Source organism: Engystomops pustulosus, chromosome 3 (genome assembly GCF_040894005.1).
Source record: "Engystomops pustulosus chromosome 3, aEngPut4.maternal, whole genome shotgun sequence".
Taxonomy (NCBI): Eukaryota; Metazoa; Chordata; class Amphibia; order Anura; family Leptodactylidae; genus Engystomops; species Engystomops pustulosus.
This window is the reverse complement of record NC_092413.1, coordinates 164,037,046-164,156,964: the sequence shown is the minus strand read 5'-3', so window position 1 is coordinate 164,156,964 and position 119,919 is coordinate 164,037,046. Positions and strand designations below refer to the sequence as shown.

At 40.5% G+C, this 119,919-nt stretch overlaps 1 protein-coding gene and 1 long non-coding RNA gene across 5 annotated transcripts; one reads left to right on the top strand and one right to left on the bottom strand.

Annotated features, from left to right (window-relative positions):
* Positions 1-13,300: 13,300 nt before the first annotated feature.
* GOLIM4 (golgi integral membrane protein 4) lies at positions 13,301-84,670 on the bottom strand. Of its 4 annotated transcripts, none has more exons than XM_072142866.1 (16): positions 84,201-84,670; positions 58,549-58,623; positions 55,370-55,419; positions 55,051-55,104; positions 53,443-53,593; positions 52,657-52,739; positions 52,219-52,302; positions 49,746-49,916; positions 47,758-48,129; positions 45,985-46,223; positions 44,526-44,605; positions 34,936-35,042; positions 23,696-23,851; positions 23,209-23,277; positions 22,231-22,299; positions 13,301-15,512 (listed from the first exon to the last, which is right to left on the bottom strand). In XM_072142866.1, exons 1-16 carry the CDS (start codon positions 84,385-84,387, stop codon positions 15,363-15,365), a joined length of 2,097 nt encoding a protein of 698 aa, XP_071998967.1. In that variant the 5' UTR covers positions 84,388-84,670; the 3' UTR covers positions 13,301-15,362. The 4 variants fall into 4 exon arrangements, with proteins under 4 accessions (XP_071998967.1, XP_071998968.1, XP_071998969.1 ...); XM_072142867.1 differs by having other exon boundaries at positions 45,985-46,169; XM_072142868.1 differs by lacking the exon at positions 52,219-52,302.
* Positions 37,538-39,181, top strand: LOC140120606 (uncharacterized). The gene is made up of 3 exons (XR_011853904.1): positions 37,538-37,681; positions 37,766-37,803; positions 37,981-39,181. It is a non-coding gene; the product is annotated as an uncharacterized lncRNA (long non-coding RNA).
* Positions 84,671-119,919: the final 35,249 nt, after the last annotated feature.

Sequence of the window (119,919 nt, the reverse complement as noted above, 5' to 3'; positions counted from 1 at the left end):
CGTGGTACCACCAGGTTGTTCCACAGGCGTGACTTTGTCCACGGTGCTGTCCAAGACGAAGTACAGAATTGTAAGGCAAGGTTGTGGTCGAGGACAGGCAGGAGGTTGAGACAGGCAGCACAGGTTCAGAGTCGAGGATGTAGCAGAAGGTCAGGATGGGCAGAACAGGAGCAAGGTCAGGAAAGGAATCAAGCTCACGTACGGGAAATCAGGATAATCGCGCAGGGCATCATACAAGGGTATCTCTAAGGGTATGAGGCACAAAGATCCAGCAGGGGACACAGGAAGAGGCAAGGGGGCACGCGCGTAATCTCTCATCTCTACTTCCATCCATCCATCCATCTACTTCCCTATGGCCTTTGAAACCCCCTGGGATAAGACTGCCTGAGTAAATACATACGTGTACATAAGTGTGTATGAGTGTATAAATGTATGGATGCGTATATATGATGTATATATATGTGATGTGTACATGCTGTATGTGTGTATCTATGGTGCACGGTGTATATATATGCTGTAGGTCTGTATATTGCTACTGTATATATATATATATATATATATATGTGTATATGCTGTATACGTGGGTATATGTGAAGTGTATATGGTATGTATTTGCTGTAAGGTGTATATATACTGTATGTGTGTATTTGGTGTTCTATTTCTGTATACATAAGTATATATGGTGTGTGTATACTGTATGTGTAATAATACAATATATGTGTGTGTGTGTATTTGATGTGTATATATGTGTATATACTGCATACTGTATGTATGGGTGTAAACATGTATATATGAGTGCATAAATGTGTGAACATGAGAGTATAATCGTGTGTGATTGTACCAATAGGTATATTTTTAAGGGGAAGGGGGCACCATTCAGAACCCAACCTCTACTAGTTATGTCCCTGTGCACACACAGTAGCTGTGAGAGTGGTAAAGTGAATTTTTTTTGTTGTGTCACAGTATTAGGCCTGCACACAAACATGCTTGGTCCATGGACACAGACCATGTGCTGCTTAGACCCCAAAGACTGGACACAGTGCAATGGACAGGACTCTCTGCAACCCCTTGTTTGCAAGGGGCATTATATGGGTTTTGTGGTGGAGTGGATAATCCAGGGATTGGGACCACCAATTGGAGATCCCAACTGAGACCCCAAAGACAAACATGATGGTGTATCTTTAAGGGAATAAAACAGTTTTGCATTGGAGGTGGAGATTCTTTTTAGATCACAAAAAATAGATGAATAAAAATTATTTGTATTCTTTACTATTTATGAATAGATATTTAATGTGTTATACTAAAGTGCAGGTGTCTTTCCCTCCCATAATTTCCTTTCCAGGCAGAGTACAGATACCATAAACCCTCATTTAAAGTGTACTAACACTAAGGGATTTACTGGCTCGCTATGTAGTTCTTCTTGGAACTAGCTCAAGACAATGTTATTGTTGCGCTGGAACCAGATATCATAAATCACTATAATAATAAATGCTGAAATGAGCAAAAGCAAACAAACTGCTGCTTTCCAGGACACCGCAAGAACAATACTATTGAACTTGCTGTCATGGTGCCCACTAAAGTATTTGTTTCTGTGTTAGTCTATTAAAGGAGAAGTTGCGCTTATTCTTATCAGATAGCATGGGAAATATACATATTATGAGAGGGATTCTTCCGGATTGTCCTTTAAAGATGCAAGCAATTGTTGCAAGAAGCCAACTAAATCAGATGTTATATAGAAATTGCTATAATACTTTCAGTCTTTATTTTAATGAAGGATACTGGAATATATAGTTAGTGAAGTTGAAAAAGTCCATCAAGTCCTACCTACTGTAGTCCTACAGTGTTGATCCAGAGGAAGGCAGTTATTGTAAATATAATGTAGGACAGGGGCACAACCTTTTCTTGGTCTGAGGGCAGCATTGTCAGCATTGTGGGCCACACTAGTAACCAGCACCCTAGATTTGCAAAAACCACAGTACAGCACAAATACCACCCCAAATTCTAGCCTTTTTGCCCTATGAACAAGAATATAACTGCTATGATACTGCCCCTACGTAAAAGAATATTCCTTGGTGTAGAGGAGTGCACTTTGATCAGCTTCATCCACAGTCAAACGTCCTCTTAGTTTCAGCATTCAGCAATACTTCACAATAACTACTATAATACTGCCCCCAAAGTACAAGAATATAACTATCATTTATACTCGAGTATAAGATGACCCAAGTATAAGCCAAGGCCCCTTATTTTACTACCAAAAACTGGGAAAACCTATTGACTCGAATATATATCCCCTATATACAGGGATATAACTACTATAATACTGCCCCTATGTACAAGAATATAACTACTATAATACTACCCCTTTGTACAAGAATATAACTACTATAATACTGCCCCCTATGTACAAGAATATAACTACTATAATACACCCCCTTTGTACAAGAATATAATTACTGCAATACTGCCACCTATGTACAAGAATATAACTACAATAATACTGCCACCTATGTACAAGAATATAACTACAATAATACTGCCCCCTATGTACAAGAATATAACTACAATAATACTTTCCCCTATATACAAGAATATAACTACTATAATACTGCCCCCTATGTACAAAAATATAACTACTGTAATACTGCCCCCTATGTACAAGAATATAACTAATATAATACGTCCCCCTATGTACAGGAATATAACTACTATAATATTGCCCCATATGTACAGGAATATAACTAATATAATACGTCCCCTATGTACAAGAATATAACTACTATAATACTGCCCCTATGTACAAGAATATAACTAATATAATACGTCCCCCTATGTACAAGAATATAACTACTATAATACTGCCCCTATGTACAAGAATATAACTAATATAATACGTCCCCCTATGTACAAAAATATAAGATTGTAAGTGATCAAGGAGGGAGGTAGTTGAGAGATTACAGGTTAGTCAAGAATAGACATGGCATTTGGAGATGAAATGAGAGATTAGAGACTGGTCGGTAGTTAACTGCACTGGACAGGTTTAGGGAGGAGTTTCTTTGTACTGGTATGACAACAGTGTGTCTGAAAGATGAAGGAAAGACACCAGAATAACAAGGTTTAATGTTTTAGTAATGTGAGAAGTGACTGCTAGGGAGAGGTGTGAAGGGATGGAGTCACTGATGCAAGTAATGGGGTGAGCAGAGGAAAGGAGCCTGGATACTTCTTTCTCCATGACTGGATGACATACAGGAGGAATAAATGGAGCTAGGTGATTGGGAAATTGATTTCTGTCAGATATAGTCGATTTTATCCTTTAGGTGAACAGTTTTCACAAAACTGCGACACAAAACTTGCTTAGCGACACATAAACTCGCTGTTTTGCAGCAAAGACTTACTGATAACACCTGCGATTAGTGCTAGCAGGGGCGCCGCCATCTTGTCGAGGAACGTCGCTCCCCGTGACATCACCAGGGAGCGGTGATCAATTGCAATGACAGCCTCGGGTCTTCTCATTTTAACCCATTCATTAGAATGTGCTAATTGCACAATGCAATGAATGAGGAGGAAAATCCCCATATACTGCCACACTGTACACCCTAGGGCAGTGGTGGCGAACGTATGGCACGGGTGCCAGAGGCGGCACTCAGAGCCCTTTCTGTGGGCACCCGGGCCACCCAGCACACCAGACAGGATAGGAAGAATCTTCCTGCAGTTCCAAGCAACCTAATAGATGCTGCTTTCAGCCATATTTTGATACTAACTTCGCTTCTTGGGACTGTAGGAAGAGCGAGAATGAGTAGACAGGGCCGAATTATCTTTGGAGGACCTCCTGCTGGCCCCACGATTTTATCTGTAAAGAGGGACACTGGAAAGAAGCGAAAATGATTAAAAATTTCCATCTTTCTACTGTGTTGCTGTCCTCAGGAGGCCAATATGATTGAAAGTTGTTGAACAGAGAGCAATAAGTTACTACTTTAATTTTTGGTGGGCACCTCACGATAAATAAGGGGGTTTTTTAGTTGCAGTTTGGGCACTCGGATGCTAAAAGTTTCTCCATCACTGCCCTAGGGGGAAAAATCGTAAAAATAAAAAAAAAGTTTAAAAAAAAATTATAGAAAAAAAAAAATTCTAATCACCCCCCTTTCCCTAAAAGTCATAAATACATTAGGTATCTCATGTCCATTTTAAAAAATATAAAAAGATTCAACAAAAAATATCAAAAGGTCGTACAGTCCTAAAAATGGTAGCATTGAAAACTTCATCATAATTAGTGCCAGCTAAAATAAAAATAAAAAATGTTTTTTAAATTTTTGTAAATATATGAAAAGATTATAAAACATATACAAATTTGGTATCCCTGTAATCATACCGACCCAAAGAATAAAGTAGACATGTGATTTGTTGCACACAGTGAAAGCTGTAAAACCCAAGCCCACAAGAAAACGTTGCAAATGCGGTTTTTCACCATTTTCACTGCATTTGGAATTTTTTTCCGGAGTGGAATATTAAAGACCATCACTATGAAGTGCAATTTGTTACGCAGAAAACAAGCCCTCATAGAGCTCTTTTCATGTAAAAATAAAAAAGTTGATTTTTTAAGGTGGCGAGTGAAAAATGGAAATGAAAAAACAGGAAAGGGCCCGGTCCTTAACCGATTAAGTAGGGTTAAAGTAGGAGGCCAGGTCCCCAGCCCCAAGGTCTGTTACAGATGTGGGTGTCTAGTCTAATTTGGATAATTAGAGAGAGCAGATTAGATCAGTGAAATAGACCTGTTTGGTAAGGCGACGCGTCATTACTGTGAAAAATGGATTTATATTTCAGGATTGCAGCTGTACACTGGTTTGTCTTTCCTAACACTGTTGTGTTCTGTTCATTGAGCTCTAGAGACCTTACACTTTGAGAGTAAGAGAAAAATACTTGTATGACAAAAATGTTGCACCTGAATCCAAAGCAAATCGGCTCAATACAAGAGGCTGTTCACTGTGAATTAACATATATCATTTCTTCCGTTATCAGCAGAAGCTTTTGTACTCTAAGGGGCAGATTTATCAAGCTGCCTAAGTGTAAGGCTATATTCACACTGCCGTTGCCCGCCCGTACCGTACCGTAGCGGGCAACGGCAGTGTACGGGGAGAGGAGGAGGAGGTGAGCGCAGCTCACCCCCGCCCCTCTCCATAGCAACCTATGGCGCACGGCGCCGTATTACGGGAAAAGATAGGACAGGTCCTATCTTTTTCCCGGGTACGGAACGGTACGGTGCCGCACGTGTGCGGCACCGTACCGCTCCCGTAGGGTGCCGTGCGCCCATAGAAGTGTATGGGGGACGTATATCGGCCGTATATACGTCCCCCATACGTTAGTGTGAATGTAGCCTAAGAATGTGCTTAGTTGCCCATGGCAAGCAATCACAACTCCCTTTTAAAATATTCATGAGCAGTAGTAAAATGAAAGTTGAGCTGTAATTGGATGCCATGTGCAACTAAACACATTCTTACGCTTGATAAATTTGCCCCGAAATGTGTATGTAAATAACTCGCTATGACTATAAGAAGTGCTTTACATCCCAAACTTTGCTCTATAGGTGAGGCATCAAATCCTTATTTTACAGACTAGAATCAACCTTCAGGGCAGAGCTTTTTGTTGTTTAATTGTTGCATTCCAGGGCTCATAACTTATTTATTTTTCTATTAATGCAGCTGTATGTGTCACAGTTTTTTTTTTGTAGATAAAGTTGTATTTTGCATTACCCTAATTTGAGATAAATAAAAGTTAATGAGAGACTGTTGTGTATTTTTTTGCCTCTTTTGTGTGGCATCTTCTGTGTGACAAAAGTAATTTAGCATTTACTTTATATGTAGTTATTATTTTGGCAGTATAATCTTTGGATTAAAAAACCTCTAATTAGGGTGGCCGTGAGAAGACTGCAAATTTTTGGCTATATCACCATCCCCATAGACGGTCCCCAGTCTATGGCACCCAATCATGGTGTGGTGAGCACACAGTGGGATAGATCGACTATGAAGTATGCGCCAGAATTCTGTATAGTGCAGCCGAAAAACACCACATAATCATGTGCACCCCCTACAGGCGCATGCTGCCACATTCATGAAGACCGAGCTCCAGTCTTCATGAATGTGTGGCCCGCTGTAGATTAGTGAGGCAAACTGCACATAGTCGGTATGGCATACCCTGCATCACCGGCGAATCCTATCATGCCCGCATATCCCTCTTACCCCACTGTTTCATAACACAGAATTTCTACCCACCCAGGACAGAGACACATTTGTGGGATACAATTGGAGCGTTGATCCGAGAATATGGGACACGCTCCAAGGCTCGCTCCAAAGATGTTTCAGGGTCCTGAGCTCTCAGATGAAGGAGAGGGTCACATTTTTGAGACTATGTATGTAAATTTTTTCTTTGTTTAAATCTTGATTAAACCATAAAATTTAATGTGAAAGATAAATAAAAAAAGTTTTAATGGTTATTTAGTTCTTTTGGATATTAGGTCATATCCAACATCTATTAGAATGTACAGGAATTCTGTTAATTAATGTGCTAGTCATACATTATTTGTAATAAAATTGTGTCTCTAGTTACATTTCCAGAAAGATTTTCTTCACACACTAGAAAGGATGAATAGAGGTTTCTTTAACAACGTCCTTATTAGAATCCTGTGATTTTATTATGTTCATACAGACATTCACCAAATAACAATGATCCAGTCTACAAGATTCTCCTACCACAACCTCTTGTGCTGCTCTGCACATCATTGCACCCATTGAAAGTAATTCATTTAAGAACTTGTAACTCTGTAGTTTCCAGACATGATTTTATATTTCCTGGACAATGACCATGGCTACATAATATGTCAATGTCATTTTACTGTTTAAAAATCTACACAATAATAATAATGGGATCGGTGATAAATGGAATGAAATAATGAGATAATGTCATAGCCTGGTAATTCCCATTGGGCCTTGTATACCTGGTCATACATGACATCATATAACAACTGCTGCCCATCACTACCCTCAATGGTGCTGGATTTAGTCAGTAATAAAGGCCCTCATTTATGCAATTTCCCTGTTTTGACTGAAAACTTGACAACTCGTTTAACATTGGCCACCGACAGAGGGACAAATAATACCAAGGTTTTAAACTACACATTTTATAATTTTAACATAACTTGCTCACAAAGATGAAACAATTAGTATCAAAATAACTGTAAATTGTAGTCAAATATAAGACTTAATGGGGCACATTTACTTACCCGATGCCGTCGCGATCCCCCATCTGGACGGTCCGACGAGGATGAAGTCCGGCGCGATTCACCATGATCTTCCGCCGGAGTTCACCTTCTTCTTCCCGGTAATGCAATTGCTTGGCTTGCGACACACTTTGAATTTTAAATCCCGCGCTTAGTCCAAATCAGTCGGGTTGTCCGACGGCTGCGCCCCTCGATTTGTGTTGCATGAAAGTTGGAGCGATTGCGTGTGGCAAAAACTCGTTAAATGCGGTGCAAATCGGAAATAGTCGGGGAACCCGAATGAAATGTGGTCCCAATATTTTCCATATTTGTGGCTATTCCATTTTTCAAGGGATATAAGCTTAAAATTAACATCTTGAAATGGATGTTCTCATCACAAACAGAGACAAAACTAGATAAGTTTCGAACATTCTGGTTCCACCTGTAAGAACCGATATCTCCAACAGCAGGCTCCTGTGGCCCCCATTCTGTCTGGTGAGGGACTACGTGCATGTAGAGGTGAAAAATTGAAGCTAACTACTACATAGACAGGACTATAAAATACAGGCCATCCATGGGTTATGTACAAGATAGGTTCTTCAGGTTTGTTCTTAAATTGAATTTGTAAGCCTTAGTCAGGTCTGGTATATTATATACTATAATTGTAACTCCTGATTCATTTTTTGAAGTCATGGGAACAACTATTATCAATAAAACTTAGTTAAACATCCAGACACTTCACCAGAGGTCACAGTGGGCAGAGGGGTCGTCTGTAAATTGAGTGCCCTTACATTGGGAGATGCCTGCTAGAATATCAAGCCAATTAGCAGAAACGCTAATATTTTTTTCTGGCTGGTTTCATGTCCATTATATGGTCTCTGTAATTAAATCATAATACACCTTTAACAGATGGGTTTACATTAGGAACACACAGGAAAAAATTTACAAGCTGTGCAAGCTTGAGATGGAGTAAGTGCATTACTGATTTGGAAAGTCAGATCCTGTTAAGTATTTACCATTAACTGTTTTATATGTAGTTTATTCAATATCTTACAATAAATGAGGCTTGGAAATAAAATGAAAGTAAAACTTACTTGCCAAAACGAGCTTCATGTAGAGATCTTGCTGCTACTCAGTCTTCTGGCTCACGTTGGTGTCTGGAGAAGTGGAGATTGTATCTGTAGATCTACTTTGATCCCTCCTCCTAATACTTGTAGTTATTTTCTGATACAGGTAGTAGAGGTCGGGTTCACATAGGCAATATATTCCTTTATATAGACACTATGCTACAATACTGGTCATCACAAAATCAGATTTAGGAAGATGTAGATGATAATTAATCTTTGGTCATAAACTTTTCCAGAAGTAGTTTTCTGTGAATTTTACCCTTCAAAGAATGTGGGCACATGACTGTGAATATCCACCAATGAGGCTTATGGTGAAGGTAGCATCTTGGAGCAACAATATGAACGTTAATGACTTTTGAGTTATTGGGGGTCATTTACTAAGGGCCCGATTCTCATTTCCTGACGTGTTACCCGAATATTTCCGATTTGAACCGATTTCCACTGAATTGCCCCGGGATTTTGGCGCGCGCGATCGGATTGAGGCTCATCGGCGCCGGCATACACACGCGACGGAAATCGGGGGTGGGGTGTGGCCGAACAAAAACCCAACGGATTAGGAGAAACCGCCGCATTAAAAAAAAAAAGTGTCGCGAGACTCGCGCTTACCTTCACTAGGTATAGGCCGGTGAACTTGAGTGCATTTCGGTGGGCCTTGGGGAACTTCAGCGCAGCAGCGCCACCTGGTGGACGTCGGAGGAACTACCTTAGTGAATCCCGGCCGGACCCCAATCCACAGCAGAGAAAGTGCCGCTGGATTGCGAATGGACCGGGTAAGTAAATCTGTCCCATTGTGTATGTCTTACATTTTTCATTATAGTAAGTAGAATATTAGACCCATAATATAAAGCGTTAGTTCTCATGCAGTTTGTACACCTATCAATGTCACTGAAGGAAGGAAACTTCCTATAGTGTTATGTAAACAGGGACGTTATGCAATAGATGAGATGTTGTGATAACACAAGGGACGGTTAAGAACATGAATTGTTGATTTGTCCTATCAACTGAAGTTTTACAACTGCAATTACAGATATGATATATTGCTGTATTTATAAATGAAAGCCTGGGAGGCTGTAAAAGAAAATCAGTATATTCACAATTTATTGCAATACAGATGTAATGCTGTGTATCAGATGGGCATTTAGACCCCAGAAGCAGAACTGAAAAAATTGTAGAAAAATAAAATAAAAATATATAAAAGTTCAAAATATGAATCACCCCCCCCCCCCTCCCCTTGAATGGATATATAAATAGAATCATAAACTTTTTAACATATCAGTTTGGGCAATTCGGACCAAATTAAAGGTGAATGTCATAATAAATCATAATGTCCACAGTTATTGAATAATAAGTGATCAAAAGTCTGCAAGTTCTAAATATGGTATCAATGAAAACATCAGCTCATCAAGCAAAAAAATAAAAAAATAACATCTTGCAAATCTCTGTATGGAGGTATTAAAGGAAATCTAGAATGATAAACCAGGGGCACTTACTCATAGACCCCGACACTATGACTGTGGTAATCTTCTTATATTAGTTATCCATAGCCTCTTTTCTTCTAAACTCAACTTTTTAAATTATGCTAATTAGCCAGAAGTGTTCTGTACCTTCACAAGCTGCTACACTGAGCATAAACACTCCCCCTTCCCATTATGTACATAAACTTCCTGCTACAGTAAGATTACATCAGGCAGATGATCGCATTAGTGCTGAGGGAGAATAGGAAGAGTGAGAGACAGTGTAAAAGCCTGTGAAGCTGCATCACCAAGGGAGTATGGCAACTCCCCCTGGAGCCCTTTAGATTAATTAGCATGAATTTAAAGGTTGATTTTTAGAAGGAAGGAGGCCATGGATAGCAAATATAAGAAAATTACCACAGTCAAAGTGTCTGGATCTATGAGTAAGTGTCCCTGGTTTTTCCTGATTGATTTTGATGGTAGATTTCCTTAAATACCAGATAAGAAACCTATTGAAATGTTGTATCCCCATGATTTTACTTAACCAAAAGAATAATAATAAATACTAATTCTTTATTTATATAGTGCACACAGATTACGCAGAGCTTGCCAAATCAGTCCCTCTCCCCATGGGGCTCACAATATAAACAACCTACCAGCATGTTTTGGAGTGTGGGAGGAAACCAGAGGACCTGGAGGAAACCCACGCAAACACGGAGAGAACATACACTCTTTGTGGATGTTGACCTGGGTGGGAACTTGAACCCAGGACCCCAGCAATGCAAGGCAAAAGTGCTACCCACTCAACCACCGAATAGAGGGGATGCGTCATTTGGACCACACAATCAAAACAAAGCCTGCAAGAAACTGGACCAACTGTATTTTCAGTGACATTTGCACAGTCCATTAAATGGACATCTCTGTAAATGGAAAAATATAAAAGATATGGCTTTTAGGGTGTGGAAATTGAAAAATGGAAAACATGAATTTAAAGGGTCCTGAAAGGAACTTGTGAATTGATGTAAGAACCAGTGGGCCCTAGGCTGGTACTGAAGTTATCTGTCTTCAGAAGGAGCCTATAGCAATTCTCAAGTGTCTCCTCAAGGTGCGATGAGATTTGTGGAGATATACAAAGCTTTATTCTTTTGGAAAATGAAACAAACCGCATATTAGATGTGATATGAAAAACTTTATTGATGAAAATGATTTAATTGCTTCACGCGTGAGCAATGTTACTATACGTGGACCATAAAACTATTTTAATGCCTTGAAAATACTAACTAATACATCAAAATAATCTTTGTTTTCCAAAATATTTATATACATATCATACATTTTACAAAGGAGATGGTTTTATACATAGGAAGCTGAACACTGGTAAATGACATCCTACCTGCCATTAAAAAATACAAGGAGAAGAAAACATTAAAAGAACAGACAGAACTTTCCTATGTTTGTCAGCAGCACCTAAAGACTGAACTTACTTCTTATATAAAATACAACAATCATTATATTACATTCAGAAGAATTGTCAACAGTTGCATAAGTATTGTCTGCTGTCCATCGCTTAATAGCACTGCAAGGCACAATAGGGTGAAAATGGGGTGAAAATATAATAGGGTGAAAATACAGCATGCAGCCAGGAGGTCCCAGACCTTCCTCTTCATTATATGGAGGAGGATGCAGAGTAGTATAGCCCTGTTTAGAGAATCACTAAAAATACATTGCTTTGCCCTACATTTATAAAGTATAAAACAAAGCTATTCATTGTTTTCTTAGGTTGAATGAAACAAGTAATCTGCGGTCTGACCCAACACTGATAAGGAGGTATCCAGTATTTTACTTTATTTCTATTTCTGTACAGACAGACATGTTGGGTAAACAAGATGGGTGCAGCCCAATTCTCCTTCTGCAGGTCATGTTTTACATTTCAAAGATTGACTGTATGCACACAGAGAGATGTCACTCATATCACAGAGGTCCAAGGAAGTAAAAATAACACAGGCTATGGCAGTGCTGGGGTCATATCACTGGAGAGTTAATCTGTAGCCAATACAGATATTACACATATATAATGTCAGGTCCTTCATCGTACATAATCTCTAATAAATGTAAAGCAATGTTAGCCCCCCAGACATGATTGTTCTAATACAAATCTTTATGAAGAACAACCATGGTGTAGAGACAATGGCCAGAATAATGGCAACACCTGTATTCATACATTTCAGGAGGAACATCAGAGGATCAGCTCTGAAAAAAAATCCTGCAGAAGATTTTCCAGCATTAACTATTTTGGGAAACATACACCATTACATATTGGAAGGTCAGATAGGTCAGTTTAAACAAGCGAGTTGTATCTCCTCTGCACAGTCCTCCTGTATTCAGTATGATCTAATAGTATACTGGGAAGAAAGGCCACTACCTGAATATAAAGTATCTGAAAGGGCAATTCAACGTGCATCGGTCATCCAATAGTTATAGATAGTAGTCAGACTCATATATCACTATATATCAGTATCAATGACACATCACCAGCTTCTAGTTACAACTGCAGCAAATAACGTGGAAGACCTAAGGTAAAGCAGATTTAGTAAAAACATTCATGGCTGTTAATGGCCTCATATCGTATGTAAATACATTTGCATAATCTGAAATGCTGCTGATTAGGAAGTGCTAGAGTCAACATACAGCAGATAATTACCATTCTCACCCTTCTTACCATCAGCAGAGTCGTATGTACTCATTTAATGCAGCGACACATTTAATAATGACAAACACAAAGTAACACTTCTCAGGGCTTGGCTGCACCAGCGTCTGCAAGATCTATATTCCCTGCATGAATCTGCTGGCAACAACAGGAATGGATCCCATCAGAGGGAAAGGAGAAATGTTTACCCAAAACAAAGATATTCCTTCTTTGAAATTATTGTAACAGGATTCAATCACATTGGGGCAGATTTACCGTATATGCCGGCGTATAAGACGACTGGGCGTATAAGACGACCCCCAACTTCTGCCCTAAAAATATAGAATTTGGTATATACTCACTGTATAAGACTACCCCTCTCCCAAATGAAAAAAAGTCTGCTTAAAACTTTGCAAAACAAACAAGAGAGCAAGTGCCTGGTGATCATAACTGTAAGCTGCGATATTAATGAAGATTCGATATGCTTCTGTAAGTGCCGCCTGTGACCCCCAGCTCTGTGACGCCAACCGCTGTGACAGGGCGGCTGCATTAGCATACAGCGCGCCGCCCCGTCAGCGCGTACTAAGCCTCTTCTAATGACTGTGAGAGGCGGACTGCCACGCATGCGCGGCGGTCCCAGGAAGCGGCTCTCTACGCGCTGATGGGTAAAAAAAACACCTCACACAGTGCGGCCCCCGTATATCCGGCGCATAAGACGACCCCCCACTGTAGCCATTATTTTAAGGGGTTAAAAAGTAGTCTTATACGCCAGTATATACAGTACTTACCCGGTCCATTCGCGATCCAGCGGTGCGTTCTGTGAGGTGGATTCGGGTCTTCCGGCGATCCACTAAGGCAGTTCCTCCGACGTCCACCAGATGTCGCTGCTGCGCTGAAGTTCCCCGATGTCCGCCGGAATGCACCAACCTATACCTGGTGAAGGTAAGCGCGTGTCCCACAAGACTTTTTTTTTTAAATGCGGTGGTTTTTCCGAATTCGTTGGGTTAGCGTTCGGCCACGCCCCCCCGATTTCTGTCGCGTGCATGCTGGCGCCGATGCGCCACAATCCGATCGTGTGTGCCAAAAACCCGGGGCAATACAGGGAAAATCGGCGAAATCGGAAATATTCGGGTAACACGTCAGGAAAACGCGTATCGGGCCCTTAGTAAATGACCCCCATTATTTCATGCAGGGTATATGGGGGCATTGGTGGGTTTGCAGCAATTCCAAGAAGAGGGCTCCCCACGTCTCTTTCAAAATTGAAGATTTACTAGGATTTATACAAAACTGTATTTCACATAGTTCTAAGTTCTGTTTCTAGTAAAAGTCCTTTATTGCTAAATTACAGAAAACAGAATTAAAAGCATATAAAATAATAACTAGGGTTGACCTCTTCCCAATGAGGGATAGGACTCAAAGTGAGCAAAACCTAAATATGAGTGTATAATCCTTAATACTGCTGCTGAAGGGATTACTCCTTTCCGAATTTTTGGAAATACAAATCTATAAATGAATCAGAAAATTAACTTGGTTTGTAATAATTCTATGTAAAACATAAATACAGAGGGGCCCCTACTTAAGGACACCCGACTTACATACGACTCCTAGTTACAGACGGACCTCTTTGACCACTGTGACCTCTGGTGAAGCTCTCTGGATGCTTTTGGTTAGTCCCAGGGTGCAATGATCAGCTGTAAGGTGTCTGTAATGAAGCTTTATCATTAATTCGTTGTCCCAATACAGCAAAACATTTTGAAGATCCAATTGTCACAAGGACAAAAAAAAAATTGTCTGGAGCTACAATTATAAAATATACAGTTCCAACTTACATACACATTCAACTTAAGAACAAACCTAAAACTTGTATGTAATCTGGAGACTGCCTGTATTCCAAAAAAAACTAAAAAAAAAAAAAAAAAAAAAAATGTTCTTTGCTGTGTTATATGCACATAGCAGAATAAGTGTAGCATGTTTCCAGTGCTTTTAGAACCCATCAGTCAATGATGTGCAAATGCAGCTGTCCAACCACAAGAAAACACAAAGTTCCCTTTTATAACATTGTGTTGAAAGTCAGAAGTATGAGTGCTGATCTTTGGGGATATGAATGACCTGAAGGTGATAAAAAACCGCTCCCTCATGAGTAGCTGAAGGAAACATACTGAATCTGTAACACATATTTTCCTGGAGAAAAAGTTATTACTTACATAACATGAACCGTTATTATGGATTTAGGACTCTGTTTCTCAGCAAATAGTATAAATGCTGTTCACGTAGCAGAAACAATCTTCCTACTATAGAAATATCTAGGACCCCATGGGGAAGGTGGCTAAAAATAGTGCAAAAAAAATCTATAGATGCCCTCAGAACAACAAATCAGAACACAGATGTTATTTGCTTTGCACTATTTTATAGAACCGGCACCCAATCATTTCCTCCTAAGGCTACATTACCATGATTACCGCATGTATCATAAATAATAAATATAGTAGCAGGTGGATGTCTATCCCCCTGTCATAAAAAGGGACATAAGGCACAATACCCACTTATTCTACTGCCCTAAAACAAGGTGCATGTCCTGATCTAATTCATGATAATACTCAGTACTACCACATTGTTGTGTATAGGAGAACCCGTATACATCAGTACTCCAATCACAAGACATGGCTCTTACATGGATGTGCATTAAGAAATATTTTCTAAAGCTTACAGTTAATAAAAGAAGCATCATATAATAAAATACAGCTTTATATAAATGTGTCATAAAATCTAATACAAAAGTACAAAAAGAATACAACATATAAAAGGCTAGCCTGGAGCTTAGAACATGGCACGCTAGAGTCCTAAATGCATCACATCTCGGCTCGCCTTTTATTCTTTGCTCCTGCTGCACCGTCTTCCTCCTCTTCTTCCTCTTCTTCATAATTTTCATCATGATTATTCTCCTGATCTTTCTGTGGAGCTTCATGTTCTCTTTCGACTCCAATCTGTTTTCCTACAGCCTGGAAAGCAAAAATCATCCTAAAATTAGTCGGTCATTCAGAGTATTGTATAGCTACTAATAAAAAGTATAGTCCGCCTCTTTTTTTGATAGTCATCACCTAAATGGCAGCCTCCATTAGGAACGAATAACAATTGATGTTAGGAAAGGGTAGACAGAGTTTTAACTATGTTATAAAGGGGTTACTGACATGGTTTCCCATCCAAACAAACAGATTTTAAAAGGGAAAAAACATCACCGTTCACGTTTTCTGAATAGTTATTTCCTGTGTACTGATGCTGTAGAAGGTCCAATAACAATGCATTCAAAAATGTAAACTTGAATCATTTTTGAACAAAATTTTTAAAAAAAAGAATAAAGTTATCATCCCTCTCAAACATGCAGCTTTGTGTAACTTCGCAGAGAATAAAACGACCAATTATGGTGACAGCCTGCTACAGGGCACTTGGTTTGCCATTGTCAAAGCAATGTCATTTGTGGGTAGACATTGCAGCCAATTGAAGAACCTAAGTAGTGACCTCTACACAAACCTCGAGTCACAACTGTGATCAGTATACAATGAGGACGGAAAGTATTCAGACCCCCTTAAATTTTTCACTCTTTGTTTTATTGCAGCCAATTGGTAAGATCATTAATTCACACTCTGCATCTCACCTTAAAAGAAAAAAAAATCAGAAATGTAGATATTTTTGCTAATTTATTAAGAAAATCTTAAAAATCACATGGAATAAGTATTCAGCCCCTCTGCTCAGTATTGAGTAGAAGCACCTTGTGAGCTAGTACAGCCAGGAGTCTTCTTGGGAATGATGCAATGGTGCATCCACTACCATACTTACTTGCAGATCCTCTCCAGTTCCGGTTCCATCCAGTTGGATGGTGAACGTTGGGGGAAGTCATTTTCAAGTCTCTCCAGAGACGCTTAATTGAGTTTAGGTCAGAGCTCTGGCTGGGCCAGTCAAGAATGGTGAATGGTGAGTTGTTCTGAAGCCACGGCTTTAATTTAGCTGTGTGCTTAGGGTTATTGTCTTGTTAGAAGTTGAACCTTCGGCCCACTCGGAGGTCCAGAACACTCTGGAAGAGTTTTTCATCCAGGGTATCTATGTACTTGGCTGCATTCATCTTTCCTTCAATTGCAACCAGTTGTACTGTCCCTGCACCCATAGCATGATGCTATCATCACCATGTTTTACTGTTGGGATTGTTTTGGCAGGTAATGAGCAGTGCCTGGTTTTGAAAATTAAACTAAATAAAGTTTGATATTTCGTAACTATACACATCCTCCTGTTTTCTTGGTATGTTGAGCAGTGCCTGGTTTTGTCCACACATACCACTTAGGATTATCTGGTCTGATGAGATGAATTTTGAACTTTTTGGTGTTAATTCTATTTCTCATAGACTGGGAGTCCTTCATGTGATTTTTTGCACACTATATGCGGTTTTGGAGAGGTTTCGGTCGGCACACTGTACCATAAAGTTCTGACTGGTGAAGGGCTGCGACTTTGAGGAACTTACTCCCATTTCAATACTGCATCTCTGGAGCTCAGCCACAGTGATCGTGCAGTTCTTCTTTACCTCTATCACCGATGCTTAGTTTGGCTAGATGACCAGGTCGAGGAAAAGTTATGGCCGCCCCAAACTTCTTCCATTTAAGGATTATGGAGGTCTCTGTGCTGAAGAAATTCTTCTGTAACCTTGGCCAAATCTGTGCCTTGCACTATTTCTGTCTCTGAGCTCCTTGGGCAGTTCCTTCGATCTCATGATTCTCATGTGCTCTGACATGCACTGTGAGCTGTGAGGTCTCATATAGAAAGGTGAGTGCCTTTCTTTATTCAGTACAATCAGCTTAATTAAACACAGCTGGACTCCAATGAAGGAGTATAACCATCTCAAGGAGGATCAGAAGGAAATGGACAGTTTTTTTGTTTAATAAATTAGCCAAAATATCTACATACCTGTTTTTGTGCTGTCAAGACGGGGTGCAAAGTGTACATTAATGAGCCAAAAAAACCTTGGCTGCAATGAAACAAAATTTAAAGGGGTCTGAATACTTTCCGTAACCACTGAACTTCCGTAGAGAAAATACTGCTGAGGACCGTGCGAGTTACCTGATCTCGAATGAATCCTTATCTGAAAATAGTCAGACATAAGTGCAGAAGTAGGCGCTGTCTACCGCTGCTCAAAAAACAGAATGGGCCAGCTAAGTTCATAGATATTTCTTCTTATTGTTGCTGGACAAAATGGGGTTGAGGCAAAAAAAACCAAAACAAACCACTAAAGGGGGATTCGCATTTGCTCATCAGTGCAAGAGCAGGGTATTATATATAGTTGTGAACAAGTACAAAACACAGGCTTCATTTCATTGGAGCACAGGTGCATAATCTTTAGTGCAGACATGACTCACACTGTATAGAATGAGTAAGAGACCATAGAGGCCAGAAGTAGAAAATCTGCTCTAATAGCTTTTGATGACAACTAATATCTGTAATATGATCACATTACAAACTTATTGATTTTTCCAATATACTTTCTGTATCAATTAATCACGGTTTTCTAGATCTCAGATTGCTGTCCTGCTTTAGCAAGCTTCATAGTTTATTTGCAGTGGATAGAAATCTGACCCTGGTCACACAGGTGCACAGCTCGTTATTACCCACAGCTCTGATTACTCTCTATGATACTAACGAGCCGTGCACCTGTGTGACCATGGTCAGATTTCTGTCCACTGGAAGTAAACATAGAAGCTTTCTATAGAAGGACAGCAAGCAGAGATCTAGAAAACTGTGAGGAATTAATACAGAAACTACATTTGTAAATTGTATTATTTTTCCTCATACAAACAATAAGATTAATTTGCCGAAGTGGGAATACCCCTTTAAGTATTTCACACGAGACAGGAGGGTCCAGTTGCTGATGGAACAGTTTTCTATGACAAGTTTGTATCAACTTATCCTTATTCCAAATTCCCAATTGTTTTTTTTTGGTCTGTCTGGATTCACATAATAAATCACTAGTGAGACGTTTCAGGCTCCATAAAATAAATTAACAGTGTGTTATATCAAACTATGATTAAAGGCGTTGTGTAAATCTTAAGTTCTTCTACAAGGGCTGAAACTTCCCATACTGCCCCATAGGAGAGGCTGCTTGTTACACAATTCCTCACATGAAGCGTTTGCCATCTCCACCAATGAGAGCAAAAATGTTTCCCTATAACTATAGCAGATGACTAGGATGAGGCACACTGTAATTTCTTACAACATCTGTCACATGGTCCCTGTGGGCAACAAATCACGGCATAGAAATGTATGAACGTTTTCTAATATAGATGAATAGTTTAACCTGCTAGCAAAAAATATGTACTGAGCCCCTTGTAGCACATGCAAATACAGAATAAAGAGCTTTCCAAGCAGTAGAGTAACACTGACTAATCATCTAAAAATATTTTTATATTAGACCCTTTATGGGTCCTTACTCAAAGTTTGTAAAGACCCACAAGTGGTCATTGTTATTACAAAACAACCTCAAGCCCAGAAAAACTGATGTAGGAATCGCTTTTTCCAGTTTACTTGACAGTAACAAAATTGGAGGGTTTGAAGGAAAAATAGAGGTTTTAAGACGGATAGAATCATAAAACTACAAGAAAATATTGTAAGAGTCCCCCAATCTTGAAACACACAGTTTCTATACTCCTATGTCTTGTATTGGACACGTGAATAGCAGACATTATTTAGCTATGGTAGGTGCATTTTTTTACGTTTATTCGGAGGCTAGAGACACAATGCGCTCCATCTGCTCGCTGACAAAAAGCATATCAAGGTAAAAGCATATTCCTGACCCGTGGGTACATTATCCATTACATGCCTTTTATATTCAATGGGCTATTAACGATATTCTCTCACAGGAAAAGTGACTTGTGATTCTGTAATCTTTATCTTGTGCCCTCGCTCCCTTCTTGTCAGACAGCAAAAATGATACTGGAAAAAAGTACTGTGAACATAAAGAGACCCCAGGATTGTTCCTTGTAGGATGATAATGATCAGCTCAAAAAGAGCCATATGTGACATTTGCAAGGTAAAAAGGCTAAAGGAGTAATGTGCTAACTATCCAAGAATACTCAGGAGAGGGAATTTGTCTTGCCTTATTCTGTTCACAGATTTTTAGAGACAAATTGAAAAATATATATAAAGTCGGTCCCCTACTTAAGAACACCCAACTTACAGATGACCCTAGTTACAAACTGACCTTTTTATGTTAGTAATTCACTGTACTTTAGCCCTAGGCCACAATCAACCGCTATAACAGTTATCAGAGGTGTCTGCAATTAAGCTTCATTGTTAATCCTGGTTCTTATGACAATCCAACATTTTTTAAATCCAATTGTCACACAGACCAAAAAGATTTGGTTGGGGCTACAATAATAAAATATACAGTTCGGACTTGCATACAAATTCAACTTAAGAACAAATCTACAGAGCCTATCTTGTATGTAACTCGGGGACTGTCTCTATATATTACTTTATTTGTAGAAATCCATTTGTTACATTTTCAGATTTATTTTATGTCCATCCATGTAAAGCTTTATTAAGAAATAATTCCGGTATGACATTTGCTGACTTCTAGCATGTCTGAAATAACATATGTTTTCTACTCATTGACCAAGATTGTCACCGTTGAGCCGCATAAGATAACAGAGGGAAGGATCTAGACATTGCCTCCCATGCTGCCTTTACGGAGGGTGGTCTCTCAGAAGTTATTGCAATGTAACCCAACATAAACACAATTAAATATTCATTTAATAAAATAAAAAACACAAGTATTGTTTTCCAGGAACTAAAAAAATTAAAGTCAGGTTCCTGTCACAAATATATGGCAAGTCCTTGTGTTCTTTTCTACATAAATAGCAATTGGAAGACGTTATGTGCACGTACTGAAATTTGTTGAATCTGCGGCAAACAAGCCATGTCTGAATTGAACGGAACTGTCCAGGAATTAAAGGGGTTGTCCACTTTCAGCAAATAATTGATATGGTTTGTGTAAGGAAACGTTATGCAATTTTTAAATATACTTTCTGTATCAATTCCTCATGGTTTTCTAGATCTCTGCTTGTTGTCCTTCTATAGAAAGCTTCTCTATTTACTTCCAGTGGATATAATCTGTCCATGGTCATGTGATGGACATGCAAGTACACAAGCCGTTATATCACTGAGAGTAATAGGTGTGTGATAATAACAGCTCGTGGACCTGCACCTTCATCACATTAACATGGACAAATTATATCCACTGGAAGTAAATAGAGAAGCTTTCTATAGAAGCAAAGCAAGCAGAGATCTAGAAAACTGTGAGTAATTGATACAGAAAGTATATTGGAAAATTGTATAACTTTTCCTTACACAAACAATAGCAATTATTTGATGAAAGTTGGACAACCCCTTTAACATGGATGGCTGGAGAGCTGGACAGTTCATCAATGTATGATTGGTGCTGCTGCGGGGCAACAGCTGGCTCCAAAACTGATGGACTGTTCTGCTAAGCATTGTGTATACTTAATATGTGTAGACATACTTGCACTAAGAGACAGTAAGTTAGTTTTACATCACTAGTCTCTAAAGTCTTGTCTTTTCACCATGTGTTCAGAGCAGCAAACAGTATTGATGAATATTGAGACCATAAAATGGAGGAACCCCTTAGTGACTTTGGGAAGCCTTACATCAACATGATGCATTTTCAACACCAGTGTATAGAATACGGCACCTTTAACCTAAAATTCTGTTTTGTAGAAATTACACTTTTATGAGCTCATGAGTTTTACAGAGGATCACTCAACCCTCATCCCCTAAGCCTTGCACTGCTCCCCCTCCTATTTTCTACTGTGACACCAGTAGCTCTCCAACTCAAATCCCTCACTTCCCCGGCCTATCAACTAATGTGTGAGCTCTGCATGTGCCTTCCAATTGCACGTCCATTAGTGTAAAAGCATATCTGGACCAGAGTATCCGATGACTAGCCAAGAACCAGCTGAGCTGGCCATAGACAGCTGCTGCACATGTGCTTGCATAAACGTTAGGTTCGCTCTCAGCTATTTCCATCATTCCCATTGTATGGAATGGAATAGAAGGGCACATGCTTGACCTGCAACTCCACACATCCCATTCTCTCGATTGCTGGGGTCACCATCCCGTAATCAGTGGAGGTCCCAGCAGTTGGACCGATCCTGTGTATAGGGAATAACTTAAATACTTGGGACAAACACATCTGTAAATCTAGGAAGCAGGGCTGGGCCAGATATATGGAGTGGGCGAAACAGACTGACAGCAGGAGGTGAGGCTACACCACCGCAGGAGGTGAGGCTATTTTTAGGATAAATATATCATGATGATTAACCTTAATTAACCCTTTTTTTTAGGAGGGAATTGATAAAGAGATATTTGTCCAGTTGGTGTTTTAATTCCAATGTTGCAGCACTGACAATGCAGTATAAACAACAAGCCAAGATTACCGTATTCTGTAGGTCAGTATGATTTCTGTAGTAAAATCCGTATTAGGTTAGGCACTGAAAACCTTTTAAAATGTTTCTATATCCATATCCTTATTCAGTTGAAATATTAAATAGATTTTTTTCCCATTTCTACAGTGGGCACTGGTACATGTACAATCTTTAGGATGCGTCTTATCTGGTTGGCAAAGATATTAAGATGACATTTCTACTTCTATATGCTACTTACATTTTCTTCTCCATAAGGTTCTTCTGCATTTTGTTCTCTTTTTCTTTCCTCTGTAAGATCTTCCTGAACCTAAAGACCAGAAAAAGACAAAAGATTATTCTACAGAACTCAAATGGCAATTAAAGGTTTTATGTAGCAGGGACACCATAACAAAGTTAGAGTGGTGACATGATGGTTTCAAAGCTGCCCCATCAAACCAATAAATTGCAGCATGAATTTTTGTTTTACATTACAGTGTTTAGGTTAAAGAAAATTTACCATCAAAATCCATCATGATAAACCAGGGACACTTCCGCATAGATCCAGGCACCGTGACTGTGGTAATCTCATATTTCATATCTATGAACTCCTTTCTTCTAAAATCAACTTTTATAATTATGTTTAAGAGCTGGAGTATTGTGCTCAATGCACAAGTGCTGATAAAACATGGGGAGGCTGAAACAGTGAAGCAGCCTATAAAGCAAGATCTAACAGGAGCTAAGTTAGCCCCTCAGGATCATCAGTAAGGATCATCAGTAAGAGTGCATGGATAACAAACTGAAGAAGATTACCACAGTTGCGGTTTCTGGATCTATGAGTAAGTGTCCCTGGTTTATCATGATGGATTTTGATGGTAGATTTTTGACTAGACCAGTTATCAAAAAAAAAAAATAGGAAAGATCAACATTAGTTCAAAGAAAAAGTGCAAGAGAGCTTCACCTGTAAATACCTAAATTCATACCTCTAGTGCAACATCATTTGTGGGGGAGTGCATAATTAGCAGCTGGAGCGCCGGACATCTCGTCTCCGAGCTCCGGCCTGCTCATTATAAGGGACTTTCTCTAGGTGACTAACGACGGACAGTGCCGGGATCAACATCAAGAGGGGCGGAGGTGAGTATCTGTACATGTTTTTTACTTCTTAAAATGGTAGATTTCCTTTAATGGAAACAATCTTGCTGATATTTAGTAATAATATATACCAGAGAATTGTACATACCTCCTCTTCTCCTTCTTCTTGATACTGTTCATCAACATTATCCTCCTGCTGGTCAGGATTTCCAGCCATCTTCAACAAAATATAGGAAACCACATGACATTGCATTCTCAATATACCACTTCAGCCTGCACAGAGGCCCTGTAGCTAAATTCACAAAGAGCCCTGCACTTATCTAAGCTTTTCTTTCACCTATAGGTTTAGTATCATATTCTGTATTTTCTGCTGAGCCCATTCAGTGTATCAAAAATATAACGGCAAAGTAAAGAACTGCAGAATGAACCAGAGAATGTCATTACAATAATTAGTATCTTGGTAAAAAAGAGCTAGCCATTTGCTTTTCAAGTGAGGCATAAAATGTGTGTTTTCTAGGACAATTTTGTGTTGGTTATTAGAGAACCGGAATCTCCAAAGTCCCTGTCTTGTGGAGTTCTTCTGCCTCCAAGTGCTTTCCTATGGCACTTTCCTCAGGAAATGTAAAATATCTCACCACTAAATGTTCTTGTTTCTCTGCTTGGTCCTGCTGCTGCCTTTGCTCCTCGTTCTCATCAGGTAAGTTCTCCTCTCGTTCTTGTTCTGCCTCTTCAAATTCATCTTCCCCTTGGTTATTGGGATCATCTGCAGGGTTCACATCCTCTGCAGCAGCCTAGCGTGCACACATAAATCATGTTAGAAATACACTCCGTCATGTTCTTTTATCCTATACACAGAAGAAATATGCATCCAATTCTTTAAGATAATTACTTCAGTGTTACGCTTTCTTATCTTTGGCTATGTATATCTGCTGCCTATGGGAAACTGGTCATGAATGCAGCCAATGCAGCCCTGCTTACCTTCTTCCATTGTGCACTACAAAGCAGAATCAAAGTTTAGTGAGAAATATGTAAAGGAGAGAAGAGCTGTTGGCTAGGTACCAAGTCTAAGAGACATTTCAAGTGCTGAAATTTCTCTTGAAAAGGACATTTTGGGTGACTACACATATGCAGATTCTCACCGACCTGAAGGGAATCTGTCACCAGAAAATAGCGTATTAAGAACATTGACACCTTCCAGGTCATGATCCTTTTATAAAAAAGAAAAAAGGAAGTTTGTTCAGCTCACCAAAATAGTCACCAAAATAGTCGATGCCGATATAGATCCATCGCACGGAGTGTGAAAGTCAGGCCGCTCTGAGACAACTTGTATGCAAAAAAGGGTTCGGGGTCTCCAGCGTAAATACAAAAATATGGTTATAGAAAAAAATATAGAAGCATTAAAATCTAACTTTTAATCATGAGATTAAAAAGCCATGTGCACATGGGCAAGGGAGATAGAAACGCCATTGACGCGTTTCGGAACCAATCCTTAGTCATAGTGGCGTGTACACGTGTAGGAACAGAGGGCATTTAACCCCATGAACGAAACACCTGAAAGGGAAGGGGGGGGGGGAGGAGGAAATGACGTATCGGAGGAAAAAATAAACTATAGAAAAAAGGAAAAATAACCTAAGTGTAACATTATAAAAGAAAGACATAATATAGGCATAAGAAAAGCATTCATCTGATGAGTGTAAAGACTTCATAAAATTAGTAAAAGTACATGAGATCGGATCGCAGGTTCAGACCGTGGGGATGGCTGGTGTTTAGAGTGAGGATCCAGAATGCTTCTCTGGTCAGTAAAGTTTTGTGCCAGTCTCCTCCACGTTTGGGTGCAGCTACTCTTTCAATTATAGTGGCTGACATATGAGAGAAAGAGGCATTGTGTACATATTAAAAATGTTTGGCTACATTGGACCTGTTGCGAGAAGACAGTTTTTTGGCATCACTCACATGTTTGCATAAGCAGATTTCAATTTTCTACCTAAATTAACCCTATCCACTTCGGATCGTTTACATAAAGCTAATGCACTTTTTTCTAATGTTGGGAGTTCCCCAGAAAACAGAACACTACAAAATACGTTCTATGACATTGAAAAATGGGAAACTACGCTATTGCGAACATGGTGGGATGCCACCACTTTAAAAAATTATTTCTCAAAAAAGATGATCCCTAGAGGTCTATGATTATACAAACTACCCACCACTATATATGACGATGTATTTAAAGAAGCGTGGTATGCCACTCTGACAACATGTTCTATTAAACTCATGGAACTGATCATTAAAAAGGAGGAAGAAAAAAATATTTCCATACAAAGTTCATTGCAGGAAACATATTCCTCTATTCAATCTAAATCGTCTCTGGAGGAATACAATGTACTCAATAACAAAATGAAAGACAAACTACAGGCACTGGAAAATCATATTATGGACACCAAAAAAAGTAAACTTACAAGAGACACCCATGACTACACTTCAGACACTCTATACCTGGAAACAAAAATGCAGATACCATCGCAAATCTATACTCAAAAACAAAAATACCCACAGTCATGTAACCTTTTCTTCTTCAGAATGGGACTCAGATGGAGCTACGGACTTTTCAGATACTGAACAAAATACTTCCCAACCAGGACAAAATAAGTCCAACTCTCAGAATCCAAAAAACGGGGAACCCAAACAAAAACAAAAGATACAGGAGGCGAGGTGGTCTCAAACATAAAAACAAGGTCTCAACAACACAAAACTCGCAACAACAAGAAATAATTCCCAACTGCAGCAGTGTCATAAACATGTCTGCATGTACTCTGACATCTCAACAAATCCAAGTACTCGCAAAAGGGTTGAACTTTGCTCCCACTTACCATCTAAACCTTTATAACACCATACGGGATGAAAATAAATTTATTAGACTGATCACAGTAAAACGTAATTTCTTTGAATCTGAGACATCGAGTAATCAAATTAATTCCACTCATACCATCTTACCAGATTTAAATGAATGTGGATCCACAATTCTTCCTTTGAATTTTTCTCTCTCTGATAAAATTTTGATATCCAACCTTAACACCCTTATGACAGATGCAAATGAGAACACTCTCCCTGCTAAAGTACACAATACTATCCATAAGGTTAAAAAATCTAAGCCTTCTTTTTATCCAATTCAGACAAGAACCCCTGCTATGGATACTTTTCAAACTGCTGTTGAGAAGGACCTCAGAGAACTGTCAGAAAACAGTAATTTATCCTACAACAATTTTACACATGTGGAACAAAATGCATTACATGATCTCAAACATAATCCCCATATAGTCTTCAGAAATGCTGATAAAGGCGGCTCAATTGTGGTACTGGACTCGGATCTTTATGCTAGGGAAATCATGACGATGCTTAATGATGTTTCTACATACAGACAACTAAAAGACAATCCTACTATCGCTATTACTGCAGGAGGGCAAAGCTCTAAATATTTTTGATGAAAAAACAGCTGAAGCCTTATTACCAGCTCACCCTATGGTTCCCATCCTGTATACCTTACCGAAAACACATAAGGAAGTCTTTCCTTATGTGCCCCATAATCTCTGGGGTAGGTTCAGTTACTGAACAACTAGGTAAATGGCTTGAGAATCTTTTGCAACCCTTGGTTCTTCGTATCCCGGGATACATTAAAGACAGCAGATAGGTTCTAAAGTGTATGTCTAATTTCCAATGGTCAGAAAATTTATGTTGGATAACATGTGATGTGTCTTCTCTATATACTAACATTCCCCATGGCTTAGCTATTTCTGCTGTAGCCCATTTTTTGAAAAAGTTGAATTATTCTTACCGTTAATTCCTTTTCCATTAGTCCACCATGACGGCCCCACATGGAGGATGACCCTTGACCCTGCAGGGACAGGAAGCGGAGAGGTTAAAACACCCCCCCCTGCATCCACATACCAGTGGCTTCCAATAACGAACCTTGGCAGTGGATACAACCCATTTATTATATGTTTCATTCACATACAATATAGTCATAAAACATTTACAGCAATAATATGACATAGGGTGGGAATATACATGGGCCGTCATGGTGGACTAATGGAAAAGGAATTAACGGTAAGAATAATTCAACTTTTCCCCTAGCGTCCCCCATGACGGCCCCACATGGAGATATAACAAATAACCATTTCTTTTAGGGGGGGACAACAGCCTGTAAGACCTTTCTACCAAAGGCTAACTCTCTAGCACAATGTAAGTCTAGTCTGTAATGTTTCGCAAAAGTCATGTGGCTGGACCAAGTAGCTGCTCTACAGTTCTCCTCTATTGACGCTCCTCTTTTCTCTGCCACGGATGCTGCCATGGCCCGAGTTGAGTGCGCCTTAACCTTCCCTGGGGTCTCTAATTGTTGAGTTGCATATGCTGCTCTGATTACTGATTGGATCCATCTTGCAATCGATGCTTTGGAGGCTTTTTTGCCTTTATTTCTACCCCCATATTGAAGAAGGATATTGTGATCCTGGCGCCAAGATTCAGTCTGTTTGAGATATTGTAACAGAGCTCTTTTAACATCCAGGGAGTGCCAGGCCATCTCTTTTGGATTTTTGGGTTCCTGGCAGAAAGAAGGCAGGATGATTTCCTGATTCCGATGAAAGTCAGATGAAACCTTGGGAATAAAAGTTTTGTCTAGAGTTAAAGTTACTCTATCACTGGATATTTTTAAATAAGGCTCTCTAATGGAGAGGGCTTGTATTTCTCTCAATCGTCTAGCTGAGGTTATTGCTACTAAAAATGTTACTTTTAGGGTCAGATCTTTTATGCTAGCCGATTCTAGAGGTTCAAACAGTGGCCCGGTTAGGTAGTTTAGAACTAAGGAGAGATCCCAGGTAGGAACGCTTTGTTTGAGTTGTGGCCTCAACCTGGAGGTGGCCCTAATGAATCTCTTAATCCATCTATGATCTGCAAGAGGTATATCAAAAAACGCCCCTAAAGCTGATATCTGTACCTTCAGCGTATTGGTTTTTAGCCCTTTTTCAAATCCTGCTTGTAGAAAATCCAGGACCTGAGAAATATTGGGAGATAATTGATTAGGGGTTGCTGTTCCACAGAAAGCTACAAATTTCTTCCATATTTTGGAATATATAGCAAACGTTATCGGTTTACGACTTGCCTTAAGTGTAGAGATCACACTGTCTGACAAGCCTTTAGACCTCAATAGTCCCCATTCAGGATCCAAGCCGAGAGCTTCAGGTTTTGCGGGTCTGGATGGTATATGGGTCCCTGATGAAGAAGGTCCTTCCGATATGGAAGTAATATTGGGTCTGCTATTGCTAATGCTTTTAGTGTTGCAAACCAATTCTTCTTGGGCCAAAAGGGAACTATCACAATCGCTTTTGCCCTGTCCGTGATAATTTTTTGTATCATCTTGGATATCAACGGCATTGGAGGGAAGGCATACATTAAGGGTGCGTCCCACTTGTGACTGAATGCATCTCTCTGACAGATCGAGACATCTCTTTGCAGCGAGAAGAAAAGACCTGTTTTGGTATTCTCCTTGGTAGCGAAGAGGTCTAACACTGGAACTCCCCATCTCTGTGTTATCTGGCCATAAATTTCTTGGTTTAGAGACCATTCGTGATGGTCTATCAACCTCCGACTCAGGAAGTCTGCTACTCCATTCTGACTCCCTTTTAAATGTATAGCTGTTAGGGACAAAATGTTGTTCTCTGCCCAAGTGAAAATTTTCCTTGATAGATGCAACAGGTCTTGACTCCTGGTGCCCCCTTGATGGCGGAGATAAGCTACCGTCGTCACATTGTCTGAGTAGACTTTGATATGGGAGTCTTTCAGATATTGAGAAGCTCCCCTTAGTGCTTCCCAGACCGCCTTCAACTCTCGATGGTTTGAGGATCGCTTCTGAGTCGTCAAGGACCATTGCCCTTGAAGATACCTTCCTTCCAGATATGCTCCCCATCCTGACAGACTTGCATCCGTCTGAATGACCTTTATTGGCCAAGGAAACCAGTGAACTCCCTTTTTCAGATGATCTTCTTCTGTCCACCACACTAGGGATGACTTTATGGATGGAGGTAGTTGGATCTTTTGATCTAGGTGCGAGGGATCCTTGTCCCAGGATGACAGAATCCAACTCTGAAAGGTCCTTGTATGACTCTGGCACCATTGGACTGCTCCTATGCAGGCGGTCAGATGCCCCAACACTTTCATTGCCTCTCTTATTGTGCAAGACTGACGTTGCAGAAATAACAGCATCTTTTGAATCATAAGGCTCCTTTTTTCCTCTGGTAGGAAGGACATCTGGAGACTGGAATTTAGTTGTATACCCAAGAAGACAGTTACTCTGTTGGGAATAAGATTGGACTTTTCCCAATTGATGATCCATCCCAGTTGTTGCAGGGTTGAAATAGTTAGATCCCTGTGTGAGATCAACTCTTCTTCCGTAGTCCCAATTATTAGCAGGTCGTCCAGATATGGAATGATCTTGACGTTTTTCATTCTCAGATGGGCTATTACTTCTATTAAAATTTTTGAGAAAGTCCTTGGGGCTGATGAGACCCCGAATGGTAAGGCCTTGTATTGGAACCTGAAGATTTCTTTTGTTGGAGAGAGGATCGCAAATCTGAGATACTTTTGGGACTGCGGACAAATGGGTACATGGTAATAGGCATCTTTCAGATCTATTGTACATAGGAATGCCTGATGAGGGATGAGATTGGTAGCTGAACTGATCTTTTCCAGTTTGAATTTTCTGTAGAGGATGAATTTGTTTAGTGATCTTAGGTTGAAAATTAGTCGGAAGGAGCCATTGGGCTTCTTTATCAGAAACAAGGGGCAGTAATGTCCGGTCAATGTTGCACTCCTTGGTACTGGTACTACAACACCCATCTCTTGAAGTTTCATGACTTCCTGCCATAGTTGAAGAGAAAGAGATCGATTTTGCAGATTTGTTATTACAAATTTTTTGGAAGGAAGGGCTGTTAACTCCAATTTGTAGCCATTCTCCAACAGATTCAGGACCCAGGGGTTTGATGTTATCTGTGCCCACTGTTGATAGAACCCTAGGAGTCTTCCCCCCACTCTGGCGTCATTGCTTTCTGAACGGTTGAGTTGTGTTGCTGGAGCTGAGGAGAAAACCTCTTCCTTTTCCACCTTTGGGATAGCTCCATCTCCCTTGCTTGCCTTTTCCTTTATAAGGAAATTTCCTTTCTCTTGGCTCACAAAAGGGTTGTTTCTTTGGAAAAGACTTTGTTTCTGGAAACCCTTTCCTCTTGTCTGCAGCCTTCTCTAGAATAGCATCTAGATCTGGTCCGAAAACATATTCTCCCTGAAACGGAATACCACACAATTTGGATTTGGAACAGAAATCCCCACTCCATTGTCTTAACCATAGCGTACGTCTGGTAGCATTTGAGAGTGCGCCTTCCTTTGCGCTAAACCTTACTCCTTCTGCTGATGCATCCGCTATAAACGCCGTTGCAGATTTCAAAGTTGGCATTGTATCCAAGATGACATCCCTCGGGGTTCCACTTCTAATATGGTTTTCCAACTCCGACAACCAGAAGAACATTGTACGAGCCACAGATGTTGTTGCTATATTGGCTTTAAGGTTTAACATACTAGCCTCCCAGGTTTTCTTCAACAAGCTGTCTGCCTTCCTATCTAATGGATCCTTCAATTGTATCGCATCTTCAAACGGGAGATCCGTCTTTTTTGCAATTTTGGTTACCTGTATATCTACCTTAGGGGGGTTATCCCATAGGCGAGAATCCTGCTCATCAAATATTAAACGGTTCTTAAATTCTCGGGATACCGAAATCCTGTTCTCTGGTTCTCTCCACTCCTCTAAGATTAAATGTTTAGGGTTTCATTCACTGGAAATACTCTCCTTCTTTTTGCTTTTAGAATACCAAAGAGCTCATCCTGAACTGATTTGGATTCTTCAACATCCTCGATCTTAAGCGTATCTCGTACGGCTTTTAGAAGAGCATCTAAGTCTTCAGATAGAAACATATATTTTGATTCCATTTTACATGCCGAGGAAGAGGGAGGTGGTTCCATTTCAAATAATTCTACATTTGATGTGGATGCCTGTTCGGCCTCAGAATCTGATTCTGAAAGGGATTCTACCACTCTGGGTCTTTTGCAAGGTGGCTGTAACTGCGGAATCAATGCAGAAATGGATGAAGACACTGATGTCTGAATCTCACTCTTTATGAATCCCTTCATTTCATCCATAAATGACGTTCTTTCCTCTCGCATTAACCCATCAATACATTCCTTGCAGATTGTTTTTTTATAATTAGGAGACAGTTTATTATAACACATATTGCATCTTTTTGAAGACGCTTTTTTCTTCTCCACCTCTTTAGTTTTCTCCTTCTCCTTAGTATCCTGCTAAGAGAGATGGAGATCAGGAATATACAGAGATCTTTTTGGTAAAGGAGGATAATCCCCCCGTCCCCCCAGATACCCCCGAAACCACTCACAGGAGTTATAGGCGGGGGTTCTGGTAATGTCACATCCATAATCAGGGATTCCATGCCTTCAATCTAAACAGAGTATCACGCATTTAGATAATTCCAAACATAACATGTACTACAAGAAGACAAAACCTGACCTTATACAGAGTTTTTGCCGATTAAAGCTGCACCTGCATAACAGAATAAGGCAATTTAGATATTATACAGCAACAATAAGGTCATAGACCTGACAAAGTACCTTGCACCCACTGTTTAGGAGTGTCACGACCGAGTCACCGCTGATGTAATCCTATAGACCTCAGAGCAGCGTGCAGGTCGACCAGCGCTGGCGTCACGAGTAGATTCTGTAGACCTCAGATCAGCGTGCGCCATTTTTAAATTTTTTGGCGCCCTGCGCCGGCTTCAAAGGGCCGGAAACGTCACTTCCGGTGAGACGCGGTCCACCGGAAGTTTTCATCAAGCTCCCGACACGTGGCCGGGAGCACCAAGATGGCGGCGCCGGGTGTCTTTGGCTTCCCGGAGCCGCAGGCAGAGCCGGCTGGAGACTTCGTGGGACCAGGAAGAGGAGGCACGGCGCTGATCGCGGTCCCAAGTCTCCCAGGATGAAGGTAAGTACCCGCTCCTATTCAAAAACTCCCCCATACAGTCCCACATGGCGGAGACCGGAGGAGTACTCTCCACTCCCTGCCCGTGTAGGGACAGGAAGCCACTTGTATGTGGATGCAGGGGGGGTGTTTTAACCTCTCCGCTTCCTGTCCCTGCAGGGTCAAGGGTCATCCTCCATGTGGGGCCGTCATGGGGGACGCTAGGGGAAAAGTACAGCAATTACTCTTTTGATTTACAGAATTTTATTCCTGATGTGTTAAGGTTCCTCTTATCTCACAATTTTTTCTCCTTTGATAACCAATTTTGTTTTACAGGTACATGGATGTCCCATGGGGGCGAAATTCTTGCCCTCATTGGCAAATTTATATTTGGCATGGTGGGAGGAGTTTCATATTTTTTCTGATTTAAATCCTTTTGCAAATTCTATAACATGGTATGGCAGATATATAGATGATTGCATATTAATATGGTCAGCTGACACATCGAACATCCCAACATTCATCCAATATATCAATAATAACAGCCTGAACCTTAATTTCCCCTATCAACATCACAATAACACCATTGATTTTTTTGGACATAACACTTACTGGACATTCTGATTCTCAATCGGTTTCCACATGTCTGTACAGAAAACCCACCTCAGGGAATACCACTCTTGTCACCCTAAACACATTACCAGAAATTTACCGGTAGGTGAATATATCAGAGCATGTCGCTCCTGCTCCCTACCAAACACATACATTGCCGAGACTAAGATTATGGACAACCGTTTCAAAAATAGAGGCTACACTATCCATACTCTGTTTTCACAAAAATGGAGGGGACAGTCTATCCCTGACAAAATTGTCTTTAGCAATAGTTACAGTGAAGATTTTCCCATGGTTAAAAATATAATTTTGAATAACTTACCTTTACTGTATCAAGATACCACTGTCAGAAAAATATTAACCAATGGCATAAAATTTGTTACCAGACGAGCCACTACCATCGGCAATATTGTATCGCCAAACATGTTCTCTAGTGTAAATAAAACAAAACAGATACTTGGTTGCATCTGAAAGGTAACTTCAAATGTGGCCAAAATAGGTGTAACTGTTGTAAGTACATGCAGAAAACAGCCACTTTTCAAAGTTACACTACACAAAATCCCAAGGTTTTCAACATCAACAAATATGTTAATTGTGACAGCCATCATGTAGTCTATTTACTCTCCTGCACTCACTGTCACCCACAGTATGTAGGTTGCACAGTCAGAAAATTTAAAATCCGCTTATGCGAACATGTGAATCATGCCAAAAAAACTGTCTTCTCGCAACAGGTCCAATGTAGCCAAACATTTTCAATATGTACACCATGCCTCTTTCTCTCATATGTCAGCCACTATAATTGAAAGAGTAGCTGCACCCAAACGTGGAGGAGACTGGCACAAAACTTCCAGAGAAGCATTCTGGATCCTCACTCTAAACACCAGCCATCCCCACGGTCTGAACCTGCGATCCGATCTCATGTACTTTTACTAATTTTATGAAGTCTTTACACTCAGTCATCAGATGAATGCTTTTCTTATGCCTATATTATGTCTTTCTTTTATAATGTTACACTTAGGTTATTTTTCCTTTTTTCTATAGTTTATTTTTTCCTCCGATACGTCATTTCCTCCTCCCCCCCTCTCAGGTGTTTCGTTCATGGGGTTAAATGCCCTCTGTTCCTACACGTGTACACGCCACTATGACTAAGGATTAGTTCCTAAACGCGTCAATGGCGTTTCTATCTCCCTTGCCCATGTGCACATGGCTTTTTAATCGCATGATTAAAAGTTAGATTTTAATGCTTCTATATTTTTTTCTATAACCATATTTTTGTATCTATGCTGGAGACCCCGAACCCTTTTTTGCATACATGATCCTTTTATGGCCATTGTGGTGGCTCATCGTAAAAAGATAAGAGGTGGAGACCTCAGTACTGTACTTGACTTAAGTGCTGAGCTTTTTGCCTCTGTGGCGTGATACAGCTAATTTACATTTCACTTTAAAATTGATTGTTGGATTAATGACACTATCCTGGGTCATAAAAGTAGCACTATCTGGAAAGTGTTAATCTGTTTCATAAGATACCTGTAATGGTTTATTAGGTGCATTTCTGCTGACAGGTTTCCTTTAACATATATGTAAGTACTGTGTAAAATCACCTGCATAAATACAGCCATATCCAAAATACCCAGAGAACGCAATCCTTCCTTTTACATAACTGAATAACTATGATATGCATCTGCACGTTGACCACCCTCCTCAAAAAACTACATAAGGGAATCTCTGGTTTTCCTCTTGGAATTACAGGAGTAGTCACTAGAACAGAGCGAAATGTCCTCTTTACACATATTTAAGGTTTTATTATTAACATTTTTATTACTTTGGAACACCATTTATTTCTGTGCTGTACACTATGATAAAAGACACAAAACTAGATTGAGTATGGGGGATACATGGTATTGGAGATGGTTGTCAGAAGATTTAAGAGTTTATTTGTGGGACAGTGTTGGGCAGTTAGGTCTGATATATGGAGGGGGTAGGTTGTGGACAGCTTTTGTAAGTCAGTTTATATTTTAAACTGAATTTGTCGTACAATTGAACTAGAAATCTAGCACCAAGTCTAGATTGCAATACACAGCACCAACCCATTGCCAGAAATTTACAAGCAGAGGTACATTAGAGATGTCCAGCTGGGGTAATCTCCATATGTATATTCTTGTCATATAATTACTGAATCTCCATATATAGCGCACATACCTCAGCCTGTTCTCTTCTCATATTCTGCTGGTCTGTAGCCTGTTCATCGTCCGCATGTCTGGCTGTGTCTTCCTCAGCTTCATCTTGGTGATTGTCCCTTTCGTATGCTGGAATGAATTGCTGAGATGTCATTCAGAGATCACACCAGGAACATTATCATTATGATTTATACAGCATTCATTCTAAGGTTCTGTACAAAAATAAATGCAAGTACAAAATATACAAATCTACAGAGATCAGGAAACAAGTGGAGGGAAGACCCTGTCCGTGAGGACTCACAATCTATATGGGAGGGTAGATGAAGACACGAGGAGAGGGAGCAGAGCAGTGCAGTTGCTGTAAATCTTTAACAGGTGGGTTTCCAGGTCACAAGTAAAATTTGGGAAGGTAAATGGGGGACATTCACATTTTGGTAGAGAGTTCTAGAGTATGGCGGGTTCAGCGCATGTGCAGTAGCACCGGCTTCGCATAGACTAAGCAGTGCTTGCATCTTATACCGACTTATTAAAGTCACATTAAAATACATTGCACAGTCACACCTATAATCCCATACGATCTTTTAGGTCCCATCCACAAATCTGCAGCTTCATACACATCCCCTTTGCCATGCTCTATACATTACCCATAATCCAATTCATACCTCCTATTCCAACTTATTGGTGAGTTGCCATTCATCTTTTGACTCTTCTTGTGTCTGGACTTATAGTGACCATTTACAACAATTAGAGCACCACCAATGTGTCGTGTATACTTTACCAGCATCAATATTTACTCATTGCTACAACACTTGTACCTACTTCATCCAAGCATTGGAAGACAGGAGTAGTAGCCACTTAGTCTCCCCATCTATCATTACAAAATATATCTGAGCATACACATATGCTGGTGTATAGACGAGGGTATGTTTAATTTTAAAACACTGAACATGAGTAAGGTGTGAAGCCAAAATGCGTCAATTTTCTGATGGAGTTCAAGTTTTTACCCTTGCTGAGTATGCAGCAATAAAAGGTGAATTTTACTGGAAATTATTTTTTGCCAGCTTCATGTCTAATGGAGCGGAGAGCAAGACTGCACGTGCATATGCATGTCAGCATATTCACTAAACTGGATAAAGTCTATGCAAAGTGAATTATTTTAATGATATTCCAGCAGAATTTGGGAACCCTAGAATTTTATTATTAAGTGTAAATATAAAAAAGGTTTATGGTCTTTTGGTTTATATATACAACATATTTTACGTGTGCATTGACATCCCTTTAATTCAGTCTAAATATTTTTCCTATTAGAAGCTTTGAGTAGATCTAAAGACAAAGTATGTGTCTTAGACAGATTTCAGGCTCTAACATAAAATACTATCTACAGGTATAAACCATCGGTAGCAATAAAGCACAGCCAGAATGCAGTTAACATCCATCTAAGTGAAAGGGAAACACCTTATGAGGATCCAAAGAGAAATGTTATCGGATGGCCATTAAACTTTAGTTCTCCATCACCTGCTTTCCTTTTATTCATTCTAAGGACCGATATCTTCTCCTCACTCTAGGCTTGTTCTTGGTTAAATAAAACCTCTCATGGTTTAATACAGGTAGCATTCTCTAGTCTCTAAGCGGTTGCCCATTACATAGCATTATTTCACTTATTGCCACGGCTGTACATGGAGCTATAAAAGGTGAGGAGATCTCTTTTCCTGAGCGTTGCTGCATTGTGAGAGATAAATACAGCCTGCAAGCTCTGCACTGCAGCCACGTTACATTTGTAACCAGAGGACACCAGCCAATGTTCCATGGTCAATAATTAAAAAACAGCTCCAACACAAAGCAAGGCGCAGTTTATACAACCAATTATCTGGCTTAAAAACTATTGATCTGAGAACCTGGTAACTAAAGTTTTTTTTTTTAGAAATGTTATTTAAGTGAAACCCCTGAAATAGCTTTATGACAGCAGTCACAGAATGTGAAGAATGAATTTCAAATAGCAAAACTTAGGTTTCAAGTTTATGGAAAGATCATTGGCAGAGAAACTTTTAATAAACATTACCTATAGAAAAGTTTTATGTGTAATGCATAGCAAGTAATGTGTAATAGCATTAAAGGGATTTTCCAGCATTAAGATACTGATGAGCTATGCATAAGATTGTTTTGGGGTTCACCACCAAGCGAACGGACCAGACAGTTTCTGGCATGGGATTAAAGACCTGTCACCAGAATTTTACCCCTCACACCAGTGATACCTGCTGGTAAAGGGTTAAAAGTCCTCCCCATATCACCTAAAATGATCTGCAACTGAGGCACTGAACCTTAATTAGAACCATTTTTTCGCATATGCAAATGAGCAGACAGTCAACTGCTGAAGAGAAGAGTCACGTTTTCTCCAGGCTGCCAGTGAACCACGCCTACTTTCTTTTGATTGACTTCTCAGGGTGTCTTAAAATCACATCCTGAGCAGACAGGAAGCCCTTTCCCGCCCACCTCTTGTCCTTACGAAAATGATATCCCTCTCAGTGCATTGATGATTTAGCAGTGAGCAAAGTGTGGGAAACTGAAGTGTGTGTGTGTGTGTGTGTTTTTTGAAGATTAATTATTGTCTCTGTTCTTGACAGGTTCCCTTTAAAAAAAAAAGAGAATGAAGCTAGAAGTCCATCCCCTGTAGTGGCCGGTCCCATGAATTGCTTCCAAGTTCAAATTCAAGTCACAGTCATAAGACTGTCCCCTGTTTATGGAGGGGGGAAAACCTTCTTGAAGCTACTGTAATTATTGATATGTTCTTTGGCTTCCCCAATGTAAATTTATCTTCTTTACTATTTATTAAATTAACATAGATTTCTTTACAGACTACATAGAGAAGGTTAATGGCACCGTCCCTAAGCAGGTATAGTATTGTTTACTGAGTGTTATTGGGTGTTTTATTTGTAGTAATTTTTTAAATGCAATATGTAATCTTTTTTTGTCAGTTGTATTGTTACACGCTGTGGCACTACAATTTCTCTATGGGATAAATAACTCATATTTTTATTTTTTCTATTTCTATATTTCTATTATCCAATAGATGCTCATGTTATATTGTGCTGAGGCATTACTGGATTGAGACCAGAGCATGGAGACAGCGAAATCTGAGTTGAAAGGAGGCTGAATTGTGAACAAACATTACTGCAATATACATGGCTGGCGTCAGCACCCGGGCAAGTGCCGGGGCCCCGGAGCTCCCACGGCACACGCTGACCCGATCATAAAACTGCGTGCTGGCGCGGGTGACAGGGAACAGCGCTGTCCGCTTATCCTAGGCAGAACGTCTCTGCTCACTGTGCAGGACACTGGCCGGAGACTTGATGAACACACGCCGCCAGCGTCCCTGCTGCTGCACAGAAGACGCTGCTCTGAAGACTGTGGCCCCAGAAGAGGAGCGCGGAATGGAACCCCTGGACCTGCATGCATGAGGTAAGTTAACATTTATTATTTTTCTACTGCCCACTATATGGTACTTAATGTGCATTTAATTCAGGGGCTGTATATACCTAATTAATGGAGACGGCTGTTACAGTTAAAAGTTTGAGGGGCTGTATATTAATTTATGGAGCAACTGTATATTAACCCCTTAAGGATGCAGTGTTTTTATGTTCATTTTTTCCCTTTCCACCTTCTAAAATCTATAACGTTTTCATTTTATCATGTACAGAGCTGTGTGAGGGCTTTTTTCTGCATAACAAACTTTACTTCTCAGTGACGTTATTTATTATTCCTTACTGTGTACTGGGAAGCTGGAAAAAATTCTAAATGTCGGTAAATTGGCGAAAAAACGCATTTGTGTCACTTTGTTGTGAGCTCAGTTTTTACCATAATGGTTATATAGGTTTTATTGTATTTTAATACATTTTCAAAAAACTTTTCCATACTGTGGTGTTCGGAGATGTGTGAGGTGTCATTTTTTTACGAGATGAGCGGGCGTTTTCATTGCTACCATTTTGAGGACTGTGAGAGTTTTTGATCACTTTTTATAAAAAATTTTATGTGATGCAAAATGGTGTAAAGGTGGTGTTTTGGATAATTGGGCGCCATGTTCCATTATGGGCTTCACTGTCATGAATAACAGGTTTTATATTTTGATCAAGCATTTTGTGATTTTTACTGTTTATATATCAGTTGTAGGGAAAGAGGGGTTAGTTTAATTGTAGTTTTTTTTACCATATACTGCAATACTACTGTATTGCAGTATATGGTATTTTTACATAGGATCCATTACAATGTGTACATGTACGGTGTAGAGTGCTAAGTGGTTAATTCTTGGACCAGCGGTCTATTTATTAATTAAATTGTGTGTTTTTAATGTCGCCACATGTGTTTATTGCTAAGGGGCCCAATGAGGCTCTGTCGCCCAGGGGCCCACTGATTCCAGGAGCCGGCCCTGGCAATATACAATGTTAATAGTGGGTGTCTGCAGTATAACACAGCCTTTACAAACAAACTTTATATACAGCATTTGGTGGGAAGAGGTTAAAAATGTAATAATGGGGAATTGCTTTTAACACACATTCTCACTGCCATCTAAAGGATGGAGCTTCACTTTATTAAAAAAAATAAATAAAAGAAACTCCATGTCTCAAGAAGCAAATCACAAAGAATAAACTAGTGTAAATTTCCCCGGTCTATGACCCTCATAAGGCTTTTATTGTATCCACTGCTGTATCACCTGTTTCCACCACTGTAAATACATTTTCCAGGACTTAGGGTGGTAATCTAGTGTTTATGCCGGTATGTGATGTTTTCATATGTATTTATGGAGGTACAAACACATGAATGATCATGTTAATTACTGGTAAAACACATTCACTCTTTTGTTTGCACAGCAGAAAGTCCATGAGGCTCAGTAAAAAACACAAACAAATATATTCTGTAACTCGTAGGGACCGGTAAAGCAGACGCTCCTAGCAATTTAGTGTCAATGGTGACTGTAATGGATTCCAGCTGCAGCTGCTCCACACACTTACAGGATGTACACAGGTATTAAGCATCCAACTGAAATACCGTAATCATATAGTTATTGCCTTAATATACGGTCATTCAACCAACCTCCAAACAAGAGGTCGTGGAGCCCCGTAATGAGATGTCTATCCTAGATAACATACTGGACCATTTACCTCACAGAACTGACACCTTTGTGTAGATTTTTGTGTAGATTTTGATGGAAGTCTGACAACAGCTTTGACCACATGAAGCTGCAGACAGTGATAGGTATTGGCCTCGGAGAGTTGTGTAACAATTCTTTTGTTTTGCTGTTATTGGCAGCAGTACTTTGATTAAATTATTAATATTCTGGGATTGAAGCTGGACTGTCCTCACACTTCTGTGCTGCACGATCAATGATTTCAGCTACTCCATAACCCTACTCTGAAACAGGCTTCTGGCCGAATACTGCAGCAATCTGAGAAGGCAAGAGGCTATGAAGACGTTCAGTAGAAAGATCTGGCAGAAGGGCACAGCAGTGTGACAACATGCCTCGAATATACCTAATTCAGCTACAATCATGGAATAAAACTCTTTTCACACAAACTTATGAATGTTCCCAAGGGCTGCTTTCTAACAATCCCTGCAGCATTGCACAGTGAAAACTGCTGACAGATTTTAAAGGGGTTTGCCCATGAAAGAAAGTTCTCAAATTGTAATCCCCTAGTGATGTTTACACCATAAAGCTAATTTTTAACCCCCTTACTTTACAATTTTACTCAGTTTTATTGATGTTTTAGCTCCCATCACTGGTCAGTGTAAAAAATGTGACGGGGACTCTCTAAGCAGACCTTTCATGATTCCTCTGTGCTATTTGATGCTGTGTGCTGACAATGTGCTTAGATTACCAGGGTTTATCTAGACTTTTATTTAGATTTTGAAGATTCTAATTGTATCTGACACATAGAAAATGAGAGATGAGACAAATCAGAGATGTGAGATCCACGAGATAAAAATAAAACACAATGACACATTTCAGCTCTGCTACATCTCAGCTATAACATTCACAGTGTGCCTTCCTGCCCGGGATAAAAATCGTATTTTATCTATAGTTTGTAGAGTAAGTCTTTGTACGCTGCTTGCCAGCAGGAAGTGCCCGTGTCTGAGCTGGTCTTGTAATGCAAGAGCTGAAGGCAGAGGGCACTCCATTCTGCAGACATATGAAGCTATTTATAAAATGAATCTGCCCTGCCTGGCCATACTATACACCAGGACTGATGGAGACAGATTAGAATTATATCTGTGAAATGCTGTATTTTTTCTAATATTAGAATAAAATTAGAGAATGTGTCATTTTGTTATCCTGAGTAAATTTAAGAATCTTGTCTTTGTGGGAATACCACTTAAAGGACTTGTAGTGATTTAGAAAAAATATATAGGTTATACTTTCTTATGTTTTTGTAATATTGTTGAATGTTTATAATATATGGAATACATGCTCAGGGGTATTCCCATCTGGACATTTACATTTAATTGAATTCATTTGTTATATGTAAACATTTCTTCAATTGGATGTTATTAAAAAAATGTTCCTGTGTGAACATAATTGCTAATAAATGTAGTCAGATACGACCACCCCACACATGGACTATTGAGTCCTGGCTGACTACCTGGATTCAGTGTTCATTACCACAGGGCGGCTGTGGGTCATGCAGTAACTCCTGGACATTTCATATACAAAAACTTTTTGTTTTTTTGTGCAATCCCTAAAGCAGAGGTGGTCGTATCCAAGGAGTCCCTAAGGACCAAATGACTACATTTATGAGAAATTATCTTCACACAGGTAATTTTTTTTTAATAACATCTAATTGAAGAAATGTTTATATATGGCAGATGAATGAAACCGAATGTGCATGCCCAGATGAGAATACCCCTTTAAAGCATATTCCCAACTGAGAAACGGAATGCAAGACTCCACCTTCAGTTGATACTTACCTGCTATTAAAGCCCCCAAGTTATTTGCTCTGTGGCATTAGTGCCCCATTTTTGTTCTAAATAGAATAATGGATCTGAGAAGTCAGGTCTTATCAAGTTGTTGTCTTAGGATATATGTAGACAAAAACAGTTTGGAGTGCTCCACGTCTTGTGGTACCTTCTACACTCCCTTATATGAATGAATGCTCCAAAGATATATATATATATATATATATATACCGTATTTTTTGGACTATAAGACGCACATTTTTTCCCCAGAAGATGGGGAAAAAACTGTGGTGCGTCTTATAGTCCAAATGTACAGAGTGCCGGCGTCTCAGCCCTCCACTGCAGGAGAGAATGGAGGCCGGCACATGGCAGTAAGCGCAGGGGCAGTGCTGAGCTCGGCTCCACACACAGCTGCCGCCTCTTAGTTTCTATGAGAAGCGGAGCTCATGCAGGGCACACAGACTGTGACACCACTTCCAGGATGAAGGGAAGCAGAAGCCACGCCCCCTCAGCACGGAGCTCTCACTGTGACTGATGCCGGACAGGTCACTGTCCAGAGTCCCAGCTGCTCTGCTGTAGGGCCATCAAATAACACTAAAGAGGGGACAGGACCTGTGACCAGTACTGGAGTCTCTGCTCCTGTGCCTGCTGTGCTCTTCTCACAGGTGTGTGAAACTGAACAATTCCCAAACAGTGCTTGTACAAGGTCACAGGAGCTTACAGTCTATGTCACCTCCTGTGTCCTCCTCCTCCTCCTCCTCATAGAGTGTAAGCTCTTGTGTTCATTGTACAAGCATTGTCACCTCCTGTGTCTCCTCCTCCTCCTCATAGATTGTAAGCTCTTGTTACCATTGTACAAGCGCTGTCACCTCCCGTGTCCTCCTCCTCATAGAGTGTAAGCTCTTGGGCCATTGTACAAGCATTGTCACCTGCTGTCCTCCCCTCCTCATAGATTGTAAGCTCTTGTGACCATTGTACAAGCACTGTCATCTCCTTTGTCTCCTCCTCCTCATAGATTGTAAGCTCTTGTTACCATTGTACTAGCACTGTCACCTCCTGTGTCCTCCTCCTCATAGAGTGTAAGCTCTTGGGCCATTGTACAAGCATTGTCACCTCCTGTCCTCCCCTCCTCATAGATTGCAAGCTCTTGTGACCATTGTACAAGCATTGTCACCGCCAGTGCCCCTCCTCCTCATAGTTTGTAAGCTCTTGTGACCATTGTCACATATACAGCCCTGGTAACGTGGCAGCATAAATCTATCTAAAGAGCCATAATTCCCATCACTAATTCTGCCCCCAACACTGGTTGGCTGAGCTTGGTGCTAGCCCATCAGTGTTGGGTCAAAGGAACCACAACCCCCCCTCCCCCCCCCTACCACCAAGTGTTCTGTGTAGTGCTGAATCTGACAGAACACTTGTACTGTCAGCACGGGAGTCATCCTTCAGCATCAGGTAACAGTGTCCCATAAAATGTCCCCTAATAAAGTCTCCCCATTAATTCTCCCCGACCACAGTACACTTCACCAAATGTCACACAATGACCCCTAATAAAAGTATCCCATACACAGTCCCCTTAGGCTACATTCACATGAACGTGTGCCCGCCGTATGTAGCACGGGGGGCACACGTTGATGCCCGGAAGAGGAGGAGGGGGGGAGGGCTGCTCGCCCCTACCCCTTTCCAAAGAGAAACATGGCTGCACCGCCCCGTAAGGCGCTGCTACTTTACTGTTACTTTATTAAATATTTTAGCACACTATTTGGGGAAAAACACATTTTTTTCTTATTTTTCCACCTCTAAAACCTAGGTGCGTCTTATGGTCCAGTGCGTCTTATAGTCCGAAAAATACGGTATATAAAAAAAACCTCTATTTTATTTTTTTCACATGGTAAAACGTAGAGGATCTAAGAAGAGCTGACCCGTGATGGCGATAACCTTCAACCTATAACAGTGGTGGCAAACCTATGGCACTCTGAGGTCTTTCTGTGGGCACAAGGGCAGTCTACCAGGCACAGAGTTTACCAGACATGGCATCTTCCTGCAGTCTCAGGCAGTACAAGTAGTGCCCTGCTATTTTAAAGTGACCCATCCTGTGCTGCTAGGTCCTGTCTGAAGAGTGAAAAGGTGTGGACGGGGACGGATTTGAGCTCAAAAATTCTGGTAGCAATAAGTTTGTTACTGCCTAAATTGCCATGTTGGCACTTTGGGAAAAGCTAGTGTTTTTTTGGGTCTCATTTTGGGCACTCGATCTCTAAAAGGTTCGCCATCACTGACCTATAATATCTACAAAGCAGTTATGCACTAAGGTGAGCAGTTACAACAAGACAGCACCTGTTCCCATCATACAGAGTTATCCTATGAGCGCTTCTCTTCTTTTTTCATAGCCAAGCTTTTGTCTCGTCTTTCCCAATGCTTTACACTACAGTTGTTGCTGCTTTTACTGGTTACTCTCTAAATGCACAAGGCTGTTACAAGATAAGAAGTGATTTCACAGAGAATAGGTTTCTGCTATAGCAAGGTCTTACACTTTCACAAGCATTCTTATACTGCTATACTTTAACTACTTATAGATCTTCTCTATATGAATAAACCCCTGGCTGTTCTGCAGGAACTAATTTAGTTCAATATCTTATCTTCATTTGAGATCTATGAAACAAAACCAAGTCATACCTCCTGCCTCTTCCTGCAAACGCTGCTCTTCCTCTCCTTGTACGATATCATTGTCCATATGATCATATTGAGCTTGTTCCCTAAAATGGTAGTAACCAACATATCAGATTATTGAGAAATACAATATTATTGTAAAAATTATAAAAATTACTTCACAAAAACAACTCACTGATCAGTAGTCTTAGCTTCCATGGTTTTATACACTGAAATTGCCAGGAAAATCCATGCACATGGACAAATAGATGGAGCATTTTGTGTGTGTGTGTGTGTGTGTGTGGGGTGGGGGTAAGATTTCTCTTCAAAACATTACAAAAGAGGGAATTTGTGACATTTTGAGCAGACTTCAGTAAAAATGTATGACTTGTTACAGGCTTACATCACACGTTCTAGGGCCCAGAGCTGCTGGGGGGCCCACATAAGGCTGAAATCCATAGGAGAGGAAGGGGGGTTATATAAAATAACCACGAGGGGTCTGTATATAAAATAACCACGAGGGGTCTGTATATAAAATAACCACGAGGGGTCTGTATATAAAATAACCACGAGGGGGCTGTATATAAAATAACCACAAGGGGGCTGTATATAAAATAACCACAAGGGGGCTGTATATAAAATAACCACAAGGGGGCTGTATACAAAATAACCACAAGGGGGCTGTATACAAAATAACCACAAGGGGGGTGTATATAAAATAACCACAAGGGGGCTGTATATAAAATAACCACAAGGGGGCTGTATATAAAATAACCACGAGGGGGCTGTATATAAAATAACCACGAGGGGTCTGTATATAAAATAACCACGAGGGGTCTGCATATAAAATAACCACAAGGGGGCTGTATATAAAATAACCACAAGGGGGCTGTATATAAAATAACCACGAGGGGTCTGCATATAAAATAACCATGAGGGGGCTGTATATAAAATAACCACAAGGGGGCTGCATACAAAATAACCATGAGGGGGCTGTATATAAAATAACCACAAGGGGGCTGTTTGGGATTGAGAAACCAGGGAATATTTTATCGAACAGGAGACTGTTTTAGTTTCAGAATTTTTAATGCCGCCACTTGGGTTTAATGCAAAGGGACCCATTGAGGAGCTGTTGCCGAGGGGCCTAATGAAACCTGGAACCGGTCCTGAACTGAAATTCCAGTTTCAACTGCAAAATGGGCCTTATTTCAGTGAAGTGGTGGCTTGAAAAGCGAAGTAACATTTAAGGAAAGACTTTACCAAACAGTTCATAAATTTGGCCCCTGGTGAAGTTGATGCAGTCTCCAGCAAAACAGATTTCAAAAAGTAACATGATGCTAACTTTTCTCTCTATGGCACAGAACATTCTGCCAAGTTCATGGACACAGCACGTCTAAGGGGCCAGTTTGTAAAGGCCTTATTTGCATATGACCTAGTTTATATCAGCTTTAATCAGTTACACATCCTTAGCGTAGACATTACACACCTTAACTTCTCTGCAATCTGTGCCTCTTTATATTTATTGTGCCTCTCTATCTCCGATTCCTCTGCGCGTATCTGGTGTTGTCGTAGGAGGTGCTCGTGTAGCCTGTGCTGCTGCAGGGACTTCTGTTGCTCGTGGAGATGTCTGGCTTGCTCTTCTTGTTGGGCTGCTTGCTTCTGCTGCTCCAACTGCTCTTCATAGATAGATTTATACTTAGGTTGTGGCTTAGGGGTCTGATCCCTCTGTCACAACAAACACATAGTTATCAAAACACACAGATTAAAAAAATGACACCTTTTTTTTTCTACCTGCTGATATCCAAGTATAAATCCGTACAGCTAAAACATGGCTAAAAATAAAGGACATCTGGTTTTTAGAACACAATCATGTAAAAAAGTATTGAATGCCACCATGAGCACTAAACTAGCAGCAACATAATTTCACAGGACGTATTATATTCCATAATAACTTGTTTATAAACAGAACATTTGAGACATGTGGGTAAGGTGTTAAAGGGGTTGTCCACTTTCAGGAAATAATTGATAATTGTTAGTAAAAAGAAAAATTACAAAATTGTCCAATATACTTTCTATATAAATTCCTTAGTGGTTTCTAGATCTCTGCTTGCTCCTGTGAATAAACTCTCATCAATGGTCATGTGATGACACACAGGTGTGATAATTACTCGTTGATAATCACAAGCCGTGGACCTGTGTGACATCACATGACCAGGGACACTTTTTTTAGCCAAACAATGAAACTTCCTATTGGGTGTCAGCAAGCAATATATCATGCAATATGAATTATTTGCTGAAAGTAGACAACCCCTTTAAGCAACACCGGCTAATAGAGTGCCATCAAGAATAAGCTCCAATAGTTGCAGATCTGTAATATGTGACTACACTAAGCTACAGAACTTGCAGGGGGTCTGATGTAATCCGTCTGTCAGACTGTCCCCAAGAACAACCTCCCAGGCTTACAACAAGTCAGTGCATTGGGGGAGGATTTCTATAGTCACATATATATAGCCTAGCCAGTACCTGTCACTATACATGTCCTACTGTATTACCTTCAACCCTTTCTACACTAGTATGTGTCTTTGGTTTGTTCATTGACTCCAATAAACAGTAATTACATTACTCTTGATTCCCCACAATTCTGCCTTGTTTTTGGTTGTTTCATTGTTCTACTTTGTACCAAAATCAATAAAAACAATAAAAACCTTGAATAGTAAAAACTTCTATGCCGCCAGTGAAACAAGAAGATTATCAGGCAATTACTGCACAAATTCTCAGGGGAATGAGTCATAGTAAGGGAAGACTTGCTGTAAAGTGCACGGTGGACGCTTTGATTACTACACGTTATATGTGTGTGTCATCTAAATGTCACTAATCTCACGTTTCAGATTTCATTACATGAAATGTTTGTGTGAAATGTTTTCATCAATGGCCAATACTTTTTATATATGGATAGGAAGAGCAAATTACAATATAAATAAAACAATCTTTTCTGCAGGCAGCACTTGTATGTACCTTCTTGAAGAGCACTATCCTACATACTGTGGAGCAACATGCAGGCTGGTCACGGTCCTGCTCTGAAGCTTTTATAGTGTGTGTATGGTTGTATACCAATTATATCTCTTGCCTTTCTGACAACAAATATCTAGACCTTTAAAACTTGCACATTATTTAGTTCCAGTGCAGCTAGGTTTATGCTTGTAAGTTTCTGGAAGTGGACATAACCCTGAGTCTGACAGAGAGTAGTACTGTTCCTCACCTCAGCATGTTCCTGTTCATGAAGCAAGTTGTTCTCCTCCTCCCCTTCTTCTTCATGTCCTGCAGGTCTCTGATCATCTTCTGACTGCCTGTGCTGGTCTTGTTCCTCCTGCAATTGATCTTGCTCCTCCACCAAACGTTCTGGCTTCCCCACTTGCTCCATCTCTTCCTCCTCCAGCTCTTTTTTATGTTCCTCTTCTACCTCCACAGGATGCTCTGTGACTGGAGCAGCTTCCTGCGGAGGGCCCGTGTCCTCATCTGCCTTGTGAAGTTCGGTCCTCTCTGTGTCCTGATGTTCCCCTTCTTCATTAGCAGCCAGGCTCGGTGTGACCGCGTCTTCATGTCCAGCTTCATGCTGTGTCTGAATGTTTATCTGCAGAGTCCAACGCACTTTCATTAGCAAGAAATATGCACATACTGTCTCTATGTAACACCATGCTAACCATATTCAGATTTACATCTACCTGTATTATTTTCACTATATCTATTTCTGCTCTCATATCCTAAACTACAGTCACGCTGCAGATTTCAACAATGAAATGCAAATGATCCTAGTTTACAATACTTGAGTCTAGTAGTAGTTTCCTTGAAATCATCACGCTACGTAATAATTTATGTATATCCAGTAGTAAGAAAACATAAAAGATAAATGAAATATAAAAACTAATATAAGGGCACTATTCAGAAAGTGAATTCATAATACACCTAAACAGAATACAAAACCTGATGAAATTATCAATAATATGGAAATATGGTCCATTTAAATTACAACAAGCATACCTAGCATAAGACACAGATTCCAGACAATATAAACAAAACGAAGAAAACAAGTAATAAAAGTAAAGTCCAATTTCAGTGAATTATTGAAACTTTTGCTGAGGGAGGCCCTCAGCCACTATAAAGAAATGTAGGAAAATGATGCAAGAAGAGGTGGAGGAGGATACTAATGGGGTTAGTTTAAATATACAGGCAGTCCCCGGGTTACGTACAAGATAGGGTCTGGAGGTTTGTTCTTAAGTTGAATTTGTATGTAAGTCGAAACTGTATATTTTATAATTGTAGATCCAGACAAAAAAAATTTGGGCCCCAGTGACAATTGGAGTTTAAACATTTTTTGCTGTAATGGGACCAAGGATTATCAATAAAGCTTCATTACAGACACCTTATAGCTGATCATTACAGTCTGGGACTATAGTAAAGGTCACCAGAGGTCAGAGGGGCCTGTCTGTAACTATGAGTTGTCTGTAAGTCGGGTGTCCTTAAGTAGGGGACCGCCTGTATTGAAGAGAAAGTAGTTCTTGTCTAAAAGGTAATACCAGTTAGAGACCCTTATCTATTGGATTAGTGATAAAATCTAAGTTGCTGAGGGTCTGACTGCTGTATTTGGATGTTTCTATCAGAGCCATAGATTGTAATTGGAATTGCGGAATTCACAGTCTACCATTGCTCTTGTGACCCCAGAAACAGAGGATGGATTTCTTTGGGATCTGCACCAATTTACCATTCATCACCTGTCCAGTTTAGGTCATTGACTGTACGCTCTTGTGAGCAGGGCCCTCACTCCTATTCTTTCATCTGACAATGTTATTACTCTGTCTGTATATGGACCCCATGATCTGTAAAGCGCAGTAGAATATGATGGTGCTATAAAAATACAGATATATTATTATTGTAGGGAGAAATGTGCTTTAGAACAGTCATACAACAAGTAAAACCACTGCTGAATGTTCGTAACAGAAGAAGAGCAAAAATGCCTTGCTTCTTGCGCAGGTTTCAGATGCAATTTGCTTGTTGGGGGTTTGGAGTTCAACCGTTGCCTTGCAAAAATTGAATTCTGAAATTATTACAGCAATTATTGATATGCTATAGGTTTCTTTGCGGCATGTGAATGGGATGTCAATAAATTGCATATGTGGAGCAGCTTAGTTCACTACGTGTGTCTGCAGCCTAGCATTTTCTCTTTTCATACATTTCTATACGCCTTCTTACCAATGGCAATCTATCGTGATGCACAACCTGTTGTCCAGTTATATGTTCATGCAGCGCTGGCACTGATGCCACTACTCCTGGCACTGTGGGCCCTGTGCTTTTTCCTGGTTGCTGAAGACTTGACACTTTATTCAGAGCATTTTTAAGCTGCAAAAAGTCTTCTACTTGTTTCTAAAAACAAGAAACAAAACATAAAAGAATAAAATGAAGAGAAGAATAGGAGACCTTTAACGTCTGCACACGGTGCACACGCAGTCAATCAGTGCTGCTATGCCTTTTGCACATCCATGCCGGTCTGACCCCCATACATCAATTTAGGCATCAGCGCGAAGAGGAATGCGCTAATTAGTGGAATTAAAACCATTCACTTAAACAAGGAAATTATACACGAATGAATGATACATCAGACCCATTTTACTTTCAGGCGTAGTACCAAAAGGAGCAACTGTCAAAGGGATTGCTTGGTCTAGGATTTATAGGAAATAAATTAAAGCCATGTAATCCTACGGCCTGATGCAAGAAAGGTTAAATCTTCTTCAAATCTGGGCAGACTGCAAACTGACATATAGTCAGGAGGCGACAACACTTATTTTTCAGCCTTCGAGACGTGGCTGAGCAGTGGGTCATGAAAAAAGAAAAAAAAACGGCACATTCGGAAAGGAGACATAAATCCAAGGCAGGGTGCCATAATCCCTTTAACAGTTTCTTCCACTTGGTATGAAAGTCGTGCTTAGCAGAAGAAGAAAGACAGTCAAGTTATTAGGTCACATAAGTATTCAGAATCTGCAGAAACTTATTAATGGTCTTACAAGATAGTATGCGGCAGTGGCGGTCTTCGTATGCTCAGCATGGCTAAAGCAGGCCACTTATGTACAGTCTCTCAGCTATTGTTCAGTACTATTTGAAAGTTATCACTATTTTACATAGTCTTGCTCTATATTTAGCGGTTGTGCAGGTTTTGCAGGTTTATAGGCTGCATCTGAGTTGGCTGTCAGCTCCATTGAAGAGAATAAACACAGGTAACCCTCAGGTTGGTGGATGAAGGTATCCAGCGCTCCACAAGGATTGATGCAGTCAGATTTTAGGTAAAAATTACACTGGCGTTATTGAATAGGGCTATGTATTTCGGCCGGGTGATCATGCAAAGGGAGGACTAGGACGTATCTGACAGTATGCACATAAAGTGGGATATGTTGTCTGGTTTGGCTCCTCCCCCCTGAAAGCAGGAGAAGGAATAGACATTGGACACACCTTGAACGTTGGCAGCAGCCAATCACTAGCTGTTGCCAAAGTGTACAGTTACTTCAGTGGAGACTTCTCAGAGAGTACACTCAGCTGAGGCCAGAGATGGATGCAATACAGTTGCAGCAGATGAATATGCATAAAGATGCCTACAACTGCCAGTATAAGTCTCTGAGCACGTTAAAGGGGTTTTCCCACAAAGACAAGTCCACGGGATAAGGCCTAACTTGGGGGTCTCAGTGCTGTCGCTTTGTCAGACTAATGGAGCAGAAGGCCATGCATGACCGTTCTGCTCCCTCTATCTCTATGGAACTGACGAAAATTGCCGAGCATTGTGCTCAGCGATCTTCGTCAGCTCCATAGAGATAGAGGGAGCAGAACGGTCATGCATGGCCGTCTGCTCCATTACTATTATGGAGCGATGAGGGGTCGGTCGGACCTCTCATTTCACGATCTGTGGGGGTGTCAGCACTGAGACCCCCACTGATCAGCATATTAGGCCCTATCCTGTGGATAGGGCCTAACTTGTCTTCATGGCGTGGGAAAACCCCTTTAGGTATCTATGCAACCGTGAACTATCCTGGTGTCCAAAAGATGAGATGTGAACCTAACCTAACATTTTTCACCTATTCTAAGGACAAGTGATCAATTTCTAAAAAGCGAACAACCCTAATAACTAATAACTAAAATTCAGATATTTACTACAATGGACATGTCAGAAATGACAGTACCTCTCTAATGCCTGTTCATCAATGGTAATTTTAACATCTTAGGCCACGTTAAAACCTTACCTCTTCAATATACTGGCTAATAATAAATGCAATTGAAAGATGCACCTTCTATCTACCTGCTTGTGGATGTACCCTGTAACGCTGCCGCTATAACACAGACATTATAATATCCTTTTCCACAACACTGGTCAAACAAGTAAAACACATTAGCGGTAGTCACATTTACAATTTTGTGTGAATTAGATTTCATACAGCTTGTTAACCCTCTCCCATACTGCACATGCATTTAGTAGCAGGTAGTGAAGAAGAAGCAAAGAACAGTTTCCTTTTCCTTCATGCTTGTTAGAAGGTAATTTGCAAAGTCACTACAATGAGGAGGACTGCAGTGGTGACCCCGAGAGTTAGACAATGTCAATTCCATGTGCAAGCTGAGCAGCATGCCAACATATCCAGAGTAAATGATTGCGGGCAAGACACAAGGATTGTCCTACTCCTCTGACCTGTGCGGCAGTCAGCGCACTCTTGTGGTGGTCCAAGCTCATTGCAACTTGTTCATATTGGGAGAGTAAGCTCTTATGCTGTTGCTATATTAAAAGAAGAAGGTTTAAGTGATGACAAATATGTTTATAAGGATTGTACAACAGTAACTACATCATCAGGATATGCTTATTACTGTGAGATCTTAAAATCTGATAGGATTTTTTAAAAGTCAGACTGTTAGATGAGACAAAGACTAAGGCTTCTCTACATACAGTATCCTATAAAAATGCTAAAAGTACATGGTCTGGCTGTGAGAAGGAATTGCATGAATAAACATTTTGCCACATTTTTCTAGCGATATTGAAGCCGAGAAATAGGAGGCAGATTTTTCATGTATATATATATGCCTAATATATAGAATATTATTACATACACTGACACACACTGTCAATTCTTACCTTAACATCCTGTAGCTGGGTGTGGACATCTTGGTGGGCCTTCCGCAGCTGCTTATTCTCTTCTCTCAGGTTATATACACTTTCTGTTATAGGAAGCACACAAAGTGTAAGAGAAAATTATGATCTCTATTAATATTTGTAACCATTTATTTCCCCATTCTGCAATCAAGTCAATGGACCTGAGATTGTAGTACCCTTCCTGGCCACTGCACGGTTGAAAAGAGTTGTGCCAATTCCATATGGCAGCTTAAAAAAAATCTTACATATTTGGGGTTTCTCAAATACATACACATTTTTGGTACTTACCCCTAAAACCAGGATACCATGTGATGGGATTATCAGATTGCTAGTCAAATTTTGGATTAAAGGGACTGTCCAGTCATAAGCTCAAGTAAATGACACCTCATCTACAAGGGGTGATTACTTGCTATTCATTTTCCTTTATCTAGGAATTCCACTTTCATTTGTTTCCATTGGCTGCATGATCTTTTAGGGTTATCTGTAGAGCACCAGGATGTCTCCATCAACTTTATAAAACTTAATCTTAAAAAACGAAGCACAAAATTTCCCCAAATCTTCCATTATAAATACAATTTTTAAGAAGAACAACTTAAATACATGTCAGCATAGTCTCTTTGTTATATTTCAGATATATTGTTTTGTATAGGCCAAACTTTTTAAAATCTATTGTCCGACATGCACAGTACACACAGTACCTCTAGCGTGATACTGGTGGGATAAGGCTTGATGACAGAAAAAACCTAGGAGGTAAATGTCATCTGTTACCTTTTAGCTTGGACACCTCTTGTTCCTTGTCTTGCTGTAATCGTATATATTTCTCTTTGTGGTCACTAAAGGTTTTGGTTAGGTCTTCCCCTAGTTTCTGGTGTTCTGACTGCAGCTCACTGTGCTGCCTCCTTAATTCCTCATGTTGACCCTTAAAAGTGACAAAATATTGGTCTATGAGCTCCTAGATGTACAGGCACAACATTACTTAGCTTATCATCTATAGGGGTTGTGCAACTTAAAGCATTTCCCCGCTATGCTAAAACCAGTGTTCCAGAGTTACACATGAAAAGTAAAGCTAAATTCACAGACACATCCCTACGACAGAAGGTACAGACTACACACAAAGTGGGATAAATCATCCAGTGCCTGATCCTCCCCCCTGAATGCGGTTTGGCAGCAAACAGTGACTGGCTGCTGCTAATGTTTAGGGCAGTGGCATTACAAAGGTTGAGGACCACTGGTTTAGGGTGTTTCGACAGTCATGTCCCTGTCTTTATGGACGATGACATCACTGGAGACCTCTCTGCTGCTAAGCAACTTATACGCTCAGCAGAGGCTTGAGGGAGATGCAGTACTGCTGCATCAGTCCCCCATAGAGTTCAATGGCCTAGGCTGAGCATTGTAGCTTGCAGTTTCAGATAGGTCAAAGCTGCAGTTAATCACTCATCTTAGTGGTGACCTCTACACCCATGAGATGAGACAGTGATGTACCATACGTATAAAGGTTGCTACATATTAATAATATTTAATTAAGTAGGCATCCTGTTTGGGTTTGTATCACAGGTGTATATATTAAAATGCATTATAAGATAATAAAAAATGTGCATGTTTACACTGTGTTTTTCGAGCTAATTGGAGTCTACCACTACTGCTATGATACGGGCACTGCTATATAGGAATCCTTCACTGTGAAATAAAGTATAATAAAAGTATAATAAAATGTACAAATTAGGATGATTGTGCCCCCGAGGCATGGACTTCTCTCCTGAAGAACCACTCTGACATGCTTCTGTTTCTATTGTTACATATGGATGCCTTGCATGTCCACATTGACAGCTGGACAGCATATGAGCACAGAGTCAGGCTTATCTGCCCTGCAGTAACAAACTACCGGACATGTGCTGTAATATAACGAGTGTCCAGGGCTGTGATGAAGTGGCACTGGACAATGGCAGAATTGTGTACCAGCACTGTGTCCTGACAGAAAAGTCAACACCCTCGGTGCTTTAATAAAGTAATTTGCATAAAGTTTAAAACGTAATTTTTTCAAAAATGAAACATTAATGTCTTAAAATAAAAGTAAAAATTTGATATCATGGTGAAGGGGTCTTCAAGGCACTCTTAAACCAGAAAATTTATACAGGCAGTCATCGGGTTACCTACGATATGTTCTTAAGCTGAATTTACATGCAAGTGGGAACAAGTATATTTTGTAAGTGTAACTCCAATGGCATGAGATGGTTTTCTTCAGTGGCATGTCTGTAACTAGGAGTCATCTGTAAGTTGTGTGTTCTTAAGTCGGGGACTAGCTTTAGAAATGTTCTGGGAATATACCCTTACTTGAGTAGAGTTTGGTTACAGGTAGATCTGTCATGTGATTCTTACCTTTAACATCTGGTGCTGCACACTTAATGCATTATATCTGGTATTAGAATCTTGCTGTAAAAATAAAACACATTCTCATTAATAATCGCTAATCAGCATAAAGCAAACAACATCACATATATTGTATATCTCCAAGTGCGCTGTTCAAAGTCATGATACATACGAGGATTTCTACATCCAGACCTGCATAAACAACAGGCTGAGAAATACGTTCTATGTCACTTACTATCTATCAATTCTGGGATTACATTTCTGAACCACATAAGACACATAAAACCTTTGCTTTGATAATGAGAAATAAAACATGTGCTTTACTTACCCTTCCTTTATTCAGGGTTTCTTGTGCTTCTAGTTTATATACAAGATGATCTAGGAAAAAACATCTCAGCATCAAAGCAATGTATAATAAACCAACCAGAATATTAGTTAAAATTCTGCCCCAATTTCTTCCCACACTGAGGCATCATTCCAGAAGTTGATAATTAAAACATATGTTCTCTTGCTAGTTTAGTCAATTAGACAGATCAAAGGGAAACCAGGCTTATGGGTTCTGGCAGCATACGGAGTATAAAAGGAAATATAACTATATACTAATATAAGATTACACCCATCATAACATAAGACAGCACAGTGTAGCAGATACCAGGTGAGTTCTCCATTGTGTATTATACATGTTATAATCCCTTCCATCACAAGATGGCAGCAGTGAGACACACATGGATTTTCGGCAGTAAGTGACTAAATCTAAGTCACCTCAAAAAAAAAAAAAATATGATGGCCTAAAAAGCGAGTCTCAATAGTTACTTGAGTTTTGTTGCACTCTGCAAAATTTCACTCATGTGACAATACAAATAAAATTCACATTCATTCAGCTGATAAGACAAAATGCAATTTCACAGTTTATTGGTCAGAAACTAAATAATTAATTGCCTGAGATTCTTTATTTGCATAGAAAATGTAGAGATAAGTCTGCATGACTTCTGTGCCTGCTCTGACTACATCCAGACAAAGCTGACCAAAGCAAAACGTATAAGCGGATGATTTCTGCACTGTCCCTGGAATTTAAAGTGTAGCCCTGGTGGGTAACAAATGATGTACAATGAAGTCTATAGCAAATCTATCTCTACTGTTCAGTGCCTGAATCTATACATGTGTTCACTCAAAAGAACAAATCTTGAGCCCTAAAGCTACAGGTGATGCTTTGGGCAGGCTCTCTTATATGGGGGACCAAATTGCTATACAGATGATGAGTTCAATACAAAGTATCCCCATGATGAGCTTTTCTTTCTGTTAAGAACTATAATTTACACTTAAAGGAAATCTAACACCAAAATAATTATGAAAAACTAGGGACACTTACTAATAAGCGCCATGACTGTAGTAATCTTCCTATATTTGTTATACACGACTTCCTTTCTTCTAAAATCAACTTTTACAATTATGCTAATGAGACAATATAACTCACCATTACTGAACAATAAAAAAACTCCCCTTATTTTTCCCGAAACATCAAAAGACAACAGTCTGCATACCTTGTCAACATGTTGATGCCAATTAAGCTAATTAGCATCATTTTACAAGTTGATTTTAGAAGGAAGCCTGGATCTATGAGTAAGTTTCCCTGGTTTATCATACTTGATTTTAATGGTAGATTTACTTTAATAGTTTACTAGGCTCTTTCAGGCTGTGTTCATGTGTGTTAAGTGGGTTTAGAAACGCAATTCAAGTCCATAACAGAAAAATTACTCTTGAATATAAACGTGTTTAAACCTTTATGTTTGCATTTCAGAAGCAACACATGTTTTTCTGGTTAACATTGCAAACTGTTATGCAATAATTTAGGTCTAAACACATCTGTTTGAAGGTAGCTACTCCCCAATGCACTTAAATTTCTTTGGGGGGAGACTGTGCCGCGATTCACCAAGATCGTGCCCCTGATATCCTGCATGTGTCACTTCCCTGCTCAGGTCCTACAGAGTTCACCTTCTTCTTCCTGGTGTATGCAAGTAAATTATCTTGCAATTTGAAACTTAAATCCCACGCTCACTCCGAATCAGTCGGATCGTTTGACGGCGCGTCCCCCGACTTCTGTCGCATGAAAGCTGGGGCAGCTGATCGCGTGACACAAACCCAGCGCAGCCCAGCGTGACCTATCTGTCATTTCTGCGCAAATCCCAAAAACGGCAAACAGTGCAACGAAAGTGCGATCTGCGACCTTTAGTAAATAAGTCCCAATGTGTGAATGCAATCTAGATATTCTTGCGAAAAAATCAGCATGAAAATCCAAAAAGTTTGTACAGATTTTTTGTGATTGCTTTGATTATTTTATGCAGATACTCCAAACCAATAAAAAAATATATGGAAATTCGGGATAGTAAGCTTTATCTGCATTCATCCTTAGGCTACATACACACTGCTGCATGGGGGACGTATATACGGCCGATATATGTCCCCTACAGAAGGCAAAGGGCGCACGGCGCCCTACGGGAGCGGTACGGTGCAACACACATGCGGCACCATACCGCTCCGTACCCCAAGAAAAGATAGGACAAGTCCTATCTGTTCCCTTATTACGGAGCTGTGCGTCTGAATCCACTGCTCACCTCCTCCTCTCCCCGCGGGCTGTCGTGTGCCCGCCATGCTACGGTACAGCGGGTAACGGCAGTGTGCATGTAGCCTTAGGGTTCATATCCACGTCTCTGAAAAACAGCCAGGGGTGCGTGACTGTGTGGGACTTAAAGGGAACCGGTCATCAGAAATTGACCTAAACCGCTACCAGTATGTTGACAAGAAGCCGAACACCTTCCAGATCATGTATCCTTCATAAACCATTGTGGTAGCATCATCCATGAAATTTAACTTTTAAGTGAGATGTAAATTGGTTTTATAAAGTCAATGAGGTGGAGATTTTAACACTAAAGTCAAAGCTCTGTCTTCCTCAGAAAGTCCTCTTCATTGTAATTGATGGTCCTGCATCCAGAGATATCACTAACCAGATCTCCTGAAGTCCAATGCATGATGTCATTCATGGAGAAGTAGTCTATCAGCTCCCAACCTTGACTTCAGTGTTAAACTCCCGGCCTCCTGGACTTTATGAAACCAATTTACATCTTACTACAAAGTTGATTTTCTGGATGATGCAACCACCATGGGCCATGAAAGAAAGAATAACTCGAAGGTGTTATGGTGCTTTACAATATACTGGTAGCGGTTTATTAGACCAATTGATGATGACAGGTTTCCTTTAATTCAATACTTTCAATGGATCAGTGTATACTTCCATTTTTTTAATAGTGTACATCCAATACATTAAAAAGAGGAGTACTATGCTTGGTCAATGGGATCCGAGCAGCACATGGGTCCATGACCATGGATAAAACACCTTCGTGTGCAGGTAGCCCTAGTCTGCCATGTAATCTACTAGGTCTGGGGAGAGGAAATAAGAGAGTGTAAAATGCACTGACATTAATCACCATTGATCACATAACTTGAATTTACCTTCTCTTGCTTTCTTGAGTTCAAGTCTTTCCTTTTGTAAAGATTTTTCCAGTCTAGAGCGATGTTCGTATACCACTGGAATACAGAAAACAACTTTTATAAGATTTTCACGTCACCACAAAACCTACAAAAAACAAATGCCACACAAACACGTACTAAAAGCAAGTCTCATCATATTAAACTATTGGGACAGATGTCTCCAGAGGTCAAAACTGGCATTGAGGTTACCAACATAAGGCAGGCTGCACACAAATTGGATCGTAGGTTGGTCCGATTTGTACGGATAGAACACATTGCACAGGATGGGACAGAATTATGATGCAAGGACTCACTGTCTGTCTACTGAACTGCAGTGTCCCTTCTGTAAGAACTGCAGCCAGGGACCCCTTGCATGCTATTTCTGTATGATGCAAGGACTCCCATCCTATGCAATGTGTTACCAGGGGCTAAACACATTTGTGTTGCAGACACCTCTTCCACATAAATGCTAGACCTGTAGACTCTCATAGATCCGCAACATAGTAGAAGAATATATCCTTTGTCTTTTCTTCTAAGGCTGCCTGCACAGTTCTACAAAATTCTGCGCACAATAGGGAATCATCAGTCAAGTGCTTTGATTGATCATGTACCTGGTGCTTTAGAAAAGGTAGGAATAAATTGACAAAGCCCTGAATGTGAAGAAGCTGTGCAATCAACGCCTGATTGTAATTAACAATTCCCTTCTAGACAATACCAGCTAATAGATTTACCTCACATTTTTCTTGAAGAATCGGATCATTGTAGGATCCTCCATTTCTTACAGCATAAGGTTATATTTAATGTTTAGCAAGGGGCCATTAAACACATATAACGAATGAAGCCCAAGTGTCCCTTTAACCTTCTTATTAATTTGGACCATGATTGAAGTCTGCTCACATTTCTATTTAAATTGGTGCCTAATATCCTACTAATTCTATACCTCCCCTAAATTTTGGTATTTACAAGATATCTTAATAAAGGTACAGCTGGTATGGAAATTATTCATACCACTTTAAATTTTTCACTCTTTGTTTCATTGCAACCAATTGGTAAGATCCAAAAAGTAAATTTTTTTTTTTTGCTCATTAAAGGGTTTCTTTAATGACAGCCTGCCACACGATCCAAAGCGATTCTTTGCAATGTCCCAAGCAGAGAGCGTGCGTGTGCACACAGATGTATGCGCAGCGCCTGTGTACTCTGCTCAACGTGGCGTGTAGGCACGTTCACAATTGAAACCTGCAGCGCCATACCCCCCCTACAGCGCATGGCCAACAAGTCCTGCAGAAAATTACAGAACCTTTTCCAGACGCCATTGTCAAGTTTTTCAGAGATGCTCAATTGGGTTTAGGTCAGGGCTCTGAAGCCTTCGGACCAGTCTGAGGTCCAGAGCAGTCTGAAAGAGGTTTTCATGAAGGATATTTCTGTACTTGGGCGCATTGATCTTTTTTTGTAACCTTGGCCAGATCTGTGCCTTTCTGTAACTCTTTCTCTAAGCTCCTTGGGCTGTTCCTTAAATTTCATGCACTGTGAGCTTTGAGCTCTTATATAGATAGGTGTGTATCTTTCCTAATCAATCCTGATCAGTTAAATTAAACACAGCTAGACTCCAATAAAGGAGTAGAAACATCTCAAGGAGGATCAGAAGGAAATGAACAACATGTGAGTTAAATATGAGTGTCACAGCAAGGGGTCTGAAAACTTATGACCATGTGATATTTCAGATTTTCCTGATTTAATAAATTAGAAAAAAACACTACACCTCTATTTTTCTTCTGTCAAGATGGGGTGCAGAGTGTACATTAATGAGCAAAAAATGATCTTACCAATTAGTTGCAATGAAACGAAGAGTGAAAAATCTAAAGGGGTCGGATTACTTTCATTAGCAGTGTTTGCCTGCAGGGTTAATGTCTTGTTTTCAAAGTGAACCAGGCTCAACCTCTACATAACATTTTGTTGTTGTTGTGGGCAAGGCTTTTATGGGGCACCCTGGTTTTCTCCCTACTCCACAAACAGCTAGCCAGCCCAGCAAGAAGTGGTGACTAGTAATGTCTGTAAAGAACTGCAGAATATGTTGACTATTACACAGGTTTTGATTGAACACAGATATTGTCACAAATATAAAAAATAGATATAAATACCATTACACATATGGATATCCGATATGCAATAGTGGGAAATTTTCATAAGTTCAACAAAACAATAGCAGTACAGCACATCAATTGAGGGGGTGCTACTTGAGGGCGTGGTCGCAACCGGGCCCAAGAGGCTTAGGGGGCCCATAAGGTGTCATTTTCCCATTTGAGAAGACTAGTATTATAACCCACAGATTATAGTCGGGGGCCTGGCACAGACTTTGCAAGGAGGCTCGTTACTCCACTGTTTGGCAATTTTGTAAAATGCCAAACAGTGGCATGGTGTACCTACCCCTTATAAAAATCCATGAAATGTTAAATTAGTGAAGAGTCTTTTGCATAAGCAAACATTCAGTATATTACAATAGGGGAGATGTATTAATGTTTGGGTCTTTAGATCAGTGCAGGGACTAGACAGTTCTCTGCTATACCATGTAAATCCTGTGTCTGCTACTGGGTGATTAATTTGGTGCAGTATAAGACTGGGGAGTCAGACTTTGCACCTCTTATTTGTTGGTCTTGTGTGCTACTCCACAAGCAGAATTTTCTGGTGCATAGGCTATTTTCTAGTGTGACCACACCCCCGTTTACCAAGACGGCGTCCCTTTTTGGACAAGGCAGAAAACTACCTAAAATGGTCCAAAACCTTTAATAAATGTGGCTCACAATGTTTCAATGTGCAAATTACTCCAGTATTTTGGCATAGACAGATATACTAAGACTATGGTGTGTACCATTGGTGCACACAGTCTTATCAACAGGCAACATGCCATGCACCATTCTGGTAATGTAAATTTTTTGGATTATCGGTTGTCAATTTGTCAGCTGCGATGAATGGTAAATCTGTTTATTGACATGTGCCATTAAATCAGCAGTGCAATTCCGTCATTCTCAGGAGTGACCCAGGGGTTGGACTGCTGTTCACAAAGTGTTGGCGTATTTTAGCCACATGCCACCACTATAGGAGATGGAAACACCAGTTAAAGATTGTTGAGAAGATTAAATCTCTCTCTTTATGAAAAGCCATCCCAAGCCCGACTGCTACATTTTTATAACACTCTGACAACCCCTTTAAAATTTCCCAATAAAATTGTAATTGGTCATTTTGAGTTAATTTAAAAATAAAATGTACTATACATTACAATTGTTACTTTTGTATATACATACTTTAACTCCTCAAAACAATAAAAAAAATTATATATATATATATCAATGTACAAACATTTGCCAAAAATGTCCAATCATTAAAACCTTTTCAGGTCACATCATTAAGGGGTTCAATGCACAGTACTTTAAGACAAAGCGACACAAGACAAAAAACTAGGCAAAGTCTCAGAATCACAGAAGAATATCTCCGATTATCACATCAGCCAAAAAAACTAAGTCAGTAACAGGCGTTGGTAACATGAACAAGCAGTTATATTTGAAGTGACCAGAGGCCACCCCAGTAGCCGATTGGAACAGCCCTTCAACACTCCCATAGGACTGTGAGCAGACACATTCCCTGCTCAGGCTGCTGACCTGTCAATCAAACATCCTGCTGCAGAACTTTACAGCCAGATATGGTTTCCAGTCAGGGGAACCTGTATGGAGAACATTGCTCCAGAAGAAACCAAGAAGTTTAGAGAGTTCTGACAATAACCCCAAGGTCTAACTTCCATGGATAAATACAGTGGTTTCTAAGGGACGGCATGGCTTACCTGCAGTACCATCCCTGTACATATAACAGTAGTGTGTAGTAGTTCTAACAAAATCATGCTACAGAATACTGAGCAAAATAAAGCAAAAATGCTTAAAATTAGCCAGACCCTGATCTGTATAGTTGTTTTCACTACAGATCAAAGGCCTAAGAATCCCTCCTTAAAAACCCCTAGTGTGGCAGTAAGTAAAGGATCGGTATCAGCATGGACAATTTGTGAATTTGAAATTACATTTCCTGAAAGCAATTCTGCTATAATAAACTGTCAGGAAGGAGATGGGAATCTGTTGCCCTGTGGAAACAGTGTAAGAGTACAGGGTAACCATCTTCCAAAACATATTTCTTATTTCACTTACATCTGGTGAAAAACGGTTGGGAATAGAGTTGCGGAGCAGCGTAACGTTTTCTAATATGACAGCTGCTCCAATGCTAGGCACAGACCTCAAACACTGCATACTGAGTAGAGCCGTGCAAAGTCTCAGTATAAAGGTTTCAGCTAATATATACTATAGCAACACACACAGGGAAAGGCTATAGTGTAACGTTTCGATCCGTGCCTAACACTGCCCTTATATAAGCAGTTTACTACCGTTTTCGGCTATTTGCAATCCATGTCTGAAGAATGTACCCAGAGACTGAACCGTTACACTGTTGTTGCATCAATCACTTCTATAGAATTTCCACAACAGCAGTCTCCATCCTTCCCAATGGCTTTGGAAGGTGGGAAAACCTCTTTAATCACTGTAAGAAAGTAAGGATATTGCTTCCAAAACAATCTGTGGTTGTGGCTCTGATGCAGCAATAACAAAGTCAGAAGTGTACCCTGGGTAGTCACCATAATAGGAACTGCAGATGGAAACCAAACAATCCTAGGGACAAGGCAGGAGCGGGGTCAGAGGCAGAAATAAAACAACTATTTTAACACACAGGAAAAAGATTAAACCACAGCTGCCATGTAAGACACAGTAGGATGATTTCCCTTTAGGTAGACCACCGTGTCTTAAGTCCTTAAGTTGATGACCTGGTGTTGTTGTACAAGTAGAGTAGAGAATATGTGGCAGATGGAGAGCTCTGAAAAAGAAGGAGAAGCAGCAACTGGATGTGACCATCAGAAGAAGCTATGGCAGGGCTGCATGGAGGCTCAGTGGTTAGCACTACAGCCTTGCAGCGCTGAGATCCTGGGTTCAAGTCCCACCCAGGTCAACATCTGCAAAGAGTTTGTATGTGCTCTCTGTGTTTGCGTGGGTTTCCTACGGGTCCTCAAGTTTCCTCCCACACTCCTGTGTAAATGCTAAAATCTTCATCAACAATCAGATATATTAATTATTCACTATGATGTATGTAACATTAGATGAAGTTTTATAATTCATTTTATCTATTAAGTAACAAGGTTATGCAATATGTGCATCACCTAAGTGAAAAAGTATGGCCAAACATAACAGTTATTCAACATGCGATAAATGTAAATTCTACTGAGAACGTCAATCTATGCAGGGAATCTGGTTTCTTTCAAAGCCATATCCAATTCTAATGGGCTGTACATTATAGCATATGCACCACTTCTTAACATACCACACATGTCCTCTAAGGCCTTCAGCTTTGTGTCTCCTGAGTCATTGGGGCAGATTTATCAAGCTGTCTGAAAGTCAGAATATTTCCAGTTGCCCATGGCAACCAATCACAGCTCCCCTTTAAAATATTCATGAGCACTGGTGAAATGAAAGCTGAGCTGTGATTGGTTGCCATGGGCAACTGGAAATATTCTGACTTTCAGACTGCTTGATAAATCTGCCCCATTATGTATTTGCATTTTATATCATTTTATTGCTGCATTACTTTAGATGTTAGTTTATAGACAAATTACTGGATCTGCTAATAAAGGTCTCACTAAAATCGTTGGAAAGCCTTTTTCCCTAAAAAAAAGGTCTACATACACTGATCAGTGGTAGCTTAGATACAACGAAGCCAACAAAACTTCAATAGGCAAATGTCGCCAAGTTTATTTTTCTACTTAATCAAAGTTTTCTATTTGCAGGATTAAACATCAAGTTACAGGAAACCATAAGACGACCAGATGAAATAATAAATCTAAGACTTCAAAGGAAAGGTCACGCTGCACCGGACTGAAGAGAACATCAAGCAGAGCCACATTTTGCCCTACAGCTGTTATCATTGAGGAGTTCTTTTTTGTCTTCTGCAAAACTTGTAACACCATCCGAAATACTCTTATCAGCAGACGTCTTTGGAGCTGGTAATAAAGTATTCAAAGTGTTATAAAGTCAGTGAATTAACAAGTACAGACTGGTGCTAGCTACTGGAAAACCACAGGGACACATCATCGTGCTTCCCACAAGTCTTCCTGTCTATCACATTGTCGTCTCATAAAAGTCCAAACCATTTCAAAAGAAACATGCAACATTTTAGCGCTGAATATACAAAAACACTTCTTATTCCCTAAAAGTGTCACCATACAGAGCATGAAGTGCTGAACAGACTGATAGTTTTTTGGGAAAATATGCAGAATACCTTAACATTCATATTTCTGCTTCTTCAGGATTTCAAACAGTAGTCGGAGGTAACAGTCCTATTCATCCTTCCTTCCACATAAGTCTATTATAGATGCATGACACTCCTAAAGGTGTCCAAATAGGATACCACTCCTTGGGGGTCATTTATCTTTATTTTTCTTCCCATTTTTTTCTGTCTTTTGAGACTTTCTTTGGCACATTTCAATTTTTGCGCCTTTTGGGGCCATTTTGACAAAGACATTTATCTTCTAGATATATTAAATTTCACAAATGACATTTATCATTTCAAATTGCCTAAAATTTGTGAAAAACTCTAATCGCAACCATACTTAAGGAAAACTTAGAAAATTGAAAGAAGCGACTTTTGTGCAACATTTTTGGGAAATTTGTAACAAATGTTTAAAAAAGATATCTGGAAAAAAACATTTAACACGAGGTAAAGGTGACATTAATAAATTACCAAAGTAGCAGATGGGGAAAAAGACAGGCAACTAAAAGTATTGGACCTGTGACTATATGGTTTATAGTATGCATAACCAAGACAAAAAAACATTATATAACTTCAACAAAACCATGAGAAAATAGCTAATGCTCTATAACATGCTAACTGTAGATAGGACTCTACCGCACAAGAGGGTTCATGAGGTCAGCCTTCTCCAGGTGCTGGGTAACTTGTTAGGTCCTGTGGTCAATCACTTAAGATATACCGTATATTCCGGCGTATAAGACGACCTGGTGTATAAGACGACCCCCCTACTTTCCTGTTTAAAATATAGATTTTAAGATATATTCGCCGTATAAGACTACCCCTTTTCCAACGCATACAAAACACCGGTAAAAATTAAAAAAAAACAGATTTGAATTTAACATGGTCCTTTTTTTAATGTAAATTCTTATGACATGCAGGTATATAGCAGGAAAACTGTCGCTCATAAACATCAGGCATACAACAACAACATTACCATTACAGCACAGCCCCCAGTAGTATACAGCACAGCCCCCAGTAGTATACAGCACTGCCCCCAGTAGTATACAGCACAGCCCCCAGTAGTATACAGCACAGCCCCCAGTAGTATACAGCACAGCCCCCAGTAGTATACAGCACAGCCCCCAGTAGTATACAGCACAGCCCCCAGTAGTATACAGCACAGCCCCCAGTAGTATACAGCACTGCCCCCAGTAGTATACAGCACAGCCCCCAGTAGTATACAGCACAGCCCCCAGTAGTATACAGCACAGCCCCCAGTAGTATACAGCCTGCCCCCAGTAGTATACAGCACTGCCCCCAGTAGTATACAGCACTGCCCCCAGTAGTATACAGCACTGCCCCCAGTAGTATACAGCACTGCCCCCAGTAGTATACAGCACTGCCCAGCATTAAAAAAAAAAAATAAACTGCTCCCCGGATGTCCGCGCCGTCTTCTTTCTTCTGCTGGGCGCCGCCATTGATCTTCCCCGGCAGGTGCCTAGTATGACGCTAGCACCGATCGCGGGTGTTACCAGTAAGCCTTTGCTGCAATATGCAGCAAAGACTTACCGGCTATGGAGAGGGCTCAGCCCGTGAGCCCTCTCCATGCCGCCGTATAAGACGATTACCGGCGTATAAGACGACCCCAGAGAAGACAGAAGATTTTTCTGTCTTCAAAAGTCGTCTTATACGCCGGTATATACGGTAAGTGCTAAAAAACAACAATGGAGCCTTTCCCTACCCCACTCTTACATCCAAGGCAAAGCGCCAACTTCTGGTTTCTTTTTGCAATCTGCACCAGCAATGTCACTAGTGATGGCTGCAGTCATGTGCCATCGGTGTGAAAAAAGGGACCGGCAGTGATGCTAGGGGCCGTCCTTGTCTGAGGGAGAAGAGAGAGGCCAATATCGGCTTGCTTTAGATCACCTTGCTGCCTGACAAAAATGTAATAATCAAAAGGAACCCTATTTAAAAGGACATCAAGACAATTCTGAATGGTTCAAAGACATACTACCAAATTTCATTTTTCTAAGCCACCCTTAGAAATTCATTTTTCTAACCCCTGCAGCACTTCTTACCAGGCAGATATTAAAGGTTGAGCACTCAATGCACAGGGAGTTTAGCTATTTGCATAACCAGCAGCCCTTTAGCTCCCTGAGCTTTGCTGAAAAGATACAACTTGCCAAGAAAGGCCCAGGCAGAGGTGCTTTATTCTGTCCCAGCTGAACAGAGCTTTATTTCAAAGAGGTTGAAGAAGACGCTTGTGTAACCAATTAATGGCTTTTTGTGTTTATTCCCCAAAGTGTCCATCGATTCCTACGCAGCAAGTGCCCCATATTCAGTTAGTAGTATTGCTGGAAGGTATCTATTACACCAACCCACTTGTTCATTTTGTACGTGATCTCTTACACTAAGATACTCAAGGAACATCAACCCTGCATGAACATAATATTTGTAGAGAGAAAAGAAGAAACAAACTTTGCTTCTATGGTAAAACTTTAGGAATAAAATCATATTTCAGTAATGTTCCTAATTAAATTGAATTAAGTGCGCAAGTTAAAAGACCGGCTATAACAAACATTAACATCTGGTACCAGTGAATATGGAAGTTAGTGAATGTGTCCTTATATTCATGTTTTATTATGTATTTTTTACTAAACATTTTTAGATCAATGTGATGTAATAAAAAATGGATATAAGATTTCGAGAACCATCCATTGTCATATATGGTGCATACATTTTTCTTCTGAGATTACAGGAATATTATAGCAAACTATAGATGCTTGTTAGGTGGGGCTCCTCCAAGTAAAATATGAAATCAATATCTTCATACTGTAGGAACGAAAGCCAACAAATTAAGCAAAATACTCGACTGTCACTAAAGGACAGCTGGCGGCTGCAGGGGGCTGGCAGGCTATACTCTACAGGGGGCTGGCAGGCTATACACTACAGGGGGCTGGCAGGCTATACACTACAGGGGGCTGGCAGGCTATACACTACAGGGGGCTGGCAGGCTATACACTACAGGGGGCTGGCAGGCTATACACTACAGGGGGCTGGCAGGCTATACACTACAGGGGGCTGGCAGGCTATACACTACAGGGGGCTGGCAGGCTATACACTACAGGGGGCTGGCAGGCTATACACTACATGGGGCTGGCAGGCTATACACTACATGGGGCTGGCAGGCTATATACTACATGGGGCTGGCAGGCTATATACTACAGGAGGCTGGCAGGCTATATACTACATGGGGCTGGCAGGCTATATACTACATGGGGCTGGCAGGTTATACACTACATGGGGCTGGCAGGTTATACACTACATGGGGCTGGCAGGTTATACACTACAGGGGCTGGCAGGTTATACACTACAGGGGCTGGCAGGATATATACTACAGGGGGCTGGAAGTCTATACACTACATGTTGCTGGAAGGCTATACACTACATGGGGCTGGCAAGCTTTATAGTACAGGGGGCTGGCAGGCTATATACTACATGAAGCTGGCAGGCTATATACTACATGAAGCTGGCAGGCTATATACTACATGAAGCTGGCAGGCTATATACTACATGAAGCTGGCAGGCTATATACTACGGGGGTTGTGACCAATGCATTTCCCACCCTCAGAAATAGGGTCAATAGTTTTTTCCATTTTTTTTTTGTTAAAATTAGGGGTCTTGGCTTATACTCAGCTCGAGTATATACGGTGAATTTACAGTGGATAACACCCCTTTAAAGTGGAAATAATCAATCTGAAGTTCAGAGCAGGTTGTTTTTGCTTTACTTGTTTGAAAAAGGATTGAATAGTGTACTAAGAATCCCATCAGCAGAATAGTATGAATAGTTTTCAATTCCCCTTATTGATGTTTTGCAAAAGGGTTTTTCTATTTGTTACTACTAAAAAGTCTGCTGCAGAGAGACAGATACAATTTGGTTACTTGGCTACTTAGTGGAAGGCCCACCATATTATTGGTTTTCATAAGAGCGGAGCACAAATAAAACAGGTATCCAGTAGAGGCACATGGAAGGGCAGTAAGGGACCACAGTATCTACCATATACAAGCAAGACCACACAACATTAGTACTGTCTTCAGAATCAAACATTTATTTCAGAATGCCATGCTAAATAATGCAAACAGTAGTCAAATTATTGAATCAGTTTCCATAGCACCAGAACCTTTTCCTGTAATTGTATGGATATCACTTTTATAGCATAAAAAATGAGCTTCTTCAATAAGACCACTGTCTTTTAGGAACAGTGCCATAACACGTTAAAAGGTTAAAGACACGGTTGGAAATGTGAGCTGCAGATAAAGATCCAATTCTATTTCTTTAACCGCCTGTATCTCTAGATCTGTAGATCGCAGAACCACAAGTCTGATGCAATCTAAAAGATGAGATTCTTATCTTTAATATGACGAAAAGCATCATTCTAACTGAAGATAGAAGCCTTTCTCAGCTCATTTTCCCATGACTTTGAAGGCAATTTTGTTTTATAGGTAAATTTTGGGGATTACATAGAAAAGAGGGAATTCTAGAAAGGACATTTCATACCCTACCTGGTCGGTGCTACTATTCTAATAGGGTAAAATATGGTGACAGAATTGTGCAATGGACAGTATGGGCTCTCAATAAATAAAATATATTTCAGTACTTTTTTTTTTTTTGCAAATATAGTAGGCTCTACAGAAAAGTGAATTCTCTGGATTCCTGGTCACTACATGACTTCATGTTAAACAAAACATCCTGTCCTTGCTCTACATACATTTGGTGTTGAATTACAAAGCAGGTATAAATTCTGTGCAAATGATTCAGATTACAATAGAGGACTGCCCCAATGACAGGCAAAATGCAGCAGACAAACAAAAAGCTCTACCTACAAATGACCAAAGACAATACATTAAATGTCATCCGATAAATCTTGGAAAGCATTTAGAAATGGCGGATGATCACAGCGTGTCTAATAGTAACAGTAGCAGTCACTAAAGCCAAAGCTAACAAAGACTTATACAAAGAACAATGGAAACCTTAAAGGGCATCTACCATCAACTAACTGACGTGTCCTACTAAGAAGTTCCTGATGTTCCTAAGGACTGCTTTTATTATAACGCTCTATGCTGCAACTGCAGCAATATAGTTATGTAAACTATGCCAAGATGCTCTGGCTACGTCACCAATGCACCTCAGAGTGCCCCCCCCCCCCGTTCCAATACAAGTCCCACTCGTCCACAGTGCAAAGAGCAGAAGTCTTGCTTAAAAGTGCCAGACCTTTCTGACCACTGTCCTGGAGCTCAGATAAAGTGCTGTCCTCTACATATGCTTGTCCTCTACAAAGATAGCCTTTTTTTTTTTGAAGCAATCTTCTTGCCACTTTTCTGACTGTCACACTTTCAAGCTTGTTTGTTAACAAAAATTTGGAAAAGCAAGTAACATTTTCACATAATAGCATTTTATGCTATTTTAATAGCATAAAATGGCATTTCACATAATAGCAATACAGCTCATTTTTAGTTTGTGTCTTTAACATTTAGGAATGAAGAAAAGTTCAAGGGGTATGAATACTTTTGCACTGTAGATAAGCTGTGATGACCTGTAATATGATTCTGTCCAGCATCTGTTGTGTCGCCCTATTAACCTTTTCTTGGGTGCTTACTCTTGTCTTTGTCGTGACACATTCATGTTCTCTTGTAGAATTCCAGGAACTTGAAGGAATAGGATCTGTAACAGATGACTCATCTTTCAAGCAGAGGGATGGTCATATGTTGCAGTGTCACCCACATCACCTTGTTCTCTCTTCTTTACCATAATCCACCCTTCCATGGTACTTTAAATGGTCACCAACTCCGACTCTATGACTCCACAGTCACTCTAGCAGAGATAAGTGTAGGTATTCCTTCCGAGTGCCTTACTCCTCTGATCTGTAGGTGCTTCACTAATGGGCCTGTACATAAAGTGCAGCATACATTCATCTCAACTAAAAACCTAGAAGAGGATGCCTAGAAGAGCCGACTGCACCCTGGTCCTCCTTTGCCGCTCCACTCTGTTTCCAATTGTCTGCTGTGGGGTCTCTAGTATTTATATCTTTACCTATTGTGTCACCTCTTCATCCTCATAGACTGTAAGCTCTTGTGAGCAGGGCCATCACTCCTATTGTTCTATATGACTGTTTGTTCTCTGTAATGTAATATTATATATGTATATGTTCCCTATGATTTGTAAAGCGCTACGGAATTTGATGGCGCTATATAAATAAAGTTATTTATTATTATCTGCTTTGGGGTCTCCAGTATTATTTGTCAGCTATGGTAGTATCCAGTATTATTATTATTATCTGCTCTGGGGCTCTCTCATTGTCTTATGATCGTTGTCTGCTCTGAATGTAGTATTTGGTTTCTGGGGTGGTATTTATTCCTGTTCTGTGGTATTTATCATTTCTGCGGTGAAACTTTGTGCTGTACTGTCGTTGTTGGTGCATCAGGGTGCTGGTTAATAATGTGGCCCCTTATGAGTAGTATGACACTATGGCATCATGCCAATAAATATTGTTTACCCTTGGTCTAAATCTTTAGATCAGGAATAGAAAACACATTTAAAGGAAATGTCATCATCAACTCAACAGCCCTGATTGAGGCATTATAGGGCAGATTGGGGGATTTATGCCAGGCAATTGTGACCCCCCCACCCTTGCCACTTTTTTTCAAAAGTTGGCACTTAGGAGTATGGACCAGGTTATAGCCGAATTCTACACCAGGCTGAATCAGTCGTATATTTAATTTGGGTGTATGATTGTATTCCAGATATACTAGGAGACCTGAGCATCATGCACCAGCGGGGGGATATTTAGATTGGCACACATTGCACTGGGGCCCACCAATTTGAGTCAGAGGAGGCTCATGTCAAGTTCTAAAATGGGGCCCTTAAACCTTTGTGTATGTTCCTAGAGGGTGTTACGTATGGCTAGGTTTCAGTCAGGTTGTGTTCTGCTTTATACATAAAGAAAATGTTCTTTTTTTAATCCTATACATCGCAATGCATAGCTCCTCTCTTTAGAGATCCTGTTTCTATTATATTTTAAATCATCTTTATCGCGCCACATAGTTTTGATATTTGGAATTGAATACATGACGGTATTACCCCAATGGCCATTTTGCATAGTATAGTTAAAGATTTTAATAAACACTTAAAAAAGTGTGCGATTTTAAATGATATACCGTATATACTCGTGTATAAGCCGAGTTTTTCAGCACAAAAAATGTGCTGAAAAAAGTCCCCTCAGCTTATACACGAGTCAATAAAGTCACTAAAATACTTAAAAAAATAATAAACTTATATACTCACCCTCCGGTGGCCCCGGTGTGCAGATCTGCTACCCCGATGTTCGCGCGGCTCGTCTTCAGGCTTCCGCGCCCATCTTCTTTCTTCTGCGGGGCCACCGGAGGGTGAGTATATAAGTTTTTTTTTAATGCTGGGGGCCGGCTGTATACTACTGGGGGCCGGCTGTATACTACTGGGGGCCGGCTGTATACTACTGGGGGCCGGCTGTATACTACTGGGGACCGGCTGCATTCTACTGGGAGCAGGCTGCATTCTACTGGGAGCAGGCTGCATTCTACTGGGAGCAGGCTGCATTCTACTGGGAGCAGGCTGCATTCTACTGGGAGCAGGCTGCATTCTACTGGGAGCAGGCTGCATTCTACTGGGAGCAGGCTGCATTCTACTGGGAGCAGGCTGCATTCTACTGGGAGCAGGCTGCATTCTACTGGGAGCAGGCTGCATTCTACTGGGAGCAGGCTGCATTCTACTGGGAGCAGGCTGCATTCTACTGGGAGCAGGCTGCATTCTACTGGGAGCAGGCTGCATTCTACTGGGAGCAGGCTGCATTCTACTGGGAGCAGGCTGCATTCTACTGGGAGCAGGCTGCATTCTACTGGGAGCAGGCTGCATTCTACTGGGAGCAGGCTGCATTCTACTGGGAGCAGGCTGCATTCTACTGGGAGCAGGCTGCATTCTACTGGGAGCAGGCTGCATTCTACTGGGAGCAGGCTGCATTCTACTGGGAGCAGGCTGCATTCTACTGGGAGCAGGCTGCATTCTACTGGGAGCAGGCTGCATTCTACTGGGAGCAGGCTGCATTCTACTGGGAGCAGGCTGCATTCTACTGGGAGCAGGCTGCATTCTACTGGGAGCAGGCTGCATTCTACTGGGAGCAGGCTGCATTCTACTGGGAGCAGGCTGCATTCTACTGGGAGCAGGCTGCATTCTACTGGGAGCAGGCTGCATTCTACTGGGAGCAGGCTGCATTCTACTGGGAGCAGGCTGCATTCTACTGGGAGCAGGCTGCATTCTACTGGGAGCAGGCTGCATTCTACTGGGAGCAGGCTGCATTCTACTGGGAGCAGGCTGCATTCTACTGGGAGCAGGCTGCATTCTACTGGGAGCAGGCTGCATTCTACTGGGAGCAGGCTGCATTCTACTGGGAGCAGGCTGCATTCTACTGGGAGCGGGCTGCATTCTACTGGGAGCGGGCTGCATTCTACTGGGAGCGGGCTGCATTCTACTGGGGGCGGGCTGCATTCTACTGGGGGCGGGCTGCATTCTACTGGGGGCGGGCTGCATTCTACTGGGGGCGGGCTGTATTCTACTGGGGGCGGGCTGTATTCTACTGGGGGCGGGCTGTATTCTACTGGGGGCGGGCTGTATTCTACTGGGGGCGGGCTGTATTCTACTGGGGGCGGGCTGTATTCTACTGGGGGCAGGCTGTATTCTACTGGGGGCAGGCTGTATTCTACTGGGGGCAGGCTGTATTCTACTGGGGGCAGGCTGTATTCTACTGGGGGCAGGCTGTATTCTACTGGGGGCAGGCTGTATTCTACTGGGGGCAGGCTGTATTCTACTGGGGGCAGGCTGTATTCTACTGGGGGCAGGCTGTATTCTACTGGGGGCAGGCTGTATTCTACTGGGGGCAGGCTGTATTCTACTGGGGGCAGGCTGTATTCTACTGGGGGCAGGCTGTATTCTACTGGGGGCAGGCTGTATTCTACTGGGGGCAGGCTGGGCTGGCTGTATACTACTGGGGGGGGGGGGTCTGTGACCAATCCATTTCTACTGAAATAAATTGAAGCGAGTGAGGTGGGATAACTCAGAACTAGAACATAACACAGTAAATAGGTTATGTGAAAGAAACTGCAAATAATACATCATTAAAGATATTTCTGAGAGTTTAGTATGACAATTATTTGTACCATTTGTATTTTTGTGCTATTATGGAACATTATTAGGTGGATCATTTATGTTCTCAGAATCCTGCATGTCTTTGCTTTGAAAGATACTAATATTCACAAACTTTTTGATCCAAAAAAACAAGACTGCACTCCAAAAATTAGTGTAGTAAAAAAAAAAAAACGAGTAGGTGCATTATTTACCACATTTGAAACGTTTCAGATCCTATCCAGGATCCTTTCTCAAACTGTACGAGATATAAGATGAAAGTATGAGCAGTAACTAGAGCTGATCGTCTTCTATAGTGTAGGGCCCTCATGTGCCAACACCAAAGCTGTGACCCACTGAGCCATTGTGGACCTCAGAAGACCTTTGAAGGCACAGTTATTGTATGCGGCACCAAGATGCTAGCAGCAAATGATGTAAGTTATGAGAAGCAACATCTATAGCACAAACTTTTCCAAATATATTTCATTGGGATCCAAGGACTTTGCCTTAAAATGTCAACATTTTCTCAAAGCTTTCTTCAACACTTTTTGCAAAGCACCATACTGCATTACGAAATACGACTGCCATAATGACGATAGGTTGTTGGTACATGTCACATCAAACACAACTGCCAGGATCCCACTAGAACACTGTACAGAGGATCACACTGACTCCAGGTTGATCTTCTTCCCATAGTACATTCTGATACTATATGTTCGGCAGATAAGTGCAAAACCAGCAGAGTTGGTTACCTTCCTAATCTGACCATTGTATGTGCTTCTAGCAATATACAGGGGGTCAGCTACTTACCCCTTCGCACAACTTAAAAACCACTAGCCCACGAGCATGAAGCATCACTTGCCGTCAGGATCTTTGGCGTCTCATCAGACTCACATTTAGGCAAGTATACAGAGATGAAGATATTTTGTGTGAGACATATTTTCTGTACTTCCATCTACTGTTTTAATTATGAGGTCAGTTGTACACAAAAACTGGTCTGAATCAGAGACCCAGTACATTTTCTTTGGCAACTTCACACAGAATAATGGTCAAAAACATTTACAATCACATTGCAGGGGTCCATAGGGCTTGCAATTCCCCAGACAAACTCTTTAGATTCCTGCTCGCTATTGAGAAAGTGAATAATTTGTAATGTAAAACATGTATTTCAAACTAACCTCCAGCTGTTATCAGTAAAAATGTCACAAGGAAGCAAACACTGCAACACAATGCACCAGGGAGTGGCATAAAGTCAACAACTACTGTCCTTATAATGAAATAGGTATAACTAACAATCACTAAACCATTGGATTGTAACAGCGTCCAGTATCACCAGGATACACCATCACCAGTTGTGAACAGTGGATTGTGTTATAGTGGTGTTGTGTTATATACATTTTTATACAGGTTATAGAGTTGTTACCACTCAATGCCTGTGATAAGAAGAGTTCAATTACTAAGAGATGAATAATATAGTCAGGCGCAAAAGGAAGAATGAAAACACAAATATTGCATCAAAATAAAAACTGTATCAAAAACATTTGTAATTGAAACAATCTGTCATTTTCTGATGCCAAACTTTAGGAGAATAAATTATAAATATGTCACTTTCTTTTCCCCCCTCTTATCAACAAGATCTACAGTGAAGTTCCCTGCACTCTGCTACATCTGTTTCCAATATCCTGGAAGCTTCATTGATACTGAGGAGCAGCTACTGTATACTGTTCTCATCAAACCGTGATAAATACATCAAACTTGGGTTAAAAATTGGATTTAAAACATCTATATTTTATTTATGGGTTTTGTAGATAAATTAATTTTCATCACAAACGTAAAAGATCTCTTCCACAGGATAGGATAACTATAGGAATCGATTTAGCTCTACTTGGAATATCACCGTAAGCCCCATAGAGAATGAATGGAGTGACACTGCACACAACTGACACCGAGGACACAGGACCCTGTTCTCATAATCGGTGGAGATTGTCAGACTCTAAACAGTATGTTATCAGGATAAAGGCTAGATATACGACTCATGGGGATCCTACTGCCACAGCCTCCACAAATCCTCCTCAGCTGCCAAGTTCCTGTACAAGGACAATGGACAAATGAGTCCAGTTGGACCCCCAAGTGATCTGACACATATCCCTCAATTTAGGATAAGATGAGGGGGGGTCAGTATAAAATACAATAAAGTTTGTATCAGTGACAAGCCTTGCGGTCTACCTGTGCTACTCTGCTACTACATCTAGGTCATGTTTAGCCTACCGGCACACAAACAGAGGGAAAACAGGCGGACCTTGTGTCTTTGGTGTGTGAGGTCTGCACACATGCGCTGGGGACAATAACACAGGCAAGGAAAGGATCTGCTATATAATTTGCAGTTCAGGTAGTTGGCTCATACACAGGGCCAGGGCAACAACGTTCATTTAATTATCTCCTGTCAAACCTGGATTTCTGCTACAGATGGAAATATGCAGTGGATCCAGAAGCATATTTAACCTTGCTTAATGGAACCAATCCACCCCACATTCTGTGCGGATTTCCAATCTATTCCAATCTATGGCCACATGACATCAGGAAGGTGTGAGAGAAGAAAGGACACTCCAGCCTTATACACAGTGCTCACACAGGTTAACATAGATGTGTTCATGTTGACTTTCATGGGGTTTGTTTAACCTTCTTAGCGTTACTTCATTCATACTTGTGTGCTGGTTTAATACTGACACTGCAATGTCAATATGCAGAGTACAAAAGAAACAAAGAGGTATCTGTGTTATTGTAAGCTTGTGGTTAAGAAGGAACAAAATGGGACACAGTAAACCAGACACATTCCCTTCTCACTGCCTGTAATTATGTCCTAAACTTTCTCTGTGCAGTCAAAATCCTCCAGCATAGTAAAAGTAACTCTTTCTCTTATGCTACACACACATATAGGATTTCTTGGGTTGTGTGCTAGCCGTTGTTTTATTGGGCTCATACAAACGGCCACGATTTTCACAGCCCCGTGTATGAGCCGACTGCCCTAGCCACATATTATGGAGCGGGTGCTATTCCTGATCAGACTTGTATTGACATCAGTGCATGAGCGAAGCTCACATTCCAATGATACATGGGCCACGGGTCCATTGTTAGCGTCCCACAATTACCCACATTCATGTGTAGGAAGCCTTAAGCTGTATTGCGCTATCAATAAGCATGGCATGGCTGCTGTCAGCTGGCGCGGCCGCATCGCGGAGAGCCAGCAGCGATTGTGCAATATATGTGATGCAGATCCCCGCTGACAGCGGCGAGAAGTGAAACAGAGGGCGTGGTGGACAAGTTCGGGGGTTGTCGGCCAAAGGATACAGAGGAATCCCGGCCCCCTCATGAATATACCCAAATGCCAGCACAGGAGATACATGGATCCGACCTCTTATTTGCCAAGAGGTCAGATCTATAAGGAACATTTAGTACAACTTTCCCAACATACATTAAAATAAATAAGGGCCTGGGGAGAGGATTATGGGGGACATGTTTTGATGGGGGTCTTTTTGGAGGTGGTAGATCGTCTTTAAAGTTTGCAAATATTTGCAATTTTTTGGTAACCAAATTGGTTGTGAAAATGAAAGAGCAAGATGCCCTGCACTGACGAGGTGAACTGGCTAGCTCCTAAATGCATCTCTATATGATACTTTTGTTACCCTGTATGAGGAGTAGAAAAAAATCACAATGAAGCTCTGCTCTAAAAAAGACAAACCTCCCCTCACCCCAGGGTAAGCAGCTGACTTGGGTAAATAGTGCGAGTATTTGCCATCACTATGTCACTTTCTGCTGAAGCTCTTACACTACATTGTCAATTAAATGAGTCCTTGTGTCTCTAGAATTTATATTCTAATCTCTTCCAAAGAAAAAAAACATGCCGAGGTAAGTTCAGCAATTTTGGGTTCTGATAAATCCTGCACACCGCGAGCATGTATGTGGGAGAAAACTCACTTATGTTCTAGCTGGAAGGCATGGTTGCATTTTGGTAATGCATCAATGGATCTTTCTAGTGGCAGAAAAAATACACTCCTTTAAGAGAAAATTGTGCCGATATTGTTATTTTCCTGGTGATCCAGCAGTAAACCTCCAGAAGTAGCCTAGTCTCTGTTGTGAAACTGGTGGCATACGACCAATGTAACCAATAAGTCACGTGTCATAATCATTGCCATGATGGCTCAGCAATATGAATCATCATGTCAATAAAAATAGCACATGAAAGCTCCGCCCCTGATTGGCTTTAGTCGTCATGTACTTCTACCCAACATGCAGTAAAATGCATTATGCTTTATTTTTAATATTGAGTATGAACATAGGAGTGTTGTGAACATTGTTATGAATAACTTAAGAAATTCTGCTTAGTTTGTAAAGTAACATGCTGTTAAATGCCCCTTAGTAACCACCTCACTACTCTGTTGTCAAGGTTGATCATCTACCAGGCTTAAAACTCTCTCTCCTTTCCTCCCCCATTTGTTTACACAGAACTGTGCAGTCGGCGTTAACCCTTTCTGCTCTCTCCTAATCATAATGCTATGATCATGATGTTCAAACATCAAGCTGAAAGGGGAGGGGTTAATCTTCACCGCTCAGAGCTGTGTACACAAACACAGAGAGATTAGACGCAAAGACCCATAGACCCACACTGCAAAACATATTAAAGTACTATGTTAGAATAATTCCCCCCAACACAATATTAGAAATGATCTCAAATGATGGTTACACTTCTTTTATCTTTATGCAAATGAGCCTCTAGGTGTCCCAAGGGTAGAGTAAGCACTCCTGGTACACCTGTTATCCCCTTTCTATACTGTTTAGTATTGCCCCTTTAGGCAATGATTGACTTTCCCTGTAGAAAGGAGAAATTCAGTGCACCAACAGACACAACCAAACCTCTGGTGCATCAGTATAAACAGATGAAACAGAAGTGGTATGACTGCAAAGTGTCTAAAGTGCCCTGCACTTGGGGTGGAATAATTTGGGAGCTACCAATGTTTTAGACTACATACATAAGAGGTTCTACGCACATTAATGAGGCTAAAATACACTTCTTGTACCGAGAAGGAAACAGGGCCCATTGTGCTGAACCCTTGCAGTTTTCCATCAATTACACCTCCTTTTTATCAGCTACAAATAACCCTTGTGCTCCCGCTCTGAAAGCTGCTTTTACCCTGGTCCTCATCAGACATGTGTTCTCTTACTGTTGTGTACAGGAACATGTGGGAATTATGTATGACACCAATCACAGTCCAGAGTTTAATGGCACTTAAAAAACTAGACCTGTAAAGATTAGTTAGTTTTAGGCAAAATCTACAAGTCTATAGTGTTACTCTGTGTATAAGAGAGTTGCCTAAAACCTTCTGTTTTGCTCAAAGTAATGTAATGTACGTTTGTGATTGAGAAAAACAATTAAAGAGACCATCCCAATAATCCACTAGATAGGGGATAACTTCCTTCACATGTATCTAGATATATCTGACAAGAAGAAAAGCCAAGAAAAGTCCCCAAATACAGACAAAGAATTATGATACATGTGTCCCAATGAATCCATATGATGAACTCAGCTAAAACTAAAGGCAAATGATTGCATGAAATGTGTTATGTGTTATGGCGCTGACGGAGATGGCCAAGCACAGTACCCAGCTATCTCTGTGGTATTGGACCGGAACCCCCATCAATCAGCAAGTTATCCCACATTCCTTGGGTAGGGAGAAATTTGTTGTGACTGGACAACTCCTTTAACCCCTCAAAGACCTGGCCCTTCTTTGTTTTTTCATTTCTATTTTTCACTCCCCACAATCAACTATCTATAACTTTTTTTTACACATAAAGAGCTGTGTTGCAGCTTGTATTCTGCGTTACAAACTGCACTTCGTAGTGATGGTATTTATTCTTCCATGTCATGTACTGGGAAGCGGGAAAAAAATTCCAAATGCAGGGAAATTGGTGAAAAATGACAGGTCTACTTTGTTCTTTGGGTCGTTGCGATTACGGGGATACCAAATTGGTATAGGTTTTATAATGTTTTCATACATTTACAAAAATTAAAAGCTCCTGTACAATTTTTTTTTTTTTTTTCAGATTTTGCCATCCTTTGGCGCTAATAACTTTTTCATATTTTGGTGTAGGAGTTGTGGGTGGTGTCATTTTTACAAGTAAGATGCAATCAACACAGACTCAAAGCAAGGGTACATTCACACACGGTATGCCAGGCGGCATATCGCCGGGCACTGGAGAGGAGGAGAAGGTGAACCCTCCATAGGGAACAGCGGCGCACACATTTGTGTGGCACCGTACCGCTGCCAGGCCGCCATTGCAGTCTATGGGGACGTATATACATCCCCCCAGACGGCTGTGTAAATGCACCCTTAGTCTGAGAAAAAGCACACTTTATTCGAACAGAAAGCTGTCTTTTATACACATTAGAATAGGCATATACCACACATAGTCTTAACAATGGTATGTACTCAACTAATCTTCCCTGAAAATATATTAGTTTACTTTTCAGTGTGTTGTTACACATTGCATCAGGGATGTTTAGTCATTCTTAAATATCCCCCCTTATGGAGACACAGGTGGGTTTCTAGATGCTTTTTAAGGTTAATATTGTAAACTAGTGTGTGCGCTGTTTCATGATACAGTTTATACAAAGACACATTGATTACTTTGTAAGTTGAAGGTCTGTCAACAAATGCTATCTAAAATGCTGCCTAAGAACATCTTACTATAACTATAATTTATAGGGTATCCCTATCATTATCCTTCTAAAACCAACTTTTGCAATTATCCTAATGAGACCTGGGGGCGTTACCATATCTTTACAGGCTGTTACACTGTTTCCCCCTTCCCCCTCAACACTACCCCAATGCTTCTGCCTGCTGTAATCTCACACATTAAGAAGGGGGAGGTGCTCTAGCAGAGTGTAACAGCCTATGAAGCTTCTGAATCGAGGTGCTTTGGTAACACCCCACAGAGCCATAAACAGGTTTTAAAAGTTGACTTTAGAAGAAAGGAAACCATGAATAACAAATATAAGATTACTACAGCCACGGCGCCTGGATCTATGAGTAAGTGTCCCTGGTTTATCATGATGGATACTGATGGTAAATTGGCTTTAATTATAAATAAAGAAGTAGATTTTAACGCGATGCTGGGATGATTTTTTTTCTTTTGTCTTACCAACAAATATTTGCAATGGGGGAAGGTAGACCGTTTTGTGACATGCATTTACCCATGTGACCATGTCCTCTATATAACCAGGTTATCCATAGAGTGCTCCTATGGACTAAACACTGCAGGACAATATCTAAGACAGAACTTTCATTGAGCTTCTGCAGTTCAGTTCTATTCAAGTGAATGGGACTGATCAGTAGTATTAGTCCTAGCCACACATCAGAAGAATCCACTGCACCTAGATAACTGGATAATCAGATAAATATCTAAAGGACAATACTTAACAGGGGTCTTGGACCAAACAAAAGCAAAATATTAAAAAGACAAAATATAAAATGGTCTAAGGGGTTGTACCAAGTATAATTATTAACCCCTTTCCACATCATAGGTGATAATCTGATCAGTGAGGGTCCGACTGCTGCAATCCCCATGATCTCGAGAACTAAACCCCAGAGTTTAGGAAAACAGAGGTCCATTAGCAGAAATTACATGAAGTGCCAAGTTGAGCATCCAGTGGCGGAAATTGGTAAGCACTGCACCCTGTCATCTCCAATCACTGTCTATGGGAGTGCTGGAGATAGTAGAATGCTGAGCTCGGCAATATCCAACACCACAAATACTGTACAACTAAAACTAAGCACACAAGTCCTTATGCAGAGGTACTTTGGTGACCCAAATTTATCAATTCTACCTATTGTCCACCTTAAGGTTTTAAAAAAAAAAAAGATTGTCACAAGCTGGAAGATTGGTCTTCCAGTGCTCCTGGCACATCCACCGCACAGGGATAAAGACAATGAGAGGGGGCAGGGGGGCATTTATTATTGGCACTAGGTGTTGTTTTTTTGGTGCCCAATTTTAGCACTGTGACGTTATAATGTGGCACATGGCTTAATGTATTCGGCGCACTGTAAGATGAACAAGTGAGCGTCAGAAATGACAAACCACATTCATAAAGGGGTTTAGATGTCGGTAGACTAGAGTTTTGTTGGTCTCATTATGCGCCACAAAAAGGTCTCAAGAAAACAGAAATGCAAAAAAAGTGTCAGGATTCAAGAGCTGTGCCCAAACTTAGGGACAAATAAAAAAAAATAATGTGTGATTGTCAGGAAACCAGGACTGTATGCAATCCTTTTTTTTTTTTGCAGATGACATATTGACCCATTGGGTCTATTCACACATCCGTTTTTTTCAAGGATGTACAGACAGTGAGAACAAATGCATCAGTTCAATCAACTTTTGGAATATATTTATACAGGCAGTCCCCGGGTTACATACAAGATAGGTTCTGGAGGTTTGTTCTTAAGTTGAATTTGTATGTAAGTCGAAACTGTATATTTTATAATGGAAGTTCTAGACAATTTTTTTTCTTTTGCCCCAGTGACAATTGGAGTTTCAAAATTTTTGGTGTAATTGGACCAAGAATTATCAATAAAGTTTCATTACAGACATCTTACAGCTGATCATTGGAGTCTGGGACTATAGTAAAGCATCCAGAGAGCTTCACCAGAGGTCACAGTGGGCAGAGGGGTCCGTCTGTAACTATGGGTTGTCTGTAAGTCGGGTGTCCTTAAGTAGGGGACCGCCTGTACTGAGATTTATAGGATCCACTGGTTGGTGTTTAATGGACCCTAATTGGGTCCCAAAGGTGCAGTAGAAGAAAACACTATCTTGAAGTAACTTTAGATTTAGGTTCTACTTTCATGGGTTAATTCACAAGTAATAATTTGGTAGTCCTTATTAATCTTCTTGGTGCAATACTAGCAACAGGCATTCCAATACAAATCAAAGCGGATATGCACATGTTCTCTATAGTCATAGACTGGGCCCTAGAAGATTCCACCGGAGCCACCGTCTCATGCTAATCCATAAAATATGAAAGTCACCTATTAAATACCATTCATATACAATTCCAATATCCAAGGAAGGTCTATATTCCTAGTCATGGGAATAAGCTTTGACGTTTTCTCTAAATGGGCATATTTTGTCACAAAATTGTCGGCCACATATATTTTTGAGACTAATGACTCATAGTCATCTACAAGATAGGAGTCGCCTGGGGATTCAGTGACTCATAGCATCATATATGGTGATAATGCTGTGAATTTGGGGTCCAGGGACAATGTTCAGTCCAGGAAACTAAGCTGACATACACTTCTTACTTTATGCACCAAATTTGCCAACCAAAGCCGGCCTCAGTAACTGTAAAAATCTGAATTCCCTTCCAATTGATGCATTTTCAATAACAATAGATTTTAAAAACTAAAAGAAAAAGGCATTTTTGGGCATTTTATATGCAGGCATTTCAATTACAACTAAAATACTCCTAGCCCCCTCCACCACGACCAAATGCAGTGTATCGAATCATATCACATATAAACGGTAAGTTATGTGTAAAGTGGTTTCCTTGTTAACCCCGGGTATCATTTCTATTAATCCCAGTTATAATTTCATTCTCCGGCCCCTTCCAGATGTTTGCACTTGGATACTTTGTTGCTGTAGATCCCATTCCTGGAGGCTAATATGTAGCACATTGTGAGCAGCCTGTCCTAGTTACTCCTGGCCTGGATGCTGGGCGCTTGCTAGAATATGTACACGTCTATAGGGGGGAGGAGGAGCAGCACACACACAAGTTTACTTTGGAGGTAGGATCTCTCCCTGACATTCCTTTCGGATGGGCGGATGTGCATGGACAGAGGATTAGACCTGATCATTCAATATCCATCACTAGTACAATATATATATATAAGCTCCGCCTCCTATAAACCTATAGATATCTTATCGCTTATTGGCAATCGCTGACATTTCACATCTTCCAGTACAGTTGGCTGTCACTTTGCATTGCAATGATTGGGAGAAGCGTGCATGCTGGGAGTTGTAGTCCTCAGCAGGGGCAGGCTGTACCTACCTTGCAGCTGTGCAGACAGGGACTCCTGGTGCTGCTGGTACTTGAGTGCCAGGGCTTCGGCTTTCTTCAGCTGCTTCTGTAAGTCATAGTTCATGAGAGCCCCATAGACAAATGCAATGGCCACGGCCAGGAAGGCGAGAGCCTGGGAGATCCTCTTCTGCCTTCTGGAGCACATACCGTTTCCCATAGTCTCATGGGCTCCTGCCTGGGGCTAGACGTGTGCGGGCATCTCGCACTATGTGGCAGTGCCACCTCCTAGCCACAACTTTCCTTGCTCACTTTCCTAGTAACTTGCTGGCACTTAGCATGCTACTCCCCTGTGGCACCGCTGCGCGACAAGTCACCCTCCCGTGTGGTTTTTTTTCTTCCCCCCCGGCCACTCAGCAGCAGCACACAAAGGAAGGCTGGCTCCTAGGAAAACATCCCAGCAATGTGCAGCTCCGTGCTGCGGCCCTCCAGCGCTATCCTCTGCCTCCACACTCTTTTTTTCCATTTTTTTTTCGCACAGCTTTATTTAGACTGTAACAGAACAGCATGTAATGAGGTGTAAGAAGCCCAGTGTACAACAGAAGAATAACTCATGACATAAGGGATGTTTTATACACAATATATTCTTATATGCAGAGATACACAAAATGGATTTCACAAATATACTGAAGAAAGGGGACAAAACATGAAAAACTTGTATTTATGTAGCGGCATCATATTCCACAGCGCTTTACATATCATTGGGGGAATCTCTTTACTGTAATGATAGAAGTTTCCTGGCGTTTGGTTGTCGTACAATTGTCGCATCTGCTGCTTTGCGTCATATCAGTCCCTTTTCTGCGACTGTTGCCTACCTTCACCTAAGGGTGAATTCACACAAACATGTGCCCAACGTACCGTAGCATGCGGGCACACTGGCCCACGGGAGAGGAGATACATGGCGCACCGTACCGCTCAGTACCACGCCGTGCACCCATTGCCAGTCTATGGGGGACGTATATATATGGTGGCCATATATACGTTGCCCAAAGGCCGTGTGAATGTAGTCTAACAATTCTTCCTTCTAGCATCAGATTTACCAAGATGTGCAAGTCAGATTTATGAAAAGCAACTTTTTAAAAAGTCACTAATTTGGGCCCAAATCCATTCCAGCCATGGGGATCCAATAGGAAAAGGAGGCAGGGCCATCCCAGGGGAGGAGCTACTTCCAACCCCTTCTTCATCATCATGTCAGAACACTGGGGAAAGGAGGAAGCAAGACTGCTGGGAACGATGGGAAGGTAGGTACGTTTTTTTATGTATAATAACCAGGAGGGTAGAGAGGCCACAATAAGTGAGGATGGAGAAGGACAGGGGCCAGAATAATGAGAGGAGGGAGGCCACAATATGAGCAGGATGGAGGACAAAAGGCCACAGGAGGCTACAGGAGGAGGCTGAGGACAGGAGACCACAGGAGAAGGCTGGAGGACAGAGGGCCACAGGAGGAGGCTGAGGACAGGGGGTCACAGGAGGTGGCTGGAGGACAGAAGGAGGCTGAGGACAGGGGGCCACAGGAGGTGGCAGGAAGACAGGTGACTACAGTAGGACAGGAGGCCACAAGAAGAGGCTGGAGTGCAGGGGGCCAAGGAGGAGGCTGGGTGATAGGGCCACAAGAGGAGGCTGGAGGACAGGAGGCTACATGAGGAGGCTGGAGGACAGGGGCTCACAGGAAGTGGCTGGAGGACAGGAGGCTACATGAGGAGGCTAGAGGACAGGAGGAGGCTGGAGGACAGGAGTCTACAGGAGAAGGCTAGAGGGCAGGAGGAGGCTGGAGGACAGGAGAAGAATGGAGGACAGGAGGAGGCTGGAGGACATGGGACCAAAGGAGGAGACTGGAAGACAGGAGGCCACAGGAGGAGGCTGAAGGACAGGGGGCCACAGTAGGAGGCTGGAGGACAGGAGGGCTTTGCTTCACAGAACTTGTCTGCTCATCAGCATTTACAATCTAATACGCAATATAAAGCAGATACACCAGATTTGTGCATGAAGTGCACAAAACATGCCTCCTAACCATGATAAAGTGAAAAGTGACACAGAAGTAGTGGTGTTCTGTATATAATTTTCATTCCCTTTCCAGCGCCTCCCATCGTTCCCCTGCAGTCCTTTGTCTTGCTCGCCATGATGATCCAAGAAGATGTGGAGAAGGAGGACGGGCCATCCCAGGGGAGGGGCTACTTCCAACCCCTTCATCATCATCATGTCAGAACCCTGGAGAAAGGAGGAAGCAAGACTGCTGGGAAGGATGGAAAGGTAAGTAAGGTTTTTTTTTATGTATACTAACCAGGAAGGGAGAGAGGCCACAATAAGAGAGGATGGAGAAGGACATAGGCAGGGTCATGGATCCAAAGATATTCAGGTTTAAAGTGAGAATATCAGGTGCCATTTTTATTAATAAAAATCACTCCTGATGGCAGTTTAACAGTTAATATCTCTGTTTTCCTGACACGTAGAAACACAATTTGTATTCTTTTAAAAAAGTGTACCCCACTCCAGATTCTTAGCCACCAGGCTAGAGGGAGAATTTGCTGCACACATGAGCTGCTGCACCGTACAGATAATGGAAATATTCACTTTATATGTTACTAAATTTTGAGAAGGGATAATATCAACTAATATTCATGTTTCAACCCTTCTCTATGCAGAACTTACTAAGAACACACGTTCTTTCTTATTGCCTTTTATTTCCTGATATATTTTCCGAATATGGAGTGATACGATGAACATTCAATCCTCTTCGCCTAATGTCTAATATATATTAAAACCGCAACCCAGAACATGTTCATAAAGTTTAAAATGTAAAACACACACATGTTCTGGAATAAAGTTTTTATTTCACACCATCCTCCATTATTTACACCTATGTTAAGATGTTCTCACTCAAATTCTTATGAAGCGCGGAGGGTTCTGTTATTGTGCGCCTAATACAATGACGCACATCTAAAAGTGACTTTTATTATCTCATTAGCTTGGTTTATGGATATTTAGTTATTTATTTGGGTTACCATTGTGTAAGGGAGCATACAATGAGTGAAGCTCAGTGCAATTTTCTGTAAAAATTTGTTTGGTGTCCCCTGTGGATTTAACATTCCATTTGCTGCATATTTTGGTGAATATACACATGTGGGGTTTGTATGATCTCCTCACATCTTACTGTTTTAGGAAAGAATATTTTCTTTGTATAAGTATTCTGGATTTGTACATATTTTAAAGGAACTTTTAAATGTTAATTGCCAAATGCATCGCCTGGTTGTCTGCTTTCAAAATTATATAGGTTTTATGGCGCCTTTACTTTTTATTCTGTTTTATTGATATATTTTGCAGGTTGTGACTGTCTCAAAATTTCTAGCTGAAAAGCAGATATCTACTTATTACAATTTTAGTGATAGTATGTGGATTTATTTATGTGATGAATATTAATATGGAACATTTGTGAACTCTACACATGTCCATATTTTACATTAAGGAGATGTGAAGGTAAATATATTCTGTTTGGAGAACTTTTTTTTGGGACTTTGGATATATCTTCTCTGTACACCAACATTGCACAAAACTTAGGCTCCGAAGCCATTTCCAACTACCTTTGTAAAGACCCAATGTTTTGCCCACTCCTACAACATAACTACTTTTCATGTTTGGACCACTTATATATACAATGTAAAGACACAGCCATGGGGAGCAAATTTGCCTCACGTTTTGCCAACCTCTTTGTAGGTTCTTTTGAGGAAACCATTATCTACAAAAAATGGCTGATGAATATACTGTACGGCCAATACAAACGTATCAGGCGTAACTGTACACTAGACAATGACTACACAGGACAAAGCGCCATTATAATCAAAAGGTTCAAATTCAAAGGATATCCACAGACTCTAGTTTCTGCCGTTTGACAGAGAGCAGGGGATTGTTTGGTCACTAAAAATAAAACAAATCAAACCACAGTTTACCCCCTTAACTTCATAACCACATATTCAATAGAAGGTCACGCAATAAAAAAGATACTACAGAAACATTGGAACAGAACCCCTACCCCAAAGATATTATCCCCCAATATCCAATACCTTCTGAAGGTCAAGGTCTCTCAAAAATATTCTAGCTCCGAGTTGTCTGAAGAACCACAGGGTGACACCCGCATTGTCCTTATTTCCCAAAACCATAGGCAGTTTTCAGTGTGGACACATCAGAAGTAAATGCTGTGAGAGCATTAACTACATAAAAACCATATTCATATCCGAAATCATTAAAGAAAATTTCACTTTTAAGGATTTTTTGAATTGTGGTTCCAGTTACGTGATTTATCTGCTAGAATGTACATGTAAATTACAATATGTGGGGAGAACTATAATGCCCCTTAGGGAGAGGTTTAATAAACACCAAAATAACATCATTGATCATAGTTTTCTACTCCACAGTGTCTCCAGGCATGCAGCTATGTTCCACAATAAAGTCTACAAAGACTTTAACCACTTTAACCAAGACACTAACCACTATAGAACACATCAAATCCAGCACACCACACAGATACAAAACATTCAAACAAAGAGAAATGTTCTGGCTTTTTAAACAAGTCCTTTACTCTATCTGGCCTGGAGAATATTTGAAACCTCTTGTGCTGCTCCCTGTTGATTATGTGATCAATTTTATCCGACCAATTATTTATTTAAAGAGGACCTGTCTCCCTTAAAAACAGCACTAGGAGCTGCTTACTGTAGTAAGCAGCTCCTAGTGCTACAACAGTCCCAGCAGAGTTACACTGATAGCGTTATTGGAAACCTCCGATAATGCTAGCAGACACTGCCACAATGTACCCTAGTAACGCTGGACTGCTCTCAGAGCGGTCTGGCGTATTCATGAGGGGGTGCGATTAGGGGCCGCATGACGCTCGGCAGTCACCGCTCGCCTATGGAGTGGGCGGGTCAGTCCCAGCATCTCGGACCGCCCCCTCATGAATCTGCCAGACCGCTTTGAGAGTGGTCCGGCGTTTCTAGTGTACAGTGCGCTGCAGCGTTTGCTAGCGTTATCAGAGGTTTCCGATAACGGATAACACTGCTGGGACTGTTGTAGCACTAGGAGCTGCTAGGAGTGCCGTTTTTAAGGGTGACAGGTTCTCTTTAATTATTTACACATTTTTTGCCTATTAATTACCAAGCGATTACTGATTACCCGTCTATCCATATTTCTGTCCGTATATTTATTCATCTATTTATCTAACTATTTATCTATTATATATATATATATATATATATATATATATATATATATATATATATACTATTTATCTGTTTATTCATATATTTATTATATGTGTGTTGGTATATAGACATTTCCATTGATTTATTCCCATTTAGGAGCATTTTCCATCCTTATTTAAGCATACTTCACATCATAAACAGCACACTAATTCTTTATCATTACGCACAGCACTTTATTATATACATCTTTAATACCCCACTCTTCTATAATGGCAGGTAGTGCAGGAGCATTTCCACAGGTCTTTCGCCAGGTGGCGCAGATGCACTTCAACTGGTCCTTCCTACCGACCACGACACCAGAGAACGACGCATGTGGGAACCCCTACCCGCGCGCACCCAATGTATCTACATGGCACATGCGCAAAGTGCCGAGCAGGACATTGCGGCATGACACACCAAAATCTCCTAGTGCTCGCAACTTTACAGTATATGTAAGTTATCTATGCAATAATGTAAATATATGAATTGCTATTCTGGCGTGCTCATTATTTGATTTGTATATGCAAAGATGTAAATATATGAAATGTGAATGTTGATTGGCTCTCCATAATGAGGAAAGTAATTAAGCTAATTATTCAGCTGTGTGTGACATGTGACCAGTCTCATAAATTCCTCTGCACTGAACATTCTGTTAGTCCTAACTTTGAGAAAGGGTCGTCCGACCCAAAACACGTTAGAAGGATTTTAAATTTTTTGGTGTCTTTTTTAATGAGGTTTATACAATTTTTAGCTTTTTATATTATCAGTTTGTATCAATAAATTAAAATAGATTGGAGTAGAGTCAGTGTTTACTGTCGTTGATACTCCCAACCAGTGGTCAGCGACCTTATGGTTTAGCCTGCCTATTTTTCTGTATTGCACACCACCGGCGCATTTTTATGGGAACTGGTATTTTTTTTTCGGCTAATGGAGCTGCAAACCATGGCTGGATTTGGATCTAGCTGATGTAGCTGTGAGATTATTTCGCTTTAAGACTAGGGCTGGACCTGTTCTTCAGCCTTCTTGGCTCTGCTATACAGCAGTGTAAAAACTCCACTCACAATGCAATCCTTTCTAGCATTTGATCCAGAACCCAGTTTTATAAACTTTTCAGTTCAGCGTCTGGAATATTCCTGGGAAGGAGTCGATCATACTGTCTGCATATAACCAGGTATATAAAAGTATAAAAAAGAATTAAAATAAATGCATATGTAAATGAGACACATAAATACCCTCTGAGAACAGGAGATGACAGCATGGGATAGAATAATAAGAGGGATCAACTCTGGGCAAAACTGAAAGTCGGACACCAAAATTCAAAACTTAATGAACAGTCACATTCAGTAAGATCCCTGTAGCCATACACAATAATAACACTTTGTAGTATGGTAAGGCAATCTGTAATATGTGACTGTAGGAGAATTTTATAGGAGATAAACAGATGATTGGTAGATTGATGATAAAAGATAAAAATTATCTAGATTTATAGATAGATGATAGATTTATAGATGTATAAGTAGATTATATATAGATAGCTAGATAGAAGATAGAAGATAGATATGAGAGATGGAAACAGTAAAAAAGAGATAGAAGAACGATTGATTGACTGATAGATGGATTTATAATAGAAAGGAGATAGATAAGTAGATATCTAGCATTTATCTATCTACCTTTTTGTTTATTTATCTGTAAAAATAGATAGACAAAAAGCTAAATAGATAAATGGTTAGATAGACAGATATATAAATAGGAAACAATTTATAGATTAGACAAATTATAAGAGATAGATAACTAGACAAATAGATAGATAGATATAGACAGGAGACAGATACATAAGCATCCTCACCCAGGCATTCAACCAAGGGGTATTAAATCCTCTGCTTACAAAAGTCCACGTTGGGGGGGGCCTTTATGACAGAGGGGCCAGCGTAAGGTCAGTTTACCAACCCCTTACGCTGGCTCTGCCTGTGGTTACAGAAGAGAACAGGGAAGGCCGTCTCTAGAAAGCCACAGCTGACTACCTGCCAAAATTAAGAAATGGCCCCTTCTTCTGTTCAGTACATGTACCCCACTAACTAATAATGCCCTCCTCCTTAACTCCACTGATAATCCTCCTTCCTTAAGCCCCACTGATAATGCCCCTTTTTCTGTAGCCTCCACATAATGACCATTTTTCCTCCCCTACACTTATAATATCAGTTCTTCTTTTCTTCCCCCCCCATTCCTTTTTCTATTCCTTCTTTCCTCTATAACAGCCTTACTGCTGTATTTTCAGCCACTTATGTGTAAGGCTGTGCAACCCCCTCCCCCATGGATTAATCATAAACCCCCCATCCTCCACCCCATGGATCAATTATATGCAGCTGTGGATTAACTATATGTAGCCTCGACCCCCCTTAGCCCCCATGGATTAAATATATATATATAGCCTGGGCCCCCCTCACCCCCCATGGATTAATTATATACAGCCTGGACCCCTCCCAGCTCCCATGGCTTAACTATATACAGCCTGCCCCTCGCATCTCCCCATGGACTAACTATATATAGCCTAGGCTCAATGCAATCCCCATGGATTAAATATAGTTAGCCTGGGCCCCATTCAACCCCATGGACTAAATGTGGCCAATGAAAAAGAAAAAAACAGTAATACTCACCTCAGTCATCAGGTCCAGCCAGGGCTCCTGCTCTCCTGTCTTCAGCCCGCAGCCGCGCAGTAAAGGGAAGAATGCCTGTGTCCTGCAGCGCATGGAGCATTGCTCTACGGCGCCCCATGGCACTTGTCGCTGGCAACGGCCCTGTCCACATTGTATTGTAATACATGTATTTATTCACTTTTATCACACTGTATGAATTTTCTATACAATTTCACACTGGATTATGTACAATATTTTTTTTTCACTCAATTATGTTAATTATGCGTATTCACTCTTGACCAATCGAAATGTTATTTGGTCCTTAAATATGTGCTGGTTTGCTATTGACACTATTCTTGAAAAAGGTGGTAAATGGAGCTGAGCGGGCCCGAACTTCAGATTCGCAGCTCTGCCTAACCCAGACATGGTGCTTGATGGACTTCAGAGCAGTCAATAATAATAATAATAATCTTTATTTATATAGCGCCATCAGATTCCGTAGTGCTTTACAAAACATAGGGGCAATATACAAATATAATATTACATTACAAAGAACAAACAGTCATATAGAACAATAGGAGTGAGGGCCCTGCTCACAAGAGCTTACAGACTATGAGGATGAGGGGATGACACAAGAGGTTGTATAATGGTCCAGCCATTCTTTCTAAGGGAACAATATAAAATAATTTAATAAATAATTTAAAAAATAAAAATTCTTCTGCTTGAACCAGCCATCAGCCGACATCTTATTTACAGGGTCCTAGGTGAAAAAGACTGCAGAGAAGCCTGAAGCTTGGTAAATATCCACTGTTTGCCAAATAACAGACAGGAGGAGGACATAGGATGGATTAGTAAAGGGAGAGTGAATCAGGCAACTTCACACCCTAACAACTAAGCATAGCTATGATTAGCCAGGTGGACACCTGGTGGACACACCTGGCCAATCACAGCCATTCCTAGTTGCTAGGGGCTTAAAGCTGCCTGATTGGCTGCTGTACAACCTATTAAGAACCATGTCCTTTTTAGGTAGAGCAGCTGAACGGACGATGCTGAACGTAAAGTTCGGGTCTGCTCATCTCTAGTGGTAATGCATCAAAACATTGCATCAGATAAAGAATCACTGCTTTAAATTTGGAGTTCTGCCTCTTCCTCAGATAGGGATAGATAGATAGATAGATAGATAGATAGATAGATAGATAGATAGATAGATAGATAGATAGAAGGAAAGTTCAAGCAGCATAGCAGTTTTTCTACGATAATTAGCCAAAAAGAACTAGCTGTGTGCAAAGCCGTACTGGGTCCTGGCCAGGAAAAGGACACTCCAATAAACAAATGATGAAAAGGCAGCACAAAAATTAAATGAAAAACGGTGGTTTAATCCATAGAAGACAACATTTCGGCTCGTATACACGTGAGCCTTTCTCAAGTGATAGATAGATAGATAGGAATATGGCTTCTATACTTAAGACACAAATAACAAATGTTTTAGACGGTACATTTAATGCAACAGACTGAAGTACTTTCTCATTTTACAGTAGCAGATTCAGGGCATGCTAAAATGAATTCTTATTCCCTTGCATTTTACAGATTGCAATGAGTATAATCCACTGCTAAAGCTGACCTACAATCCATGATAAAATCCTGGTGTCATATGTATATTTTGTTGCTGGTTTCTCATTCTAAGAGGTATCACAGTGCTGCAGGCTCTAAAAACCTGAAGGATACATGAAAGCCTAAAGAGTGATAGAGAAGCCTGTATACACCAGACATGACCTCATCTGTTTATGTCCTAATGCTGAGTAATGGCTCTTACATCATAGTACTTGTGTGTTACAACGCCTGTCAACATTACATGCTTTACAAATGTGTCACCCAGAGTTATGTACACACATGGGGACACATTATGACATCATCATATCACAGAGCTGTCTGTTTACAGTGTCCCAGCTTATGTATAATTTCATATCTGGCAGCCGAAATGGTGGCACCTAGAAGACTTTTTCAATGAAAAACATGAGTAGTAGAAATAGATAAATGAGTCAGTTTAAAGGAAATCTACCACCAGGATGAAGGATTGTAAACCAAGCACAGTGAATGCCAGAATGACAGGATCCGCTCTTCTTTAAGCTTCTTATACTCTTGTTTTTACAAAATAAGCTTTACAAATTATGAGAATGAGCCTGAGGGGCTCCGAGCTCCATAGTTTTAATTTTTGTTTTAAGAAACAGTGACATAAGAAGCTAAAAGAATAGCGTATCCTGCCAGAAGGGGGAACACACCAGTAGGTTAGTGTGCTTGATTTACAAACCCCCATATATACAGATAGCAAAATATAGTGGGCGGGGGTATTTGATACACTGGCAATTTTGCAAGTTTTCCCACCTACCAAGAATGGAAAGGTCTGTAATTGTTGTAGTAGGTTCAGAATCTAAAATAAACCACAATATCACATTGTATGATTTTAAAATAATTCATTTTCATTTTATTGCATGAAATAATTATTTGATTAACCAGAAACCAGCAACAATTCTGGCTCTCTCAGACCATTAAAAAAATGAATCAACCCATAACTTTAGATTATCTTTAGTAATACGTGCAAAGTCCCCCTGCTCACATTAGCTCATGTCCAAATCCTGTTTGAAATTTACCACAGATGATTTAGATCAGTGATCTAGAACCTTTTAAACCCTGGGTGCCCAAACTAAAACCAAAACCCACTTATTTACCATCAAGTGCCAACTTGACAATTTAAACATCAACTTATTGCTCCATGTTCTTCCACAACATTCAATCGTATTGGCCCCCTGAGTACATCAATATAGTTGAAAGCAGGAGGGTAAATTCAGACATCATTATAGCTTCTCTCCAGGGTCTCTCTGTACTGGAAGAATCATGGGGCCATCAAAAGATAATCTGGCCCTGTTCATACCTTCTCACTCTTTTTGCAGTTCTAATCAGTCAAGGATGTGTCATCTTAAAAGAGCATTGAGAGCAGCAGGAAGATTCCAGTCCTGTCTGCTAAACTCTGTCCTGGGACAACAGCCTGGGTGCCCACAGAAAGGGCTCTGAGTGCCACCTCTGGCACCCGTGCCATAGGTTCGCCATCACTGATCTAGATGATCCAGAGGAGGCATTGGAGAAGGTCATGTAGTCAAATGAGTACAAAATGGGAAATTTTGGTATCAACTGAATGGGGCACATTTACTAAGGGTCCGCACACCGCATTTTCGTCAGGGGTTCCCGACTATTTCCGATTTGCGCTGCATTTAACAGGGTTTTTTGGGGCATGCGATCGGATTTTGGCACAATCGCGCCGACTTTCATGCGACACAAATCGGGGGTGTGGCCGCCGGACAACCCGACTGATTGGGACTAAGCGCGAGCACTCACATACACCGGGAAGAAGAAGGTGAACTCCGCTGACCTCAGCGGGGAAGCGACACATGCAGGATATCGGGCGCACAATCTTAGTGAATCATGCCGGCCTTCAACCTCGTTGAACAACGCACCTCGGGGATCAATGTTGCCCAGTAACAGCCTTGAAACCTAAAACATCAGGAGAGGATCTTTATGGACGAGTAAGCCAAAATTATTCATGCAGGAGTCCACCAGAGTGCTGCTTACCCTTCCTGATGGGCAGACATTCATCCCTTAGTAGAGACGGTTTTTATTTTTAAAAACTTGCACTACTCCAAACGGGGCTGTCTGGCAGTTCATTTATCCTCTTCTGAAACTTCTCTCACCTCTGATGTATCTGGCCTCCATACCTCAACTGCTCAAAGACCTCGGTTTCAGCTAAGATGCTGACAGAATGTGGAGCAGCAGACTTCCTCTTTTGTTCACAAGTGAGAGGTTTTGGAGGTGGTGTTGCAAACTAATTTGCCTCTCATTCAGATGGAGCAAGATGGGACTGATAACCCTAAAATAGGTCCTAGCAGCATAGGTGTCTTCCTTCTGATCCTCACCCAGGAAAAAAACACCTTTATCCCCTAACTCAACTGCATGGCCATATTAATAGCATATGTCATATGTAGTGATTGCTGTACAGCCAGTCCCCTACTGAAGAAGCCCCGACTTACAGATGACCCCTAGTTACAAACGGACCTCTGGTTTTAGGTAATTTACTGTACTTTATCCTTAGGCTACAATAAACAGCAATAACAGTTATCAAAGGTGTCTGCAATTAAGCTTTATTGTTAATCCTGGTTTTTATGACAATCCAACATCTTTAAAATCCAATTGTCACAGAGCCCAAAGAAATTTGGTTGGGGGTTACAATTATAAAATATAACTGTTCCGACTTACATACAAAGTCAACATAAGAACAAACCTACAGAACCAATCTTACGTAACCAGGGGGACTGCCTGTACACCACTTATGCTGCAACACTACCACCAAGTGGCAGAGATTAGTACTGTTCTCGAGAGATGCATATATACCGGTATGTACTGCCCAGTAAGGGTAACTACTACATAGTGTCTGCAAACATTTTTTTCATTTATGTCCCCAGCATTGTAACCACAGACCAAGTTCATACATTAAAGCTATATCTGCTGTTCTAGGTTAATCTTTTCTAGTTCTTCTCTCACTACCTGTCAGGAGACAGGTTCAAGGTCCTTTTCCTGGTCTTCAGAGGGTCATCTCTGACACCCATAGATTGCACTAAATTATGCTGCTCATGCAGCAGATCCAGTCTGGCTCCTTTACAAAAAAGAACATTGATTCCAGCCACACTGACCACTGGTCCTGGACTGAAGATATACTACTAAATGCAAATAAGTTTTCCAGGATGGGATAAGGAAAACCACACCTCTTTTATTTACCTTGTAAGGCTTGTGACTAGGGTTGGGGAGTAAGACTTCCAAATTCCAATTAAGGCAGCCTTCTAGGTGTCTGAAGATTTATAGCCATGGATGCACCACTAGGAGATGCTTAAAGAATGCTTATGCTCCCATACTGTTCCCATTTAGCTGTTGCATAGCCTGTCTCTGCCTGCTTGTGTTTGTATACAAAGGCCTAGTCACAAGCCTCTTACTCTGCCAAATAAGTTACCTACATTGTACTGAAGAGACCCAACCAGGTCGAAACAGTGCTGTCTACAGTTGGGAATCTGTTCCTTATGGAATAGATATACTGGTTTGATTTTAATCCCTTATCATGTCATAGGGCTTCCTTATCCCACCTTGGAAAATTTATTTGCATATTTTTCAAGAATCCCAGAGTGGAATCCCAGTGTGGAGGCGATAAGTCTCCACACGGTCTACAAGGTCTCTGTAAGGAGAACTCTTACTTACTACCACAGCCAACTGACAGACCTCTTTTACCCTATTGCTGCTGTTTGGAGTTCTTCACAAAAAACAGAGCTGCTTTTTTTTTTACAAACTCTCTCTTTTTCTTTGCCTCACACTGCTGGCCTGTGACAGGGGTGGACAGGGATTACCCTAGGACACAGTTCTACTGTGACAGAAGCTTTAGGACACAGCTAAGGAGAGAGGTGAGTTTAAAGGATATATTCCACCAGGATCAAGGATTGTACTACAAGCACACTGAAATGCTGGTGTGTGCCCCATCTGGCAGGATCTGCTCTTCTTATACCCTGGTTTTTACAAGATAAGGCTTTTAAAATTCTGCAAATGAGCCTGAGGGGCTCTGGGCTACAAAGATGTTAATGGAGCCTGGAGCCCCTCAGGCTCATTTGCAGAATTCTTAAAGCATTAAAAAAAAAAAACAGGGCATACGAACTTTACGAATATATAAACTCCGGGACAACCCCTTTAAAGGTAGTCTACCATCTTCCAAACATTATAATCTGCAGGCAGAATGTTGTAAGGAACATATCATTATAATTTTTGTGTCCATAACATAGTTTCTGAGAAACTTAATTTGGATGCAAATGAGGAGGCTGGTAGGTCAAATATGTATCCTCGGCACCCAAATATCATAAATGCATAGCGCAGATGAAAATATTATGTTTTATTTTATTAAAATAATATGATCCTTCTTTTCCCCTGCCTTTTACAATATTTATGCAGTTTGTATAAATCAGCTTTCTGTCCTGTATCCACTGACAGCTAAGAGACAAATAAGCCTGATAAAGTGTTTAATGACTTAACACTTTACAGACAGTGTCGACAGTCTCTAGATAGTCTCATCTCCTTACAGAGCTGAATCATCAAGGTATTGAAGAAATTAATCATTATCCTTCTTATCTTTGTGAAGTGGACACACCTCAGAAGACTGCAAAAAATCATCACAAATTAGCTGCTTTCCTTAAAGGGAACCTGTAGAGAGCTCTATTAACTGACTGACACCCTCCTTTTAGCTAAAAATTTTTCACTTACATCCCGATAAATCACCTTTTATCTTATATTACTTGGCATCAGAGCATCAAGCTTTATATGTCTGTAGTTGAATATTAGCAGACAGTCCCTAAGTACAAAGAGGCAGAGCAGGGAGACACATAGCTCTCAGTCAGAATAATGGGGCGTGGTTGACTGGCAGCCTGGGAGAGAGAAGAGTCACAAACATCAGACATGAGTCAGAAAAGCTAATTTGCATATCAGAAAAACATCTGTAATTAAAGTACGGTGCCCCACTGGAAGCTAATTTTAAGTGTTATGGGGGGGACTGGTAACCCTTTAGCAGTAGGCATTGTTAGTCAGGGTGGTCAAAATGTGGTGACAGGTCCTCTTTAATGAAGTTTATTACTTACCAACTCAACTCACTGAAAAATGAAATTTCTTGTTTTTTTTGTGGTTCTCCCCAGAGTTACCTGCAAGATTATATAACATGCTCTTTTATGTACTTTACAAAAAAAAAGCCATGAATTTTCATTACAAGATTCTAGAGTGGGGATACAGATCGAAGTCTGGTTCCTACAACATCTCCACTGGAGAAGCCTCATGAAATATAGAGGGCTATCAGCATGAAATTTTGATCATTTCTGTATGTATTGTATATATATATATATGTACTCTGTTTTTGGAAAAAGTCCCCATGAGCCGATTGTGAATTTAATATCAGAGTGGAAACTCTGCATCAAAACTTTTATAGCTATTGCTACCGTACCTTGTACTGTAATGGAGACATACAATCCTTCTCTTTTCTTAGCCAAGTCCATCTGCCAATATTACATCCATCAGCAGTAAAGAGCCCAATCCCTGTACCCAGACAGTAAAAATCCTTCCTTTTGTTGGCAGGGAAGACATCTGTCCTCACATAGCAGTAGCTGGTCATTTGTAATTTCCTTTAGTGTAAATAGTTAATGACAATAGTTTGCAAATGGCATAATTATTAATTAATGAATAAGAATATTCAGCAAAGCTCCTGTCCGGTGTCCATTACAACATCCAGTACCTCCCATATGTTGCTTTCTCAATATGTGGCCCAAGATCAAGAACATAATCATGTAGAATAAATCCAAAAGTGCAATATTACTCATTTTACAAAATATAGGAAAATCCTTGTATCCACTTTAATACCACTTTTCCCACGTTTATCCTTTAGGCTACCAGCGATACTGCCAATTCTTGATATATCATTTTCCATTGGAAGCATTTTATTTATAGATTTGAAATATCCAGCAACATATTATTAACTTCACAGCAACAAGTCTAATCTGCCAAAAAATTTTGGCTGGTGATGCTGATAACTTACCCTGGAGTACTTAAAAATCATCTGCTTTTGCCTATTGCGCATCCATTTTATTACAGAGACTATCAAACAGCACCATCTTGTGGCCCCTTGTTGGGATTGCACAGTATGAGCAGTTGCCTAAATCCTCATCTGAGATTAGCATCAGACAGATGGGTATATAAATTATGACTGACATTAAAAACTACAAATATTCTAGGTACTGATTAATTGCAGAACATATAGCATCTGCAAGGCAGCTCTCACTAGCGAGTCATTTGGTGTTTATAAGTGCTTGGTGACCACAAATTAGGAGTTTTATGTATTGTGCTCAGGTCTGTATTTTCTGTACTGTGCTTTTATGTGGGGTTGTATAACATGCTCAGACAGTATAACATGTTAGTTAGAAGAAACTAGCCATCCTTGTAAGACATCCTTGTATGACAGCATGATATCATAGTCCGTACCTCTAAAACACCCCAGATGGTTTTTACTGATTTCTATTTATTCACATGCATTGATGAATTTAATTGAATTGAGTCAAAGGAAGCAGCTATGACATACAGTGGGTAGGGAAAGTATTCAGACCTCTCTTTGTTTCATTGCAGCCAATTGGTAAGATAAAAAAAATATTTTTTTTTCCTCATTAATGTACACTCTGAAATATCACATGATCATAAGTATTCAGACCACTTGCTGCCACACTCATGTAACTCACATGCTGTCCTTTTCCTTCTGAATCTCCTTGAGATGGTTCTGCTCCTTCATTGGAGTCCAGCTTTGTTTAATTAAACAGTTTTGACTTGGTTAGGAAAGGCGCACACCTGTCTATATAAGACCCTACAGCTGATGGTGCAGTCGCACTTTTCAGTTATAACTGCATCACAATCAGTTTTAGGTGCAGTTTTGTTGATTTGACAGGTGAATGACATTTGTTGCACAGGTTTCCCCTTCAAAATTAAGTTCACCTGTTCAATTTATTTCTTACAAAGATAATGTTAAAATTAAAAACTGCACCTAAAACCACCTTAAAACTGATTGTGATGCAGTTATAACTGCAATATGTGACTGCAGCCTCACAGCGCATGTCAGAGCACAAGAGAATCATAAGGTCTAATTTGCTGCCCTAAAATCTCAGAGACAGAATTGTTGCAAAACACAGATATGGCCAAGGTTACAAAAGAATTTAAGCAGCACCCAAGGTTCCTAAGAGCAGCTTGACCTCCAAAATCCTTAAATGGAAGAAGTTTGGGATGTTGAAGAAAAGCCTTGGTGAGAGAAGTAAAGAAGAAACCCAACATCACTATGGCTGAGCTCTGGAGATGCGGAAGGGAAATGATAGAAAGTTCCACAAAGTCAACCCTCCACCAGTTGGGGCTTAATGGCAGAGTGTGCTGATAGAAGCCTCTTCTCAGCGCAAGACATATGAAAGCTGCATGCAGTTTGCAAAAAAAAAAAACACACAAAGGACTCCCAGACTGTGAGAAATAAGATTTTCTGCTCTGATGAGATAGAGATTGAACTTTTTGGTGTTAATTCTAAGCTGTAAGTGTGAAGAAAACCGGGCACTGCTCCTCACCTGCCAAACACAAACCCAACAGTGACACATGGTGGTGGCAGCATCATGCTATGGGGGTGTTTTCAGCTGCAAGGAAGGGAAGACAGGTTGCAATTGAAGGAAAGATGAATATGGCCAAGTACAGAGATATCCTGGATGAAACACACAGCTAAAATAACAAAGCAGAGGCTTCAGAACAACTGTGTCACCATTCCTGACTGGCCCACCCAGAACCCAGATCTAAACCCAATTTAGCATCTCTGGAGTGACTTGAAAATGGCTATCCACTAATGTTCACCATCCAACCTGAGGGAACTGGAGAAAATCTTACCAACTGGCTTACAATGAAACAAAGAGATAAACAGTATGTACCAACTGTATCTGACTGATGTAATTATGCTATGTGAAGATTTTTGTGCAGGGTTCATCCAAGAGGTCTGGCAACTTATGAACTATTTCAATGAACCTAGCCAGGAACTTCTTCATTTTGAGGCTAGCATTCCTGCCCTGTTGCAGCCTGAGCTGCATATCCCATAGATATCCATTTTGTAAATCTCTAAATCCCCTCACTCTCTTAGGAATCTGCCTTGTTGTCTCAAAACAGGTTGCAGCTCACAAAGGATGGGATGCAGAAGAAGGAAGAATAAAGAGCATAGCACAAGTGGGTGGGAAAGAAGATGCTGGGCTTATTGTGCACCAATTGCAATACTCCCCTAACAATGCGCCCAATATATGAAGAGGCCCCTCTGGATTAATTCTATGCCAGGTCCAGCCTGCTGTCAATTTGCGGTATAACCTTGCCAGGAATCTGGTTACTTTCCACATACAGGTTTTGTCGGGAGAAAAAAATTGGGTCAAGAATTGCAACTTTTCCTTGGCTCAATCTGCAGAAAACTGATGTGCAAGACAAGATAGATTTACCAAACTGTTTGAATTCTGTTTGTATCAGGATTTAGACAGTACGACAAAGGCTTGGCCTCAGAAAAGGGGGCAGTCAGTGCACTAAAAAGTATGCAAATGCACTACATTTGTGGCATAAACTATACCAACTAATAGGTGGTGCAAAGTATAACTAGACAGTCTTATACTATGCCCGATTTACCATCCAGCATCAGACACACAGATTAATCTGAAGGACAATAAGGCTGTCTAGTCTAGCTGTGCACTGTGCCTAAGGCTAAATTCACAAGTTTGCGCCCATACATATGTCCCCTATATGGAACATTTGCTCACCATACTGTTTGTAGCTGCAAAGAGATATGGCATGACCTATTTGCTGCATTATTTTCAATGGAGAGGGGAGGGGTCACCCCTCCTGCTCTCCAGCACGGCTCACGTAGCCGGCCAGCATACATTTGTTTAGATGTAGCCTTACTTTGTGCCCCTTTTGATAAATCTCTCCATTGGTTTGTCTCTCCATAAGTCCTACCTCAACTCAGGAACTGAGATACATTGGGGCTCATTTACTAAGGGTCCGCAGACTGCATTCCGATGCTTTCCGTTGTGCGCCGCATTCAGAAGGGCTTTTTGTTGCACATGATCGGACTTTGGCGCATCGGCACCGCCATTTATGTGACACAAATTGGGAGATGTGCCATTGGACTTACATGCACCGGGAAGAAGAACTCCGGCGGACATCAGCAAGGAAGCGACACATGCAGGAAATTGGAAGCACGATCTTAGTGAATTGCGGCAGCTCCCAATCCTCGACGGACAATGCACCTCATGGATGGCAACAAGACGGTAAGTAAATGTGCCCCATTGTTGTTGACAATACACCAACTGAATTGGCCAGAAGAAAGGTGGTTGGAAGTTAATCATTCAGTCCTTACACAGGCAGGGGGGGTCACTATTGTTTTGATCATTATTGTACAAAGTTTGCACATTTAAAAAAGATGTCTGTTATGAGGTCATTTCTCTGGTCTATGTTTTCTTTTGGCTTATATCTCTCATTGTTGGCATATTATCCAAGGATCAGACCATTAACTTGATATTGAAGTCGCTTTGCAGTGCTATGCTTTTGCTTTGTCAACATTATATTATATATTATTATGACAGATTTCTATAATCTTTTATATCACTGATAAAATGACAATTACAAGTTGAGCTTCTTTTATATTAATGCTGCTCTTTAATCAAGGCTTCAGATATTCCCTTGCTAATATATTGCACAATTAAGAAATGGTGCCTCTACCAGGTAAAATTATCTTCCTAATCACATTTGCCAATGAAATGTTTAATATATTCTGCAGTGATACACCCGCATTCAGGGTGCTATACACTAGATGACATTTCAACTGATTATAATAGCTTTGCTTGGCTGGTAAGTAATGTTATGTCATTGCTCAGGCATAGTAATTTATGTATTCAAATGATAAATGTTGAGTGTTGTCATCCTACCTTGGATGTAATGAGATAAATCATTCTGCTCCTGAGATTTCATTATAGTAAAAATAAGGCCAACCCTCCAGCCATTTTGATTGAGAAGAAAATGCAATTTTCTGCAAACGGTATTTTGCATGAATTCCTATTGTTAGACTCTGCTTATTTGGCAATCTCACAGCAAATAATGAAAATATGTAATATATGCAAGACTAATATTAAGATAATCAGTGTTACTCTTGACAGATCATTCATACCAGGAGGATTAGATGTAATATCACACTGCCTCTAAGTATTTCCCATATCAGGCAACAAATAACAGTACATTTTATGATTTTATTATTACTATAGTCTATGCTTGAAGGGAATTTACACACAAAACTTAAAAGGGATCTAAAGCATATATTGTAAATTAAAGGGAACCCGTCACCTGGGACCTAATTTTCACTAAAGATAGGTTGCAGAAGCCCATCACACCTGCAGTGCAAATATGCCTTTCTGCCTTTTATAAGCATTTGCATTACAATATAATTGTGCGTTATAACTTACCTTGCACCCTGACAGAAACCTCTGTTTAGTCACAGGGGTTTGACTTTGGTTTGGATGCATTTCAAAAAAATCACGTGTGACTTGTCTGTGTTACTCAGTTTCTGCGCCCCCCCCTTTGTGCTCCTGTACAGCTCCTCCCTCCTGCTCCTTCACAGAGGGCACAGCCTGGTGAGCTGACCTCAGTAGGGAAGGGAGGAGCTGTACAGGAGCACAAAGATGGAGGAAACCTGCAGTACAGACAAGTCACATGTTGTTTTTTGAAATGCATCCAAACCAAAGCCCAACCCCTGTGACTACACATAGGATTTTGTCAGGGTGCAAGGTAACACACAATTATATTGTAATACAAATGCTTATGAAAGGCAGAGAGGCATTTTTGCACTGCATGTGTGAGGGGCTTCTACAACCTGTCTATACTGAAAATTAGATCTCTGGTGACAGGTTCCCTTTAAAAAGTTTAGATATACACTATATACACACAATTTACACTATGTGGAGAATTTAAAACAAACACATATTAAACATACAAGAGCTATAGCTACCATTCATACGCTGCATGTGAAATGCATTTACAAACACAATTCATAGTGTCTCTCGATGGCAGATATGTTAAGACAAAAATACCTGTAATCAAGAGTGAACAATACATGATATGCATTGTTTAGGTTTAAACAAAAGCATTTCGGTTTAAATGCACCTGCGATCAGGAGAAGCTCCTCCCCACTGTGCTTCAATTACATTTCTAAACACAATTCAAACTCGGTGTGTGCAGCCTAAAGATTCTTTATTCTTTTCCTCCCTAATTATGTTTAACAAAGGGTTAGGATTTCACATTATTCAACTACAAATCCCTTGCAACTATAACCTTCTAGTCCATGCTATGAGCAATGGGGCACAGTGCAATCTGACAGATATAACTATCCTGGTATTTGCAAGGCCCAGGATCCAATCCTGCACCCCCTACACTGCCCCTTCTGACAGTCTTTTCCTGAGCGGTCATGTGGCTGCATATGGCTTCTCAGTCTGTATATAGTATGCAATCAGTCAACCATGAGAGTGCAGCCATGTTTGAGATTCTGCTCTGTATCAATAGGTTCAATCACAAAAGGGAGGATAGTCCAGTTTTTTTATGTTCCTAGCCTGCATTTTGGTGGCATAAAGTTGAACATCTCAGACAAGCCTTTGCTGCCACAACATTGCCTATTCAGGTCTTAATTAGATTAGATTTGTTTATATTAGCATGTGATTATGCATGATTTACCCCAAGATCATGTTCCTCTCTTACCAAGCTCCCTACCTACTGGTAGTACCATATATACTTAAGTATAAGCCAACCTTAATACTGTATAAGACAAGGAATCAATTTTTACCACAAAAACTGGGAAAACTTTATGAATCAAGTATGAGCCTAGAATGGTAAATGCAGGAGCTACTCTTTAATAAAATGTCTAGTAGTCTCCTCTCATTAGAAAATGTCTAGCAGCCTCCCCTCATCAATGAAATTCCCAAGAGCAGCCTACCCTCAATAATGAAATGTCCAGCTGCCTCCCCTCTTGATGAAATGGCTAACAGCAGCCTCCCTCATAAATGACATTTCCAGCAGTCTCCACTCATTAATAAAATGTCCAGCAGCAGCCTCCCCTCATTGATTAAATGCCCAAAGCATTCCCCTAATTAATAAAATGTTCAGCAGAGCCAATTTAATAATGAAATGTTCATAGTAAAAGGGTCCTCCAGCATGTTACTAGAAGAGATCAGTGCTGGACCCAGGAGGAGTCTCTCTGATGATGATCCACTGCCAGCATTAGATTCAAAAACTGCTTCAGGCTGTTTTCATATGATTCGTTTGCATTGTGTTTTGAAATGCATTGGGTAAAATATATAATTACATGTAAATATATTTTCTAAGCATTTGTGTGACATTATTATTCATCACTATTAATGGGGTTGTCCCATCTCGCAAGTATGGTGCTCAGCGATCTCTGTCAGCTCCATAGATTGGTCATCTCAAGAATGTGCTTTTTACACATGCGATTGGGAGACTCCTCCCCACTGTACATGAATTCATGAATTCAAGCACAACATGTAACTGTAATCACCAGGAACCTAAGTGTACCCTAACCCTAGGCCAACTACACCTAGTCCCACTAACCATAAGCTACTGACCCATTAACATATACAGTGGCATCAATAATTAAAAGGGTTGTCCGAGGTGATACTCCATCAAAACAATAAAGCAATTGTATTTCCCCCCTCTGGTGCTCGAGCGATGTGCCCCACAACACTCCCGGACTGTATGTATACAGAGGAGCAGCAGTGACATCACAACCAGAATGGCAGCCCCTACATGTTCTGGCTTTGCTCAGTGTAACACACAGGTCGCAGACAGAGACTGCACGGAGAGCAGCTGTGGTGGTGACGTCACTGCTGTATCTCTGTGTACATACAGACTGTGGGTGATGGGGGCAGCAGCTGCAGATCCTGGCTGTAGTCAGTGTAACCAGTGGCATACTAGAAATGAGTGGGCCCATAGCAAGCTTTTGGCTCAGCCCCCCTCCTGACCACAGCACCTCCTCCCATCCCCTGCCCATTTTAAACATATACAATGTTTTTTTAATTGTTCAATTGTTTTAATTGCAATTATACATCTTTAAAAGCAATTACAATAACGGGTTAGGAATGATGCACCAAACACATAAAAATGATCAGGAGCGGCCTTCCTTCACTAATAACATATCCAAGCAGTGGCCTCCCCTCACTAATGACATGTCCAGCGGTGGCCTCCCTTCGCTAATAATATGTCCCAGCAGCGGCCTTCCCTTCACTAATAACATGTCCTAGTAGCGGCCTCCCCTCACTAATAACATGTTCAGCAGCCACCTCCCTTCACTAATAACATGTCCAGCAGTGATCTCCCCTCACTAATAACCTGTCCAGAAGTGGCCTCCCCTCACTAATAACATGTCCAGCAGCGGCCTGCCTACACTAATTACGCGTCTAGCAGCGGCCTCCCTTCACTAATAACATGTCAGGCAGTGGCCTTCCCTCACTAATAACAAGTTCAGCTGTGGCCTCCTCTCAATAATAACATGTCCCAGCAGCGGCCTTCCTTCACTAATAAAATGTTATGCGGTGGCCTCCCTTCACTAATAACATGTCCCAGAAGCGGCCTCCCTTCACTAATAACATGTTCAGCAGTGGCCTTCCTTCACAAATAACATGTCCAGCAGTGGCCTCCCCTAAATTTTAACATTTCCCAGCAGTGGCCTCCCATCACTATTAACATGCCCAGCAGTGACCTCCCTTCACTAATAACATGTCCAGCAGTGGCCTCCTCTCTATAATTACATGTCCAGCAGTTGCCTCCCCTCACTAATAACATGTCCCAGCAGTGGCCTCCCCTCACTAATAACATGTCCAACAGTGACCTCTCATCAATAATAACATGTCCAGCAGCGGCCTCTCCTCACTGATAACATGTTTTAGTAGTGGTCTCCACTCACTAATAACATGTCCCAGCAGTGGCCTTCCCTCATTAATAACATGTCTAGCACCAAACTCCCCTCACTAATAACATGTCCAGCAGTGACCTTCCCTCACTAATAACATGTCCAGCAGCGGCCTCTCCTCACTGATAACATGTTTTAGCAGCGGCCTCCACTAACTAATAACATGTCCCAGCAATGGCATTCCTTCACTAATAACATGTCCTAGCAGAAGCCTCCCCTCACTAATAATGTGTCCCAGCAATGGCCTCCCTTCACTAATAACATGTCCTAGCAGTGGCCTCCCTTGGCTTATACTTGAGTGTATATGGTATAATATATTTTTTTTAATACAACAAAAAATGTTTTACAATAAGACCTCATACAGTAATTGTAAAATCTATGGCTTTCAAAAGATTGGGGAGGAAAAAAAAATACAAGAAGGGCTTGGACTAAAACAGTCACTAAGTATAAGTATAAGTATAGAAATATAAATAGTGCCGCATAGCCAGTGCTTGCCTCTCCTTGTAGAAGGGGTCTGATACAGATTATCATTTCTGAAAGGATGATAAAACTCAATTCCTTTCAAGCTTAACTAGTTCGCGAGCGCCCGCCGTGTATTCACGGCGGCGGTCGGGTCGCGCTGCATGGAGAGGGCTCACGGGCCGAGCCCTCTCCATAGCCGGTAAGTCTTTGCTGCATATTGCAGCAAAGACTTACCGGTAACACCAGCGATCTGTGCTAGCAACGATCGTGGGTGTTATCACAGCGATGGCTGCCGGCAAAGCTGCCTGCAGCCTCAAAAAGATAGCGGCACAAGATAGCGGCATCTTGCCTGGGATTGCCGCTCCCCATGACGTCATCGGGGAGCGGCGATCCGTCTCCATGGTAGCCTCGGGTCTTCCGAAGACCCGAGGCTATTTCGTTTTAACCCCTTCATTACAATGTACTGATAGCACATTGTAATGAATGAGGAGGAAAATCCCCATACTGTAGTATGGCAGTATATGATAGGATCGATCAGACAACCTAGGGTTAAAGTACCCTAGGGAGTCTGAAAAATAGTAAAAATAAAAATAAAAAAAAGTTAAAAAAAAATTATAATAAAAAAACCTAAAAATTCAAATCACCCCCCTTTCCCTAAAACTGACATAAATATAAATAAACAGTAAAAATCATAAACACATTAGGTATCGACGCGTCCGAAAATGCCCGATCTATCAAAATATATTAACGGTTTTTCAATGCGTTTAACCTCGTAACAGAAAATAGCACCCCAAAGTCGAAAATGGCACTTTTTTGCCATTTTGAAAAATATAAAAAAAATTATAAAAAGTGATCAAAAGGTTGTACAGTCCTAAAAATTATATCATGGAAAATATTATCAAATTTCGCAAAAAATGACATCACCCACAGCTCCATACACCAAAGTATAAAAAAGTTATTAGCGCCAGAAGTTGGCAAAATAAAAAAAAATATTTTTGTACAGGAGGTTTTAATTTTTGTAAATGTATGAAAACATTATAAAAACGTAATATCCAAGCCCACAAGAAAATGGCGCAAATGCGTTTTTTACCATCACTATGAAGTGCAATTTGTTATGCAAAAAACAAGCCATCACACAGCTCTTTACGTGTAAAAATAAAAAAGTTATAGATTTTTGAATTTCCTGCTGTAATTTTCTAAGGTTCTGTTTCTAAGATTTTTCATGGGTTAATACCTTATGTTCACCAGCTGATGGCGCTAGCTTTCAGTTTACCGCAGTAAATCAATTGTATGCTCCTCAAAGTCTTTACAGCACTTCACAGTAATAATTATAGTTTCATTGTGCTAAGTAAATAAAGGGTTCATTTATAATGCTAATTGTCAAGTTGGTTTTCTATTCTTATTATAGTCTTATATTTTATGATTAGGTCCATCTAATAGCTTAATAAAAGTTCAGAACCATAGAATCAATTTTAAAGTAGTTGAGGGAAGGATATCTTCTGTGTGTTACATTGTGTAGGGACCACAGAATGTAACAAATAGACTAAAGATATTAAAGGGAACCTGTCATCAGGAGCCCTTTTTCTGGCTCCCCCATGTCCACATAGAGAACAGTGTACACATTGTCAAAGAGTTTTCATAGTAAACCTGGCTTTTTCCAAAAAAAGATAAGTTAGATCAACGTTTACCTTTCTTTGTGCAGAGCTGTGCCCCTAGTCCCATGGGAGTGGCCAGTGAGGAGCGCTATTGGGGAAACTGCTCCGTCATGTATCGATTTCAAATTTAAAAAAAAGTCAATGTCCCTCATATCTCCCCCCGTCGCTTCCCTCCTCAGGGCGTCATACACGTCACACAGCTCTGCATACAGAAACTTTAATCTAATATATATTTTTAGGAAAAAGCCAGTACTATAAAAACTCTTTGGCAATGTGTACACTATTCTCTAAGAGGACATGGGGGAGCTATAAAAAGGGCTTCTGATGACAGGTTCCCTTTGGGTTTAACCAGAAAACATCACAGCAAACAGTAAAAAGGAGAGAAGACAGGCCCAAAAAACTTTGGAAAATGAGTTAGCTAGACTGACTTATGGCCACCACCGCAACCCCACAATATACTTAGTAAATGCGGTTAGGACAACTAAACTGCAGTCAAACGCGGTCCTTATTGGACGGATGGAGAAGACCTTGAGGTGGACCAAAGCGACTTACTGTAAATGGCCAAATAAGCCAGATTGTTTGCTGGATCAAATGCTACACAATAGACAAAGGATTAATTATACTCTACTCCGTATTTCGGGAACTCCGTCGGCCGGGTAAGTAAATGTGCCCCAATGTATATGACGGGGACATGATTATTACTCCCCATCACACAATTTTGTGACAAGGGATTCCATTCACATTGACCCCCATTTTTTACATAAGGCATAATAACACCAAGTCCCCTGGAGGAGAAACATCAAGAACAACGGGTCTATGAATTACAATAGCAATATAATCTTCCTCATGATTGGCACCTCTTTCTCAACTGTATGGACTGATAAAGAACCCCCAAAGCATGTGAAGTTACCTTTTATGTTAAAATGGGAGGATTGATAGATGGCAAGTTTGGCAAAATATTAAAGGGGTATTCCCATGAAGACAAGTTTCTTTTATGTATCGATGATAACAAAATAACACATTCTCTAATTTACTGTTATTAACAAAAATACAGAATTTCACAGATATATACAGTCTGGAGCTTACAGACACTCACTGATTCACTTCCTACCAGAACATCGTGAGCAGAGAGAAGCTGGAAACTACAAACTACAAGAAGATAAATTATACGGGGGAAAGGGGAGGCAGCCACATATTTGTGAGAAGAGAGATGTGGCAGTGCTAACAGTGTAAGTCTGTCAGCCTCTGTCTGTCTGTACCATGAACTAACCACATTTTCAGCTCACAGAACTAGATGCATTATAATGGTCTGCTTAGAGAGTCCCTGCCCACACCCTGGGATTTTGCACTGAGCAGCCTAGGGAGTGATAGGAGCTAAAACAGCAATAAAACTGAGTAAAATTGTAAAGTAGTGGGTAAAATGATCTTTATTAAGTTTATTATAAGTTTCTTTTTTGGGAAAACCCATTTAAGTAGAGGTAGATGGGATGTTTCCATTAAAGAGTCAGCCCTGAAACTACTATACAGAGCCTATATGGCCCTACTCGGATCCATGCCTTTAACCCAGAGGTCTCACCACAATGCTGCCCATTGTAAGGAGCTCTTCGCCTCCTCCCTCAATGCTCCACAGTATACTAATGGTGTATACACAGCTCTAAAGGGGTTGTGTAATTAATCATATTATCGCACTTCTTCATGAGGCATCACGGGGAAGTCATTGCTCTGGCTAGAAGAGCTAGAAGAAGCATCAAAAAGGCACAATGGAAGCATGGGAGCACTATAAACTTTTTAGTATATACATGTTTTGACCACTAAATACCAGGTGCAGTAAATAAAAATTTTAGTCCATGGGTCATATGAATGACATATATAGCAATTGTTTGTAGATTTATGGGTTTTGCTTTATAAAAAAATGTGTTTCGTGTGTATGCCTTTCTAAGGCACAATTTTCTTTCAACATTGCGCATGAGGGTTTGTTTTTTCGCGGGATGGGTTATGATTTTGACATCATTTTGGGGTACATAAAACTAATAAATCATAAGAGAAATGGAAAATCAGCAAGGTCACACAGGTGGGACCATGAGGAAAGAGATGTCAGTTGTTAAATGTAATGGTGGAAGGCTTTTGATATTTGAAGGTTTATGGGATGTAAACAAGGGTACTGTGGACCTCTGTTTACATGCCATGTGTTATCCGCAGGTAAAGGAATTATTATTATTGTTATGTCTATTAAAAATGACTGCCCAGGATGCAAACAGGAGCAGAAATAGGAGCTGCTCTATCTTTTGCATCTCAGCATTTGGCTCATACACCGCACTGTGAAATCCATAGCGTGTACATGAGCCCGTAGAGGCGGATGAAGATGTGTACCAGCTGTAAAAAATACAACTAGCACACATCCTCATTTCCTCATCTTGTGCAGGTTGCCTGACCATGAAGCAAGAAATGTGAGAAAGTCTGATCATTACTTTTCCCTGGTTTATGACAAAGTTATCGTTTATAGACAAAATAATAAGAAAGGTAGGTGTTCAGCAAACCACATTATACGTAATAATGTAGCAACATATTAAATAATATTGTCTTGATAAAGAAAGGTTACATTAAGAAGATTAACTATAGAAGCAGAGATAACCAGTGAGTGTTGAAAGAGCTAATCTTTTAGACACATTGGGGGTCATTTACTAACGGCCCGATTCGCGTTTTCCCGACGTGTTACCCGAATATTTCCGATTTGCGCCGCTTGTACATGAATTGCCCCGGGTTTTTGGCGCACGCGATCGGATTGTGGCGCATCGGGGCCGGCATGCGCGCGACAGAAATGGGGGGGGCGTGGCCGAATGAAAACCCGACGTATTCGGAAAAACCGCCGCATTTAAAAACCGAAATGTGTCGCTTGGGAAGCGCTCACCTTCACCTGCTATGGGATGGTGCATTCCGGGGCGTTAAGATTATTTTCGGCGCAGCAGCGCCACCTGGTGGACGGCGGAGGAACTACCTTCTTAAATCCCAGCCGGACCCGAATCCTGTGCAGAGAACGCGCCGCTGGATCGCGAATGGGCCGGGTAAGTAAATCTGCCCCATTATTCAGCCCGGTGTAAAAGCTAATGACACAAAGGTTGAAATAGCATCTGTCTCGCCCTTGAATACAACATATCACATTGATTTTATCGTCCAAGCATAGGAAAACATTAAAAGATGGTCATACTAAGATTCATTCATGTGTATTCGGAGCAGTGTATTTATAGTTCACTGTTAACATATAGACCAATTGTATTTGAGGCCAAGGAACCAAACCAGTTAAAGTCATCACCAAGAAAACATGACCTATTTTACTAATACTATTTTACGATCGATTAAATGAGACCTAACGTAAGATATCTGAGCACAACTGTCAACTTCTTTGGATTTGTCTGTTTTGAATCTAAAATGTTGAGTTTCTAAGTTTACATTTCTTAATGCTTACTTGTAAAAGTAGGGTTACTCAAAAAAGTTGTAACCATACTCAGTGTCGGACTGGGTTTCCTTAGGCCCATTAGAGAAAATCAATTTGGGGTCCTACTCTTCATTATCCCCCAGGAAATAAACTCTAGCAGTCTCCAAATTGTGATATTTTCTGATGGACCTCTGCTACCGGGAGCCACAGATCACATGACCAATAATTGGGGTTGTTCTAACCTTGTCTTAAAGCAAGGTGGATAAAATCTAACTTTTATTCGAAATTTTCTAAAAACTTATTAATAAACCACACTAAATACAAAATTGCTAACATCAGATTGGCAACCACGTACAAAATATCAGCCAGTATTATGTGATTGCTAACAAATAGATAATGTCAAATCACACTACTCAGGAGGACAGTGGACCGTTGTATAGTCCAGAATAGCTATCCTATATCAAATGGAGACTTATCCAAAACATCGTGGGGTAACCAGGTGTGTGTAGGGAAGAGCTAGATGTGTACAGATTGCTTCTCAAATACAGCAGATAATTGTCAATCCCAACACATTATAAACAATCTTAATGTGGGCACAATATGGGCACAGTATTGATGTGGGCACACATACTCAGTAAACACATAACATATTTTTACCGTCCGCCACTCGATATGGAGAGAGTTTAGAAAAAGCATGCGGTAGTCTTACCAATCCTGGAGATCTCAGGTCATCGGCTCCTATTCCTCATGCGGAGACCCTGTATAGCCCTTCGCTCTATAATGTCCTTACATTGCCCAGACTCCCGTCCTCACAAGGACGGTCCACATCTGTCCCTACTGGATACCTTGCCCTCACTTATGTAGTCTCCAGATAGTGAAATAAATCAATCCCAACGCGTTTCCTCTGCTATGATGCAGATTCATCAGGGGACAAAAAGTCAAGTTGAACTAATCCTCTACTGAAAATAAAAGATGTATAGCTAATGTTATAAAAACAGAGCAGTGGCTCCATTCAACATGCAGCCTGGCATAGTGAGTACCAGATGCGCGGCTGGCGTGTGCAGGGGTTTTCTGCGCATGTCCGGCTGTTTATACAGCAATCGGCGCGCTCAGTCCGCTTGTTTCCGCCTTTGTCACGTGACCCGGTCACATGACCGGTCACCTGATTCAATGAGGCAGATCCCTGGGATTGTGATGCAAAGCCGGGAATCGTGAGTATACGCCCCGCTCCTGCCCCACCGTCAATCAACCCAGGGCCCAGACAAAACAGTCTTTAGGTAAGTATAGTACATTCATTCAGCGACCGACTGTATTGTTAACAAATAAAGGTATATAAACTGATATTTCTGGCAGTAATGTAGCTTAAATTTACTATAACTCTGTCAGGGCCGGCTCCAGGTTTAAGGAGGCCCCTGGGCGACAGAGTCTCAGCGGGCCCCTGTGCTCCTTACTTCCCGAATTTTGCGGCAGAGAAATTCCTTCCTACATAATATACCCCCGTTAGTGCCTCCCCCTCACATTGTGATACCAGCTCTGTGTCTAGGCTCGCGTAGCATGTGAATTACACGTGCTGTACTGTGCAGGCTGCAGAGCCATGTCCTGCTTTCTGAGGCTGCTTTTAATCCACAAATAGTAGCATAACTGAGGTTGGGGTCTCCTACAATATAAAGATTACACCTGCAGCGTGAAGTGTGTCAGCTTCTGTCATGCCAGCAGTCCGAGTAGTTTTTTTCCACTATAAAATACAGCACATACCTATTACGCACGTATATAATATGTACTCACATACATACATTACTTACAGCATATACCTATTATACACGCATATAATATATACTCACATACATACATTACATACAGCATATGCCTAATATACACACATATAATATATACTCACATAAATACAGCATATACCTATTACACATGCATATAATATATACTCACATTGATGCAGCATGTACCTATTACACATGCATATAATATATACTCACATACATACATTACATACAGCACATACCTATTATACACGCATATAATATATACTCACATACATACATTACATACAGCATATACCTATTACACATGCATATAATATATACTCACATACATACATTACATACAGCATATACCTATTACACATGCATATAATATATACTCACATACATACATTACATACAGCATATACCTATTACACACGTATATAATATATACTCACATACATACATTACATACAGCACATACCTATTACACACGTATATAATATGTACTCACATACATACATTACATACAGCATATACCTATTATACACGCATATAATATATACTCACATACATACATTACATACAGCACATACCTATTACACACATACATAATATATACTCACATACATACATTACATACAGCATATAGCTATTATACACGTATATAATATATACTCACATACATACATTACATAGAGCATATACCTATTATACACGCATATAATATATACTCACATACATACATTACATACAACAAATACCTATTACACACATACATAATATATACTCACATACATACATTACATAGAGCATATACCTATTATACACGCATATAATATATACTCACATACATACATTACATACAACAAATACCTATTACACACATACATAATATATACTCACATACATACATTACATACAGCATATACCTATTATACACACATATAATATATACTCACATACATACATTACATACAGCATATACCTATTATACACACATATAATATATACTCACATACATACATTACATACAGCATATACCTATTATACACACATATAATATATACTCACATACATACATTACATACAGCATATACCTATTATACACGCATATAATATATACTCACATACATACATTACATACAGCATATACCTATTATACACACATATAATATATACTCACATACATACATTACATACAGCATATACCTATTATACACACATATAATATATACTCACATACATACATTACATACAGCATATACCTATTATACATGCATATAATATATACTCACATACATAAATACATACATTACATACAGCATATACCTATTATACACGCATATAATATATACTCACATACATACATTACATACAGGATATACATATTACACATGCATATAATGTATACTCACATACATACATTACATACAGGATATACCTATTACACATATGTATAATATATACTCACATAGATGCAGCATATACCTATTACACATATGTATAATATAGACACACGTACATAGTACAGGTAAAGGTTACAGACATCTATTACACATAATAAACATCACTCAGATTCACAGCTACTCCAGCACCTGCTGCTTTCTCACCTCCATACAGCTGGTTCCTGGTGTCCCATTGCAGGCACAGGGCCTGTCACAAGTTCTTGAGGCTCGTGGGGGCCTTATGCTGCCAGGAAGAGCAGAGTACAGGCCACTTCCTGGCAGATGCACAGACGGCCCGGGCTGGTGGGCGGGGCCTCCACCGTGAAAGGAGGAAGCAGCTAATGTGAGGTAAAATCAGCAAATGGAACATTCCAACGCTGCATCACAGGCACTGCTCTCTGCAGAGTGATTTCATTTAAAGGGGTTGTGTCACCATTGCACATTGCTGTTATTGGGTCCAATGCATTGTTAAAAGTACTTTCACCATTTACACTTATTACAAAATATGCAGGCTTACTGAGATAACTCCTTTTGTTCTGGTTGCTGGCGCCCCCCGGTGGTAGCTGTGTCCCGTCCTGAGCAACAGCTGATCTGGCCGAGTCTGCGCACAGGGAGTCAGTCAGCTGTTCTCCACTACAGATCACTCCACGGGCTCACAGCTCCTCTGCACACTGAGAGATCACCTGACACACTGCAGCCAATAGGAGGTGAGAGAGGAGGAGGGGCAGAGATTGTGATGTGATGGCCACTGCTCACCAGCTACACAGGAGCCTACAGCAGCAGATACAAGGTAACTGCAGCCAGACATGTCTGCTCAGAGGAGTCCCCCATAACATGGATCATAGCAATGTATCAGCCCTTTCCTCCCTCCACCATTAGTCAGGTCACACAGGAGGCTGCAGAGATAACACAAGGAACAGGCTCAGCTCTGACCTCTCCTGATGCAGTTCTCCTCCTGTACTCTCCTCCATGCACTGTCCCTCCATGCTACCCTGCTCTCCTGCAGTCCTCCCCCTGTACTCTCCTCCATGCACTGTCCCTCCATGTTACCCTGCTCTCCTGCAAAGGGGTCCCTGGCCCTGACTAGCAGGGAAATAGCTAAAGATCAGTAACATGTGAGAAGCTGTCATCTATCTATCTCTCTATCTATCTCCTATCTATCTATCTCCTATGTATCTATCTATCTATCACATATCTATCTATCTATCTATCTATCACATATCTATCACATATCCATCTATCTATCTATCACATATCTATCTATCACCTATCTATCTATCTATCTATCTATCTATCTATCTATCTATCTATCACATATCCATCTATCTATCTATCTATCTATCACATATCTTTCACATATCCATCTATCTATCTATCTATCTATCTATCTATCTATCTATCTATCTATCTATCACATATCTATCTATCTCCTATCTATCTATCTATCTCTCTATCTATTTATCACATATCTATCTATCTCCTATCTATCTATCTCTCTATCTATTTATCACATATCTATCTTTCTATCTATATATCACATATCTATCTATCACATATCTATCTATCTATCACATATCTATCTATCTATATCATATCTATCTATCTATCTATCTATCTATCTATCTATCTATCTATCTATCACATATCTATCTATCTATCTATCTATATCATATCTATCTATCTATATATCACATATCTATCTATCTATCTATCTATCTATCTATCTATCTATCTATCACATATCCATCTATCTATCTATCTATCCATCTATCACATATCTATCTATCTATCTATCTATCTATCTATCTATCTATCTATCACATATCTATCTATCTATCTATATCATATCTATCTATCTATATATCACATATCTATCTATCTATCACATATCCATCTATCTATCTATCTATCTATCTATCTATCTATCTATCTATCCATCTATCACATATCTATCTATCTATCTATCTATCTATCACATATCTATCTATCTATCTATATCATATCTATCTATCTATATATCACATATCTATCTATCTATCTATCACATATCCATCTATCTATCTATCTATCTATCTATCCATCTATCACATATCTATCTATCTATCTATCTATCTATCTATCTATCACATATCTATCTATCTATCCATCTATCACATATCTATCTATCTATCTATCTATCTATCTATCTATCTATCTATCTATCTATCTATCACATATCTATCTATCTATCTATCTATCACATATCTATCTCCTATGTATCTTTCTATCTATCTAGTGATTTGGTTGCAATTCCTTACAAAATACACAGAAAGAGATTCAATCAACATACAAAAATACAAAAGTTTATTAGTAAAAGTTATAAAAACAACTATTGCACCTAATTTTGTACAATCAATGCATACAAGAAGAGCAAAACAATGTATTCTCACAGCATCATGGTCGGTCAGGCGGACAATAAAGTGTAAATATGTCGGAGGTCTAGAAAAATGCAGGGACAGCAAACTCCATGCGTATCCTCTCTTCAAAGTGACTTCCTCAGGGGTAAGTGGCACTTTGGAGTGACGATACATGTCGGGTTTGCCTCACCTGCAACCACCTAGACTTCCGCCATGCATGTCAGCCTGACCGACCATGGTGCTGTGAGAATACATAGTACATGTGTACTATGTGCAGTGTCCTGTGTAGTGTGCAGGGGGCGCCAGATTCAGGATTTCTGGTGCACGTTCTTCATGAATCTGGAGCCCCCTGCACTGCTTTGACAGAGTGCATCAACTTTTTTTGGTGCACTTTTAACATGGGGCGTATGACACATTTCTATTGGACTTCTATTGGATCAGTAAATGCAGGGACTATTTGAGCACAGCAGGTGGAAGGAGACTCTGAAGGCTGAGCGCTCTGTAGCACTGAGTTGTGCAATAACTGCAGCTGTCAGTGCTGTGCATGTGCCTGGCCCCTCCCACATCTGCTTCTGTGTGGAGCAGAATAGAGGCTGAACAAGCATCATAATAACAAATAGAAAGGTATTTTTACTTCCAGGTAACCATTACAAATAGATTTTTGAAATATTTTAACCTCTTTGACAGCTTTTTGTAGTGAATTGTTTCGTGGCATAACCCCTTTAACTCCCCCACCTCAAGTGGGCCCTCCCAGCAGCTGTGGGCCCCGGCACTTGCCCATGTTTGCCGGGTGCTGGAGCCGGCCCTGAACTCTGTGAGAGACAATACATTAGTTTATAGACAAATAAGAAAAGAAATTACAATAGTTAGACAAAAACGTTAGGGAAAGGGTACTTTCCCACCTCAAGAGAGAGTTGGTTGCAGTCGCCTTTCTAAATACCTCAGTATGCACAGTCCCATCATGGTCTTTGGAAAGTAGTACATCCAAAAATGGCAATTTGTCATGACTGATGTCATATGTAAATTTCAAACCAAAGTTGTTATGGTTG

Excerpts from the sequence above, each read along its gene's own strand:
- GOLIM4 (XM_072142866.1), bottom strand. The coding sequence starts at position 84,387 with ATGGGAAACGGTATGTGCTCCAGAAGGCAGAAGAGGATCTCCCAGGCT. Across the intron at positions 46,224-47,757 it reads ATGAACAGGAACATGCTGAG|AGGGATCAGACCCCTAAGCC; the intron begins GTGAGGAACAGT and ends TTGTTGTGACAG. Across the intron at positions 35,043-44,525 it reads TTTGCAGGAAGAGGCAGGAG|CATACGAAAGGGACAATCAC; the intron begins GTATGACTTGGT and ends AATTCATTCCAG.